Genomic DNA, 117,197 nt, shown 5'->3' with positions numbered 1-117,197 from the left:
GAAAAAAAAAACAAAAAACATTATATTGTGCCCAGAAGCCTTTTTCTGAGTTTATTTGAACTCTGTAGGGAAACCTCAGAGCATTTCTAGGCCTTCAGAGAAGGCTTAATTGTTCCTAGGAGTGAAAACCTCCTACATTTTAAGCTTTTTTATGTAATAAAAGGTTTATACATGTTGAATTTGAGGTTAAAAGCCTAAGGGAAATTATCCAATGAGGATTGTTTATATACAGCCATGTTAGAACGTCAGGAGGTCTTTAAATTCGATTAGTTTGAATTAAGAAGTGAGAGCGGAATCAAACAATCACGACTTGATTTACAATGTGTGGGAACAATAATGTGGGGGGAATACTTCACTCTTCTACTTCTATACTTTCTAGAGTGTGTCCTTATAATCAATTGGGCTTTGTGTTGGTCTCTGAACCCACACTGAAAAACCTTTCATGTTTAGAAGCTAAAAGGGTAGAGTTGTATTCCTATTTTGAAGGAAATTCAATCCTGTCGACTTTTTCCACCACGAAGACCAAAAGAAGTGGAAAGAGAAAGAAAGACAGAGAGAGAAGGACAATGAAACATTTGTTTTCATCAGGTTTCCCACTGCTGTTCATTTCCTATCTGGGTTATTGTTGTGTGAATGAAATTCATTTCACTGTGTATATTTAAATGCTTATACATTGCATTACATGAGATGTAGAAAGCTGTTACTGTATTATTCAAGTGGTATTTTAACAAGTGTTTGTAGTATTAACAATCTATTCTGTACTTATTAATATGACTCTTTGTACACAAAGGGTAACCAACCGTTAAAAGGGTTAAGGTTTGGGCCAGATCCCTGGATCGGTTTCCATCTGGGCTGTGCTGAGCAAAACTGAACTGGAGAGTTCTGTATTTTCTCATAGTTTATAAGATATATAAACTATATATATATATATATATATATATATAAGATATATGTACTAATGTATTATTCTTTATGGAACAACTAATGTGTAGTGACTAATCAATAAAGTAAGCAATGTCTACTCGTGACTGCTCATGTCATTAACATATATTTCAAATCACAAATGGATGTAGAGCTTTCAAAAAAAACAAAAACAAAGCACAAATGACAGGAAATACTAAAGTAGATTTGCTCTACAACACATAAAACACCAAGATGTAGACTAGACATAGACAGATGGATCTAAATATATATAAATTACTTGAACTGCATGAAGTAGAGATGTTTTTATGACTATTTTGGTTTAAAAATATATCCATATATTATTATTTTGAAAAATTAACAGCAATTTTCTGGGAAAAAAAGCAGCTTTACAGTGGTGGTTATATAAAGAAATTAATGTTTAAATCAAACAAAGAAGCAACAATGGGCAGTAAACCCAGCACCAGTGATGTGTCTGGGATTAATTGGATTGTGAGAAGCAGAAAGTGCATTGAAAGTTTGAGGTGTGGCTGCAGATTTCTTAAAATAACAGCATAAGAAGAATTAAAAAGCCCTATTAAAAGCATAAATACGGAAACCATTAGATTTAGCTGTTGATCCTCTTGCACATTTTTATTTAAATGTTTTTTTCCAGCAAAAAACTAAAGAAGATTCAGGCACAAAGATGTTTTTATTGTATTTCTTGGCTACATTTTGGCAAAACCTTTAATTACATATAAACGCTTGTACAAGTACATTAACTTAGATGTGTCTGTACCTGGTATATATCACAGTGGTGATCAAATCTGTTAACACACGATTTTGGGGACCTCAAAAAAAGAATGTAACTTTATGCAATGGCCATAAAATATATAAAAACAATTGCATGGGACTCTCCCAAAGTGAGCTGAAGAGTGTGCGTGTGTGTCTGCATCCGGGAGGCTGGTGGAATTGACATCATCATTTACGTAACACCTGTTTGAATAGAGTTAATGGTTACTTTTAGACACACCTCACACACATACTTTCTCTGGAGTGAAGCTACACACCCCGACCCAACAGCTGACCAGTGTGTGTGTGTGTGTGTGTGTGAGAGAGAGACAGAGAGAAAGTATTTGAAGTGTCTAAAGGTGGCTTTACTATACCATCAAATGTATTCAAAATGTTATACATTTGAATATAAATTTTTAACAATTTATCCCCTCTTCACACTTTTTTTGTCTTCCAAGGGAGTTCCAACATCAGTGACTAATGATGAATAATAAAAGTTCAAATTGACACAGCTTAGATGTCTATCTATAAATGGTACAAAAAGGTCAGATATATAGTCCTAGCATTTGCAGTATAAATGTCTACCCTATTGTTATGTAGATGTAGCTCTGTGCTGCTGTTAAAGAGATCACTGGGCAATAAATTAAATATATCCTTGCTATAAATATCCTTAATATCCAAATCACACACAATGCTACCAGAGGTTTAAGGCAACACATGCTTCAACTGAGACAGGTAAAGCCAGTCACTACTATTTTCAGACCATCGCTAACTCTATTTCGCAGCTCAATGCGCTAAAGAGAAAAAACACAGATCTTTGGCTCTGCTAGCAAGCTATAAAACTTTGCTACCCATACAGTAAGCCAGGCCAATTGTACTCTGTTGGACTCGTGGCCTTAGATAACTGGGGTGTCTCAGGGGCTGAACCAGCTGTCAGTAATAAGACCAAAACATAGACTGCTGCACCACTTAGGATCCCCCCAATAAATGCTTAATTAGCATAACTTATAATCTCAAATATACTTGTTTATTTCCCTCATAATACAGTATGTCTGGACTGGATATACAAAAACGTGGCCATTGGTGTGCTTGTGTGATTGGATACATGTATCTGAACTGGATTAGCAGTTACAGACAATAAACGAATGAATTAATAATGATCTGTCTGGTAGCTATTCACTCAGTTAAAGCCATTTCACTTTAGAACTGCTTACAGCTGTTGGGCTTTTGCTCCACCTCAGTGATTTAAAATAGCAAGGCAATAACTGGTGTTTACCATGGCTAGCAGTCTACACTATACTCATTGCTATTATAAATGCTATGCTAATTATTGACTCTAATTATTTGTTAGCTAAATTAGCCTTGCAGCTCCAGGGTACTTAAAAATTTAGAAACAAAACCCTTCTTAACCCACCAGCTACAGGTACATGGGAAACAGGTTAAATCACCATGGCTCCATGAAGTTTTACAAGATAAGTAAGATTGTGTTGCACTTTCCTAGTTTCCTAGATTTGTCTTTCTGTTGAATGCACACACACACACACACACATTCAAACAGTAACACAGCTGTGACCACTCAGTGCCTGTCTGTGTCCTAAAGGCCTTTTAATTAAAAGAGGATCAAGACTGTGTCCTGGTTCACAACATGTTTGGTGGCAAAACCACGCAAAACCACATATAGAAAGAACAGATCAGTTATTCCAGGTAGGCTTCCGACCCGACCCACCGCGACCTGGAACTATATATATATATATATATATGTGTGTGTGTGTGTGTGTGTGTGTGTGTGTGTGTGCGTGTGCATGGGAAAGTAGACTGTAAGTATGGGGAAATTACACTCTAAAACACATGCTGTATTACAAAGTGATACCAGTGAATTCTATCGAAATTTAGATAATTGTTTTAAAATGTTACTGCTACAAAATGTGTATGTTCACATTACAGCATTTTGTAAATGTGTCCCTAAACATGAACACTTAAGATGTTAAGGGGATTCAGATTAATTATAGAATTATTTTAATACTGGATTATTTTATGTATTCCAAACTTTTAGGTTTGTCTCAGGAGCAAATTTCTAATACATACAGAACTTAATCAAAAAAGGTAATTTCATAAAATGTTCATCATATCCTGTGGGCTCATCATTTGATATTAAAATTTAGTTACAGATTCTCTGTAATGTTTTTCATGTTTTTGTCTATAGTCACATTCTCTTGAGTCAGTAATTCATTGCTGACTCTTACACGACTGTGTTTATTCCACGGTACACACCTCTGGTTTGATGGTATAACAATGATAGTTTAGATGGACATGTATTTCACAGCAGAGCTTTAGCGCCCTCTTGTGGTTCTAACACAAGTTGTGGTGAATCAACTGCTGTTTTCTAGTTCTCGTGTTCGGACAAGTGATTTTTAAAACGTTAGAAATAGTCCTGTGTAGATTTAGATTCTGGTTAGATGTATCCAGTCTGGTCTGATTCAAGATTAAACTGATTAAAAAATAGATTGAATGTTTGATACCAACATAAATATCCAACGTAAATATAAATATTATATGTTTAGAAAATTATCTCAGAAAACATGAATATGAGGCCTATGTCTGAAGCTCAGAAGACTTCTACTGATTCGCAGGTGGTTGCAGAGAGAAAATAAAACGCGTTATTTGTGTTGTAGAAATTGTGACTTCTATCATCATATTTAAGTTGATTGTTCTACATAATAATTTGAACAACAATAGCAACTTTTCAGAAAAGAAAAAAAAAACAGGCCAAGCACCAGCGATATGAAAGTGTCAAACAAATAAATACAGTGGAGTTTGAGTTCCTAACTTGTGTTTATTGAGAGTCAGAAAACATGTTATTTCTTACTAATTGAAGGAATAAGGTTTAAAAGACCGTTGGTCCCCCCCCCCCAGCGGTGTTGGGAAACTCTAATAGGCGTCTTGCCTGTGACGTAGATGGTGGACAACACTCTAGAAGCTGCACTTAATTTAATGCAAAATGAGGAAAAGGTGTGTTGTTTTTGGCTGCAATCATTCAATGTACAGTGGGACATCTGTGAACAAATGGCCCAAAGATCCCAAAATATCCAGAAAATGGACTAAATTTGTCCACTTTAAACGGACACTTTGGAAAGGACCATCCGCTCACTCCGTTATCTGTAGCTCATTTCACTGGCGCTTTTCCAACAATATGGGCATGTAAGGACACCAACGAAAGGTGTTCAAGAGCCTCTGTAACATGGAGGTAAACAGGGTGAGGACACTCACTTCGCCTGTTTTAGTGGGTGTTAGTTAACGTTAGCTTGACTCGCTAAACTCGGTGCTCAGATTATACTCGGCTACGTAGCTGCATTACGGAGGTTTATAGTGTCGGATGAATTCGAGTTCGACTTCGATCACATTTACAAGAATAACGGTACCTCTACATTTGAGTTTAGCCTATTGCTAGGCTATTGTCATGAATAATGTTGGTTATTTAGCTAGATACTGTCATAACAGTCAGTCATAACGGTGTTTTACCGCGGCGTTGTTCAGCTGTTGTCCACCAGTGACGTCACGGTCGCGTTCGAGAATTTCGGGTTTTTCCGTCAATTTAATAAAATTGTCAGTTTTAAAGCAAATTAAGCTGCTATTTTCATTTTAATTCATGCTCATATATATATATATCAGTAACTACAATAATGTGAAATATTCATGGAGGTCCATTAAGTAGTGCTTAGCCTTTAACTTTAGATGGATGTTACGGTGGCGCAGCAGGTAGTGTCGCAGGGGCTTGGAGGTTCGATTCCCGCTCAGGGAGGAGTTGGTGTGTTGTCCGCGTGGGTTTCCTCCGGGTGCTCCGGTTTCCTCCCACAGTCCAAAAAACACACGTTGCAGGTGGACTGGCGGCTCAAAAGTGTGTCTGTATTGTCCTGTGAAGGACTGGTGCCCCCTCCAGGGTGTATTCCCGCCTTGCGCTCAATGATTCCAGGTAGGCTCTGGACCCACCGCGACCCTGAACTGGATAAGGGTTACAGATAATGAATAGATGTTATGGTTTTAAGACTGGATTCCAAGTAATTTTGTATTATTTCTATTTGGCCAGTCATCATGAAGTTCTTACACTATGCAAAGGGCAACATTTATTTTCAAATTATGTCAAATAAAAAACACCAATGAAGTTAAATAAAATGATACAGAGTATAGAATTATTTTAGAGACTGTATGATTGGCCTAACAATTTAGTTGTGAACCACATTTCTTTAATTTTCAGACCAGGTTTGGACCAGCTCACTGAGGTGGTGAATAAAGCTTTGAAGATACACAGCGTTACCATGGTGACCCGCAGATTCAACACTGCCACCAGCCGCCTGTGACTCAACACTTTTGCAGGTGACTCATGATTCTGAGCCTCCATCCTGTCTGAAAAGAGTCGAGCTCAATCCGGTTCCAACTCTTTAGTTTGAAGCTTGTTTTTCCCTTAGGTTTGATGGTAAGTGTAAAGTGTTTGAGAGGGTTTAACTTCTTGGGACCTGTTGTTCCATGTTCTCTGCTTTATTGCTGTACTTTTTATTCTTTTTGTGTGTGTGTGTGTACCTCTCAGGTTTGTTCTGGCTTTTTTTGTGCCCAGAGGCTCAGAGGTGTGCTGGGTGTGGAGTGTCTGATGACGCAAGCTCAAGGGTATTCTGTCATGGCTTTAAAAGACCTATAGAGCCAAGCACGCTCAGAACATTTCCAATCAGTCATGGATACAGAGGTGCGGGACAACTCCATTCGTAAAGAGGGGTTTTTGGTGAAGAGGGTAAGATCTATTTCATTCCATGTCTAGTTTTACACTCCTTTGAAATCTAGATTTATAACTCAGTGTTTTGTTTTTAAACATGTTCATCTGCATTTAATTTTACTTGTGTTATGATTGTACCACCGTCAAAAGGTGTTGTTAGGCATGCTGTGAAGCAAATATTATTATAAAGCAGTTATAAAGTGTGAAGGGTTAGGTAGCTGTTCATCCCTGTTGTTATTTATGAGAGCAACACTGTTGTTCACAACAATTATATCATTTTTCTAAACACTAGTTTCTGTGTAGTATATTGCAACTGCTACATTTTTGCTGCAACAACAGGTGGTAAATCAGAACATGGGCATTAGCTAACTTTCTCTCACAGGTATGTTTCAACTAGTGAAAGCCTTCTCAAAATATTAGTAGCTGTTGCTGAACAGAAACTACATTTTAATGCTCTTAATTTCAGTTGAGGTGTTGGAGGCATAGACACGCTTGACCCTGCAGTATATGTAGATTCAGTTGATTGATTGCTTGATCACTGGTGTTTACTGTGTTAATATCAAGGGATATTAACTTTTCTAACTTCCTCTTTTTGCTTCTCTCTCAGGGTCATGTTGTTCTGAACTGGAAGGTCAGGTGGTTTGTTCTGAAAGCAGATAAACTGCTGTATTACAGATATGAAGGGGGCAAGAGAGACTCCTGTCATCGAGGCACCATTCCTTTAACGGGCTGTGGGATTACCTGCCCTTTCCTCGAGTATGAAAACAGACCGGTAAGAAAAAGCTAAAAAACTGAGGGTTGGGTTAGAGCGGTTTCAAGCACTGGGCTTGGAGCAATGTAGCTGTGTTCTCTTGTAGGATGAACTCCATCTGACAAGCTTGACAGGATGCAGAGTGTTGTGATCCAGAACTGATCATCCAACATCAGTACCCAGTCTCATTAATGCTCATCTGGCTGACTGCAATCTAATACACAGAGAAATCTTCCGACATCTAGTGTAAATCCTTCCCAAGATGTTACTTGAGCGAGTAGGGTCAGACTACCTGTTAACACCCTTCATTTAATAAGAAATGTTGAATGAGCAAGAGCCCGTTCACTAAATATTATAATTATCTGTTCAGCTTGTGATATGTTTACTTCTGTTATCATATCTCAGCCTCATAATGATCCACTGTAGATTAGAGATTTAGTCTGAACTGATATAACCCCAGCAGTTGCTACTGGGTGTGTCATTCACTAGGTTCTGTTCTAGTTCAGAATTGCAGTGTTATTTAGATTCCACCCACAAAATACCTTCACATATTTTAGGCCTCTAATAGAGTTCTCATGCTGTGGCTTGTTAGATTTATTACAAAGATAGTAACCCCCGTCTTTGGGATGTGAGCTTGCTGTGGCATGTTTTCTGTAGCTTGCACAATCTGAGATTAGTATAAAAATAATGAAGATAAAACGATGTCTTGTGCTCAGTGAACTGCATTTCCTCCCTACAGATAGAGGGTGGTGTGTTCATGACACACCAGGAAAATTAGTTTGGAGTTTTCACTGGAAATGATAAGAACACATGTCTGAACACCAGCTAGGTAAATAGAAGGTAATGGAGGCTAACGGAAGCAATAGATAGATAGACGAGTGAGAGAGAGAGGTGAGGGGCAAGTGTGAAATCCATATTGTTAACATATTAACTAATGTGTTTCCATCCCTCAGTTGGTGCTGAAGCTCAGGACTGGCTCAGGGGAGGAGTTTTTTCTGGAGGCATGTTCGAGGGAGGAGAGGGATGAATGGGCAGCAGAGATCAGAGCTGTAGTTCAAAACCTCAGCCTAGGGGGCAATAATACTATCCCTACACAAACTCGCAAAGGCTCCAGAGCTCTCCAAAACATCAACATCAGGTGAGGGACAACAAGCATGGAAATATTCTTCACACTCCAACAGTTCTAATGAAATTAACATCTTATAATTCACTATCAGTGGTCAGTTGCTGACCACAGAAATGCTCTTGTATTTATGCGTTTGCTGGAAGTTTTCATATTGAAATGTGTGTGTTTGTGTGTGTGTGTTATAGTCAGGTGGTGGACTCCATGTATGATGTACACAGTGGTATTAGGATGACCAGTCACATGGAGCAGGGTAGCACCTACATCAACTGCTTCTCAGGTCAGTGTTTATTAACACGCCTAAGTGTTCCACATTTATAAATATATATTTAATTCCCCAGTCCATACACACAGCAGAACCAGCACATTGTGTGATGTCTCAACCACATTTACAAATTAATGTCCATTCCTCTCATGTTTAATTCAATCTTTGTAAGTAGGCCACACTGAAGTAACACAATAGTTGATATAGACTATAAAGTCCTATCATAACCCATAACATTTATTTATTTATTTATTATTTTTTTAATGAACAGGCTCAGCACTGGTGGATTGGCTGGTGTTTATGCAGCTGGCACTGACCCGTGTGGAGGCAGTGATCCTGGGATCCGCTCTTCTCGATGAGGGCAGTGTGAGAGCTGTGGGAGTCAGGAGTGTGGAGGCTGTTCGTAACGCTGCTCTTGGGGAACAGTTCCTCGATGATTCCACGGCTCTTTACAGCTTTGTATGTCTTGACTCTTCTCTTCTCTTCTCACCTTTTCTCTTCTCCTCTCACCTCTTCTCTTCTCTTCTCACCTTTTCTTTTCTCTTCTCCTCTTTTCTTCTCTACTCTTCACTTCTCTTCTCTCACCTTTTCTTTTCACTTCTCTTCTCTCACATTTTCTTTTCTCTTCTCTTCTTCTCTCACCTTTTCTTTTCTCTTCTCTTCTTCTCTCACCTTTTCTTTTCTCTTCTCTTCTCTCACCTTTTCTTTTCTCTTCTCTTTTCTTCTTCTCTCACCTTTTCTTTTCTCTTCTCTTTTCTTCTTCTCTCACCTTTTTTTCTCTTCTCTTCTTCTTCTCTCACCTTTTCTTTTTTCTTCTCTTCTCCTCTTCTTTTCTCTTCTCTTCTTCTCTTCTCTTCTCACCTTTTCTTTTCTCTTCTCCTCTTTTCTTCTCTACTCTTCACTTCTCTTCTCTCACCTTTTCTTTTCACTTCTCTTCTCTCACCTTTTCTTTTCACTTCTCTTCTCTCACATTTTCTTTTCTCTTCTTCTCTCACCTTTTCTTTTCTCTTCTCTTCTCTCACCTTTTCTTTTCTCTTCTCTTCTCTCACCTTTTCTTTTCACTTCTCTTCTCTCACCTTTTCTTTTCACTTCTCTTCTCTCACCTTTTCTTTTCACTTCTCTTCTCTCACCTTTTCTTTTCACTTCTCTTCTCTCACATTTTCTTTTCTCTTCTCTTCTTCTCTCACCTTTTCTTTTCTCTTCTCTTCTCTCACCTTTTCTTTTCTCTTCTCTTTTCTTCTTCTCTCACCTTTTCTTTTCTCTTCTCTTTTCTTCTTCTCTTACCTTTTCTTTTCTCTTCTCTTTTCTTCTTCTCTCACCTTTTCTTTTTTCTTCTCTTCTCCTCTTCTTTTCTCTTCTCTTCTTCTCTTCTCTTGTCTCACCTTTTCTTTTCTCTTCTCTTCTTCTCTCACATTTTCTCTTCTCTTCTCTCTCACCTTTTCTTTTCTCTTCTCTTAATATTTGTATATCTACTCCTCCTTCAGCATTCTTCTTGTCTTTTTCTTCTCTCAATTAGTCTTCACTTTCATCTTATTTATTTTCATTCATCTTTTATTCTCTCCCAGTCTCTCCTTTCTCTTCTAATCACTCTTTTTTTCCCTCATCACTTCTATTCCTCCTTTTATTGAGAAATGCAATTAAGAAATTGCAGAATGACACCACTGTTTATTTTCTTACCAACAGACTGTGTGTGTGTGTGTGTTTGTCTGTGTGTGTTAGGCTGAGAATTTAAAGAAGCGAGGGAGTGTGAAGTCAGAGAAATCTTTGTCTGCAGTGGAGCTCAGTGGAAGAGTGCAGAAGAGAGGATACTTGCTCAAACAGGTGAAATCATAACAGAGTTATTCAGAAAAATAAAGACATTTTAGTTCTGAATCATCATTCTTTACATATGGGAAATTAAAACGTAATAAGGTGTCTGAACATCTTCAGTAATCCATGTGTGAATACGTTCTTTAGGGACACAAGGTTAAGAACTGGAAAGTGCGGCTGTTTGTGCTGAGGGCAGAGCCTGGCTTCTTGCACTACTATGACCCCAGCAAGGTGAGAGATATTTTATCACTCAGATTGTCAGTGATTTATAGCAAACAAAAGTTTTTTTTTTTATTAAATATGTGTTTTATCAGTGATATATACTTCCATACATTAAAAAAGTTAGAAAACCTTAAGCATAAATGTTGTTGCAATTCCTTGTGGATATGTACTCACCTGATGACTTCACCCCTCAGGATGACATTAATCCAGCAGGTGGCTTTCCTTTACGCGGCTGTTTGGTTTCCTCCCTGGATGACAACGGCATTCCCTCAGGTGTGTGTGTGTTTATGTGTGGGTATTTTTGATCCTAATGTGAACTAAATCCCCAGGGAACACTGACAACATGAAAACATGTTTATGCTCTATATGAGGAACCTCCTCCACTAAACTATCAGCTGTGATACGTATGAAAATAAAACCCACCTGCCACAATACAGGGAGACTACTACCATCTCTGGTGATAGATTTCATGTTACAGATTCAGCATGTCCAGATTCATGTCCAAAATGTTGGCGCATTGCTTTAGGCCCGTAATAAGTTTTTTATGACGTGCGTGTGCTACGTGTGTTTACAAGTGAGTGATAATACTGTTATTTTTACCTTTGTTCAGGTGTGAAAGGTAAAGTCCAAGGAAATCTGTTTAAAATCATCACAAAGACAGACAAACATTACTTCATCCAGGCACCCACAAGGCAGGAGAAGATGGAGTGGATCGAGGCCATTAAACATCTAACATAAAGCCGCCATTGTCCAAACCACAGCAAACAGTAATTACCATAACACCTCACTGTGAAAGCACTAGACCACATCATTCTGTAGTCATGGCATGTCCATATTAGGAATTACAGGTCTTAACTGGATTTCTATGACAGAAATCGAGGGGATCTTTTACAATCAGTGCTATCACATCCTGACTCACATCTATCACAAAGACTCACAATGATTTGATAGGCTTTCCTCCACAGAATTTCTCTGAATCTTGAGCTACAGGTCTTGGGTACAAGAATAAAACAGATAAAAAGATAATCTCATTAATTTCTGCCATAGAGAAATCCATCTTAGAGCTAGTTTCTAATATGGACATTGCACTGACTCCAGAATTGTGACATGGTCAATAGTGACATGATCAGATGCTAATATGGCTAACAGCATGTGAGGATAGTAGACACGAGTTAGGGTTGTGCCATTCTTATAATAATAAGGGGTGGATTCTTATCATTTATTGTTAAATGAAACATTACATTTTTAACAAACTACTACAAGTGAAGGTGATGGCAGAATTAGAGGCTTCTTAGGCCAGTGTACATTAACATGAACTTATTCACAGTTGTGATTGAATCTGAATGATTTCTTTTTACTGATTCTCACTGAGAGCATTTTTTTATATCTAGTATGTCTCTTTTTTTTAATTCATATTTTATTTCAAACTACACAGTTAAATGTATTATCATTTTTCACGTAGCACTTTCATGAAGGCAGTCTAGAATCGCTTGCAAAATTGGTGACAAATTGTTACATCCTCCACAAATTAAACCAATTTAAATATGACATGTATCTACACATTTTCATGCACTACTTCTATTTATTTGTGTTTAACTTATTGGAACAGTGTGTGTCACTGTGTTCTACTTTAATGTTTTATATTTTTGCTTCATTGTTTTTTTCCAAAATGTTTCATTAATATTTTAACAGTAATTGTACATTAAAATGTGCAGAAATGTATTGTCTGTAGATGGTTTTATTATTTTCACATGTTTTACTCAGAACACCCTGGAAACAGTTCATTTTACCAGAACATTTCAGAATTCACTTTTAAATAAAGTGTGCTCTTTTTTTATGACATTTCCCCTGAAATTTTGCAGCACAATTAAATATTATACAGCATTCATTTACTGTTAAATCATCTCAGTCATATGTTATTTTCGTACTGTTTTTAAATAAACTGTTATTTTATTATGCAAAATAAATCAGTATTGAGTTTTATTCCTTTTTCAAGAACTTAAACATACTGTTATTAATAATTTGAAGTATTCAAAACTTAATCAATATACAATTAAGTTGTAAAACATCATTCTAAAGTTGAAACATCTCCACTGCTCTGGAGAAATTAGCTCTGTAGCAAACTCCTTTTAAAGATGTTGAATTATAGAGAAACTTTGAAATATAAGTGGAATTCTCCTTCATTTTTATTGAGGTCTTTTCAACAAAGAATAATTTTCTAGTTCATTGTAGATGGTGATGCTTAGTGAATTTCTTTAAGATGTTTGCAAAAAATATGACAATTGTTTTTGTAAAAACGCTTGTGTACTTTTATTGTTTTGATATCGCAAATATACAGCAAACAATGTTGAATTAAAAAAGACAGAGACTTCTAACTTTTCTATCAAGCATTTGGACCCATGGGCCATGCATTCATTGTCCTAAAACCAATGAATAAAAGGCAAACTGTAATGCAGCATATATCAATCTATAACTACAGCACCTGGAGATAGCAGAGGTGTGTCTATAACACTTAGACCACCCTGTTGAATTAAATACAACTATGTAACCTGTTGTTTCAGGAATCTCTGAAAGAGGGGAACGTCCTACCCTTTACAGTCACTCTGATGTTTTTCTGATCGCTCATCTCTTACATTTTACTTCCTCCGCTTACACACTGAAGGCACTTCTGCTGTTCTGCCACGGCTGCGGTGGGGAGTAGCACACATTAGAGGAGATTATCTTCAAGTTGCCATTTGTAGATATACAACGTAGAAAAAAATATTCAACAGAATTAAGAAAATCAAAGAAGATACTGTTGTCTTTATAAGAGAAAACCCCACATTCACTTTCATCATAATGAGTCAAACACCACCCTTTTACTCTTACTTTTTTCCACTCAAACAGCCACTACATATTGTTAACTAAAATATATTTTAGTGTATTCACCCATGCTTGTATCAGTTTCCATTCTTGCTTTCAGTTAATGCAAAAAGAAATCTGCCGGGCTATTTTACAGACCTCCAAAATTCCAAATAAGCTGTTTGGTTCACAACACATCCAGTGATCCGGGATTCCTAATCTATTATTCAGAAAGCATCTACATCGTATTCTTTTGTTTCCTTTTCTCAGCAACAGCTTCTGCACTTTACTACATCTTTTCAGACCTATACTAATGGGTGGTATTCTCCCAGTGGAAAGTTAGACAAAAACACTCCACAGTGAAAGCTGAGACTGATTTTCTCCTCTCTCTCAAAGATGAAAAAATTGTTTTTCGGAAAGGAAATGTTGGTGTGACTCCAGGATTCTGATCTCTATCCTGTTTTTTAATTCATTCATTCATTATCTGTAACCCTTATCCAGTTCAGGGTCGCGGTGGGTCCAGAGCCTACCTGGAATCATTGGGCACAAGGCAGGAATACACCCTGGAGGGGGCGCCAGTCCTTCACAGGGCAACACACACACACACACTCACACCTACGGACACTTTTGAGTCGCCAATCCACCTACCAACGTGTGTTTTTGGACTGTGGGAGGAAACCGGAGCACCTGGAGGAAACCCATGCGGACACAGGGAGAACACACCACACTCCACACAGACAGTCACCCGGAGGAAATCCACGCAGACACAGGGAGAACACACCACACGAACCCACAACCTCCAGGCCCCTGGAGCTGTGTGACTGCGACACTACCTGCTGCACCACCGTGCCACCCTCTGTTTTTTCAGTTTCTTTAAATTATTTTTTTAACTCCATGCTTTCTTAGTCTTTCCCATTCATTACGGAAGTGTATTGTCTTATTTCTTATGTTCACATAAATGCCTCCTGAAGAATCTGTAGGTTTTATATGAATTAGAAATACATGAAGCATGGTCTCTGATTTACCAGAGTTTTCTAATAAAGCAGTTTCTAATTAAGAATGGATATAATAAAGGAATTTATGGGTGGTAGTTTTGTGGTCAAAAACAAAATAATTAATTGGGAATTATTCATGATTTTCACTGGTGTCATGTTTAGTTGATTTTCGAACTGAAAACGAGAACACATTCTCTATAGAGAACACACTTCTGTATATTTTAATATACAATTACTGTTAATTATGTGAAAAAGTTTTATACTTGTTTATTTTTAAATTGCAAGTCTATTTTCACTGTAAAAAATGTTTTCCCTTTAAAGAATGTGTTCGCTTACTTTAATAAACCTGTAATTTGACTAGAGTTAGCTGTACTGATGCATTTGACCATATATAGTAAATCAGTAAATCAAGTAAACAAAAAAAAACTAAGAAGTAACAGCGTCTCTGTGTTGTCATGGCGATCCCTATCTATTAAGCAACCTTGGTGAGCTGCAGGTCCCCAACCACGCGGAGAGAAGTGAGGGATGCTAGCTGGGTCACTCTGTGACTGAACCCACACAACGGCTGACCGTCCACCATCACACGGAACTGCTGATGTTCACATACTATCTCCATCTAAAAGAGGGGGAAGTGAGAGAAAGACGGAGGGTGAGACAGAGAGGAGAGAAAGCAGAAGATCAGGGAGAATATAGAAGTGAGCAAGAAAGAAAGTGAAAGAAAGCAAAACAAAGAGCCTTTTTACTACAAAGCATTTCAATTCAAATCACATGGAATCACAACCATTCATCCATTCATTTTCTGCAGCTGCTTTACCCTGTTCAGGGTCCTATCCAGAATACAAGGCAGGAATAGACCCAGGGCATCAGTCCATTACAGGGTATCACACATATTTCAATTCATAAATTAACATCTGTTTCAGGCCTGTGAGAGCACAATGTGGGAAACTTGAACACCCTCACGGACACAGGGAGAAGAGACCAAACTTCTCACAGACAGTGACCCCACAATGTTTGGGTTGGATCCAATGACCCCAGCACCCTGGAATGACAATGACACGGCCATTTATGGTGTCTCTGCGGCAGTGGTGTAAATAAATTACAACCCTCTGTATCAGATCAAGCCATACTAGTGTACTAGATTTCATGGTGTTCTTTATGAAAGAAGTGGCCCGTGTACAGTAGTACCTTAAAAGCCTCTCCAGCAGCAAATGGGAAGAAAGACAGAGTGTTTTCAGAGGTTCCCCATTTCCCGTCCTTCCTAAAGTTCCGGCGTATGGCCTTCTCAGTGAAGCTGATTGTCATCTGCATCCCCACGTCTCCTTCCTCTTTCTCATCTCCTTCACCCTGAGAGGGGCAGGACAAAGTCACCACCATACTGGACACACACACAGGGGTCAGAGGTCAATACACAAGGACAAACACTACACAGGACATACCCAGATGTTTCTTCAAAGGGTAATTACACTAAAAATGTCTTCATTGTTTTGTTGCAGGACACAATCCTAAATAACGCACCCTTCTGGATGATCAAATATTAACATATTAACAAATATAACAAATATATCTGCTCTATTTTTCCCCTCTCAGTTCCATTTGAGTAGCTTTACATGACCCTTTCCTTTTCATTTTTTTTTTCATTCATTATCTGTAACCCTTATCCAGTTCAGGGTCACGGTGGGTCCAGAGCCTACCTGGAATCATTGGGCGCAAGGCAGGAACACACCCTGGAGGGGGCGCCAGTCCTTCACAAGGCAACACACACATTCACACCTACAGACACTTTTTTGAGTCACCAATCCACCTACCAACGTGTGTTTTTGAACTGTGGGAGGAAACCCACACAGACACAGAGAGAACACACCACACTCCTCACAGACAGTCACCCAGAGGAAACCCATGCAGACACAGGGAGAACACACCACACTCCTCCCAGTCACCCAGAGGAAACCCACGCAGACACAGGGAGAACACACCACACTCCTCACAGACAGTCACCCGGAGGAAACCCACACAGACACTGGGAGGACACACCACAATCCTCACAGACAGTCACCCGGAGGAAACCCACGCAGACACAGGGAGAACACACCACACTCCTCACAGACAGTCACCCGGAGGAAACCCACACAGACACTGGGAGGACACACCACAATCCTCACAGACAGTCACCCAGAGGAAACCCACGCAGACACAGGGAGAACACACCACACTCCTCACAGACAGTCACCCGGAGTGGGAATCGAACCCACAACCTCCAGGTCCCTGGAGCTGTGTGACTGCGACACCTACTTGCTGCACCACCGTGCACCCATTTTTTTATCTTTCAGAATTAGACTTGCTATCAGAACAGCTGCACCTGAGTTTAAGCTCACCACCATGCCGAATGCCAAGTGCCAGCAGTGGTCTGTGAATCAGTAGAACTTGGCCTTATAGCTCATAAATATGACCTTTAACAAATATATTTCTAAGTACTAGTCCATAAAGCAGCCACTGTAAATTTTGATATTAGTATTCAAGGACACTTACAGAGTTAACATGATCAAAATGTGTATACAATTAATACAAATATACTAAATGTATATGCAAACTGGTAATAACGCAAACTAAAGACATTATTCCCGGACTGGGAAAAACAAAGGTGCTTGCTGAAGGACGATCACATGCTAAAAGAATGTACACAAACAAAGAGAGTATGGGAAAAATAGAATGACCTTGTTGCATAGATGAGACTCTTTTATCAAAAAAATATACAAACTTCCATTTGAATTCGACAGACAGTTTTTCAAATCCCCAAATTAGAACTGGCCTATGGCTTTCATATATGTAATGGGGACCCACTCAGCATATGGAATGTTTAAAAAAGGAGGGTTAATAGCCTTATCACAGCCAAAACTGTATAAATGTGTGAGCTCCCTGTGTGTTTATCTTCCTAAGAGCTACCCAGGTTAAACCCTCTATGTTTTAACCTGCTTTAAAAAACATGGAACTCTTTTAACTTGAAACTTGAAGTTTGTTATTTTCAGTTAGGCACAGATAACAGAGCCAGGCTTTAGTGCATAAGTTCTTCTCGACTCGACAACAATCCTTGAGAAATAGAGGTAAAAGCATTAATGTGTTAGATTTATTTATTGAAGTATACATTTTGTTATTAGTAGTAATTAGTACAAAAAAGGTAAGCACATATACTTTCAAGGCCTTTGAGCTCTATCTGTGTTTGGGCAATTAAGAGATTAGGGAGTGGTACAGGGGCAGCATGGTGGCGCAGCAGGTAGTGTTGCGGTCACACAGCTCCAGGGACCTGGAGGTTGTGGGTTCGATTTCTGTTTCGGGTGACTGTCTGTGAGGAGTGTGGTGTGTTCTCCCTGTGTCCACGTGGGTTTCCATCCGGGTGACTGTCTGTGAGGAGTGTGATGTGTTCTCCCTGTGTCTGCGTGGGTTTCCTCCGGGTGACTGTCTGTGAGGAGTGTGGTGTGTTCTCCCTGTGTCTGCGTGGGTTTCCTCCGGGTGCTCCGGTTTCCTCCCAAAGTCCAAAAACACACGTTGGTAGGTGGATTGGTGACTCAGAAGTGATCGCAGGTGTGAGTGTGTGAGTGAAGGTGTGAGTGTGTGTTGCCCTGTGAAGGACTGGCGCCCCCTCCAGGGTGTATTCCCGCCTTTCGCTCAATGATTCCAGGTAGGATCTGGACCCACCGTGACCCTGAAATTGATAAGCAGTTACAGATAATGAATGTTGAAAAATATAGCTGTAAATTTTCTCTGTTCTCTTAACATCCCCTGACTAGCAAATGATAATAAGTGGCCTTGAAAGTTAGAGCTTAGTCCCTTTGTGCCAGAAACCAGGTATCTAGGCAGGTCAAGCATGTCATAGAAAACATATTCTGTCCATTTGTAAACCTGCAAACAATGCAGTTTATCCTTATTTATTTTTTTATAAATAAATAATAATAAAAAAAACACCCCCTTTTGAATTATTTAACCTATTGTATCCTCTTCGTTCAGCAAAAATAAGCTAGGTCAATGACCCAGAGTCACTTATTCTCAATGCGATTATTTTTATTTTGGAAGCAAATATTGTGACTTGTTTTCTTTTGAAGTGTGACTCAGTTGTTATTTGGCTTAGTGTTCAGTATTTTCAATGAAAATATACATAAACAGACTGCAGAAAATAAGTTGTCCCTGTTAGTCCATTAATCGCCTTAAAATAACAAGAGCTCCTTTAATTTTCCAAATAAGGATAAAGCTGTATGTCTGGCATCTCTTACAGCATCTGGCTCACCAAGTTTTCATGGGATTTGCTTGTTTCCCACGCCGGCAATGATCACTGCAAGTAGTGCAGTACAGAGATTATCACAACACTCCCCACACCCCTCTGACTGTTCTGGGTAGTTATTTTAAATCTTTGAAATTATTACAAATGCTTGATTAATTCCCAGAGACTATTGTGTTTCTATAATTGGAACTTTTTGCATGTTAAACGTTGTTCAAGTGTTATCAGGACACAGTTCCTGGCTCATACATCCTGTAGCAACCCACATAACAACCACAGCAACCACGGACCACATTATGCCCAAAGGGGAAACCTTTAGTTATCTTCTGCTCTCAGATGGATCGTATTTGAGAAATAGCGCACTATTTAGGCATATGCATACTATATTCAGTTATATGGATATCTACCCACAATGCAAGACTTGATGTGGCACCACAATTGTCCCCATCAGAAAAACACCACATCTGAAAGGACATAGAGTTGTCAACAAGCCTTCATTGAGAAAAGGAGACACAAAAGAAGACTTTTGTTTATTGTTCGATGAACAATAGCCTGGCTTTCCCAGAGCCCCAACCTCAACATCACTTAATGTTTTGAGACTACTTGAATGATCAGAAGCACAAATTGCTAAATTAGTTTGGAGATGGAGATGCAGTGAAACCCAAAAGGAATGGAAACAATAGTGAAGATAAAGGGTGGACCATGATAAGGAAAAAAAAATGAAAGAAACTGTATAGCGGTTGAAGGTTATTGGTAATTTTGAGTTAAATATAGGTCTTTTGCTGATGTTGATCATGGAATAACATGAAGATAATATCTATTTTGACTAGAAATTAGATGCATGAAAATGGTCTCTGACTTTTGCACAGAGCTGTCGTATAATGTATTCAATGAGTAACATGAGACTCAGCTAGCGACGGGGGTCAGGTGTTTGTTTTGTGTGTGCCGAGTGTTACCTCTTAGGCTGTTTGTGAACAATGCCCATCACTACCAGTCTCATGGAAGGACGCAGGCCCCCTTTGATCTCCCCAATATAATCCTCCTCCTGCAGACAAAGGCAAACGCAAAGCCCAGCTGAAACATCCTGCATTACAGCAATGCAGTATGGTCTGTGTGATTATGATAAAACGATGCCATAGCTTTTAAAGGTAAAATATCAGTGCCATTCATAGGACAGTGTAAGTAACAAAGGGCCTGGCACTAGTTCTGAAAAAATAATAATAATAATCTCCAATGGTTACTGCAATCCTCAATGTCAGGCAAAAGAGATTGCAGTGCAATGACACTCCAGCACAGGACGGGGATGGACAGTGCTGCAGGAGCTAGATTTAATAACACTAGTGCAAGCACCTTTCACTCTGATGGGGTGCTCCATGGTAGAAAATGACATGCATGCATTTCTCTGATTAAATATTACCAATTTTATTCTAAATAGCACAGAAATGGCGCTAGCCTCTCACTCACCTGCCGTGTTTTATCCGCCTCGGTCATGTTTTCCTCCGCTGAATTATTTATTACTATTGCAGAATCAACAGAAACCTGTATAAAAATGACAATAGCTGACAGCACTTTATGATCGCAGCGCGCGAGCCGAGAGCCCCGCCTTGGCCGCCTCTCCGTTTCTCTGGAAACCGTCTCACGCTTTTTTTCTTCTTCCTCACACCCGTTTTCAGACTCCGCCTACATTCCGTCAGCTGAAATATTCATACCATAAATGACAGGATTACAGCAACATTGTAACGACCTATTTACGACTGTATTTATCTATTTCTTTTATCATCATCTTTTGCTCTGCACACTTTCACTGCTCAGCACCAAAACAACACAAATCTGGTGGTAGGACATTCTCAAAGCTGCAGTGACTCTGACATGGTGTTGACGTGGGTTGTGCTGATATGTGTCCACTCATTGTCCCCAAACACACATAATTGTTAGTCCCCTGTTAGACATGGTATTGCCCAGTAAACAATTAGCCGTTGATTCAACGTTGAAATAACGTAACGACTGCCGTCTAATCAACGTTCTTTTAAGGTTGAAAATGAAAGTTGAAAAGACGTCCAAACACAGACATTGAAAAGTCGACTCTTATGCGTATTTTGGACGTCCATTGACGTTATCAATTTGGTCCCGCAATAAATTACTTGTATAAAACGCGTTTTGGACGTCCACTGATGTTTAAAATATGTCCTTGACGGACAGACTACTTTTAGACCTATTTTGAACGTCCAGGGATGTGGGTGGGCCCAAGGTTAACAGGTATTTATTTATTTATATATTTTTTATATTTTCAATTTTATTTTATTTTCAATATTAAATTATAATAATTAAATTATAATAATATTAAATTTGACTTTCACCATTAATAGCATTATTTGAAATGATAACATATTTTCTTTCATTGTCACTGTGTGGCATAGTAAACATTTAGAGACTCACATTGTCTGAATAATTAACAGAATCTAAAGCAAAAAGGAAGAAGAGAAAGCAAAGCGTGACCATATGTCACACTATTTTTTGAATATTTTTTTTTTAAGAAAGTTGGGTGTAGTTTGTGAGTATGGGAAATGTTACCCCTGCTTTAGTTGACATTTAATCAATGCAAGTTTTTATCAGTGATTCCTACTAATTGACTTGTCCTGTCCTACGTCAGCAGAGACACTCTTATTTGTTACAGCCTTTCTCTAAATTTAGAGCGAAACACAAAGCACCTGTCACAGTGGAATTTATAGTTTTAGAAAATGTTTGTATCAGTACATTTGGAGAATATCACTTTAGGTCACTTATTTGCAAACCTGTAGGGCTTTTTCCATTCCCACAAATACAACTGTTACACATTTACAACTGTTTTGTTGAAGGTGCCCATATCCAATTTTAAACACACAGTTAAAAAAAAAATCTCACACTCAGTTTCACTACAATTACAGCAGTGAATGTGGTACAAAACACTTTTACATATGGTAGGGTGACCAGACGTCCTCTTTTACCCGGACATGTCCTCTTTTTTTAGACTTAAAAAATGTCCGGGCGGAATTTCACAATCGTCCGGGATTTTGTTTTTCTAGCGCTTACATAGAACTTCGAGAAGTTTCGTTCAAAAACTAGTCCCGCCCTCCCCTACTCCGATTGGTTCGCTTGAGTGATAAGGGGGCGTGGTGAAGTAGCCTAAAATCTTCTGATTGGACGGTCTGACTGTAGAGCTACCGTTATTGGTCGATACCCTTCTCTGTAAACATTTTATTGGTCAGTCTGCACGTCAGTAGTCCTTGTTTACGTCAGGCAAAGCTCGTGTACCTACCCTCATCTGGTCACCCTACATTTGTATATAAAAAAAATTTAAAGCCATAGACAATTGGACATTTCCAAATCATTATGTGAATGTGTGAAATAAAGAGTTACACACACCTCTAAAATATTTTTCACAAATAAACAAATGTTTTCTGTTTTATTTTTCTTGGGTATGTCTTGCACAATCCCAAATCAATAACATCTCATAGAATCTGTACCTATGAGTCTCAAATACTGTTTTTTTTTCCTGTTCACCTGTCACTGTGGCACCAAATATGGCTACATGCCCAACAATGCTGTTGTTAATTTCTCTTTTATAGTCTCTGTAGGGTGAGTACAGATGGGTCAGTTAAACTTTGTGACATTTGCTGCATTTCCTAGTAAATGAACACATTTTTTTGTATTTGTCAGATTTGTCTGTGTGCTTGATGCTACTGAATTTTCTGAGTGAATGTTTTCAACCATCACTTTATACAAGGAATTTACGAGGTGGAAATATCGCATATTTTTGGTTAATAAATCAGTAGGAATTGACATGTAATTTTCTATCAACTGAGCTATTGAATATGCATTTCAAACATATCTTCGCTGTTCAGTGAAAAACAGCAACATTACAGGAGTAGGAAAAAACCTTATATTTCAGTGGAAATAGGTAAAAGTATTTTGGAAGCAATTTTGGACAGCGACGATATAGAAGCGCCTCCTTCCTATTTTACTACATCTGTATCCACAGCACAACAACGTATTAAACACTATTTCACTAAATAACTTCTAGAAAAAAAAATAAATAAAAAAATACAAACAAACAATAACAACAATATACGTTCATATAAAGGTAAAAAGATTTAGCCTGATAGTGTTTTTCAGCTCCCTAATGCTCCCTAAAAATTAAAAATGATTTTATTTCTGCTTTTATTTTGGCGGCAATATCACTTGACTGTGCTTCAGCTGATGGTGCCACATGACCTGACGTCATCTCTCTCATGGCTACTCCTCTGATATCGAGGACGTAAACATTAAACGGCATTACTCACAAGCGGTTGAAGAAAACGAAGAAAATGTAAGTGCGTATGTTTAAAGACGCTTTTCATATGCAGGGATAAGCCTTTTACAGCGTGTAAAGAAGACAAACGCTCTGTATATCTTGTAGTTTTTTCACAGAACATTGGTGACAGCAGGGTTAAAATTAATTGAAAAAATATTCAGCTGTGTAAAATGACATAATAATTGTGCTAACCATTCGTGATTTTTTTAGTATCTCTATCTAGTCTTATGCTGTCTTTAAATTCTCTGGCTTACTTTTCTGAATTCCTCGTTCCACCTTAAACTGTGCAGAAACTAAATTTTGGCGAGTCTAACTGTTCGACTGCAGCATGTTTTAAGGTGGAAGGGGAAATTCCGTTGTGTCTTTTCAAGTGAAGTGATTTCAGTCGAGTTCAGTTGAACGATAAATCGTCATTGTTTGGGGTGTATGTAATACTGTAAAGTAATGAAATTGGATGTATCATTTAACTGATTTAAATGAACCCTTTAACCCAGACATTGTCAGGAAATTTATGAGTTAAGCATTATGTATAAAATGGGTCAGATATGAGACAGTAATGTAAATATCTTTTTTTTTCTCGGTTACCTCATGTCAGTGACAAACTCTTGTAAGAAACTCAAGTAGATTCACTTATTACATCGGTACGACAGCCTAGTCTGTCCTTTGCTCTGCATATTTTGTAGGATGAAATGGAGCTAACAAATAACAAACACCTATTAAACAATAAACACCTAACACAATTAATTAAACAATAAACACCTAATAAACAAAATAGAGCAAACCAAGGACTGCAGTGTGTAATTGTAAAACTGCATGGTACTCATTTATGGTCAGTAGTGCTGATAAAATGGACCGTATTTGTAGAAAGCAGTACTATGGCTCATTAAATTATTATTAGTCTTGGTTTATTAAATGCAAAGGGTTTCCCCAAACATAGAAGTAAATACATCATTTCCAAGTAGATTAACAATGTTTACTAGAGTGAGGCCGAGAGGCCTGTAAAAGGTGGAATGCCCTTGGAATAAACACAGTCATGTCTTTGTTATATTTATTTGTACCCTGGGGGTTGCTGTTTTACCACTCATTGTTTCTCAAGTACTGTGTTTCCTTCAGGATCAATAAAAAGATATCAGTGCTTTTATCAGACACTCTTACCTTGATAGGCTTAGTGTAGTACAAAAACAGGTAGGCTCTGGACTCACTGCGAACTGGATACGAGCTTACAGATAATGAATGTGTTTTTTTGGGGTATATAAACATACACAAAAATCATTACAATGTTGTTTTTGGTGTGTGTCAAGGGGATTAAAATCTATGTATATTTATAGGTAACACTAAATGTTGTTAGGTTTACATTTACATTTCAGATCTGTACCATTTCAAGTTACCCCCACACATTCTTTCCGTTCCTTTATTTTATTTTAGATGAAGTACTCTTATTAGCATTACTGATCATCTGAGCAATCTGAGGCTTGACTGGGAAGTGTGCTGCCATGCATCCGTTTGGCCGTGAGGAGGAAAGCTCCAGGCAAGACCTTTTCACCTTCTTCACACAGTGTTTACAGCATGCAGAATGGGAGACTGCAGCTGCCTGTGTCCAGCAGCTTGGTCAAAAGACTGGAGACCTTCCTCAGGACCCCCGTGACATCATTACAGCCATCATAACACACCCTTACCCACTTGGGTGAGTAGAGTGTTGAATTGTTCAGAATTTAGATACTGAGTAGTGATTCATCATTTCATCATTCATCATTTCTAGTCTTTTAAGTTCTTATATAAAAGACTAAAAAATGATGATAATATATATATATGTGTGTGTGTGTGTGTGTGTGTGTGTGTGCGCGCAATTTTTTGTGTGTGATGGTTCAGTAGTTAATCACAAAGACAAAATATGTCTAGATTAGTCATCCTATATTTTTTTAAACATTTCAAATACATTTTGTAAGTATTTACATTATTTTTCAGAGACAGAACATAGATCACAGAAATAGCCATTCATTGATATCTGAACAAGAAAACTGAATAGTCTGCTTAATGTTAGCTAGTGTGGTGCTTGCTAAGATGGTCATTTACAGTGCTTAGTAAAGCAATTTTCTAAAACACTATGAGTTTTTGGTAATAGTGATAGTGAGGTGTGAGGACAGAAACATCCCTCACACTGGTGAAGAGTATAGTAAACAGAAGTGTTGCTGGGTTGTTTATCTTGTCTTCCTTATTTATGTGAGTTTAATTTTTGGGTCTGTCTGTAGGTGGGAAACCGTGGGAAGCCCTCACAGATTGGCCTGGTTCTGGCTGCATGTCCTTGATAAATATTTTAAAAATAAGGTAAAGTACAATCAGCTGTTTGCTAACTCCTTTTTATGTGTATGTGTACACTCTCTGAAAAAAGGTATGGTAGAAGTACATTATTGTCACTGAAGGTACAAACTTTAAATGTACCTTTTAAAAGTACAACAGTGGTTTTAAAGTCCTGCTTTGTTTCCTAAACATACATTACATTCTCTTCTCCAGAGTGAGATGTGAATATTTGTAAACATTTATTATAGAACTATGTAAAATAAAAGAACATAACATAAGTCCTGGAGGTGAAATGGGGTGTATGAAATCAACACAATTTTGAAATATACAATTATAATAGAATGAGGTGCAATTACGTTCGATAACTGAAGGTACAGAATATGTACCATTGAGGGTACCACCATAGTGACAGTTTTCTGACAGTGTATGGATTCTACCGTCCTGTTCTGCTGTTCTAATCTATCTATCTGTCTATCTACAGGTGTGTGTATCAGTCAGGAGGGAGTTGGGTTTTTTGCTACTATTAGAAGAGCTTGGGGAGGAAGTTCCTCTAACTGTGCTGAAGGTGGGTCAAATCACTGCTCTTGGTTTTATTACTGAAAGTACATCTGTGCTTAATCATTCATTCATTCATTCATTCATTATCTGTAACCGCCAGTCCTTCACAGGGCAACACAGACACATTCACTCACACACTCACACCTACGGACAGTTTGGAGTCGCCAATCCACCTACCAACGTGTGTTTTTGGACGGTGGGAGGAAACCGGAGCACCCGGAGGAAACCCACGCGGACACGGGGAGAACACCTGTGCTTAATCAATGAGGAAATTATGAACTTCAAATTAGCTTAAAATTATCATGCTCAAAATCAAGCACAGGCTATGGGGCAATAAGTACAGCAGAATTGAGGGTAGAGATGGAGCCTCATACAAACCCTTTGCGGTGTATTGAAGTGGTAGTAGTGATTCACAAGTGATCATAGCATAGCTACATAATGACTTTAGTTATGCTCACAGGGTTGAATGCTATCATATCCCTACATAAATTTTTCACCTTCCAGGTTTTCCAGATGATTAGAGACTGTAATTCAGATCAGAGGTGCACAAACAGCTTATTACTAAACTTAATTTCAGAAGAAATGTTGGATGAGCAGGTGTCCACAAATGCTTGGTCGTGTACTGCATTATAGCCACATTTTCTCTTTTCTTTTCCCTCAGGAGCTGCACCAGGCCTTCCTTGACTCTGAGTTTGCTGATCATAAAGACTCCCGTCCTGCTGTTCCTGCTGCACCCGTGTTAAGTGATGCTGCTCTGTCGTGTATCAGTGTCCTTTTGTCTAGCGGCCAGTCGAGACTTGCGCATGCTCTGCTGGGCTTCCTCAGGGGTCATGGGCTGCAGGATATTTTTCTGCAACAGCTTATGAAACTGGTGACGATGGGCGAGAGGAGTGAGGGATGGGCGGAGGAAGTGTGTGCAATACTGGCCCTGTTACCCAGTGAGGGCTTTGGGGCCCAACTTGAGCCCCTGTGGGATGGACTTTGGGGGTCCCGCAGTGGGCCACTGAGTGAAGAGAAGGTGATGGGGTGCCTTCTGCGGCCACAAAGCCAAACGCTGCTCATACAGTATTCCTCTGCAGCACTGCGGCTGCTTCAGAACATGCTGCTCAGAGAGACACCACACACACAAGGTATGGAGTGCCTGGGTTTCACACACACCACACACACTATGGCTGTGGATAATTTATTTCTTTAACCATATAATACAGTACCAGTCAAAAGTTTGGACACACACATTCAGTGAGTGTTTCCTTTGTTTTGGGCCATTTTCCACATATTGTGAATGTACAGTACCAATCAAAAGTTTGGACATCTTCTCAATGTTTTTTCTTTGTGTTTTATTATTTTCTACATTGTAAATGAATGTGGAAGACATTAAAACTGTGAAGGAACACATGGAATGACATACTAACCAAAAAATGGTTTTCTGTATAGTAGTGAGCTTTTGCTTTGATGACAGTGTTACACACTCTCTGCATTCTCTCAGTCAGCTTCATGAGGTCATCACCTGGAATGGTTTTCAGTGAACAGCTGTGGCCTGCTTGCCTTCTTAATGTGTTTGAGACCATAACTTGTGTTGTGCCGAGGTAGGGGCTGGTACACAGTTCTATACAGTGATACAGCCCGGCTCCACCAATGACTAATGAGATTATGTACGCAAACTTTTGACTGGTACTGTATATCACCATTTGGTGGGCAAGATTATTTCAGATTTCAATCACACAGAGGGGGATTCTGTTATCTTTTTCAAATTAAACCATTTAAAACTATCACAAGTTCCTCAGTTTTGAGTGCATCTGTTACAGAGCTTCCTCTAAGGTCAGAAACACCAGTGCCATATTTCAGCATGTGGTGTGTAAAGTCCCCCAGCACTGGGCTGTGTAGCATTTGAGCTGTGTTTTCTGGTTGTGATGTTGAGGCAGACATTCTCCAAGGGAAGTCTTAGTGTTGGCATTAAAACAGCTGAGCATCCACTGTTTTTAGGAAGTGAGAATAGTTGATGGTGATTATTTTGAATGCTGCCAGTTGTCTTCAAATCACACTTCTCCTCATGTGGTCACAGATGACTCACAGAGACATTAAGAATTTGACTCAGGATTTGTGTACAACAACAATTTTGCCTTCATTAAACAGCACAATATGGAAAACAACTGTGCCCTGAAGTGAATTCTGAAACGTGCGTTAGCCACTAATGAGAGAAGTTTTGACAAATTTGGACCCATCCTTTTATCACCCACCTCTATTTTCATTGGATCCTATTAAAGCCCTCTATCATGTAATCTTTTGGAAACGTGGAATTATTTGTCCCATATGCAATTACATATTTTTTAAGATGCTTACTGCACCTTAAAAGGTTATTTATATATTGATGTAATCTTTCATCCCACTATTTAAAAAGATTCTTCTGTCAATATATTTTGCATCCAATCTAAATACTAATGCTTAGGGTATTAATCCTTTAAGCTGACTTACCTGAAGCAGAGAGGGTCGTGCTTGGTTTCTGCTGCCATAGCAACCGGCTGGCTGTTTGGAAAGCCATTTACTTTGAGTGTCTGGGCAGTGGAAAGCATTTCCTGGAGCAGGTTCTGGTAAGTGCACGTGTTCATATTGATGATAATAACAGTGTATTGTAATTGTATTTTTTCTTAACATCAGTTTAAGTCATAATGAAATGTTTTTTAAGCTAAAGTGTGTGTGAGTGAAGTTCATAGTTGAAATACTATTACTAACAGGGGCATGATAAAATAAAAAAATAAATAATTAACATTCTGAAAGCCTTGTATTGGCAAACTGCTGAACAAATCTCAAGGCAGGAAAAAAAGCCTATGAAGGTGTGTGCTTTTGTGTATATTGTGGTAAGGTCTTATTTTGCATGTAGGTAACTGGGCTTGACCTCATCAAGAGGGAGGAATTTTCAAAGCTGGAGGCATTGCTGGAGTCAGAGTTTAAGCCTCTGTCTCGCCTCCTGCTGTTGCTCGGATGGAAGCACTGTAAGAGCATCGACTCCGCCCAGGAACTTCTCAGGATTCTGCACCAACAACAGGTAACACACATCGGAAATTATTTTATGACGTGTTATAGCTTCATCTTTTATTCCTTAATGATTTGCAAAAAACAGCATTTATAAATAATTACAGTATATTTGAATTACAACTGAATGTAGGTCAAATACACATGCTTTTTTTCTTGTCGGATTTCTGTCCAATAAATGTCTGTATGTAGATTTCTGCACCCTCTGACTTATGAGGAGCATTGATAATGCGCTTTATCTTAAGCTGATAAATGCTTAAATCGGTATCTCGGAATATTGGGAAACTGCTGTGCAAAGTAATCTCTAGGACGATTTGTATAAGAGCTGTGGTCTTACATAAGTGAACTTGGGTAATGTTAAAGTGGAGCTGTGTTTCTCTCTTTCTCTCTCCTACTCTCTCCTTCTCTCCTTCTCTCCCTCCATTCCTCTCCCCACTCTCTCTCTGAATATGCAGGCCCAGGCCAATGATACTGTGCTTGGCGAGTTTGCCAATATTCTCTTGTCTCAGCTAGGGGTCTTGAAATGGTGTGTCAAAAACAGTCCGTGAGTACAAAATACAGTCCTTATTTAATAATTATTATTATTAAAAAAATGCATTTAGTTTAGAAAGCTATGATTTGGTACTAAAGAATTTATTAAAATTCTAAATGTAGGTCAATTTTTATTGTTAATATTCAAAACCTTTCCATTGTTATTGCCAGCATATTTTTCCATTTAAAGTGGACATATACTCCTTTTCAAAAAGGTATAACAATTCCCTGTACTTTTCAAAACACTTCTAATATGCTTTTGTCAAAATACCAAATGGATCAAAGGAACCAGCACCTTTCTTACCCTATCTGTAAAGCCTTGTTCAGAAGGACTGGTTTCAGCGACTATTGAGCTTCTGTTTACTTTCAGGCACCAGAGCCAAGGAGTGGAGTGCGAGGAGCAGAAAATCTGGCTTTTAGTTACTCTTGCTTTGTTTTTGTTTTTCAACAATTTCTTTCAACAATTTTTATTTTCTTTATATTAAATCACTGCACTAATTTATTTGCGCTCATTGTGTTTGCTCTGCTCAGTTTATCCTCACCACATGACACCATGTGTGGGATGGTGGGAGGTCCAGATCTCCAAATTTATGTGCTAAGGCTCTCCAAAAGTGATTTCATTTTCATAATATGTCCCCTTACCTGTTATGTTTATATTATTACTATTAGAACTATTCCTTTTTCTCATCCTGAGTCCCAGTCAAGTGCACACTATGCTGGTATTTAACAATGAAAATGCTTTCACTGTTAGCAAGCACTCTATATCCATTAAAAATATCAGTGGTTAGTGCTTTTCTCTAAACATATTGAAGCTGGTTGTAGAACTACATTATCACTTCTGAACAAGTCAAAATAAGCTGTATGTTTGGACACTGTGCTAAAGATATTTTCTATAATTTAAGTCCATTTTTATTTGAATATATAATAATTATTTAATAATTTAACCTCTATATTTGAAAGATTTTCAAATGTGTGTCTGTGTAAATAGAGGGATTTCCAATGAGGCCTTGCTGTCTCAGTTGCACACTCTGGATCAACACTCTGCTCTCTATGTTCTGAACACTCTCTCTTCTCTGGCCAACTATGAAGAGCGGAGAGTGTTGGACCTACTGCAAGCAGCAGGTACTACACATGCTGTATATATATATATATATATATAATCTGTTTTTATTTTTTTAAATCATGAGAGCACAGATAATTTTGTTAATGTATACCTTGTCATCTTATTGTCTCTGACAGTTTTACTGAATGTTGATTTGGATTTGTTGTCTATTCGTTGTCTAGCCTCGTAAAAAAAAAAACATTCTTGTACTGGTGTTGTGGCTTTTGTACACATTCATAAAGCCGCTTACTAAAAAAGTAGTTTAATAACACCACACACCTGACAGTTATTCCTGTGGTGTTTTGCAGGTAACCCTTCACTTGGAGACACTCAGAACAGCTCTGTACAGCGGAACATCACACTCTTTAGAGGTTTCTGTGCCATGAAGTATGCCATCTATGCTGTGTGTGTGAATGCACATGCATACACTGGCTGCTCAGACTGTGGTTCCCTGCAGAATTCACAAACCCAAGAGACCCAGGCAGCTGAAGGTTTGTGCATTTTATTTATTATTAATGTGTGTTATACATGTTAAAAACTGTAATTGCAAGAATATTATAATGCATTAAAATGCTTAATTATCAATGACATCAGTTATTTTTTTACATTAACATATACTTTGTTTTATTTGTAAAACCGAAGCTTAACCCACAGCTTTCCTTTTTATTCAGCAGTGTTGCTCTGCTACAACCTGTATCTGTCTCATAACACAAACTGAAATGCAGCAGTTATTAGGCCATATAAGAGACACGTTAACAGTCACCAAAGGCACAGTGGTTGTAGTTGCTCTTTCCAGCTTAACAAAAGTTCTTTAAAATTGATTTTATCTTCTTATTTTAACTTTTCATTTCAGGAAACTCCTCACTGTTCCAGCACTATCTTTCCGAGTGTCAGCTCTATTTGGAAGCAGTTCCTGCAATGTTCCGCCTAGAGCTCCTGGAGAACATCTTTTCTCTTCTGTTTTTGTCTGACGCTGATTTTAGCCATCAGCTGGAGTTGTCTGGTACTGCCACAGTGACACAAAACCGTGCGGAGAGTGAACCACAGAGCACCAGAAATGACACGTTTCTGCAAGACAGCAGCATAAAATCTGGAGATGGGCTGAAGGACGAGCAGAAAAATGCTGGCGATGCAGAAACTAAGGGAAACCCCAGCCATGCTTTTCCTGATTTGGGGCACCTGATTTCAGGCTGCCGGGGCTTTCTCGTGGATGCAAGTGTGATGGAGGGAGTCCTCCGACTGCTAAAGGAGGGGCTTGAGGGTGTGTGTGCGCTCGGACATGAGAACAGCAGAACACTGTGCACTGAGGCAGAGCTGGCTGAGAGCCTTGGTTGCTCTGTTACAGTGGACACATTCAGTTCTCGCTTACAAAGGCTGTCCAAACGAACAGCTGAAGCGACTTGGAGGCTACAAATCATTACCAGTAACAAAGCTAATGGGGTTGGTGAGTTACAAAATTATAGTGTGTACCTTGGTGGTTAGGATCTAATTATCTTCTAAAGTATTTGTTTTGAATTTGTCATTGTTGTGATTTCACACGTTTGAATATATTCATCAATTAACTTTCTAGTCTGCTGTACTAGATGAGCCCAGCCTTTTCAGGCTGAACTGATGTTGTGTGTGTGTGTGTGTGTGTGTGTGTGTGTGTGTGTGTATAGGTAGGATGTCTCTACCTTCCCCAGGACTGAGTTCAACTTTGTCTGTGAGACACAGTAGCAGCAGTGGGGTTTCTGGCTCGAGAAGGAAGAAAAGAAGCCATCGTCATCGATCTGAGCGACATGTTTTCTCTGACCACCAAAATGGAGAGGTCAGCGCCAGCACTTCAGGTGAATGAAAACACACACATTTTATGTGCTGCATAGCTGCATAACCCTATCATGAAACTAAATAAAAACATAAAATGTAGCCAGCAGTGTTGCCTACAGAATATTTATATATATTTTGTTCAGCATATGTTTTTTTTATTATTTATATGTATCTTCCATTCTTTGAATCATCGCCTTAAACAGGAATTTTATTGCTAATATAAGGATTCAAATTGGGCAAAAATAATAGACATGGCTATAAATATAGGTTTATCTTTACTGTTAATCACTTCAGTGGTTTGTATACGTTCTATTTCATTTCCATAGTTTTATCTCAGAATCAAGAACAATAATGATTCCTTTCTGGAGAATTCCTCTTTTCAAAATTCAACCCAATATGAATGCCACTGCTTAACCCTTCCTTCTATGGCTTCAATACACACCAGCCATAAACACAATGTAACAACTAGAACGTCTGTTGTTTCACCTGGACGTGTCATTCCTTTTCTTCCAATACAGCTTCTTATGAGTAATGCATGGCTCAGTACAGCTTTATCCTCCTGCTCTGTACATTTATCTCAGTTGAGCTTACCTTAACATGTGTGTATACTTTTTCTGTCATTAGAAAAACGTTCACAATAGGTGCCTACTATTCTATAGTAAAAGTTTCAGTTTTATACTTTTTAATTCTTTATTATCAGTAGTGTTCTTGTTAAATATTTATCATTATCCTTAGCATGGTTATGGCTTTACATTGGGAGCCATACTGAGAATGGTCATAACGAGTACTGTTTTTACAGATGGCAGCAGTGTTGTCGCGGTGTCTTTGAAGCAGGAGGGGTGTGTTCATTCTGGCACTCATAGCTGGCTAGTCCCTGCCATGCTCTCCCCACCAGAGTCTCTCCTTATCTCCTGTATCCGCAAGGGCAACTATATGGAGGCCCACCAGGTGAAAATCATCATTCAAAACCAAACGACTTGAACAAATCATTTGTCACAGTTTTGTCATTTATAGTTTACGTAATTTGAAGGTGTTATCTGCCATTCACTCTGATCAAAAGTTTAAATTTTCCAAAAAATCTTTGTACATCAGCTTACATTGAAGGTAAAAAGGATTTTCCTTTTCATATTTTGAAGACTCTTTGTCTTTATCACATTTTAATTGGTGCCGTGAGGAGAATTTTTTTTTAAACATAGAAAGTCATCAAAGCTTATAAGTGAACTCAGAGACACGTATAATCTGTGTTACGTAGGTGATGCTGATGTTTGGACTAGAGAATGCACAATGTTCTGGGGAGCTTTTCTTCATGGAGCGTTATCGTGAGGTTTTGGCTGAGCTTGCTCAGGTGGAGCAGAAGATTGAGAGTCAGTCTCTCTCTTCATCTTCATCATCCTCAGAGGGGTTGGTGTCAGCGGGCATCACGGGACCTGGCCGGACCAGACTGGGCAGCAGCAGCAGATCCACACTACAGAGCATTGGGAACGCAGCTGCAGCAGGTTGCTCGACAATACACACATCCTGTCTTCTTCAAATGCAAAGAAAAAAAAATATACCAGGTCCCGTGATATATATATATATATATATATATATATATATATATATATATATATATATATATATACAACTTGGAGGTTGTGGGTTCGATTCCTGCTCCAGGTGACTGTGAGGAGTTTGGTGTGTTCTCCCTGTGTCTGCGTGGGTTTCCTCCGGGTGCTCCGGTTTCCTCCCACAGTACAAAAAAAAAACACATGTTGGTAGGTGGATTGGCGACTCAAAAGTGTCCGTAGGTTTGAGTGAATGTGTGAGTGTGTGTTGCCCTGTGAAGGACTGGCGCCCCCTCCAGGGTGCGTTCCTGCCTTATGCAGGAATTTTATAAACAGAGTCCCCATGTATGTCCTGTCATGGGCTTGAACACCAACACAAAAGCAGAAATGTACAATTCCAGGTTTCATTCTTAGCTGTAGACCAAACAATTCTCTTTTCCGCAGGAATGGCATTTTATTCCATCTCGGATGTGGCTGACCGGCTGCTGAGCACCACTGCTCACCCACTGCCATGCCTTGAGGAGAACTACTGGCTCTCTCGTCCTCTCTCAGACTGTTGCAGCCATTTATTTCCCCTGCTGGAAGAGTTGAGTCCTGCTGGAATGGCTGCCTTTGACCTCGCCTGCTGCCAGTGTCTACTGTGGAAGAGCTCGCGGCAACTGCTGGATACTGCAGAGAGGAGACTACATGTTTCACTGGAGAGCAGAGGTGCACTACATGGCCAGATTTTAATATCAGTTAATGAGTTTAGCTACTTTTGGGCTTAGAATAGCTGGTACATATGGAAGTGCAGACAACTACAATGGTACTCTGAAGTTCTTCACATGAATGTTCTATCATCTAGTGTATCTAATCTTCCCAGAAAAGTAGAAACTGTTACTGCAGGAAACGCAGGACAATTTTCACTGGGTTACACTTCAGGCACCACTATGTAATATATTTACCTTAAAATTACAACTTCAAAATCATTGTGATGCTTCACTGGCCTGTTATATGGAGAATAGAACCTCTGTTTTTGCAACTCTGGGCCCAGCACTGCAGGAACTCCACTATGTAACTTTTGGACAAGGGTAGGAAATCACCCCCCACCAGCCCTTCATCTTTACTGATTTCAGTACAGTACTGTTGAAATGATTTATGCTTGGGGAAGCCCCAGGAGCAAAAGCCCTAAATCTTACCTAGTGTTGCTTTAACAGATCACTAATAAGTAGGTAGTATTTCCGAAAAAACAATTCTGAAATGTTTTTCTAAAAAAGATTTTAAATAGCATCAAAAGCTTTTGGACACATTCACAAACTGGAAAATTCTTCCTGTCCCCTCAGTTTTATCCACACTGCTGTCAGAGATACACTACATGTCTAAGTATCCAGGCAGTTCTTCTAATACATGCACATAGGTTTGGTGTGTTCTCCCTGTGTCTGCGTTGGTTTCCTCCGGGTGACTGTCTGTGAGGAGTGTGGTGTGTTCTCCCCGTGTCTGTGTGGGTTTCCTCCGGGTGACTGTCTGTGAGGAGTGTGGTGTGTTCTCCCTGTGTCTGCGTGGGTTTCCTCCGGGTGACTGTCTGTGAGGAGATGGTGTTGTGTTCTCCCTGTGTCTGTGTGGGTTTCCTCCGGGTGACTGTCTGTGAGGAGTGTGGTGTGTTCTCCCTGTGTCTGCGTGGGTTTCCTCTGGGTGCTCCGGTTTCCTCCCACGGTCTAAAATCACACGTAGGTAGGTGGGATGGCGACTCAAGTGTCCATATGTGTGAGTGTGTGTCGTCCTGTGAAGCCCCCTCCAGACACACCGTGACCCTGAACTGGATTAGGGGTTACAGACAATGAATGAATGAACTGAAAGGCATTGACCTCTGGGGGAGTGGCAGCTAAGCGCCAATATACCCAAAGCCGACTGTTAGCTGAAGGAGTCCAAAGTCCCCCAGAATTGAAAATGCATAATAGGAGCAAAAATACACAATGGCAATAAGAATGCTTCACTAGCTGTGTTTCACCACCAGGTGTGAAAGTGGACCCAAAGCTACTTCACTGTGAAGGAATTCGTGGGTTTCCTTCTGTTCTGCAGCAGATCAACAAAATCCTTAACAGAACAGGTGTTGGAAAAGGCCCACCCAAATCAGGTACACAAGCAAGTCTTTTAATTAAGCAAATCATACAAACTGACTGACGTTCTAGTTTCTTTCAATAAACTCTTATCTTAGGAGTATGTTACTAAAAGGTATAAAATGCATGTTGCAGTGATTTATTTATAATATTACATTTCTAACCATTTTAAATATTAAATAAAGTTTGCATTGAATTTAATGACCAAAATCAATATTACTGAAAAATAATTACTGTGGAAGCACTAGGGAAATACCTTTATCTATTTAAAGAATTTTTAAAAAATATAACATTCTGTCTCTTTTTTTTTGATTCTCTCGCTCTTGTTAGATGGTAATGGTGAGGAGGGAGCTGTTTTGACTCCATTTGGTTGCAGTGCTCAGGAGGTGCTGCTGTGTTGTTTTCCCTCTCTGATGGAAGAGACTATTGCTGCTCGCCTCTCGCTAATCCAGCGCTTGGAGGTCACCCTTCAGACTCTCAGGTCTGCAACGGAAATGTCTGGTAAGATCTTGTAATCATTTATATTACTGAAATTGTCTAATTGTCTATTGTTTATTATATTGTGTTTTTCTGTGTGCTGTAGGTGAGAGTCAGTCGTGTAGCTGTGTGTTGGCATCTCTTCTGGAGCAGGCGGGGTTAAGGCAGTCAGAGCTGGAATCTCACCCTGTTCGCTCTGCAATGAAGCAGCTGCTGCGCTCACTGGACCAGCTCTGCCCATTTGAACCAGACAGTGCAACCTGCAGACCAGACTACATGCGCAGCTTCCTGGACTACATCAACATGCTTGCGTCTGTGCTAGTCCGCAGCCTGGCAAATGAAGGTGAGAGTAACTTGTTATATTTTTGGAATTCTTAATTCTTGTGTTAAAAAAAGTTAAACAAGTAGCTTATTTATTTTATATTCTTAGTTATTTTGTCAATTTACCAAAATATAGATCATGGCACCTGGATTAAGAGTGAGAGACTTCTTTTTAAAGACATTAACCTTCTGTTTATGTACTATGTGTTTTCAGATCAGAGTTCAGAGGTGAAGCTGGGAAATCCTCTCCTTGTTCTCCAACAGTCCCCCACCCAGCTGCTCTCACATCTGCTCTTTGACAGACAGGTTGGCCCAGACAGGTACTTCAAATTGACTTGTTTTATTTCAGCTTTTTAATTATAGTTTATTGTACAATGGTCTTATCCTATGTTTATTTATTATCTATTATGTTTGTGTTTTTGTAGGGTGTTGTCTCTGCTACATCAAGAGGGTCTGTGTGTAAGTGTCCAGCAAGTCATAGTGCAGCGCTGCTGTGATCCCCTGCTACTGTGGGACCCTTGCATCTCTAAGGTCATGGGAGTCTCTGGAGGGGCTTTCTGCCCAGCTAGCATTGCCTCTCTGATCCGACAGCATGCACAGGAGCATGCACCTGCCCTGCTTGAACTCTGTGACCTCTCTGACTGTTTGGACCCTTCACTGGCCTCCGAACCCAGCTCAGAATCTGATGCATCTGTGGAAACCAGTTCTTCCATTTCCCCTCCCTCTCCATCTTCATCTACAATTTATTTTTCTTCTTCGTCCTCAGGCTTTCTGCTTACACCTTCGGCGCTATCTTTCCTGAAATCTCGTTCTCCACTTGTAGCTGCTTTGTCATGCCTCAGCGCCGGCCGAAGCGGAGAAGTGACTCGAGCCGGTCACTCTTCATGGCCCGGACTGCCCTCATATTTCCGGAGTGCTGGACGTAAAGAGGTGTCTCTGGATGCTGAACAGATCTCCAGAGAGGCTGAGGTGCTGCTGAAGGACTTCCCCATACTCAAGGCTTTCCTTTGGGATGCAGCACAGCCTGTGCTAGGCTCAACTGAGGCCTCTGATGAACTTTGGGCAGCTCTTTGTGGAAAGGCTATAGTGGGAATGCTGTTTTTTGGGCCACAGAGTGGGGCAGGACAGTCGTTATTGGCCGAAGCGTTTCAGCATGCTCTGAACTCAGGAGAACTGGACCGAGCTCTGGCCCTTTTGGAGCTGTATGCTCACAGCGGCCATCAGGAGATGCTGAAGGACAGACTGCTAGCATGCACAGCATTGGAGGGTAGGAATTACATCATATGGATTCATTTAGCAAAACTGCCTCTAGAATACACTACTGGTTACAGGGTCATATGGTTTTTACTAAAAATGGTGTGTTTCATTCAATATTTCTATGAACCATTAGCTTTGGTTAGTCTCTGAGTAGAAGTAGACGGTTACCTCACTGCTGTCTCACTGCTTGAATGTTTGTCATCTGTTAATATCTGTGAATGTTTCTGTTTGTAGGAGATCATGGCACAGAGCAGTTATTTCAAGTAAAGGACTGGCAGCTTCGTGGACGTGTGGCTCTTCAGGGTTTGGATCGCTGGCCTTTGAACAGCTGCCTTGAGCTGCTGAACTTCTGCCTCAGTGACTCCAGCGTCAATGACCCACTAACACTGCAGCTTCAGCAGAAAAAACATGAGCTCAGCATGTACCACAAGGTCTGTCTTGTCGATAATTACATAAATGTGTAACAACTGCTATACTGAGATTTGAAAAAGCACAGTGAAGAATTCACTCCAGCACTTACTCTTATCTCTAGCCTCTAGTTTTATCCAAAATGTTGTGAGAATATTGAATCTTGGACACAATGATATGAATCAAATCTAATCGTGATCAGTGCGTCATAATAAGCTGACTTTTGCTCTTTGTTGTTGTTGTTGTTGTGTGTCTGTGTGTGTGTAGATGCTGAGTTTACAGCCCCTGTCACAATGGCAGACATGGCAGGAACTAAAGGATGAGTCCAGAAGGAATCCTGAGTCAATGCTGTCACTCATGCTACAGACACATGTCAGTCTCTATGATAAAAACCTGAAAGTATCAATACCATTTTCACAACAAATTTTTTAAAACATTCAAACAAGTATTTATTTGAAGGTAGAGATGGGAAAGGTTTACAGAGATGTTACTAGGACGCTTTTTTGGTCACTCTCTCCCAACCTCACTCGGAGCATACACAAATTATAGGGATTGTAAAAATGGGATATTTTTAATATGAATAATTTTAAATGAATGCATTTTTTTTAAGTGAGAAGCACTAGCATTGAACACACATCATTCTTTTGTATACTGTGTTTACTAAATTGTTTTTTTGAGGGCGTAAACAACATTAGAGGGATGTTGAGCATGCTGATGTGCTCAAAATTGAAGATGCAAATTTAAAACTATTTTTAATGTGTGAATGTGGTTGTGTATGTGTGTGTTGTTAGGAGTTTGAGCTGTGTGCTCAGTGGGTTCAGCTGTATCCTGTATCAGAGCAGTTGAAAATCCAGCTTCAGACAGAACATCTGCTTTATTTGCTGGAGAACAGCCGCACAGAAGAGGCATTCCAGGTGTGTGTGAAATTGATCATATCTTTATGATTTTAAGCAAGATGCAACGACACATTTCTCCATGGTATGACTGTATTATTTTGGTAGATAGATTTTTATAAATTCCCATACGTTTGTGATTAGGAATATGTGCATAGTAGTGGAATGCACATAATATATGACCAAAGACGTATGGACACTTGCTGCTATTTGGGCATTTGTCTCTCTTTGCTGTAGTAATAGCTTCTGCACTTCAGGTTTTATTCTAGACATTGGAAATTCTCTGTTAAGATTTCTTGGCGTTAACGGACGAGCAGCAGTGAGGTCAGGTACTGATGTTGGACAAATGGTTTTGCTTCACATACACTCATCTAAAAGGTATTCCACAGCTCCACAGCCTAATGCTGGGGTGGTTAATATCACTTGAATCAATGGTTATCATTGGCATAATAAACTTTGGCTCATGTGGCGCTGTTTCGGAGCATCCTATTTCATTGTTCTTGTTTGGAGAATATACACACTTGTGTGAAAACAAACAATTGGCACACCTTAATATACTTGAATTTTCTTTTGAGTTTTTTTTAAGTGTGTTTATTATGAATATTGATAGTAATGAGGTTTTTACAGAAGCTAGACGTTACTTGCAGAATCAGCTGATATATATATATAATTTTTTTTAATGGTATTAATCTTTCTTAAATCTGTTTCCTATTGCAGCTTCTCGAGAGCCTCCCTGATTCGTTGGCACTGGATGTGAGTGAGCGTGCTCTGGATCGAAGGCCGGGATTGTCTGCCTGCCACTTCCTGTCTGATTACCTCACACTGCACTTTCAGAGTCAAATGACTCCGGCACGAAGATGCCACATAAACGCACTGCACCTGGGCTCTAAGGTGTGTGTGTGTGTGTGTGTGTGTGTGTGTGTGTGGCAGCAGTTGGGCCTTTTACTAAACATTGAAGTATTGAAAATCAGGTTTATTTTCTTATTTGTCTATGTGCCAGAAATATTAATCTCAAATGAGAAAAGATGCTTTGCACCACCATTAGCTTATGTTGCTTTTTCCATCTACAGTCCCTGAGTTTAGTTGGTAATGAAGCATCCTTCTTTAATATAATCTGTGGCTTCATCAGGTACTGCTTACTCTTCCGGAAGCTTCTCGTCAGGATTATTTCCAGCTGCTGGCGGATCCTCTGCTGATGCTGGAGCAGCTGTTGATGAATCTGAAGGTGGATTGGGCTTCAACTGCTATCTCTACTCTCCGGAACCTTCTCCCAGCACAGGAGGCTGGCATCACCAACCAACACATCGACACCCTGCTGGCAGAGTACAGCCAAAAAGCGTTGGACTTCCCCTACGCCCCACGAGAGAGATCCCGCAGCGGTAAGAGCAATACCTCGTCGTACCGCACTGGTAAATAGGCCACAGGTACAGTTTTGTTAAAAAGTGTTTGATGATTTTTTAATTTTTTTGCATGTTTTTCACTCTTCAATGTTTCAGATCATCAAACAAATTTAAATCCAAACCTATATTTAAGTGAAAATAACAAAAATGACAGTTTCTTGTGACATTGCGAGAGTACAGTTGGAACAAGTAATTATTCAGTGATAAGTAATGCATGTTAATAATTAGTCTTTGGTCATTTTTTGTTATATAAGACCTCATGTCCAAGGAGATTAGTTCATTTCTTTATCCTCAGATATTTTAGCACCATGTACCTCTCCATACATCTTATTTTCATCCTAAAAATGATCTAAAACAAACAAATTGCACAAGGTTAAGAAGGTAATTGGTCAATAGTTTGTACACTCAGTTTGCAAAATATATAAATGGAGCACACAAACCCACTTTGAGAATGTTTAACAGCTGATGTGGTTACAAATGTATTGAATTTTGTTTTGTTCCATTTTTGCAGACTCTGTTATCAGTTTACAGGATTTTTCTCTCCAGTGTCCTTCTCAGGACAGTTCTCTGTCCTCCCCCAGTCACACACCCCCTCCCTCTGCAGGTCAGCGTCAGCTACAACTAATAAAAGATTTGGCTTCAGTGTTTTTATCTCTGTTCATTTTGACCATTTAGTTTCAGTTTATTAGATCAACTCAATCTTAACAGTTAAAGTTGATACAACATGTGTAAGCTCATTGTTGGTTCTCTGTGTAGGTGGTACTCCCATCCACACACCGTCTGGCTCGGTTCAAGATCGCGATAGGGGATCCACAGGGAAAAAGGTCCGCCCCACAGCCAGTGTTTTTACCCCACCGGAGAAAACACCAGAGCGCAAAGACTGGGTACCAGACCACCAGAAACACATCTGCATGGTCTGCCAGAGAGAGCGTTTTACCATGGTGAGACTTTGACTTACACAATATGTAAGAATAAGTCATGTATAGGTTGAAAATTAAAATGCTGATGACTTTACCCTAAATGTTGATGATTAGCCAAAATGTTTGTGCTTTGAAGCTAATTTAATAGAAGGTTATATCTTGCCAATTACTATTATACAAACTGCTTGTCTAAATCGTTCAGGCTTTGACATGTTTGTAAATTAATGTAAAGCAACATTTATTCTCGTAGCCTCAGTAATAAACTAGATTTTAAGTTTCTGACTAAGGATTGTCTTACTCTATTATAGAAACAAGAAAATGATAATGTCAGTAATTTAATGGAATAGTAGCCACCTGAACCATAAATTAATTTCCGGAGGATTACTTTATAATCCAAGATAATTGGTAGCAACAACATATTAAATGCAAGATATCTACTATATCAGTCTTCTGAATTTTATTATTATTAATCTTCTGCCTGCTCCTTCTGGTCAGAAGCCAACTTTTAGTATCTGTGCTTTCATTATAAAACCATACTGTTCAATTTTTGTCTTTTTTGTCTCAGTTTAACCGGCGGCACCATTGCAGGCGTTGTGGAAGGCTGGTGTGCCACGCCTGCTCCAGCAGAAAAATGGTAGTGGAAGGCTGTGAGGAGACGGTCAGAGTGTGTGACGAGTGTTACAATTTCTTTCATGAGGAGTAAGCATATTTCTAGATTTCAGACAGGACCATATGGACTACCTGTTTAACACATTATTTAAAGTCTGCCTGAAATGCTCGATGGTTGAACCCTTCCAGATGAAATTATCAATAAAATTAGAGCGAGATTTCTTTAGGGTTCTCTGTTAGGAGCCAGATGTCTTGATATCCTACAAGAAAATCTATAATTGATTAAGTGAGTTCTATAATTTTGCCTTACAACACCTCCATGACCTCCCCTCGATCATCCTTTCATTCATTCATTATTTGTAACCCTTATCCAGTTCAGGGTCGCGGTGGGTCCAGAGCCTACCTGGAATCATTGGGCGCAAGGCGGGAATACACCCTGGACGGGGTGCCAGTTCACAGGGCAACACAGACACACACACATTCACTCACACACTCACACCTACGGACACTTTTGAGTCACCAATCCACCTACCAATGTGTGTTTTTGGACTGTGGGAGGAAACCGGAGCACCCGGAGGAAACCCACGCAGACACAGGGAGAACACACCACACTCCTCACAGACAGTCACCCGGAGGAAAACCACGCAGACACAGGGAGAACACACCACACTCCTCACAGACAGTCACCCGGAGGAAACCCATGCAGACACAGGGAGAACACACCACACTCCTCACAGACAGTCACCCGGAGGAAAACCACGCAGACACAGGGAGAACACACCACACTCCTCACAGACAGTCACCCGGAGGAAAACCACGCAGACACAGGGAGAACACACCACACTCATCACAGACAGTCACCCGGAGGAAACCCATGCAGACACAGGGAGAACACACCACACTCCTCACAGACAGTCACCGGGAGCGGGAATCGAACCCACAACCTCCAGGTCCCTGGAGCTGTGTGACTGCGACATTACCTACTGCGCCACCGTGCCACCCTCCCCTCGATCAGTGTATTAAAAAAAATGTGAACAAAAACCTACTTAAAGCTATTCTAGATCTATGCGTGTGTGTACATGCCTGTAAAAAAATCCTGTCTCACTCTGATGTCTGTAGTTATATTCAAGTGGTCATCTAAACCGCATACTGTTTAATCAATTTTTTAGATTAGAATCATATCAAAACACTGGATTTTAGCTCAGTAATATGACAGTGGCATGTATACTCATACACTGATTTCTTTTCAAATTTCTTGGTCTTAATATGCACACAAATGGACAAGGTCTAGTGCTGTCTCTGACACATTGTGAAATTCTCTTGCTATTCTATATCTGAAAATTCATTATGTACCACTGACTCCCACACACATCCAGCAAGCATGGTACTCTGTATGGAATGGAGAGACACACATATGGTGTCCAGGAATAGCTGCTTGTTCAGAAAAGTTCTGTTGATTTGTTGTAATTAATTTCCTTACACTGCTTTTGTGTGTGTTTCTGTTGCAGTTCAGATGAAGAGTTCGAGGAAGCAGACGGTATTTTCTAATCGCTAACCTTAATTCAACCCATTCATTTCCATTTATTGCATAGTGTCCTGTGATACTAATGATCTGAATCTCTTCGGTAGCTGATAGCCCAGACTCTGTTGATGGGGTTCTGGACAGTGTTCTCAGTCTCCCTGAGATTCCTCAGAAGCAGTACAGGCTCAGCCCAAACTCAGCAGAGAACCAGCAGATACACAGCGAGTTTTACTATGAACAGGTGACTTTATTTTTCACAAAGCTAACTCTGTTTATCCTGCAGTTACTGCTTATGTGGCTATAAAAATAGTATCAAATATTTTACTTTAATTTTAAGTTTTTCCTAGTGTGTTAAACTTTCTGATCTGTCATATTTCTTCCCTGAATGTGGACTTTATAATGCATTATTTAATTTAGATTTTATTTGCAGCATATGCTTTCTTCCGTCGTCACTCTTTCTTGTGTGTTTTTTTCCCCCCTCAGGCTCCCAGTGCTTCGCTGTGTGTGTCTATCCTCTCGCTACACAGTGACCACGCTGCCTGTGGGCACCAGCTGATCGGACACTGCCGCTCCATCTCCCGTAAACTCACCAATCCTGAAGTTGATGCTCGGCTCCTCACAGATGTGATGCAACAGCTGATGTTCAGCGCTAAGCTGATGTTTGTTAGAGCAGGACAGAGTCAGGACCTGGCCCTCTGCGACAGGTAGCATGCACACTCAACATTCTCACCAACTACATACCAGAAACAAAACATACTGAATTAAACAAGAAGAGAGCAATGATCAGAAATGATTCTTAAGCCATGGACATTACTTCTTTATTTACCATGAGCTATGTCATTTAAAAAGTTCTAATGCATGCTGTCCCTTCTCTCTCTGCAGCTACATCAGTAAGGTAGATGTGCTGAAGATCCTGGTCATTGCTAATTATAAATACATCCCATCTCTGGACGACATCCTGGAGCCGGCAGCAGTGAGTCGTCTGAGGAATCAGCTGCTTGAGGCTGAGTATTATCAGCTGGCTGTGGAGGTGAGGAACTCTAGCATCTCATTCTTCACTCCTAACAACATTTTAGATTAAACACCTAACAATGCACCTAATCATTGTTAAAAATAAACACTTGAATGTAATGTCAGGAGTAGAATTTGATTATGTAAAGTTCTAATTCAGATGCTTATATCTTTACATTTTAATGATGCATTTATTGCAAGTGTAATATACTAACGATAACTAATTCTAGTGTTCCTGAAGCAGTGCCAGAACATTTCAAAAGTTGTTTATACTGTAGCTAGCAGTATAAATTGAGCTGCTATTATTGTAGGCTGTAAAATCTTAATTATTGTAATTTACTATAAAGACTACTCTTGGGGTGTGTGAGAGAGAAAGAGAGAAATGCTAACTGACTGTTTTTTCTAACCTTGTCTCTACAAGGTTTCCACTAAAAGTGGCCTGGATCCCAGTGGAGTGTGGCATGCATGGGGTATGGCATGTCTGAAGGCCGGGTGCCTCGGTGCTGCTCGGGAGAAGTTATCTCGGTGTCTGAAAGCTCCTGTGGACAGAAACCAGCTAAACATGGGTCCCAGACTTCTGCAGGAGATCATCCAGCACCTGGAATCCGTAATCCAGCCAACACTCAGGACGGTACGTTCAGAACAGAGCCTTAAGTCGAGCTTAATTAATATAGTTATATAAAGATAGTATCACTTTATCTTGATTTGTAATAAATTTATCTTTTTCAGATTTGTTCTTTTTTTTAGCACACACTACCAATTTTTAGCAAAGGCATTTCTGCCAACAAGTAATATCTACTCCAGGTGTTCTGGGTGCAGGGTAGTGGTGCTGTCCAATTTCTTTACATAATGCTTTATTATAGATGCATTATTATTATGCTATGAATGCTTATCACCGTCATGCCTTTCACTCTCATGTGACTGCCCTGGAGTCACCATATGGCCATATTTGAACAACATTGACAGTTGCCATGAATCTTTTCCTTCCTGATTGATGATCCTCATATTTCAGCAACAGTCAGGAGAAAATTTGGAGCTGCCTGCTATAGGAAAATTCATTGCCCTGAACTGAACAGGATATTTTATGTGTTTGTCCCTTTCCCAGCAATCTGGGAAAACTTTAGTGGCCCTTTTTTCTGGAATTACTGACTGATTCATGCCAAGCAGACAAACCTGCTTTATAAATTTGGAACAGATGATGATGCTACACAATTTGGAAAAAAAAAAGATAATTTAAGAGCTGAAAAATTTACTGATGTTTCAGTCTGCTATTTTAGTAATGACTTGGAAAATAAAATTGTCAATCATTATTTAGACAAGACTTGCGCTTCACACCAAGAGAGGCACTTTGATGAAAGTAGATATACATACAGTATTAACATGGAGTATTATAGCTGTGTGTACATACATAGAGTATTAACACATAGCTGCTAACATATGCTAAATGCTAAAAACTAAACCTAGTTGTGTTTGTGTGGTTACAGACAGTAGATGAGGATATCCTGACATCTCTAGCAGAGCTGGAGGAGGCTCTGCGGGAGCTGCCTACTGTGGATCGGATGGAGGTCCGGACACAGCGCTGCAGTAACTTTCAGGAATGTCTGTACTACCTGCTAAACTATGGCACTCACCTGAGCTTCATCAGCTTCTACCTGCGCCATGACTCCCTGAAGGATGCTCTCACACACCTACTCAGCAAGGTAATTGAACACACAGAGATCCATCATTACAGTTTGACCACCCATTTGTTTCTACACTCACTGTCCATGGTTTCAGCTCCACTGACCACACAGGAGCATATTGTAGTTCCTCAATTACAATTACATTTTTTTTCTCTGCACACATTTTTCATTCATAGCTAGAAACCACAGTTTGTTCGTACTTTTGTTTATTTTGCAGCAGATGTTTTAAGATTTCAGCATGCACTCTGTTAACTAATGGGGTAGTTAAGCCAGCAAAACCACAAAATCCAATCTGCAGTACCAAACATGTCTTGTTGGTCAACGGTATTTGGGAATACATTTGAAAAATTTTTAACTCTGTCCAAGCCCTTTAACAATGTCTCTCTCTGTTATAGGAGTGTCCTGAAGAGGTGTTCCTGGAGGGAGTGCTACAGCCCTGTTTAGAGAGGGGACGTTTGGGTGTTCTCCAAGGGCATTTGGAGTCAGTAGACCCTTCATTAGAGAGCTGGGGGCGATACCTCTTATCATCCTGTCAGCTGCTCCAACGCAAAGGCCATTACCACACACTCTACCAACTTCAGCAGTTCATGATGGTACCAAAAACACAGACGTACACACGTGAACACACTAAATCACACAGAATTACCCACATAGACTATTCCTACAGATTTTTTGGTCTGTCCTGATATTTTGGTTGTAACGGTAATTTATTAATGGATTTATTTAGTTTTTATGCAAATTAAATATATTGTAAATTGAGTAAATATTTGTTTGAAAACAAATTTTCTATTGTTTTTGGATCTTTTCTCAGTATTATTCTGGGATATTTTTGTATTGACCTTACTTGCAGAAATGTATTTATGAATTCGGTAGTGAATGGATGAATGCATTTCAGGCTGCTTTTATAGAAGGAGAGAAAGGAAAGTACAGAAGTAGAAAAACAGTAAAAACATTAAAAGAACTGTAAAATAATAACTGGACATTCTACTTTATTAGACTGTATATTTTAGAATTTGGGGCCGGTTGCACAAAAGTTTTCCTTTTAAGTATGACACTTAAAGCTTAATTCCTCCTAAGCTGAGGGTGTCACTTAAGGGTGTTGCTCATTCATTCATTCATTGTCTGTAACCCTTATCCAGTTCAGGGTTGCGGTGGGTCCAGAGCCTACCTGGCGCAAGGCGGGAACACACCCTGGAGGGGGCGCCAGTCCTTTGCAGGGCAACACACACACTCACACACTCACAACACCTACGGACACTTTTGACTCGCCAGTCCACCAACCAACGTGTGTTTTTGGGCTGTGGGAGGAAACCGGAGCACCCGGAGAAAACCCACGTGGACACGGGGAGAACACACCAAACTCCTCACAGACAGTCACCTGGAGGAAACCCACGCAGACACGGGGAGAACACACCAACTCCTCACAGACAGTGACCCGGAGGAAACCCACGCAGACACAGGGAGAACACACCACACACCGTAGCATAAAATTGGGGAGCAATCATTAACTGCATTGCAGCAGGAAGAGCACAGCTACGGAAAGTAGCATGATCCAACTTGGGACGATTAAACAAATTATTGATTGACTTGCCAATCAAGTCTATCATTTAAAATGATCTGCTCATCATTAAGCGTATCCAGTGGGTTCTACCAGGTCGCAGAACACTCTCCTCGGGATACATTCATTTATCGCCATGAACTGGACTTGAAGGAAAATGAAGGTGTTTTGTGCAACTGGCCCTTGCACTTTCCACACAGTTTCTCCACTTCAAGGCTTCAGTTGTCACCAATGTATATTTTTCCATATTTGTTCACAATAATAGTAGTGGAATTTCTGCCAGAAGATAGAGTTGAATCCAGGTGTTCTAAGTGTAGGGTATTGGTGCTATCAAATTTCTTTGCATAATGCATTATTACAGATTTTGCTATAAAGGCTTCACACTCATGCATTCAAAGACAAGGAGGGGTCATGTGACTGCCTTGGAGAGGATGTATTTTCTCAACGGTAGAAAACCTTCCTATTTGTTTACATGGTGTTATTGCTTTCCAGGACCATGTTCGAGCTGCTATGACATGTATCCGGTTCTTCACTCATGGTGCACAGTCGTACCTGCAGTTAGGGGAACAGCAGCGATGGCTGGTTCGGGCCAAAGAGCATCTGAAAAATTACCTTCAGGAGCAGCAGAACCGCAGGAAACCCCACTTCACTTCTTCTTCTTTCAGGAAGAAGATGAGCTCTAGTGATGTCTCCAGGTAAGACTGCAACACACTCACACCTCATGGTCCTGTTTATTTATTTTCAAAACATGCTTCTGAAGTGAATATATATTTAAATTTTCAAAAAGACTTTGGAAAATTAAAGTACTCACTACTAAGAAATTAGTGCTCAACAACTTACTTAGAAAAGAAACTGGACCAAACATAAAAGAAGTTGCTATTGTTCTAAGAACAATCGACTGATCAAAGTCAAGACCACAACATCACTGATAGTGTTTGGGAAATATTTTTGGGTTATGGTACAGTAACTAGCTTAACATAGGTCCCAGACCCCTGCAGGAGTTAATCCACACCGAGCACGGAAGCATGGGTGGGTGAGTAGATGAGGCTAATATACCACTGTGTCATCACAGAATGTTAAATTTATTAAAGGACTATTGCCAATGATGCCACTATCATGGCAGTGTTGCTTCTGTGCTGTGAATGGCTCTAATGAAGTGGATGGTGAGTGGTTGCTAAGGCTGATCTTCTTTTTGCATCTTTCCTACCCTTTCCTAGTTGCCATGGTAACAAGGCCTGTTATGTAATGTCTTTGTTTTTTCTTTTTTTTTCCTCAGACATATGAATACCATTGAGCTGCAGCTAGAAGTGACACGTTTCTTGCATCGCTATGAAAGCTCCTCCCCCTCCAAATCAGCAATAAACCCCACCCCTGCAGGGAGCAGTTCCCCACCCACTCTCTTTGGACCAAGCCCCATGAAGGTGGATGTGGCTTGCAAGGTAAACTGTAAAGAAACACAAATGGGATACTGAAAAGTGGAACATTTATATTAACTGTCCATGATCGTTTCATCAGAAACAAAATTATTTCTGAAAACTTTAGCAATTGAACGGCAATTGAATAAAGAAATCAGCTGATGTCTGTAGTTATATGTGTGATTATCAACTGTGATCAGATTTAAGAATCAGAACTTATAAATAACAGTTAAATCTGTTTCATTTCCTCAAAAAAATAAAACGGCTCAAAAATAAAAAATAAAACAGCTCAGTGGAAGTCCATTTTTAACTTTTTTAAATTTGTGCTAAAATGTTTGTTTTTCTACAGGTGATGTTGGGGGGCAAGAACATTGAGGAGGGATTTGGTATTGCTTTTAGAGTTATACAGGTAAGAGAAAATGGAGCTGAAGAGACAGTTTCTCCAGCTGAATTTGATTTCAGACTAATTTTTTTATTAAATTTTATATATAGTTTTTTTTAATTAATAAATTTAGTTTTATTAATAAATTAATAATAATGTGCCTGCGACTCTGAACTGGATAAGAGGTTACAGATAATGAATGGCTAATAATTTGAGTGTGTGTCGCCCTGTGAAGCACTGGCGCCCCCTTCAGTGTGTGTTCCTGCCTTGCGCCCAGTGATTCCGGGTAGGCTCTGGGAGCACTGCGGCCCAGAACTGGATAAGCGCGTAAAGATAATGAATGAATGAATGAAATGGTCTGTTTTAAACTGAAAATTAAATAAATGCAAATCTGACTTACTCAGTACAGTGTATTTTCTGACTCCTAATGTTTTATAAAAATCCTAAACCCTCAGGATTTCCACTTTTTTTTTCATTTATATTTTTCTTTTTTTCCTCCCTCTCCAGGATTTCCAACTGGAGGCTCTTGCAGTGTATGTGCGTGTGGGTCAGCGTTTGGTCAGGCAGAGGCAGTATCAGGCCATCCGGCAGCTGCTGAAATGTGTGGGAGAGTCAGGAACAGCCACCAAGAGTGACTGTGACACTATCATCCTCAGCTGTGTGTCAGCCGCAGAGAAATGCCCTGCTGATGTGAGTTTCCTTTCTGTAAAGAGTAAAAACACACTGACCTCAGGCTTTTTATCTTATTTATTTTTGGCATTGAGAAAGTCTTTTATCAACAGCAATGTCAGAAATGGTGTAAGTACAAAAGATATCTTACAGTTCTCTGTCTATTTTACCTGTAGAAATTAGTATTACGGCAATGGTCCAGCTACAGATGATGCTTTTCCACTGCATGGTATCTACACTACTCAACCGTTCTCGATTCTACTCGCTTTTTTGGTACCTGGTACCTGGATTGTTATTCCACTACCCTCCACAGTGGGGATGTCGTAAACAGGAACAGATCATTTTGGAAACCATGACAATGGAAACTGTATTGTTAATCGTTGTTTACTCATTGTGTATTTGCAACATACAAGACTCCGGCTTGCAGTGCATGAGTTAAGATCATCAATATAGTTTTACGTTAGTAGTCGCACCATCCGGCTCTCTCTAGATTCTTTGGGCACCAATCCAAGAACATTTGATCCTCTTCAAAAGAGCACAGCTTAATTTTAAAAGCTGCTATTGTGAGTCTGATAAAACCAAATGTCATCTCTACTGTAGAGTTGAGTAAAGCAGTGTAGGTACCATGCAGTGGAAAAGCACCTAAAGTCATATTTACACCCTCATCTCAAATGTATTTATTCAGTCAAAACAGGCCTGTGTCTAAAGTTTGATTCTTTTTGATTTAAAATTAAACAACCAAAATAATACATTAATAGTCACACTAAAGTGCACACCTGAGTCATCTGTTACTGCCCGTAAAATCATATAGATTTACTCATGTGGTTTGTGTATTTATGACAATTTGTTATCGTTTAAAAAATGAAAAAGGCTACAGAATGTGCTGGAACCAGCAAAAATGTCTGAATAAAATTGTCTGTTAAATTCTTTAAATTTAAGGTTATTTTTGGATGAACTGTTATGTTAAAGGCAAATGTTGACTTTGAAAGAGTAATGCTTCATATTTAAATATGCAACAAAGTAAAATGAAGCAGCTGACTAATAAGTAAAGCACTTTTGTTTTCAATAAATATCCATAAAGAATATAATTCACATGTAGAATGAGTTTTAATAACAAAAGCCTTTCCATTGTGTGTATCTATGTGAATAAGATTGCAGATTGTAGGTGATCACTCTTTTTCTGAAACATAAAGTGTAGCCATTTAGTAGGAGTGTTTAGATAGAGGTATGTTCTCGACGCTTTGTGTAATTTGGCAGATCTCTGTTCTCTGTCCAGGCCAAAGAGTTGGAGTCTTTGATTTTAGAATCTAAGACAACAGAGACTAAGGTAAGCTTCCTATGTGCCTTTATTCATCATGAATTCCAGTCTTGCTTTTCTGATTATCATATTAGTGTCACATTAGGCCAAATAATTTAAACAAAATTATCAGATTTGTGTTTGATGCTTTTGGAAATCATTCCTTTTCAAGTTTTATCAACAGGAGATACTTAGCGTGAGGAGAGTTTATTAGCATAATTAGCAGTCATTGTTCCCCTTCTAACAAGTTACAGGAGTTCAGAAAGTCTTGGAGGATGTATTGATCTAGTAAACTAGCCTCCAAACTTGTCACAAACTAGTGTCCATCTTTGCACACCTTTTTTTAATTTATTTTTTTATTTACTTTTTTATACTATGCACAATAGATCTGAATATTGGAATACATTGTATTAGGCACTTTCCCACTTTAGTCTAACTTAAATTGGATACATATTTTGTTTAAATAAATAAAAGAAATAGAAGAGGAAGAGAAAGGGTACATGAAATAAATAGATGCAGAATAAAAGGGTAATACCAAAGAGATGGTTGGTGTAGGGTGGATCCAAAAAACAGGTGGGTGTGACAAGAAATGGACTTAAGCTAGTCTTTTGATGGAGCTCAGATTGTTCTCAAGTTGGGTTGCAAACAGTTCCAGATCCTCTGATCCCAGGTCCACTGTGTGAAATGGCAAAATGGCTTAATTAACACCTGACTGGAGATTATGATTTGGCAGAACAACAGAGTTTGTTTTAATTCTGTGCATTAAAAATATACTTCCTACATCTCTAGATTGCTAGCTAGCTTTTTTTTATTACTTACCATTGCATATCTGTATTTACTTTGGGTGTAGCCTTGTTATAATGACAGTAATATCTACATACTAATTGAATAATCTCATTGATTTAATTACACCCTATCTAATACAGTTGAATCACCAGATTCATATAAACGGATCAGAAAAAGTGTCTCTAAACTCACATCTCTGTTTTTGTGTGTAGATAAAAGCATATCTCCAGTGCAGCAAGCTGAGGGCTGCGTATCTTTTGTCTGTGAAGCTGGAAGTGGTTAAAGCAGCACCGTTTGTGCAGAATGTTCTTCAAGCTGCTGAGAGCTCAGGAGATTCAGTGATGCAGGACATCTGCCGCCAGTGGCTCTCTGAGCATCAGATGTCACAGCAGAGCCCTGGTAACAACAGGTAGCCTACAGCAATGACTGCCAATGAACTCCAACTCCCATCAGCCCACTGGCACACAGAGTTGTGTCTTGATTGGATGATGTTGGATTGTGTTGGATGCTGCTTTTTTTTTTTTTTATCTTCCTTCAAGTAAATCACCAATGTGCCATCTATGTCACATGATTTGGTCAGGGGTCAAACCCCTGAAAAATGATCAAAACTTAGTCTTTTATCTACACTTCTGAAAGTATTGCAACTTCATTGATTTCTGCTACGTTTCATGAACCAGTGTTGCACAATTACAGTTGTATGCCAAAATCTGGACACCCCTGGGTTATGTGTTTTGCGCACCATCTACATATGTTAACATGTCTTTAAAGGGAACAAACTTATATAATATTTTTTTCTGCGAACTAATAGTTTATTGGCAGATTGTTTGAAATTATCATCTAAAAGGTCAAATATTTTTTACCCTTGGAATTTGATGGATTTTATTTCAACTAATTTTGGAGCGAAGCGGCACGGTGGCACAGCCACACAGCTCCAGGGGCTTGGAGGTTGTGGGTTCGATTCCCGCTCCGGGTGACTGTCTGTAAGGAGTGTGGTGTGTTCTCCCTGTGTCTGCGTGGGTTTCCTCCGGTTGACTGTCTGTGAGGAGTGTGGTGTGTTCTCCCTGTGTCTGCGTGGGTTTCCTCCGGGTGACTGTCTGTGAGGAGTGTGGTGTGTTCTCCCTGTGTCTGTGTGGGTTTCCTCCGGGTGACTGTGTGTGAGGAGTGTGGTGTGTTCTCCCTGTGTCTGCGTGGGTTTCCTCCGGGTGACTGTGTGTGAGGAGTGTGGTGTGTTCTCCCTGTGTCTGTGTGGGTTTCCTACGGGTGACTGTCTATGAGGAGTGTGGTGTGTTCTCCCTGTGTCTGTGTGGGTCTCCTCCGGGTGCTCCAGTTTCCTCCCACAGTCCAAAAACAAACGTTGGTAGGTGCAAATAAATGTGCTGGAAGGCATGAAGGATGTGTTCACACATTTTCACTTAGAAAGTCGACAACATGTGATTTGATGGGGTGCCCAAAAATTTGCACACAACTGTATATGAGAGCACAGTTTTTGTCAGTAAAGAAAAGTTTACAGAAAAGTTCAAACATGAGCAAATTCACATGGCTCATGCTAAGTGGAGGTCAGTGTCCAGTTTACAGAGTTCAGAGCAAGGGCTGCTAGCATTCACTCTGTAAATAAGAATATGAATTTGAAAGTATATTCTTTGAAGACTATTCACGATGTCAGAGATAAGTAGCTCTGTTTCAGGTTGATTAAACGATTGCACTAAAGATATCCACTGTCCACATGTCACAGGAAAACAATTCTGTTCTACATCTGTTCAAATATTTCAGCATTTCAGATTTATCGCTGTTTCTGCATCGACGTCCGCAAAACAGGGCTGATTATTCAGTTATATTCACACTGTATGGCTAGAAGTTTGAAATGAAGCATTTTGATGGCTTCTCGTTAAACAGCTTCTAATCTGGTAATGCTTTACACTAGATGTTGGAACACTGCTGTAAGTGACAGTAACATTAATACATCTGTAAATACAGAGTAATCAGCAGATTAACAGGTGTGGCAGATAGAGATCTGGCTGAGAAATGCAGGGATTACCCTTTTAAACCTTCTTAAGTCTTTCAGAATCAGCCTTTCCAGTGTTAATTTCTCTTGTAATATCCTACCTCAGGTGAAGTGGTTTCTTTTTTTGCATTCCCAATCAATCATAAAGACTGTGCTTCTACAGAATTTAATATTGGACGTACCACTATATATAACTTATTTTGGCCCTTGTGTATCAAAAGGCTCAGAACCTCTGTGTGTAGTGCAGTTTATTATTTACAATTTATACAATTTATACATTTACAGTTGGACAGACCCATGTTTGTCCTAATCATGAAAGTAATATGTTGTACAGTTTAGGGAGTTCTTCAGTATTTGTTAATCTGTATCTGTCACATCTGTAGCACACTGCCATTTACCACAGACAGTTCCTTGGTCATATTTCCCAGATCATATGGACGAGCTGAAAACTTGCAGATTCAAAACACACGCCTAAAATAAGCCAGTGGACAGATTCTGAAGCGGATGCTCATTGGCTACTGTTTTAAGTGTCCTTGAGTACATGTAGCAGATAGGTTAGGCTGAGTATTCTTTAAAAGGGTATTTCCACTTAATTTTTGCTTAATTCTATATTTTAAAGAAAATCATTCAGAATTCTTTAATATAAAATGTTTGATTTATAGCAAATCAGATGAAATCAGATTTATTTACAGTGCTGGTAATGGGAGCCAGTTGTCTCCATGTCTGTAGCCCAAGTAGCCATTTTATTTACTATCCTCTTTCATTAATGAATGTAACATAATATAAGTTTTATATTAAATGTTGAAGATGGTTTTGCTCACCTTTGAAAACATTCCATGTACTTCTCTGGCAGCAATGCCTTCATAAACGCTTTGGCTTAAACAGCATCTGTAGATGTCTGGTATCTATTTACCACAGTGTCCATATAATTGAGCATTTCAGATCAAACCACTGATTTTTGTTTACATTTTTGCCATTTAATTTGTCACTAAAAGCCTCCTTAATTTATGACAAAAGACCTTTAGTGTTATGAAATGATGGTGTGTGCTCTGAACAGTCTGCAATTGAAACAGTGCTTTCCCCACAATATGAAAGGGAACTGGATGCTACTTGATGCTGTGGGGATTAAAGGCATGATAAGGGATCCTCTGGCCATCGCAGAGACTTGAATAGCACACATAAAATGCTCTAATACTAATAGCCAAGCCTACTTTAATATATTTCCATGATGTAATGTAAATAGTTTTTAAGAAATAACGACTGTGTCAGAAATTATGTGCACTGCCTTTAGATGTCACAAGCCAGCCATGTACAGTGTATCTGTGTGTGTTTGCACATGTATGTCAGTGTGAATGTAAAGAAGCCACTTTATTTCATGTATTTCTTCTTGTCGGTGTGTTTCTTTATTTGTATGACCGTAGTGATTGTGTGTGATGTGAAGTTTTTACGGTCTCTGACACTTTCTGTAATTCTTTCAGGCCAGTCATTCTTTGAGCTCAAAATGATTTTCAAATGAGAATCCACATTTAAGGAATACTTCAGCAGTGTTCAGCCTAATCTCTGGTGTTTACTATGGTGAATCAGTTCAACACATTGCCTGTACTTGAATTTCCCTGTGGAAAGAATAAGAAATCTGCCAAATACAGGTTAATTGTCTGTGACATGTTCAATATTTTGTATTCAAATTTTTAAGGAAAGTCCAATGATATGCCTTTCCTACAGCCACCAGACACAGTGATGCCACATAGCACGTTATGTTTATTGTCGTTTATCAGTTAAATCCACAGATTATTTATTACAAATTATGTATCGCATAAAGTTTAGACTGAGGATGAGTCTAAAATCTGTAAGACAGACATACAAATGATAATCATCTGATTTCACCCCTCCTAATGTTACTAGCCTGTGTAACTTGTAAATTAGTGAATACCAAAGGCGAAATGAGTAAGGATGTATAGTTTTGTTTAATTAACCATTAGGAGTACAAAGGAGTTTAAATTCATTATTTCCTATGCGCTCTGTTTGATCCTCTTTGCCCTGATCAGAACAGTGCTTCTAGTCTTGGGAAAGCTTTCTGTTCTTCATTTTTAGATAAAACCAATTAGCACTTTTGCTAAAACATAAGATGCATGCTCTACACTGCCCCCTGCTGGAGTGTAGAATTTAGAAAGCTCACAGTACTTGACTATGAGAATGTGTAAGAAACAAATCAGTTTTATTCTTCAGTATTACTTTTATGACTTTGAATTATGACTGAGATTAGGTTTGAAAACACTGGATTGTTCCTTTTCAGTGAGGTTGCTTTCACGTGTAGCTCGATCTGTAACCTGGAGACTGGTACTTAAGTGTTTTTTGGGATTTTGTTTTTTTCTATTCACACACTTGCCTTAAATCAATTTGTGAATGGGGGGAAAAAATAAGCTTTACAAGGGACTTCATTTGCTTTGGCTCTGTACACACAGGCTGATAATGATAGAGAATTATGTGACATCTGAATTACACTTGTTTACACTGTGTATGCACTAGGATTAATTTAGAATAAATAAGACTGTTACACTGCTTCATTGAATGCAGTTGACTATTTTTTTTTTTTCTGTCTTCATTTTGAAACAGTTTGCTATAAACGCGACATGGCCAAATATTTGTGGGTAACACAAATATTCAGTTTTTCTTCTCAAATGAAGCGTATTTATTGGGAATATTGAAATTTGAGTGTGGTGAATACACATGGTTTACCATTTCTAACTAGGTGTGTCTTTTGGTATTTGAACCGTAAGAAAATACTGCAGTCATGACATTTTTTTTTCACACAATATATATTCAAATATCGGTCTCTGGTCATGAATGTAACAGTAGTAAAAAGGCATGTTCATGTCTGTATAAAAACCGTAGCACAGTTCTAGGCAGCTGCAGTGTGGAGCTGAGGAAATGGAAACAACTCAAATCCAAATTTAAACTTCTTATAAATAAGAGTGAGAAATGTAATTCACAATACAGTGGTCCATAAACTGGATCATTTCTGAACTCTGTTCAACCTTAAAGTGGTGGGCAGTGCTCAGCAGCAGGTTCTTACACACACACACACACACACACACGCGCACGCGCACGAAAACACATTTGGCAAGTGGTAGAATGAGGTGAATAAATGCGCTTGGTCTAAAGCACTATTTAAGCTGGATTAATTTTTGTTAGGTAGATACATTTATATTATTATATATTATATATATTATTATTGATTCCTTTTAGGTCCACGGGTCGATGTCGTTAGTGTGCCTTTAACACAAATGTGTAAAAAGGTTCAGGATCAAATATTAAGTTTGGGCCGAAAAAACAAAAACGAATTGAAAAAAGTGTTGGAAATGTTTTAATATAGTGCATCAAAGATATTTCCCTGTTCATGTTTTCCATGACGTGAGCCCTTTAAGTGATTACTATCTAAACATGGGGCATTAATACGGTACACATCTGCAGTGTGTGTGTGTGACCATTCAAATTAAGGGTGGCTGTCTGTGATACACCAGATGTAAACATCCAGGCTCTTACCCTATAATCTGTCGGAGTGGCAAACTTAATCTCCCAAAACACAACAAAAAAACTAATCCAGCTCCAGCAGTGCTTTAGATAAGATTATAAAAGCAGGGAAATTGAACAAATGTGTGATTAAAATGAGGTACATATGTTTTAATGTGGCTCAGACAGTGCAGGAGTGGGGAAAACTGAGAAAAAAGTGAAATTATTTCAGTCCCATTCAATGCCCAGAAGCTCACAGCTAACGTCCCACAGCTGGCGAGCAGTTTCTTCACAGCGTCCCTGAGGAGCGACTGATGCAGGAGCACAGTCACTGAGTGAGAGAGGGAGAAAAAGATTGTAGTCACCATTTCTCAAAATCACTATGTTAAGGAAATGGTTTATAAACCACATTTATGTTTTCCCTAATTTAATAAAACCCCATAAACAGCTTTTCATACCTGAAGTGTTTTCCTGAGATGGAGCTCAGCTCCTCTGCGACAGCACAGTAGATGGACGTCTGTGCTCCTTCTCGCTGTGTTTTCAGGAACATGGAGAAGAGTGTGAACAGCAGTGACATCACTGTGGAGTGACGAACGAGCTCGGACTTCACCGTCCCCGGGTGAACAGAGTTCACCGTCACGTTTGAACCTAACGTGTTCAAAAGGTTATGTGGTTGGTGACAGAAAAGTGAAGAGAACATCGTTATTAGGACGTATCAGATTAGATTAGAACTTGTATATTGTTGTATTCTCAATATACTTTATTAGAAATGCCTCTCCTCTCTTCTCTCAACAGACGAAACTGTAATTTACTTGTTGACGCAAGTGTGTTAGTCATCCTCTGTTGCTTTGTGACACCATCAGGTTGTAAAAAGCACTATACAAATAAATTTGTAATAAATCTTTCACAGAATCTCAGAGGAACCAAGAGAAACTATAAAAGAGAGGAACCAGATCACAAAGGTCCTGTGTTGTCTGGATGTTTGTGTAGTGGATTACTCTCCATCTACCAATAATAATGATGTTTTCAAAAACACCCAGAACAGCAACACACTAACACGACAACGTCAGCGTCACTGGTGGGCTTTGAATATTTAACCAGCAAAAGTAGAACAGCTCTCCTAATGTCACCTGTGAGCCTGCGGGACAGTTCCCTGGTGAAGTGGATGTTGGCCAGTTTGCTCTGGCAATAGGCGAGGCCGCTGTTGTAGCTGCCCTGGCTGTGAAGGTCGTGGAACCGGATCCAGCCAAAATAATGTGCAAAAGAGGAGACCACCACTATCCGGGCTGGGGCACTGCGCTTCAGCAGACCAATCAGCAGGTAGGTCAACAGGAAGTGACCTTAGAGGGAGAACGGTAGTTAGTCATTGACTGGTTAGGACTTGATTAGGTACCATAAGTGAAAGATTTAAAGGGAACGGACACAATGGGTATTTAAATGGCCGTTGTCATGATTTTCTTGCTATTTATTTGTAGGTTTATGTACCATAAACATAAGGAGTGCAGTTATGCTCTCTTAGATTCTTTCCCAACACCTAGAACATTGCTAGCTAAAGTTAGCATCTGAAAGCAGTTAGTGTTAACCTTCACCCTTTAAACTTGGTAGCATTATGTAATGTTATGGAAAAAATGCATTGCATTATTAAGATAACAATAATTAAAGATAATTCCCTCCACATCTTGAAATAAGAAAGAACTCTGAACTTACCAAGGTGATTGACGCCCAGCTGCATCTCAAAGCCATCTGCCGTTTTCATATAAGGACACATCATCACTCCTGCGTTATTAATCAGGATGTGTAGGTGATTGACCTCTGAGAAAACGAGAAATAAGAGGAGGGTGAACTAGAAATTACCAGTAAAACATCACTTAATATCAACTCTGCCCAAAGATTAGTGCAATCAATATCAGAGATCAACTGAAATTAAATAAATAAATTGTCTGCTGTGGGCTTCCCAAAAACTGTCTCAGGAAAATTCGAAACATTTCTAATAAAGCTAATGTGTCCCAGTACTAATGATTATACAAATATAATATTTCATAATTTACTGCAGCACAAATTTTTTTGTGTGTACCTCTGAGGAATCTCTGAGCAAAGGCTCGGATGGAGCAAGTGTCGGCGAGGTCCAGCTCCCGAACCTCCACCTTAGCTCCACCCACCCGCCTTCGGATCTCTGCTGCTGTTTCCTCACCTTTCTCCACATCCCGACAAGCTAGGATCACCCTTGCACCTGCACACACACACACACACACACACACACAGGCTCCTGTCTGGTTATTTGCATCAGGGTTTTTTTTAGATGATTTTAACATACTGTACCAATTAGGAGACATTCATTCATTCATTCATTATCTGTAACCCTTATCCAGTTCAGGGTCGAAGTGGGTCCAGAGCCTACCTGGAATCATTGGGCTCAAGGCGGGAATACACCCTGGAGGGGGCGCCAGTCCTTCACAGGGCAACACAGACACACTCACACATTCACTCGGAGGAAACCCACACAGACACAGGGAGAACACACCACACTCCTCACAGACAGTCACCCGGAGGAAACCTACGCAGACACAGGGAGAACACACCACACTCCTCACAGACAGTCACCCGGAGGAAACCTACGCAGACACAGGGAGAACACACCACACTCCTCACAGACAGTCACCCGGAGGAAACCCACGCAGACACAGGGAGAACACACCACACTCCTCATAGACAGTCACCCGGAGGAAACCCACGCAGACACAGGGAGAACACACCACACTCCTCACAGACAGTCACCCGGAGGAAACCCACACAGACACAGGGAGAACACACAACACTCCTCATAGACAGTCACCCGGAGGAAACCCCCGCAGACACAGGGAGAACACACCACACTCCTCACAGACAGTCACCCGGAGGAAACCCACACAGACACAGGGAGAACACACAACACTCCTCATAGACAGTCACCCGGAGGAGACCCACACAGACACAGGGAGAACACACCACACTCCTCATAGACAGTCACCCGGAGGAAACCCACACAGACACAGGGAGAACACACCACACTCCTCACAGACAGTCACCCGGAGGAAACCCACACAGACACGGGGAGAACACACCACACTCCTCACAGACAACCACCCGGAGCAAGAATCAAACCCACAACCTCCAGGCCCCTGGAGCTGTGTGGCTGCAACACTACCTGCTGTGCCACTGTGCTGCCAAGTGTATAACCAGTGTTAAATTTTCAAATGTATTATGGTTCTTTATTTTGTATAAAGTAAAGCATTTGTTGTAGTGTATAGGGTTATGTTTACTCTCTTACCCCGTAAAGCCAGGTCCAATGCGGTTTCTTTCCCGATCCCGCTGTTTGCTCCTGTAATCAGTGCTGTTTTCCCATCCAAGCGTGCTGTGCAGAGACATACTCCACCTGCTGCATATTTCCTACACAAACACACACACACAGGTATACAACAGATCATTGGTATTTTTAAGCAAATGCTTGAATCATGATCAGCTTATAACAATGGTATAAAAGACAAACATATACAATATAAAAAGTGCTTTGACTTTCATACTTCTTACCTGTGGTTTTAGGAAAGCTGCTGAGATTATACTTAGTCATTGACTGAATTGTAATCTGCCATTAAACACATTATTTAATTTAAGATATGGATTTTTCTTGGTTCAGAGGATAAACGCTCAGACCAGCATCCAAGTACCTCTGAATACTTTGTATGGAACATTGTGGATTATATTAGATTGGGCGGAACGGTGGGACAACAGTAGTGTCGCTTTCACACAGCTCCATGGTCCTGAGGTTGTGGGTTCCAGTCATGAAGTGACGTGAGGAGTTGATGTGTTCTCCCTGTGTCTGCGTGGGTTTCCTCCAGGTGACTGTCTGTGAGGAGTGTGGTGTGTTCTCCCTGTGTCTGCGTGGGTTTCCTCCGGGTGACTGTCTATGAGGAGTGTGGTGTATTCTCTCTGTGTCTGTGTGGGTTTCCTCCGGTGACCGTCTGTGAGTAGTGTGGTGTGTTCTCCCTGTGTCTGCGTGGGTTTCCTCCGGGTGACTGTCTGTGAGGAGTGTGGTGTGTTCTCTCTGTGTCTGTGTGGGTTTCCTCCGGGTGACTGTCTGTGAGGAGTGTGGTGTGTTCTCTCTGTGTCTGTGTGGGTTTCCTCCGGGTGACTGTCTGTGAGGAGTGTGGTGTGTTCTCCCTGTGTCTGCGTGGGTTTCCTCCGGGTGACTGTGTGGAGTGTGGTGTGTTCTCCATGTGTCTGCGTGGGTTTCCTCCGGGTGACTGTCTGTGAAGAGTGTGGTGTGTTCTCTCTGTGTCTGTGTGGGTTTCCTCCGGGTGACTGTCTGTGAGGAGTGTGGTGTGTTCTCCATGTGTCTGCGTGGGTTTCCTCCGGGTGACTGTCTGTGAGGAGTGTGGTGTGTTCTCTTTGTGTCTGCGTGGGTTTCCTCCGGGTGACTGTCTGTGTGGAGTGTGGTGTGTTCTCCATGTGTCTGCGTGGGTTTCCTCCGGGTGACTGTCTGTGAGGAGTGTGGTGTGTTCTTCCTGTGTCTGCGTGGGTTTCCTCCAGGTGCTCCAGTTTCGTCCCACGGTCCAAAAACACATTGGTAAGTGGATTGGCTACTCAAAAGTGTCCGTAGGTGTGAATGAATGTGTGAGTGTGTGTCGCCCTGCAAAGGACTAGTGCCAACTCCTGGATGTGTTCCTGCTTTGTGCCTAGTGATTCCGGGCAGACTTCAGACACCTTGTGACCCTGAACTGGATAATCGGTTACAGACAATTTATGTATAATCATATATAATAAGTTTTCATTGGCTCACCATTCAGATGCTTGAAAACAAGAGCTGAACAGGATAGAGGACATTGACTATTTCCTCTGTCTCATGAACTGAAGTAACTAGAATGGATTTGTAATTTTGTGAGTATTCATAAAATAATGCAGAGCAATACAAAAGTCAGGATCCACACAAACATTGTAAGGCAATGGTTTAAAATACATTTTTTTAAAGACCACCTTCAGTTAATACTTTATGTGCAAGAAAACGAATCATGTGTGAAATAATCATTTATTCTTTGAAACTCTGTTTCAAAGAGTGTCTCAAACTAAATTATTCAGACAGCCGGGGTTTCTTATGTGGAAACTTGGAGTGTGGGGCAGCATCCGAGTCGCAGCCAAGAGGCGGAGGGGTGGGTGGAGTCAGGGGCGGGGATAACATGCATATTCATATATTCTATATTATTTCATAGATTGTTTTCTTCGATTAGTCAGATGGAATGAGGCATTTATGGAGGCAAATTAGGTAAAAGGAGGGAACAAGTTATTAAAAGGAGGGAATATTTTGGGCGATTAAATAGGCTGTTTTCTGCTATGTTGACCTTTCCGGGGTTCCTTATTTATCACAGAGTTATATTTTCCGGGTTTTTTTTTTGCACACCTTTGAAAAAAATCCTCTGCCTCCAGATGGTATGACCTGGGTTTAATTTCCATATGCAGCGTTCTTTAACCAATAAGTATGCGCCTATTACATGACGGCATTAATAAGCGCCGCCCCCGGCGAGCTCCTATTGGTCACTTTGATAAACGGATCATCTTCAGCGGAGGCGGTTTCTAATAGTGGACAGCACCGTTCAGCTGTAGGAACGACACAACCTCACTCAGTAAAGCATTACATATATACAAACACTATGAGATGTTGTATTCTGATGGATTTTTATCAAATATAGTGTTACTGAAAAGCTAATTTAATCAAGGGTTATCTAAGTAAGTCCACGCATCATTAACTGTTGATTTACAAACTATTATTTCAAAATGTTTCGCTTAAACGCATATTTAAAGCATATTAGCTGTCCGTCGTGTTTATCTAATATTTTTAAAAAGCCCCAATCCAACCAGAAACCTCAGCTTACCTGATGTGGGTGGACAGCAGTCTCAGTATCAGAGCCACGACTCCAAATCCCGCCACCACCACTACGAGCATCATCATCAGGAAAATGCAACAGCAATAATAACAACAAAAAAAAAAAACGAAGAGATCTCAAGCGTCTTCTTGAAACACAGTCTCTGTAAAACCGTGTTTCTGCTGCTGATGGGATGATGTGAAGCTGTTTGGGAGCATTGGTAACGCCTACTCCTCTCGCGCTCAATGTGAATCATGGGATTGTAGTTTTTTTTCACAAATTTTGTAGTTTTAAAAATGTAGGTACCACATTTTTATTAGTGGCTACTTTCCCGTACCCTTGTACATGAGCTTATGGACACTTGAGGCCTCTAGCTTTGAGCAGTACTGTGTTGACAGTGTGTTATGTGATGAGTTCCATCAATTATCTTATGGGATAAACTAGAGTGGTGTTTATAATCCATAGCTAATTATACAACATCAGCACCTGGCCTCATGTTCTATCGGGGACTAATGTTCTAATGGGTGAATGCCATTAAATCCAAAATAGCAGTAATATGTAGACAACTGTGCTTTTTACCCATATTATGTGAAAATTACTATGTTAACAACAACAACAACAAATATTGGGCAACAATCAGAATGCATTTGTAATATATACCATGTGTTAATTTTGAATTTTGACATAATACTTAATGCATTTGTTCATGTATGCATTTTGTTAGCATAGAGGATTCATTTTAATATATGTAAATACATATCTGTGAGGAGTGTGGTGTGTTCTCCCTGTGTCCGTGTGGGTTTCCTCCGGGTGACTGTCTGTGAGGAGCGTGGTGTGTTCTCCCTGTGTCCGCGTGGGTTTCCTCCGGGTGACTGTCTGTGAGGTGTCTGTGTCTGCGTGGGTTTCCTCCGGGTGCTCCGGTTTCCTCTCACAGTCCAAAAACACACGTTGGTAGGTGGATTGGTGACTCAAAAGTGTCCGTAGGTGTGAGTGTATGTGTGAATGTGTGTGTTGCCCTGTGAAGGACTGGCGCCCCCTCCAGGGTGTATTCCTGCCTTGCGCCCAATGATTCCAGGTAGGCTCTGGACCCACCGCGACCCTGAACTGGATAAGCGCTTACAGACAATGAATGAACGAATGAATGGAAATACACGAGTCTGTGTGGTCAGCTTGGCTTAAACGGATAAAGAACTGGGACCTTGAACCAGAATTTTGTCAGTTCAATTCCCTCATTTTGTCAGTTCAAAAAGGGGTAGAGCATATGAAGGTCAGCTCTCGTCTCCCTCAGCATTCCCAGTTGAATTACCATTGAGCAGATCACCTAACCCACAACTGCTTCCTGGCTATAGTTATGGGAATGCGTAGGATACCCACCGCTCTGGGGGTGGACTCACTGCCCCTGGTGCACTGTTATAATTTGCATTCACTGCCACGGACGGGTTTAATACAGCGTGTCATTTTCCCAATTAGAAATAAGTTCTTCTTCCTCATACTGTACTTCCATTTGAATCAATGTCTAAATTTAGTGCCTAAAACTACAAAGACCATAATGCATTGCTCCGCGCAGGCCTCCGAGAGTTGCCTTAAGAGATAATTTCTCTGTTTATTTGTTTAAACTGTGAGGCTTTGGTACATATACAAATTTTCAAATAATTTTTAATGACTTATGCTCTTTTAAAAAACCGGAATGACACAAAATACGCCGCACGGCTGGTAGTAAATGTGTATTTGTTCCTGGCTTGAGCTTCGGTCACCTCACATCACGAGGCCCGAGGAAGGAGCAGGGTTTGTTATGATATATGTAGCGATAGCTACTGTTTCAGAGGAACAGAAATCTCGTTTTTTACTGGATTTCATTTAAAATAAAATCTTTCACTGCGTCAAATCTTCAGTTTTATACAGTGCCCCTCGGATAAAGGGACTACAGTTTGGGAAAAGCGCCAGAATGTCGTCGGAAGAGTTTGAGAAACTTCATGAAATGTTCAAGTCTTTATACGACGAACTGAAACTGATTCCCGATCGAGTGACTCGGAGCCACGGAGGTAAATACAAAGTGTAGTCACTTAAACATTTGTTTTATCTCACTGCTGTCAGTAATATGTTTATGTATGTATACACAGAGAGAGAGAGAGAGAGAGAATGAGAGGCTAACATGGACGCCCATGTTGACTAATATATAATTTATACTTTTATCAGAATAAAACCAAATTATTCACCAGAATCTGTACAAAAATGCAGAGGCATGTTCGTAACCTGGGGGTTATGTATAGGAACTATGTACAGGGCTGACATATTATATGTTTATTCAAGATGGTCACAGCAGAGGGCACAAATTATTTTATTTTGTACCGTTGGTAGTTGGACCTTAAGTCTCCCGCCCAAAGGCAGAAGCTGAAACGTTGAATGAAGGGGTGGACAGGGTCCTTTAAAACTTGAATTCCTTTTTTAGTTGTGGATGTGTCTAAACACACCCCTTTTACCCACCTCTGGTCAATATTAAAGAGTACTAAACTGTGGGAGCTGTTCTAAACCATTAGCCTGTTAAGCAGACTTAAAAAAAAAAAAATTCAATTTCAATATGAGCTTTTTATTTTGCCAGATAAATTACAGTTAATTACTCTTCTGTTCAGATGTTAGCATTTTTGAGTAAGTTTACTCTCCTCTCTGTGACATGCAGAATTTTGTTGTATGTTTAAAGAAATTGTTGGTCATTTTTCCACTAAAATGTAGAAAATATTTGTCAGATGAGATAAAGAATCAAATTGCATTGTAGTCCCTGATTGTGTCAGTTTTTGCCTCGTAGCGTGAAGGACGTTGAAGATAAAAATGTTCTTTGGACCGTTCTCAAAATATTTAAAATTTACCAACTCATGAGAAAATAACAAAAGGTCCAAAATACACCCTCCCTCTTCGGGGGAGGCGTGTCCGTTACGAGAGAGTCGCAGACACCAGTCGAGTGAAGTTCAAAGCAAATCAAAGTATTTATTTAACAAAACTGGATCCAGGAGAATTTACACATTGAGAACAGTGTGATACCCCTCCCAAGTGAAGCTCTGACCTCCCATGATCTGACTCCAACAGTTATACCCCAGATGACGTATAGCCTAGTGGTGAGGCGTTTCTGGCTGATTAGCGTATATTAATATGCATAATTTCACGTGTTAGTACTCAGCTCTTCACGTGCAATATTCAGGTGCCTGTTGTGACCCTGAAGACATTCATTATCTGGCCAGGCTGACAATGGGCCTCTCTTCCCAGCCCTCTTTTCCCAAGAGACTAAAATTTAGGGAGTCAGAAATATACACTTCAAAGCCACAAACAGAAGCTACAGATCAGCGCCTCCGTGCCCAACACTATGATGTCAGTGTGTTACCAGCCTGGAGTGCACATCTGTTCAAGGTTAGACGTTAAGAATTAAAAAGGTGTGAATATCAAGTTATCATGCCATATAGTGAAGTTAGCTTATAATATGTCTTTAGGAGTAATTATCATATGAGTTATTAGTGCAGAATCAAGCAAAAATGTTTAACTACATGTGTAAGTAATTCATAATGTAAATGCTGGTTAGTCATTCATATAAATGCATATAGGGTACAGGATTTCACACAATGAGTATGTAGTTATAAATGCTAATTTAACTAATCATCATTTAAGGATATTTGTCCACAAACACAAAGTAATAAAATTGTCTTCTACAACAACGTTCAGTACAGGATCTCTGACATAATCAAGCCGCTGGATGTCAGTACAATGTCTGTTTTATAAGATGAAGATGAATCACTGGAGAACATGGTATAATGCTTATTTAATTTTTCTTAGAGGAGAAGAAGAAATTGGTGAGAGTGTTTGATGAACGTTTTGGGGAAGCAGAGGAAGTAGTAAGTTGACTACACTTATGTTTGTCTATAAATAGACTTTTGTAAGTAGAATGTTTCATTTGGATTTTAAGGGGGACATTGGCATTCAATAAACTATTATTTACCTTGAAGATGCAGATGCTACAGTTTAGAAATTATGGGTCTGTGTAATGTTTATCAGTTCAATTTCCTGATCTTAGTAAACATAAGAAACATAACTTGAGGCTAAACATAAATAGGAAACTGGGTTTAAATCTTTGGTAAATAAAAAAAAAGTGTTTTCTTTGTTATTCCAATTTAATTTTTCATTTCACACTGATCAAAAATCATCAGAAATCAGAAAAATGAAAAAACAACCCTTTATTCCATTGTCTTATTTTCCCCTGTGTGGTGTAATAAGTGATAGAACTGTACCATCATAGCCACAGAGACCAACCTGCTGTACTTCTCGGCACGTTAGTCACAGACTGCCCACCAAACAGCGAATAAACGTCTTCGCACTCAGACATACAGCTGCAGTGTCAGCATTTATGACACTTATATTTTGACAAGTAAGGTTTGATTTTGTGATTAAAACAGTAAATAATGTGTAATTAAAGCTGAGGGTCCAGTTTTTGTGTGCCTTTCCACAAGATACACAGCTATAGAGGCGCACAGAGAAGCCTACATGGCAGAGTAAGGCAAGGCAAGGCAAAGCAAGTTTATTTATAGAGCACCTTTCATACAAAAGCAATTCAAAGTGCTTTACAGAAGAAACAGTTAAATTAAAAGCAAGAATAAAGATCATCTGAAAGTCCCCAAATCATCCCCAAAGTCCAATAAAACAAATAAAATATTTGTTCCATTTAAGAGCGGCATAGGAGCTAAGCACTGCTTCTCCGTGTTTAGTTTTGACCTGAGGCAGGACTAACTGACTAGTTCCTAAAGATCTGAGAGCTCTGCTCAACTCATATCCCTGTAGCAGATCTGATAAATACACTGGTCCTACACCATTAAGACTGTAAACCAGTAATGACACCTTAAAGTCTATTCTGTAACAGGCTGGTATCCAGTGTAAGGATTTGAGGATGTAAGCTGTTTAATGGTCTTTTGTGGAAGTCCAGCTAAGAGACCATTACAGTAATCAATCCTGCTAGAAATAAAGGCATGGATAAGTTTCTCCAGGTCTGTTTTAGTCAGAAAATCTCTAATCTTACTGATGTTCTTAAGATTGTAAAATGCTGATCTAGTAACTGCTTTAATATGAGACTAAAACTGAGCTCTGAGTCCATTAATACACCAAGGTTGCGAGCCAGTTCTTTCGAGTCCAGATACGCAGCCAATCTTTGTCTCTCAGTGCTGTTCCCAAATATTATAATCCCAGTTTTATCTTTATTCAGCTGCAGAAAGTTGTGTCCCATCCAGTTAGTGATATGTTCAAGGCACTTGCTTAATGAGTCAACTGGACCAGAGTCTTTTGGGGACAGGGCCATGTAAATCTGAGTATCATCTGCATAGCTGTGATAGGACAGCCCATAGTCCTGTAGAATCTGGCCAAGAGGAAGCATATATAAATTAAATAAAAGTGGACCAAGAATAGAACCCTGGGGGACAGGCATTTTCTCTGAAATATAACTTTCTATTTCTACAAAGTAGAAAGAAACAAACCACTTCAGGACTGTTCCTGAGAGTCCAACCCAGTTTGCGAGTCTATCTATAAGAATCTTATGGTCAATGGTATCAAAGGCACTAAGGTCAAGAAAATAAAAACAAGAGATACCTTTCCAGCTTCTGTATTTAAGCAAAATTTATTAATGACCTTGATTAGAGCAGTCTCCGTGCTGTGATTAGACCGGAACCTGGACTGGAATTTGTCTAGGCTACTGTTTATGGACAAGAAACTAGTGATTTGCCTGAATTTTCTCAATGATTTTGTCAATTAACGGTAAATTAGAAATTGGTCTGTAGTTACTTATCTGAGATGATTCTAAATTTTTCTTTTTTAGAAGAGGCTTTACAACTGCAGTCTTTAGTGAGATCCGAAAGGCCTCCGACATGAGTGGGGTGTTTACAATGTGGAGTATGTCTGGTGCTATAGTGTGAAACACACTCTTTAAAAATTTGGTTGGTAGCATGTCAAGGCTACAAGTGGATGGTTTGAGATGAATAACTGTGTCAATTAAAATTTCACTGTATACAGTACAGACATTTTAACTAAGGAGTCTTTATGAGGTGATGTAGAGGGTACAGACTCATTTTTGGATATAGATGTACTAATCACTTGTCTGATGTTCTGTATTGCACACTCATTACATCTCTCAGTTGATACTAAATCAGGGGCCTTTGGTGTGGGTGAGTTAGTAAGCCTGTCGACCTCGGCGAAGAGGATTTTGCGGTTGTTAATGTTGTTGTTGTTGATGATGCTAGAAAAACAGGATTGTCGTGTTTTGCGTATTACCGTGCTGTATTCACGTAGCATATCTTTGTAGATTTCTTTGTAAATATGAAGACTCGTTTTACGCCATCTGCGTTCGGCCTTGCGCCTTTCCCTCATTTGGATTTGAGAAACACAAGCATTTCTCCATGGTGTTTTCTTTTTGCAAGACATAGCCTTCATTTTAACTGCCGCAATCTCATCCATAACACTGACAATGTTTAAATTAAAACTATTCTACAGAGTTGGATCGTTCACATGGTGTGGTGCACATTTTACTCATGAAAAGTGTAGCTGTGGCGCCCTTTATAAACCTTTTCTTGGCACAAACCCTTCTGCCCATGATGACTGGTGAGGCCCACATATCAAAGAAGACACAGTACTGATCTAACAACACAATGTCCTTCACAGTGGCCGATATGTTGAGACTCTTTGAGATAACAATAACCTGTATCTCAGAGGCCTGTAGACAGTTACTAGTAATATCTGTGGTGTCCCTTTCAGAACTACACAGAGGTACTCAAATGTTGTGAAATCACCAAATGATAACTGCTTGCACTGAAAAGAACCATGGAACAGAGCAGCTAGACCTCCACCTTTTCTACTGGCACGAGATACATTTAAAAAATGAAAATCCGGAGGAGCCGACTGCATTAAAACAGTTGCAGCACTACATTCATTCATCCAAGTCTCAGTTAATAGTATAAAATCAAGCCCATGTGCTGTAATAAAATATTTAATGAAGTGTGATTTATTTGTGAGAGATCTGATATTTAAAAGAGCTTAGTAACTTATGCACTTTGCCACAGAATCTCTGTCTCACGTTTTATATGCTGTAGATTGGCGACATTCACAAAATCTTATCTGAACTCCCTGTTCTTTCTCTCTCTGATAAGTACTGGAATGGGAGAGATTACAGGCACCAAGGGACCAAATTTGTTTTGGAAACATGTTACTGCTGACATCATCACTGCAGCAGCCAGTGGTAAAGGACATGGAGGATTCCTCTTGGGGTTTTGGTGTCTCTGGCAGCTCATAGAGTTGGTCATTGCCACTCATGTCCAGTGTCTGCTGCGCCCTCATGTCATCCTCAGTGGGGGGAAGATGTTCTGGCTCTGACATGGTGTCATCAGCTTGTACAGTAGAGTTCCTGGATGTTGGTGCTGATGTGCTACCACCAAGAGAAGTGGATAAAATGCACACTGAGGAAATGTGGTTCTGTCAGAAGTTTAACCTCCCTCTTGTTCGTGTGCAACAAGTTAAAGTTGTCAATGAAGTTCAGTCCATTTGACCTGCAGCTGTTCTGTACCCAGGTGTTTAATCCCAGTAAACTTTGAGAACCATATTGGTGCCTCCTGCAGGTAGAGGTCCACCAATGAAAAATTGTATATTGAACTTGCTGAGTGTTCATGGACTGTGATGTTTGGCTCACATCGCGCTGAGTTTTGGGTTTGTTCCCCATTAACAGTGTCATCTCCAAAGATCAGGGTGTCTGCTGTAGGTTTGTTAGGGTTTAGTGACCGGCTGACACTTCTGGCACTTTCTGCGTTGTGTTCACTGCGTTTGTGATTCTCACGAAGGGCATGCAGTGGTTCAAACCTGTTTTTCAGCTGAAGTGAGTAAGACTGATATTCTGGTCTGGTTCTGGGCTGTGATCTCTCAGCAGCAGTGTGAGGTTTAGCAGCTGAATTTCCTGGACCAGCTGTGGTACCAGGAGTAGAAGACAAGACTACAGAGCTATACAAAGCACAGCGTTTGGGTCTAGCTTCAATCTTTGCCCATCTCTAGCTGTACTCACGGCAGTGCTGCCATCCACACAATCCTCTGGTCTGGATCTGTTTCCTTCCACTGTCTGCTGCTCTGTTAAGTCCTCAGCCCGCTGTCTGCTGCCCGTACTCCCACTCACTGTTACTCCTTGCGCAGCTCCAAATGCCAGCCCTTAAACTCTGATAGCAGGTTCAGAAAATTCCTTTCCAAAGCTGACATTCTTTGTAGAAGTCCGTAACGATTCTGACAGCGCGCGTTGAACAAAATGATGAGGCATTTCACAAGTTTCTTCTACTGTCCTGGTTCCTAGAGCAATCACACTACTTTAAGCTTCGTCGTGCTGCTGACTTGTGTATATTTAAAAGCTCAGATACTCTATCACAGAAAAACAAGTAGGTTTCGAAAAAATAAAAAGGAAAGAAATAAAATATAGCAGAGCTAAGCAGCAAAGCGTCTGAACGGCAAGGAAGCAGGAAGTGAAGCTGTTAGGTGGAAAATAGGTGGTTTATGTATATCTATGGTTTACGTTCAGAGAGCATGTCTCCCCCGCTGTGATGGTATAGTCCTATCACCTTCATTACAAGGTGGGAAATTAATGGGGAAAATGGAATAAAGACTTTTTATTTATTTTTTATTTTTCAGAAATTCTGATTTTGAGAAGCAGAAATGAAGAATTAGAAAATTTGAAAAGACAAAGGAAATCCCATTTTTTTTATATTTGTATTTAGTCTCAAAAGATCAGGAACTTGAACTGATAAGCGTTACACGGACCATTATGTGCACACACACAATTTACAGTTTTTTTTTATTTTTTTATAATATAATAAATATAATAAAAATAAAACATTTTTTGGCCATAACTGCAAACATTTTTCTCTCATCTCTGGTGGTCCTGTACTTATCATCCTGTACTTGCCTGTGTAAATAAAGAGGACAAATGTATTTGTTAAATGGTTATTAAATTATATTATTAGTAAATATATAATTAACCTTTAAGATAATCCCGTGTAAGTAACTTTAACCACCAGGGGGCAATAAAGGTTTATGAAACCCTATAAGCTGTGCTCTGTAGTATGAGCTCTTTATTTATAAAGATCCAAGGCAGTGTTTTCCTCTCTCTAATCACATTATATAAGTTAGAGTTGTATCAGAACAGTTAGGTTATTTAGAGACAAAGAAATGACTTACACCGGAGAATATATTGTATCTTCCTTAAACCAACACTTACGATATAAAGCATGCCCTCCCTGTGAAATTTTCTGAGACCTTTTCCGGTTTCATTGATTAAAATAATTCAACATATCAAGCTGAAGGCTTTTCAGATCTTTTTCCTATGAACGTACTGATAACTGAATAAACAACAGATTAAAAGCTTAGCATTGGCCTGGATAATTCTCTTTAAAGCACATCGAGGCAAAATGAACTTCACCAATGGACAAATAAATGTAGAAAACCTAATCTTTGTTTAGGGGAAAGCTTCTTCTAATAATATGAATAGTGCAATGGCCCAGTCCTTGCTTTATCCAGAAGTAACAGTAAAATTGAATTTTATATAATTGAATTTTAAGTATGAATATATTAATAGTATGCTGACCTCATTCAGCTCATGTTTGGATGTTTTGATAATGGTGAAACTGTAGAGAAACTGTATATATTGAGTTCTATTTCTACATTGCTCATAGCTACAGGGAATGGAGCAGGAGTTGTTCGGAGCTCCAGCTTCTTTCAGGAACCCCATGTCCACAAAGATTCGACTGTACCGCAGAGACCTGACCAAACTGCAGCGAGACCTACGCTCAGACACTGGCCAGGGCTTCTCTACTCGCCCAGGAGACGGCAGACTGGGAGTCTATGGGGAACAGAATGACAGAAGTGTGAGTCTACACAAGCTCTGTTTAAGAACTTGACCCACTAATATTTATGTTACACTTCTCTGCACATAGATGTCTGAATTATATCAGTCACATTGTGACAGCCTCGTTTAGTGGTCAGTTTTATCCATTCGAAAGGAAGAAGCTTCATTTTGTCAAGCTTAATTTAGCATTATATAGCCCAACTATCTGAGATTCCTTTTTAAATGAGTGGCTCGTGAACATAGACATTTAGCTGTATAGGCAAAAACTTTAATAGCCATAGAAAAGCATGAAATGAAATTAAATGAATGGCGTGCCTCGGAGCAGCTGCACATTAACGTAAAATCACCATAGTCAGTGCAGAGTGAAGGCCAAATGACTATAAATCTTCCAGCATTGGACTGTGGATTGTACAGTTGAGATGTGTTAGATTTACATTTGTGATTCAGCCAAACTCCTCACGGACAGTTACCCGGGGCGGTAACTGGAGAGCTTTGGTGGTTGTGAACCCACAACCTCCAAGGCTCTGGAGCTGAGAGACCTTCTCACGTTTACAGTACACTACATGCCTCAGCCATTTCAGAAAAGAAAGAGGATCTCAGTGCTGATTTCTCAGAAACTGTCTGGATGAATCAAAACTGAAATGCCCCTGTATTAATACAGTATTACTCACTACCAAAGTTACTTCAAATGCGTTTTGTGTTTAAAAGTTTGAGGTCAGACACTATATATAATCACTAGTTAAAAAAATCAGCTGAAAAAAATTCTATGTAAATTACAAACAGGAATATGTCAGTAAAATAAGTAAAACAGTGAGTAGAAATACAAATAAAAATACATTACAGTAAGTACATTTTCCTTATCATTAAAGAAATAATGTTTATGTTCGTATTATTAAGTCATATATAAAATTAAAATAGAATATAGATAAATACATAGAAAAAAAATGAATAAATCCGTAAATGCCACATAGAAAAAAGCTAGATAAAATGTTTTCATCTCTTTATAAAAATAGAAACATTTGATGTTTGATGAATGTTAACTGATAAAAGTTCCAGATAATTTGGGGGAAAAAATGCCATTTCACCACTCTATTGTGCCTCCTTTTGAAAATTTTCAATTACACAACACTTGATGATCTTAAAGCATGGTTTGGAACATATTCAGTCAGATGTTCTGAGATGTAGCTAAGTCATTAAAAGAAAAATGTGTAAAAGAAATGTGGTTTTTGGTAACGTAGTAAATAATGCATTACAGTAGTCTAGTAATGAAAGGGAAAAAAAAAAAAGATCAGCATCTTTCAGCATGAGAAAAAGGTCTAACTTGTGTAATATTTCTTAAGTAAAAGAAATCTTTTGTCACACTCAAATGTGTGAGATTTAAAACATAGTGTTGAGTCTAAGATAACCCCAAGGTTTCTAATGTATTCCTTTGATTGTGCAGCCAGACTTACCTCATTAAAAACATTTATTCTCTTTGTTAAAGTTATGAGAATTTTAGTTTTGCTTTAAAATTTTAAATTAAATATGTTTACAATTTTGCATAATATTTAAAAATGACTCTTCATTCAGTTCATGATACCAAGTTTGTAGTTTATGTACAGCACCACAGATATTGATATCTTCAGCTTAGCTATGATAACTGATTCTTAAAAATGGGACTGAAGCATGTATAAAGGGGAAAAAAAGCAGGCCTAATACAGATACCTGTGGAACACCATGGAGAAAAACAACGTCTTTGGCTCATTGATTTCCTGGAATAACAAAGTATTATTCACATGTACAATATGTATTAAATCACTTTAATACAGTTCCAGAAAGTCCTTCCAAGTCCATAAAAACATCAAGGTCTACTCTATCAAATTTATTAAATCAAAAAGAGCAATGACAGCCAAATTATTTTTGTCCGCATTAACTAAAAATTTTAAACAATGTCTTTTTATTAGGAATTAATTTATTCATGTTGTGACTATTATTATCTAATAATTTACTTAAAATGGCAGGTTTGAAAATGACATAAAAAAGCCATGATTCATGAATCATGGGCCATGATTGTGTTTCTTAAGCAAAGCCTCTCTTAACAGTGCCTGTTTTCAAGTAAGAGTTTATATAATCTATTAAATTTGTTTAAAAATTAGGTACTGGATCCAAGATACAGATTTTTTGTCTTCTTGGAGAGAATGTTTTTGCTTCAGCAGATATTGTGATGTTATTCATTGTTTATTACTAAAATCCATAGGAGTTGCTATGACGCTAAGCACATGGCACTTCACAAATATCGCAAGTGTTTCTTAGTGTAATTGTGAAACCTTAGTTTGAAGAAAGACTGCAATTATGCAGTAGTGTGCTTATTTATGTAAGCTACAGGAAACACGTATTTAGAAACTGAGGATTGTAAAAAGAGGATTGTAATTGTAAAAAGTAAGATATTGGACTTTTGAATGTAGCTATTGGAGTAAAAGTAAAAAGTCACCCAAAATGTAAATACTTAGGTAAAGAACTGTATGTAAATACATACAGCAAATAAATACAGTAATGAATTACATTTACTTTGTTACTCTACACCACTGAAAACTATAAAATAGACCAAAATATGAAATCCATACTCTGCCTTTCTGAAAGTTTGGACCTGTAGAAATAGTCAATTTTGTACTAGAACAAAGTATTATTGACTTACATTGACCTACATTAAACACAACTTTTATTAATTGGTGTAGTAGGGGTTATTTGCTGCAACAATAAGATTCATGTTACAGATGTAGGTGAATGTAACATAAAGAATCTTCCTATGGCTTACTAAAGGTTGGGTTAGATCAAGTCAGGAATTAAATAATTGAATTGAAAAATTTAATAATTGAATCAAAATTCTATTTAAAATGAAAAACATCATTCTACACTTATTTTAATTTTGAAAACATTGTTGTATTTTTCAAAGTTCATCTCAAAATTTGATCTTTCAGTTTCTGGAGGGTGTGTGGGCTTCAGATTTTTCTCTTCTCCTACGGAATGAGGTTTAAAAACTGAGCTTCTGAAACACTTCATTATGTGCCACATGGATTTCTCACTGCTCTGTGTTTGTGTTTTTAGACTCAACAGCAGGCACATCGGGCTTTATTACTGCAGGGGACTGAGTCTCTGAATAATGCCTCTCAGAGCATTGAACGGAGCCAGCGAATTGCTGCTGAAACAGATCAGATCGGCACAGACATCATTGAGGAGCTTGGAGAGCAGAGAGAACAGCTGGACAGAACCAGAGACCGGGTCAGAACAGAGCTGATAGACTAAATGTTTTAATTTTGAAATCACAAGTTAACCGTTCCTAAGAGCTGCAGTGTTTTGTCTGTCACAACCCAAACAATCAACCAAAAATGACTTTATTTAAATCACAGTTGTAGTATTGGTTAAAATATGCTATTCAGTATTTAATATTATAATAATAGCAATAATTTAAAATTGTATTTATTGATAATATTCAGTATTTAGGTAGATACAGTGGTATGTAAAAGTCTGAAAATAAATGATCACATACCCAGAAAATATACTTCCGTATCTATTTATAGATATAAATATTGAAAATATGAATATAGCGCATGAGAGGAGGGAGTTGTCAGCAGAGAACATGAGATAAGTTAATCTGAAGTTTGTGTTGAACTTGTCCTGGGACAGGAAGAACATGTCATTAATCTCAAAATGTCTCTCTCTCTCTCTGTCTCTCTCTCTCTTTCTCTCTCTCTCTCACTCTTTCTCTCTCTCTCTCACTCTTTCTTTCTTTCTCTCTCTGTCTTTCTTTCTTTCTTTCTTTCTTTCTTTCTTTCTTTCTTTCTGTCTCTTCCTCTCTCTCTCTCTATCTCTCACTCTTTCTTTCTTTCTTTCTCTCTCTCTCTGTCTCCTTTCTTTCTTTCTTTCTGTCTCTTCCTCTCTCTCTCTCTCTCTCTCTCTCTCTCTGTGTGTGTGTCTCTTTCTCTTTCTGTCTCTCTCTCTCTGTGTCTCTTTCTTTCTCTCTCTCTCTCTCTCTCTCTCCTTTCTTTCTTTCTTTCTTTCTTTCTTTCTAATTCATTGACTCACACACTCAGCTGGTGAACACAGGAGAGAACCTCAGTCGAAGCAGGAAGATCCTTAGAGCCATGTCCCGACGGTGAGAAAAAAACAAAACTTTAAAAAAAAAAAAAACATTCATAAACCAAAACTCATAGCAGTCATATTGTCCTCCAGTAAGTCCACCTGAACGTTAAGGAGTCATTTAGCAGTATCTATGAATCCTTGTTTCAGAGGAGCATAAATATGAGGTGACATCTAAGCCAAATAGTGTACAGTTACATAGTATTTCACTATTTATCAAACATACTTATTAAGACTGCAAGTGTGGGGATTTGTATCATATTATTTCTGGTATTATTTGTTAGCTACTCTCATTCATGTGATACTTATGTTCTTCTTGTTTCTAAAACAGTGTGGAAGAACATGAGCAATGCTTTGAACTATGGCGCTCTGGTGCATGGCTCGGTCGGATGAATCTAGTTATTTTCAGTTGAATAGATTTGAGTTGAATAACTCAAGCGTTACTACACGAATACTCATTACGTCACATTGTGCAATACATTTTATGAGCAAATGTTAGTAGGAACCCTTTACAATAATTCATTCAGCTGTGCTGTGAGTCATGGGCTGGGGAACTGAGCAGCTTTAAACTGCATTTATTTGAAAGATTAGTTCATTTCTGACGTCCCATAATTTTGAAACTTTATTACAGTTTACGTATGTTAATGGTTTTACTCAGAAGTTGTTGTGCTTCTCACTGAATTTGGGAAACCTTAGTATGATGAAAGCCTGTAGTGACGCAGTAGTGACTGATGTTGTTTACTGAGACTTAGACCTGAGGATATTTTGTGCTGTGAAATAAGAGTTTTGAACACTTTTATATATATATTTTGTCCACACATAAAATGTTGATAAAATGTAAGTGCAGCTGGAGTTTTAAAATGATGTAAAGGGACATGTAAACAACAAAAAACTGAAATGCCATCTCTCTGGGAGGTGGAATGCAGAGATCCTAATTCATTTACAGCCTCTCTCAAAATTCAGATTTGTGGTTTGTGATTTCCGTCCATCCATTATCCACCGCTTATCCAGGTCCGGGTCGCAGGGGGAAGCAGTTGGAGCAAAGAAACCCAGAACTCCCTCTCCCCAGCCACCGCCTGGAGCTCCTCCGGGGGTATACCGAGGCGTTCCCAGGCCAGTCGAGACATGTAGTCTCTCCAGTGTGTTCTTGGTCTGCCCCAGGGCCTCCTCCCCGTTGGACATACCCGGAACAACTCACCAGGAAGGCATCCAGGAGGCATCCGAACTAGATGCCTGAACCACCTCAACTGGCTCCTCTCAACGTGGAGGAGCAGGGGCTCCACTCCGAGTCTCTCCCGGACGTCCGAGCTCCTAACCCTGTCTCTAAGGGAGAGTCCAGATGCCCTGCGGAGAAAACTCATTTCAGCCGCTTGTACCCGTGATCTACCCAAAGCTCGTGACCATAGATGAGGGTTGGGACGTAGATCGAACGGTAAATTGAGAGCTTTGCTTTTCTGCTCAGCTCTCTCTTCACCACAACGGACCGGTACAGAGCCCGCATTACTGCTGACGCTGCACCGATCCGCCTGTCAATCTCCCACTCCATATTTCCCTCACTCGTGAACAAGACCCGAGGTACTTAAACTCCTCCACTTGAGGCAAGATCTCACTTCCAACCTGGAGAGAGCACTCCACCCTTTTCCGACTTAGTACCATGGACTCAGACTTGGAGGTGCTGATCCTCATCCCTACTGCTTCACACTCGGCTGCAAACTGGTCCAGCAAGAGCCGGAGGTGCCGGCTCAGTGAAGCCAACAAGACCACATCATCCGCAAAAAACAGACATGGAATCCTGCGACCACCAAACCGGACACCCTCCGCCACTATTCATCCTTGTCTTTATGGGCCACTCTTTGTCTGGCCCATCACTTATTAAAACTACTACTAATTAATTTAGCAGATTTGTATTTCATTTTTGTGAGTTGCTATTTGTTATTCCCAATATTTGAGTGAATGTGACTGGCGCGTGTGGGTGTGTCCATGCCTTGCGCCCGGTGATTCCGAGTAGGCTCTGGACCCACTGTGACCCTGAACTGGATAAACGGTTACAGACAATGAATGTATGAAAGTCCTGTGTGAACTCCAATTATAACCCACTGAAACAAGAAGTAATGGAGGACTATATAAGGGTTCCTGAACATTGAGGTTGACTCCTAATACAAATACATTGAACAGTCACTGGATGAGCAACAGCTACATCTACACTCATTGTCCATTTTATCAACTCCACTGACCCTACAAGAGCACGTGGTAGTTCTAATTACAGACTGTAGTTCATCTGTTTCTCTGCATAATTTTGTATTCCTGACTTTCACCCTCAAATCCTCTTTTCTCTTTCCACAGATTAATGACCAATAAGCTGCTGCTGGCCGTCATCATAATCATGGAGTTAGGCATTCTGGGAGCTGTGGTCTACCTGAAATTCTTCAGACATTAGACTGCATCAGGGAGACAAATGCCATGAGATCATCTCTCTCTCTCTCTCTCTCTCTTTCTCGTCCTCTCGGTTTTTTATGTCTTTCTCTCTGTGAAGATACAGAATGATGAGCATTGAGATGGATCATCCAGCAACTGACCATTAGAGTATACCATTTTTTGGGCAGTGAAGACCTTTGCGATGCTGGATCGTGTGGAGGAGTAAAATACTGTGCAGCTGTTTTAAGCATTTTTACTTTCTCCTAGGTGTGAGGATGGAATTCTTTGGGCGACATTCCTTGGTCCTTCGTGCACTGAGCTTCACAGACTCTGAATGTATTTAATCAAGCCAGGCCTGCTCTGGTCTGTCCATTAGCATTCATTTGGAAGAATATGCATTTGCTGTGCCAATGCATGAACATTTGGGAGCTGGTTCATCTAATGAAGGGTTATACACAGACAAAGAAAGGGGAGGAATGAATGTGGATTTACATGGACTTAAATTAAATGTCTAAATGTGACTAATTTAATCGCTTAACTAATAAGACAATGGAACTGACGCTTGTTTAAAAAAGGTTGTTTTTAAACATTGAATATTTCACTAAAGCTCTTTGTATTTGTCTTTCAAGGCAATGTGAATATAGTATTAAATCGGCCATTTGCTAAATTCCCTTTTTGCCTGAGGACAGTTTTGTTTTTAAATGAAGAATGTCATTTTCACTTGGCCATTTCTCCTTATCCCTTAAAACCAAACAATATTGTGCACCTTTGAGACCATTCAGATGTATGTAAATAAGCTCTGTTCTGATTGGCTGCCGTACATGATGCTTCACTTAAAAAGCAGTGTTGGATGAGACAGTGCTTATAATTTCAACTTGACATTATTTGGATATCTGAAAGGAACTGAAGGAGCAGTTATGGTTATACCGTAAGTGTAACTGCATAGATTACTACTATATAAAAAGCCAAGGAGTGTGAACACTTCCACAAGACACTCATGGTGCTAGTTTAGAATAGTACGTGTGTGTTAAGAGATGGTTGAGTCATTCACAGTCAGCATAGCGTAGCAAAACAAGGCAGTGGTTGGTAGGTGGGGTTTGTATGTGGGGGTGTGTGAGGGTGTGTCTGTACGTACATGTTTTCAGTGTTTGGACAGGTCAGACGGAACATGAACAGCTGTTGTTGTGGAATTAGTCTCTGTCTGTATATCAGTTCACCCTGACCTACAGTAACCCACTGACCCACCAAATTCCACATGCTGTTATTCACAGTGAAACAACTCTCAGCTGGGAACTTAGTGCCCTGTTACAAAGCAAACAAATGGGCACGGCTTGTCACATGCCCGGATGAGCTGTGGCGATACAAGGTAATAATACAGGCTTATAAGACAAAAGGCAGCGGTAAATAATGTCTAGAGTTCATCTGTTTCTCTGCATCCTTTCACCCCACCCTTCAATGTTCAGAAAAGGTATATGGGTGGTGCAGTGACGCTGAAGTTGTGCTTGTGTGTTAGAAATGTGTTATCAGCTACTGATTCATTCAATGCCAACATGAGTTTACCACAGTTCAACCACTTGTTTATTAAATCATAAATAGATTCAAATGGAGCAACAACAGTAAAAACATAAAGACATAAAAAGGAGAATGAAACTGTTGGACGTTGTGGTACAATAACACTGCACAAAAAGGAAGGAAATAATTTGTACTTTTAAAGTACAATTACAAACTTACATATGTCATTTTGAACTTGGTTCTTAAACGAAAAATAGACATCTAAAAATAAGTTTTACAGCTACTTTCAAGTAAAAATCTATGAGAATCTAAGGACAAAAGGAAAAGGAAAAGAAGCTAAACAAAATACATTCAAACCATATATGGTCCAAAAGTGCAAACATGTCTTTGCTGAAGATTAAACTTGACTGTGGTTCATCTGCTGCACTTTGTTTTTGTTCAAAATAAAGTACTTCAACAGACAACACATTAATGCAGCACAAAAACACTCTCAAACCATTACCCTTTGTTTTTGGAAGCAGTAGAACTTTTCCTTCTTTGCCAGGAAAACCCAACTCGACAGCTCAGCAGGTGTTGACAGGTTTGCACCAATACGCATCAATTAGATACCTCACAGGATCTGCCATCATTTCTGCACTGACTGATTAATTATTTGCTAATAACTACTTGTTTACAACATCCATGGATCTATTCTGCCTTCTCTCAGCACTGGCCATATCTGCAGTCAATCTGAACAATTAACTTTCTCATCTAAAGCTGCACTTTGTCTAAACAAAATCTTACATAGAACAGCTTTCACAAAGTTGTAATACGTTAAATGACGACAAGTAATGTTGATAAACAAATCCAGTTCCACTATAAAGGGCCAGTAATGCATCTGCTACATCAGGTTTTTGCATAATTTGTAAACTCCAGTTCCTTTGTATTAATTTTATGGTACACAGACCAACAGAAATGGTCCAGAATTCTCTGTTAAAAACACCATTACATTTGGTTAAATGTAAATTTGGTTAAAATTAAAGAACTACAGTAAAGTCTGTAGATTTGAGATTTAGTTTCAGACAGTAATGATAGGCTGGTTATGAGTCGGTGCCAGTCGTTTTAGTTTCATGCTACATTTCTAACTCTAGAAACGTTTTTAAATTAAGAGGGTAGCAACTTCCCTTTTTCCAGGGACTTCTTCCTGACACAAATGGACTGTGATGTTGTGTGATTGAGAATTCTCATTCCTGTGCACCACAGCTTTGTGCAAATTATTATTTTTTGTGTTAATTGAAATGGGAGTGCCAAGTGGTTCTTATTTTTGTTAGTCTTTGAGTGACTGTTCGTTGTCCTATAGCCTGAGCAGTTCTGTGTCCTCTTTTGGAGAAGGAATCTCTTGCAGAGTCACGGGTGCACCCTCACGCGTCTGCCCGAGAGATGAGGCGATCACGTCCACTGCCAGGCTCGCTGTAGCTTCCACTGCCTCTGGACCACCTCCCAACAAAGGGTTCACCTCCACAAGATCCATTGCTGACAGCAGCCCTATGGGTACAAATACACACCGTGTCACTGAGGTAATGCACAGAGTAGAGCCCCTTGTAGAGCATTTAGTTAAACGTATTAATGAGAGTAGAAACCTACAGGACAGGCAACTTGTATATTAGGGATCCAACAATAAAACTGTGGACTGTTATACATGCTTGGTATAATCTACACAGAAAAACATGAAATGAAAAAGGATGTTCTGTAGCACCTGCAATATGTACACTAACCTGTGTTATGGATTTCCTCCGTGAGGTAGATTCCTTCCCTAAAGGTTAAGCCTCCATTAACTGGTGTTCCAGTGGCAGGGGCAAGAGTTGGATCAAATGCATCAATGTCAAAGCTGAGATGGATGGGACGCTGTTTCCTGTGAGAGATCATTAAATAGAATTATGCCATTTAGAATGGAACATGTATGATTGTGTAAATGTAGTTCTCTCTGTTTACATTCAGAACCTCCATGTTTTTTAAGGTAAACCTGTTTACGGCAGGGGAAATTGTTTATAGCTGAAATTTAACTTGTCAATTTTTTTATTCACTGTTTGAATTACAACAGAAAGTCATTTATAACTCGATTTTTGTAGGTCTACCAAGTTTGGAGACATATGTTTGCTGTTTCAGTTCACTTGAGGTGTATAAGTAATACCCAACTGTGGAGCAGGAATAGGGCAATGTCCTAAATTCAGTGCGTGCTTTTCAACATTTGGTGTCATCTCCATTGTCTAAAAAAAAACTCCAGTATTTAAAAATGTGGACAGTATCTCAAAATTACAAAATGTGTGGTGTGTGTGTGTTTAAATATTAAGCCAATATTAGAGTTCATTCATGGGCATTGAACTGGTTCAATTCCTGATTCTTGGAACCTTGGTTCTTCCCAGTGAATCATCCCGTGTGTTCCTGTTACATTTCCTATCATTTATTATACGAAACATTGTGGGTTGTGGGTTCCAGTCCCTCCCCTGTGTCCGTGTGGGTTTCCTCCAGGTGCTCCCGTTTCCGTAGCTATCAAACCATTGTCCAAAATCACACACTGGTAGGTGGATTGGTGACTCAAAGTGTCCATAGGCATGACTGAATGTGTGAGTATGTGTCACTCTGAAGGACTGGCGTCTCCTACAGGGTGTGTTCCTGCCTTGTGCTCAGTGATTCCTGGTAGGCTCTGGACCCACCGTGACCCTGAACTGCTTAAGTGGTTACAAACAATGAATGAAAGAATGACGGTATGAAAAATGTGGATACTGCCCTGCATTAATAAGCTGAAAAATCCAACAAAGTTTCTTTAACTTTTCTTAATATTTGTTCCCCCCAATAAGTTCGTTTTTCCTCAGAGAACTCTCTTACAGTGTTTATATACAGTGAGGCGAGACATGAAGGCAGTAGTATCATATAAGCTTTTGTACCGTGCCAGAAGATGATCCAGTGTAACTTCCATTACTCTCTGAATACCCATTCTGTCAATGTCCCTCATAGAGAAGTACTGTATTCCCAGGTTCTTCAGAATGATACTGAAAGAGAGACATGTCATGACAAATTTAACATCTCTAAGCCTGTTCTTCAGCATTAGATATTTGGATAACAACACCTAGTGGAGTGATTTTTTTTTTACAGCTGTAATTATTCTAACGACTATCATCAGAAGGATGATTAACAGTATTCACAGACCTGTTTGTCTCAGGATTTGGAGAAGATGCTTATGTTTTAATTATTGCCTTAATTTAACAGTAAAAATAGATTGCAAAATATAACTATTGTATTGGTTTACCTTTCTTAATTTTAATATTATTTTACCAATTTAACATTCTTGAATGACTGTTATTGTGTCTATTGTTGGGATAATATCAAATACATTCTATTTTTGCATTCTGGGTAATCATAATTAAGTTCTATACAATTAGCTTCTCAATTCCCGGGGGGTAATTGAGAATATCTGGAAGTGCTGATAGTAATTGTGTTTCTTGTGCATAGCCTACTTACTGCTCGCCAGGGTCCACATCTCTCAGGCCAATATAGACCAGATCTTTAGCTTTGAGAAAAGGTTTCATCCAAGAAAATCCAGGAACATCTGGCATCTGCAGCAAAACATCAAAGATGAGATTAATGGGAAAACACTTTTAAACCAACAGCTTGGTTAAAAAAAACATCCACCTATTCCCATTACCCCAGATAAAGTGATTTCTTTTCATAAAGCGATCAGTTATGAAATAAAATGGTCTAAAGCCAAAATCCCTCTTGAACAATGAAATGTTAATGTTTTGGTAGACTGATGGAGACACTGCAGACAGTAAAAACACAATACACTTTAGAAGACTTAGAGTCGTCAGTGTGTAGAAACCCTTGTTATGAAGAATTGAGCCAGTTTCACTGCTGTACAATAAAAGCATGTTGGGACCTGCGCTACGAGAGCTCTGGGGCAATGGAGTGTTGTGCATGACAGCTGCTATATAACAGAGATTAATCACAGATTAGCAGTTTGGATATATTTTAAATATTTATATAACCAAACATCACCTTGTCCTGCAGCTCCTTGAGCATGAAAGCCACTGATTGGCCATGGAGGTTTCCGGAAGGTGAGGTCAATGGAGTGTTGATATCCGCATGGGCGTCCACCCAGATCAGACAAAGGTCCGGACACTGCTGGGCATGGCCTTCTACTGAGCCAATGGCTAAACTGCAAGGGTGAAACCAGAACATCAGCTTTGTTCCTGATTTACTTGTGTTATGTAATTCTTCCTCTAGGGCTGAGCATAAAAGGTTCATTACATGCACGGATTAACTCAACACTACAAACAAGACAGGCACCCTTTGTAGACCCTAGTAAACAGACACTATTTGGTGTAAACACAAAAAAGGAGAATGAATCTGTATGTGTTAACTTTTGTACAGTTTCAGAGTTATGATTATTTTAAAACAGTATGTGCACAGCCTTAGGCAATTCAGTCACAATCCTGTGGGGTGATGACTATAATAAATGAGGAGGAAATGATTTATAACTGTCAGACTATGAAATTTTAAACACCTGTGGTCTCCTCCAAGCATAACAGAGGTGTGTCCTGCCCCGACAGCTCTGCTGACAGCTCCAGACACCAGCTGAGTAGCCCGTCCAACTGTCCGTGGGAAGGGAACATGCATGAAGTGGTCATCGTTCTCCAGGTGCTGGAAGCTCAGGTCTCCGAAATCGTGTACTGGATATTCTGAAGAAGCAAAATATAAAAATTTAGATTGAAAGTCTACTTTGGCCATTTACTGTTTGAGGCTTTGGACAGTGGGAGGAAATGCAAGCAGCCAATGGAAACCCACACAGACACAGGGAGAACACACCAAACAACTCAAAGACTCAAGGTGAGGATAAATTCCAGAAATTCAAAGCAGTTTGGCAGCAAATCACTACCTGTTCCACCACCATTCCACTTTATAAAAATCACAATGCTTTTTAATACCTTCACACCTTCATTCAGTGAAGAGCATAATGTCTAGATTTTGATTCTGTAGTAAAAGGCTATTTTAAGCAGCAGCTCATCACTGAAATCCTTGAGCTATTTAAAAATAGATGCCTGTCCCCAACCACTCCCACCTAACTCTGACCAAGCACACACAGCTCTTGCAGTCTCTCAGACTCGCCAGAATATAAGGCATCCGTCACTTGAGCTTGTTTTTGGGGGACGCCTGGCAGAGCATTTTCCACCTGCCCCATTTCCCACAGTCCTCTGCTCGAGTTTCTCAGTGCCCCCAAGAGCCTAGGCTGATTTTCACCACGGAAGCTAGGCTCCTGGGGAGAACACGAATGTGGGCCAAATCCTTAGGATGCGGTTAGGATGAGGTTAACAAAGTAGTGGATATGGGATGTTGTGATGGTGATAGTGGATCACGTGTTTGTAAGTGACTGGATGGACCCAACTGAGTAGGGAGGCGGGGTAGGTGGGCTCGCTGGTTTTGTGTTACTTGTCTGAACCCAATCCAATGATTCATCCCCTTCAACTTACAGTTGCATCCAGACAGGAATAGACAGGAACTTTACAGCTCTGTTTAAGCCATCAAACGCAGGCCATGCTTTTCAATGGAAAACAAGTTGGACTAAGAACATGCATCAGGTGCTGAAATGTTCCTGAAGTGCTTACTGAGCCATAAACACCAGATTCTTGTTTCAGATTCAACATCTTGGGTCTCAGATGGGAGCAGACACACCAGCGCCACACTACTAGATGAAAGGCTTGGCCATATGGCAAATAATACACTTGCAGTTCCATTATGTATCATTACATTTTTTTCAAACATTGCCAAGTTGCAATGGAAACAACACTTTTCTTTTAAATAAACACTACTGTTTATGTAGAGTTTAACGCCTAAAAATATAGACTTTTACTGTCAAGCACTGATGCAATGAGACTCCTCTTTGCATCAGTTTCTTTATGATGCAACAACCAAGAAATGTAACAGTTACGTTACACATTTTGGTTGCTTTTACACAGGTACTATACAGTGATTGTTATTTTAAAATTCACAGTAAGGATACCATTGTCACTATCTTAGAGCTCTAATAACAGTGATATGGGTAGGACAAGGCTGAGATAATTCTGTGTGATAACAGTTTAGAGAAATGCCTCATTCTGTAAACTCCCGTTTCCAAAACCAACAGATTGTCGCAGCTCTTCTAAACACTAAACTGTAACTTCAGTGACGTAATTCTGACCGTCAGCGTGTATGAAATTACATATGATTGAGATAATTGTAGCTGTCTGCTCTGACTCGCTCTCAAGTGTCAGTCTTTTATGGTCAGTATGTCCTGAACTCTCCTTATAGCCTCACTACTATACAGCACTCAGAAGAACGCCAAGAAATCACCTGATACTTCATTCAGACTCACATTTAACCCAAGGTTTTAGGTTGAGTTGTTATTTATTTATTGCACATTTTTTAAAATTTTAATTTTGACCTCCATTTTCAAAATATGATGAGTTCTGACTGTTCAGCTTTTTAGTTTTTTCTTAATTTAATACATTTTCTCTAGCTTTTGTGGCCTGGCTTTAAAGTTTTCTATACATTTGCTTGCATTGTTAGTGGTTCCTATTTAAATAAACTTTTTATACTGCCCAAAACATTCAAATGCTACTGAAAACACACACACTTTATGAACATTATGAGCGATTCACATGAAGGAGCTCATTGGTCATTCATAGGTAAACATTCAATGGAAAAAAAAACCATTGGCTTAAGATAGCTGTGCTATCCTCTTACATGCTGAACACAGGGTTGCATAACACCCTGTACACTATGTAATGTTTATCCCTTTGCCAGCTGACTTAGGCCCAGTCCACAGTGACTTTGCACATTCCTGGCAAGAAGCTGGAAACTACCACAGTTACACCTCCACTACAGTTGCCAGACGGGGTTTAAAGACAACCCCTCAATTTGACTTCTTTTCTAAACACTTTTAGATATGTTTAGCCATTGCGGGTATAGATGTTCAAATGAGTGCACGCAGTCTGCATAATCAAAAAGAAAAGGCATGTAATGAAACGGGATGCTCTGGAGCAGCTGCACTTCACCAAATGCCCAGTGTGAGTGAGTCAACCAGTGGACAGAGGAGCAACTGAGTTGTGCTCTTTCAAGTTTCACTTTCAGGGATTTATGCCGAAATTCTGGGCTGCATTCAGAAAATTGCTGGTCTAGATGTATTCATAGCTTGTGACTAAATAGCTATGCATAACCTGAGTTGTCCTGGCAGTGCACCATTAATTTTCTTCTCTCAAGCAAACCTCAGAGGCAGGTACCAATCAATCAACCCATCATTAAAACTACAAAATTAAACATTTAGCTTCTGCACTTATTTTAACCAGCTCCACATTTGATGCTCTGTGTTCTTTGTTAGCTGAGGTCAGCAACACGTGTACCAACACAGCTCACACAAACACCACCTCCACTGAGGGGTTACGAATTACACAAGCCTCAAATAAAATTACGCAAGAGGAATAGAAAAACTGTGATTAGAACCACAGCTTTGCGGTCCGTGGAGCTGATAAAAACGGACCGTGAATGCAGAAACAACGGGATGTTTTTAATGTTTTGGCCCATCGCCATTAGTACATCGTAAACCTTTTGTGAAAAGGGTTCATCAGGGGTATCCTACGGTTACTTTTGATATTAAACATTTAAAATCAGCGGGCGGTTAGATCCAGATCCAGCCCGGAGGTAGGTTATAACATGATGGCAGTTTCTGTAAAGTTACGTAAGACGAGCGCGCCGAGAAACGTAGGGAGGGGACCGTACCCTGTGATGTTGCCAGACACGCGTGCACTTTTCCTCGCGCGCGGACACATACACAACTTCGGGTTCACGCGCTTCCTAAACGAACCGTTTGAATTTGGCGACCGTTAAACAGTTCGTGGTTAACGTTCTCTTGATCCGGGACGAAAGTTGGCTAAGGAAGACCGGTGAGGAGGCGACCCCTGCCTCCACGCGACCTCGAAACTCGGGTAAAAATGGGTTTTTTGACCCCTACCCCAATATTAAAACTCACTTACCTAAATTCGTTAGTCTTTCAACAAGGCCAGCGTCACGGATGGCTTTGGGTCCGTGTTCCACTCCTCTCCTTTTCTGAGGGGGGCAAAATGAAAACGTAAGAATACCGAAGTTGGACTTACTCGAATGTTCCGTTCCACCTTAAGCGGTGAGGGGAGTTCCATTCTGGCGCCTGCTCGGTTTAAGGTGGAATGGGATAACTATAAACAGCTCGTTAAAGCTTGACCTACTGTTACAAACTGAAACGTATTTAGCTTCATTTACCTGCCCTTTGGAAAACGGTGCTCCCAAAATTGCCACAGAATGAGCCCGGCATTGCTGACAGGAGTTCAGCGCTGACCGAAGGAAGCTTGAGAGAGGCCCTCTCAACGCCATGTCCAGTTTAAAACTGTTCAAACTAGCCTTAAAAAAAATGTTTAAATGTCCTCGTTTCTCTCCTTTCCTCTCTCTCACCTCCCAGACGGATGCTGAAACTGGGTGCAGAGGCCGGCCTACGGGCTATAGATAATTCATCTTATGAATATTCATGACTTGCCGGGATTAACTCCCCAAAAAAGGACAATAGGAAACGCTCGACGGTATGACACACCTTCACTCCAGCCAGTCAGAATCGTCAAACGGTGGGTTTGTTTTTGAGGGGGCGTGGTCAACGGGGCGTGTCTGAGAGGTTGGGAAATTTCCGTTACCGCAGTGGAGAGCACTGAAGCCACATTGCTATCTGACTCAACACAGTCATCAGGGTAAACAGAAACATGAGTCTTTCTGACATCTATAGATCCATAGGCGGCAAATTCAGGCGCTGAAAGTAAATCCTTTTCAGAATTTAGTTTCAACTGCCCTGACAACTCTGAAGCTGGTCTGAGAGAATTAGAAAACCAGACAATCGTAATAAAATCCTGGAGAGGAATTTTACTTTTCTATTTAGTTTTGCTACCTCTGCATAATATTAGTACTTTGCAAAAGTTAAACCACCCGTCATTTGTTTACTTTCCAAGCAAAACAGACTATACTGGGACAAGACAATCTATCAGGGGATGTTTGTAATGATGTTAGACTACAAAAAAAAAAAAAGATGGACTTCCATGAACAACCAGGCAACACCTAGTGTCAAACCAAAACAGTCTGCATCAGAGTAACAGCAACGAAACCCACATAAAGTAGATATAAAAGCAGAGAATCAAATAAAGCTGCTATGTACTAGCTGCCCTAGAGCCCCGGCTTTTACATGACTGCAAAGGGAACCAATGTCTGAGACTTATTAGGTGGGAGGAGGAAAGGAATCTGTGACAATTGCAAAGTTTGGATACTATAAAAACTGAATAAAAAATATTTTTTTAAATATTTTATAAACACATGAATGGTGGTCTCCATTTTCTTTTAAACAACACTATATACCCATGCATGGTCTTGTATGCAATATGAATATCCTAGAGCCTTAGATTTGAGGTAAAAACAGTGACAACTGAAATAATGAGAAATGAAAAAATGAAAAAAAAAATGAGAGTTTATTAGATTCATTTTAAGTTTTGAAAGAAAGAGGATACTATCGGTGTGAAGAATAATAGACTTGTCTTTTTTCTGATTTACTAAAGCAATCAATAATAAATCAGTTTAACAATAAATTCAATCTATATCGATTTTTATTGCATTGTAGGATTTTAACTTTCTTTTACAGGAACAGTATTCTTTGAGCTAACTACGTTTAGCATATTCATAAACATATTTAATCACAACCCTCTATTTAACCATGAAGTTTAAATAGAGGGTTGTTAGACAAACAAGGTCATTTCCCTGTTACCTTAAGTAACATCTGAGTTTTTGCATGCTGGCTTGTGTAGAAGGCTTTTTGCTTTTCTTGTGGCTCCACCATGTGGTGATAAATTAGTAAGCACCTAAATTTATTTATTCATTCAATCATTATTTGTAACCGCTTATCCACACCTAAATTTAACCATGCTACAAGTTGTAGTTTACAAAAGTAGCACTTTTCATGGCGTAAAGAAGCAAATTTCAGATACCGACAATCTTGCTGAATGACAACATTTAAGAAAGGGGAATTTCAACGCTTTTATTAAGTAAATCTTCAGTGTTAGCATAGCATAGTCCTTCCTACGATTCACGTCACACTTTGTTTCACTGTGCCATTCATATCTTAAAACTGTGGTTCTAGTTTCTTTTCACTTTTCATTCCTCTGTAGTGTCTGTTAACAGCATTAGGGCTATTGAGATGCAGATAAATGAGCCTGGCTTGAAAGTGTGTTTAGTTAGGGTGAACAGATCTGAGATGCCCCTCGCTGCCGTTGTATGCTTAGCTGAACCTATATTTGCTTTTAGATCCTTTACACCTTTATTTGCTACACAAAACATGGGAATTTCTTTTTTAATTCATCTGAGAACTTACATTTACGTTTCGGCATAGCTGCTCGAGATGAGGGTGGGTACATGAGCTTTGCCTGACGTAAACAAGGACTACTGACGTGCAGACTGACCAATGAAATGTTTACAGAGAAGGTTACTGACCAATAACGGTAGCTCTATAGTCAGACCGTCCAATCAGAAGATTTTAGGCTAAATCACCACGCCCCCTTCTCACTCAAGCGAACCAAACGGAGTAGGGGAGGGCGGGACTAGTTTGTGAACGAAACGCTTCTCGAAAGTTCTATGTGTGTGTGTGTGTGTGTGTGTGTGTCATTCCAGGGTTGCAGGTACATTTCATGTCTCGCAGATAACGATCTTGTTATCTATCATAAATTTTTTTATTGAATCAGTTTTAAGTATTAATATTTATTATATTTAACTTTCAATAAAAATGATGTTTGATGAAATTTTTTAATTTTTTATGCATCATTTATAAATAACATATTAAATAAATGACTTCCAACCCACACATTTTCACTGTCTTCCATCCTTAATTTATACAATGAACTTGAATGAACATGAAATAATTAAGTCTAATTTTCCGATTTTTTCGGATTAAATCCATTAATAATGTTAAAATAAGTTGAATAGAAATTACATTTTGTGTTTAGTGTGTAATATCATCATCATCATCATCATCATATCTGTTTGTCCATTTCAGGGTCGCGGTGGCACCAGGGCAAGCAAAGAAGCCCAGAGATCTCTGTTTCTTGCAACATCCACCAACTCCTCCTGGGGGATCCCCAGGTGTTCCCAGGCCAGCCAGGAGATACCCTACAGTGTGTCCTGGGTATACCCTGGGGCCTCCTTCCAGTTGGATGTGCCTGGTATACCTCCAGTGGGAGGCGTCCAGGAGGCATCCTCATCAGATGCCCGAATCACCTCAACTGACCCCTCTCAATTCGAAGGCCACTCTACTCCAAGCTCCTCCCTAGTCACTGAGCTTCTCACCCGATCACAGAGAATACGCCAAGCAACCTGCCAGAGAAAGCTAATTTTGGCCATTTGTATCAGTGATCTCGTTCTTTTGGTCATTACACAGAGCTCATGACCATAGGTGAGAGTGGAGATGTAGACTGACCGGTCAATTGAGAGCTTCGCTTTATGGCTCAGCTCTCTCTTCACCACAACGGTGCATTACAGTGACCGCATTACTGCAGATACTGCACCCAATCTACAGTCAATTTCACTATCCCTCTTCCCATCACTCGTGAACAAGAACCAGAGATATTTGAACTCCTTCACTTCTCACCCCCTACCTGAAGGGAGCATGCCATCTGTTTCTGGGAGATAACCATGGCCTCAGACTTGGAGGTACTGATCCACATATCGACTGCTTCACACTCGGCTGCAAACTTCTCAAGTGAACGCTGGAGGCCTCCATGCGAAGAAGCCAGAAGAACAACATTGTCTGCAAAAAGCAGAGATGCCGCCTCCCAAGCCCCTTGACGGAAGCCTTCCTGTCTGAACAGGAGTGGAGATAAGGCACAGCCCTGACAGAGTCCAATGCCCACACCGAACAAGCTTGACTTACTGCCAAGGATGCGAACACCACTGAAACACAAACAAGGATTGTATGGCTTGCTGGAGCGACCGTGGCACCCCATACTCCCAGAGCACCTCCCACAGAATCTCTTGGGGAACATGGTCATATGCCTTCTCCAAATCCACAAAGCAAGTGTAGAGTGGAGTAGCAAATTCCCACGCCCCCTCAATCATTTGTGAAAAAGTAAAGAGTTCCACGGCCAGGACTAAATCCACATTGTTCCTCCAAAATCCTAGGTTCGACTGTCGGACAGATTTTCCTTTCCAGCATCTTGGCATAGAGTTTCCCTGGGAGGCTGAGAAGTGTGATGCCATAATAATTGGCACACTTTTTCCAGTCCCCTTTTTTAAAAATAGGAACCACCACCCTTGTTTGCCAATCCAAAGGCACAGTTCCCGAGGTCCAGGCAATATTCTATAGGCATGTAATCCAAGACAGCCCCTTAGTATCGAGTGCCTTCAATAACTCTGGGTGAATCTCATCCACTCCCGGAGCTTTGACACTCCAAAGGTTTTTTACAACCTCAGTGACTTCAGCCAAGAAAATAGAATCCAACACCCTAGACACTTCTGGCCCTACCTCCTGCAAAGGAGGCATGTCTCTCGGGTTAAGGAGTTCCTCAAAGTGCCCCTTCCAATGCCCAACAGTACGCTCACTCGAGTTCAGAGTTTCACCATCCTTGCTGAGCACAGCTTGGACAGTGTCCCCCCTCCCCCCCTGAGCTGTCAGAGTGTTTTCCAGAACCTCTTTGACGCCGCCTGGAAGTCATTCTCCATGGCCTCTCCAAGCTCCTCCCATGCTCTGGATTTTGCTTCAGCGACTGCCACAGCTGCAGCCTTTTTCTCCTGCCGGTACCCATCCGCAGAATTGGAAGTTCCCCAAGCCAGCCAAGCCCGAAAAGCCTCCTTCTTCCGCTTGACAGCTTTCCTCACACCCGGTGTCCACCAACAGGTTCTTGGGTTGCCGCTACAACAGGCACCAACAAGCTTTTGACCACAGCTATATGCAGGCGCTTCCACGATTCCTGTTTCCCGCTTCTTGTTCCAGTCCGGAACAGGGTCCATTCAGACTCCATTGCCACTACCTCCTCCGTAACATGTTAGAATTTCTCTCTGAAGTGAGAGTTGAAATCCATCCGGACAGAGTCATCTGCCAGCTTTTCCCAGCACACCCTCACTATACGTTTGGGCTTACCAGGTCTGTCTGGCAGCTTTCCCCGCCAATCGGATCCAACTCACCACCAGATGGTGATCATTTGACAGCTCAGCCCCTCTCTTTACCCGAGTGTCCAAAACATATGGCCTCAGGTCAGAAGACACAACCACAAAGTCGATCATTGACTTTTGGCCCAGGCTGCTCTGGTACCAAGTACACTTATGAGCCACCTTATTTTAGAACATGGAGTTCATTATGGACAAACCATGACTAGATCAGAAGTTCAGCAACATCACAGCACTCGGCTTCAGATCAGGCATGCCGTTCCTCCCAATCACTCCTCTCCAGGTTTCCCAACATTGCCAATGTGAGCATTGAAGTCCACCAACAAAACAATAGAGTCTGCGCATGAAATCCTCTCTAGCACTCCACTCACAACCTTCAAGAAGGCTGAATATTCTGAGCAGCTGTTTGGTGATGTTACACCAAACAGTTTTCCTCTCTGCAAGCATTAAGACGACCCTCTCGATTACTGGGACAAACTCCAGCTGTACAGCCGCCAGCTGGGGACTTGTGAGTATCTGCACTCCAGACGTGTTCACCATGGGAGACCCTACTGGGAGCTAACAGCTCCCGACGACATAACCCTGGAGGTAATGAGACCACACAAGCCCTTCCGCCATGACAAGGCCCTGATCCAGGAAGGGTGTGTAATATCAGTAATAAAAATTGTGCTTTATGTCTGTCCCAATATTTTTGTCAACTCTGTTACTTCTGTTTTAAAACCACACAAAAACTTGCAAAATTCTAATAAAAGTCATGTGACCTGCACCCAGTGATGTCACTTTGGTTGGAATCTTCTGAATGTCATTTTCATTATTTTGTACAAAATGTTGAGGATGTGCCAATAGTAGATTAATTATTTGTCAACTCTGTTATTGTGATATTGCAGTAAATCTCTGTTTCAGTTTTAAGAAAATTATAATCTGATGACAATCCATGAAATTTTGTTTTCAGGCACGCAGTGTAACGGCTGGTTTGAGCTTAGCACGTGGAGTTAAAGCACAAAAAGATGAAAAATGTCAACTCTGTTAAAATGTCTAACAATTACAGAGTTGACAATGACTATTAGAGTTAATGTTCCCAATTACATTTTAATTTAGTATTATTTTACATTTATTATGAATTCTGAACTTTGATGTATAGTGTAGGTGTTTAGTTTACTATTCCAGGTTAAGGAAACTGATACATGACACACATGTGGTTATTATTGTGGTTATATATACACAAAAAAAGTTTGGGCACCCCTGATAATTGTCTTTGATTGCATCTTCTCTGAAGACTCTGAACATTGTGGGCAACTCTAAAAAAGACCTATAAACAAAGCTTGTTCAACATCATGGTTTAGGGGAAGGATACAAAAAGCTATCTCAGAAATTTCAGCTGTCAGTTTCCACTGTGAGGAACATTGTGAGGAAATGGAAGACCACAGGCACGGCTCTAGTTAAGGCCCGAAGTGACAAGCCAAGAAAAATCTCAGATAAGCAGAAGCGAAGGATGGTGAGAACAGTCATAGTCAACCCACAGACCAGCTCCAAAAATCTACAACATCATCTTGCTGCAGATGGTGTCACTGTGCATCGTTCAACTATTCAGCACACTTTCCACAAGGAGAGGCTGTATAGGAGAGTAATGCAGAAGAAACCTTTTCTGCGCACACACCACAAACGGTGTCGCTTGAGGTATGCTAAAGCACATTTGGACAAGCCAGCTTCATTTTGGAATAAGGTGCTGTGGACTGATGAAAGTAATATTGAGTTATTTGGACATAACAAGTGGCGCTATGCATGGCAGAAAAAGAACGTAGCATTCCAAGACAAGCACTTGCTTGTAAAATTTGGTGGCGGTTCCATCCTGCTGTGTGGCTAATGCAGGGACTGGGAATCTTGTTAAAGTTGAGGGTCGCACGGATTCCAGTCAATATCAGCAGATTCTTGAGAACAATGGTCTAGAATCAGTGACAAACTGAAGTTGCGCCGGGGCTGGATACTTCAGCAAGACAATGACCCTAAACACTGCTCAAAATCTACTAAAGCATTCATGCCAAGGAGCAGGTACAACATTCGGTAATGTCCATCTCAGTCCCCAGACCTGAATATTATTGAAAATCTGTGGTGTGATTTAAAGGGGGCTGTCCATGCTCGGAAACCATCAATCCTGACTGAACTGGAGATGTTTTGTAGAAGAATGGTCCAAAATACCATCAACCAGAATCCAGACTCTCATTGAAAGTTATAGGATGCAAAAGGAGGATCTACTAAATATTGATGTAATTTTTCTGTTGGGGTGCCCAAATTTATGCACCTGCCTAATTTTGTTTAAATAATGATTGCACACTTTCTGTAAATCCTATAAACTCAATTCACTTCTGAAATATCACTACTGTTGTCTGCTCTATGATATATTTAACTGAAATAGCTGATCCAAACAACCAATGATTTATAAAGGAAAATCCTGATAACTATCAGGGGTGCCCAAACTTTTTCATACCACTGTGTATAACTCATGCAGCTCTGTGCTGTTTTTAGGAAGGATGGTGAGAAATAAAAAAAACTCTTAGTTCTGAAGCAATGGAACCACATGCCTGTTCCACCAATGTTTCTATCACAGTCTTTTGCAAGTAGTCAGGAACATTTCCAGGTGTGTGTGCCTGTTACTGTAGAAGTAATTGTTTGGTGTTATAAGTAATTGCAGTAGTCTTTCTCAGCACTGTTTCACCATGTTTCCAGCTGCAAGAAAATAAAGAATGCACATGCAGCCTTTTCACATTCAGATTCTATTCAGTGGTACAAATGGCTGTAATTATGATGCCCATGTGCTGTGCTGAAAGGAGAATATCTGTTTGACAAGCTGTAGAAGACAAAGCTGTGAAAGTCTGTTTTCTGGTTGCTGAATGTTTCAAGTATCTTTTATTTGTGTAGAATGTTCCATGGAGAGAAAGTTAGTTTTTCTTTTTTTCTGGTAAAAATGTGCATAAATATCTTGGTGCTGAAGTTCTACTCCAGTTCTGAAGTCCGATTTGTATGGAGAGGAGGCGAAGGAGGATAGACTCTAAAAAAAAGTCTCCATATCAATTATAAATGAAGTGGCAGTGTCAAAAGAAGAGCTCAGTGAAAAAGTGTGCGTTTGTTATTGCACCTGCACTTCATACAGTAGCTTTTGGAGCATAGCCTTTAAAAGAGTTTAAAAGGCAGATGAACTTTGAGAGAACTGTACAGGAAGTGTTTTATAGCTATATTTATTTATCTGCTAGGAACCTCTAAGTGCCTCTTGACCTGTCGTGTGTTACTGAACTGTTTTTGTCTTGAAGAGTACTATATAAAGTAATTCTGACTGAATGGTGCACTGAACTGAAGGGTAGAAAAGTTTAAAAGTTTACAGTGTGTTCTCTCTAGACTTCTCTAACCTTTAGGCTTAGTTAAATATTTAATAAGTGTTATCTGTTCTCCTCTGTTTTGAACTTTGTCTAAAGTTGCACTGTTTTCCATAGACTTCTCTCACTTATTTAGAGTTTGCAACTTTCTTACTTTGAGACTTAGATCCTATTGATTGTGAGCTCTCTCTCTCTCTCTCTCTCTCTCTCTCTCTCTCTCTCTCTCTCTCTCTCTCTCTCTCTCTCTCCTCCTCCTCCTCCTATTAGCTTAGAACATCCTCATCCCCTTTATCCTCTCTTCATCCTGTCTGTATCATTCACTATGTTCTCTCTCTTTGATCAGATAACTTTCCTTATTTTTATCCACTCTTCCCCTCTCACTTAAAAGAACACTCCTGGGGCTCCGCCTATTGTAATTCATTTTTTTACAGCACTGTAATGAAATCAATGGGAAAGGGGAGGAAAAGGAGTGGTTTCCTTCCCTAGTCCAAAAGTTACATGGTGCACTTTCTCAGTGTTGAGTTCCGAATAGCAATGACAGAGGCTCGGTGTAGCATTACAATGATGTTGAAGCTGCAATTTTAAAGTAAAGATATTACATAGTGTTCCTTTTACACTTTGTGGTTTCTCCTTCTTTCTCTTTATCACACTTTATCCTCTCTTTTCTTTGAGGGGGCGCCAGTCCTTCACAGGCCAACACACACTCACACATTCACCCACACACTCACACCTACGGACACATCTGAGTCACCAATCCACTTACCAATGTGTATTTTTTGGACTGTGGGAGGAAACCAGGGCACCCGGAGGAAATCCACGCAGACACAGTGAGAACACACCACACTCCTCACAGACAGTCACCCGGAAGAAACCCATGCAGACACAGGGAGAACACACCACACTCCTCACAGACAGTCACCTGGAGGAAACCCACGCAGACACAGGGAGAAAACACCACACTCCTCACAGACAGTCACCTGGAGGAAACCCACGCAGACACAGGGAGAACACACCACACTCCTCACAGACAGTCACCCGGAGCGGGACTTGAACCCACAACCTCTAGGTCCCTGGAGCTGTGTGACTGCAACACCACCTGCTGCGACACCGTGCCACAAAGGCAGACCAGTCATTTTGCATGAGTATTTTTGACTCTTTATGCCTAAGAATAAAACTGTATTTCCTCAGGTTATATTATTTAGAGTTGTAATTAATTATCTGAATAGATTTTTATTCCAACGTTGTGTGCTTTGGACACCTTTAAATTACTGTGACTGGGCCATTGCTTTTGGAATGGTCTTACCTTGGATTTAAAGCTCTGGTTTTTACTACTAGTTAGAAGTATTTACATTGAACAAACTGGTGACCAGTGGCGTGTTCACTCTGAGCAGCATCAGCATTCCTAACTAAATGATTTATTTTGTGCATGTAGGTTATAAATAGTTTTCATAGCCGCAGGTAGCAGCAGGTAGTGTCGCAGTCACATAGCGCCAGGGACCTGGAGGTTGTGGGTACGATTCCCGCTCCGGGTGACTGTCTGTGAGGAGTGTGGTGTGTTCTCCCTGTGTCTGCGTGGGTTTCCTCCGGGTGTTCCAGTTTCCTCCCACAGTCCAAAAACACACGTTGGTAGGTGGATTGATGACTCAAAAAGTGTCCGTAGGTGTGAGTGTGTGAGTGAATGTGTGTGTGTGTCTGTGTTGCCCTGTGAAGGACTGGCGCCCCCTCCAGGGTGTATTCCCGCCATGCGCCCAATGATTCCAGGTAGGCTCTGGACCCACCGCGACCCTGAACTGGATAAGTGCTTACAGATAATGAATGAATGAATGAATGAATTTAACAGTGCTGACTGAATGTTAGTAATTTTCAGTTTGTTTCTTTCACCCTCCAGGACATTTTCTTCCAATTTGTACTTCTTGTGAATGTAGCTTAGGTATACATTAAAAATCTTTAAATAAATTACACCCGCTATGACAGATTAACAGTCCTTGCTTTGGTAACAGCAGAATCACACCTCTAGAGGGAGACAAAACTTGTCCTGACAGCTATACCTCTGCGAAAAAGTATTCATCAGTGAGGCGCAGACACACGGATGTGTAGCAGGGTTAAAAAACAGCACAGAATAAAGCTTTATAGCTCAGAGGAACATTTAGAAGCAAGGCAGTTTTAAAAAGACCTCTAATTAAGAGGTAGAGGTACCTTTATGTTTGATTCAGGCAAATTATGCTACAGTTAGAGGAAGACAAGAGAGAAAGGTATGAGTGATAATGTGAACGGGAAAAAGGGATGAGGTAAAAGAGAGATAGCACATGGAGTGACTGTTAATGTGAAGAGGAAGAGAGGATAATGTGCAGAGACAGAAGGAGAGACCACAGAATAAGTGATGAAGTGAGGGGGAAGTGAGTATGGAATAAAGAGAGTGTTCAAGTCAAAGAGAAGGAGTGAGGGATACTGAGAGGATGAAGATGGGATAAAGTAAATGTGGAGTGTGTTCTATGCAAAGAGAGGAGAGAGGAGAGTTCTATATGAAGTGAGGGAGGAGAGAGAGAGAGAAAGAGAGAGAGAGAGAGAGAGTGTGAGAGAGAGAGAGGGGGCGGTATAGCTGCTGCTGCTGTCACTTTGCCGTCTCTTTTCAGTGAGAGCGAAGAGCGCTGTGCGCTCACATTCTTCTCCATTCTTTCTCCATTCTAGTCTATTTACTCCATTCAGTTTTTCTCAGCACTTCTACTTCCCCAGCTCCCAGATTCCAGTTTTTTCTTTTTTCTCCATTACCCTGCTTGAAAACTCCTATTTAATCTCTCTCGGTATGTTGCGACTGAGGTAAAGTGGCAGGAGATGTGGAGGTTGCCGAAGAGCCGCAGCGGCAGCTTCAGCAGCCAAAGTAGTGCTGGCGAGCAACAGGAACAACGGCAGCAACAGCTTCAGGAGATCTCTGTGAACGTCGGCGGTGTGAGGCTGTCCCTGAGGCCGGATGTGCTCAACAGATTCCCTGAGAGTCGCTTGGCTGAGCTGGCCAACTGCCCCTCACGCAGCTTCGACCTCATCTCCTCACTGTGTGATGACTATGATCCCTGCAGGCGCGAGTTCTACTTTGACCGTGACCCTGACTCCTTCAAGTGCATCGTGGAGGTCTACTACTTTGGTGAAGTTCACATGAAGCGAGGCATCTGCCCCATCTGCTTCATCAAGGAAATGGAGTTCTGGAAGATCGACCTTGGACTCCTGGATGAGTGCTGCAAGAGCAACCTCAGCGAGAAGGAGGAAGAGCTAGCTGAGATTGCTGACAAGGTCCGACTCCTGCTGGACGACCTGGATGGCTTGGATGGAGAGCCGGACGGACCCAAGCGCTGGCAGAAGCTGCTATGGCGCCTCATGGAGAAGCCCGAGTCGTCTCTGGCTGCCCGAGTAGTGGCTGTGGTATCCTTCCTCTTCATCCTGCTCTCGTCTGTGGTCATGTGCCTTGGCACCATACCAGACCTTCAGGTGGAAGACAGCGAAGGCAACCGGGCAGAACACCCAACGCTGGATGCCATCGAGACGGCATGCATCGGCTGGTTCACGGTGTGTAGAGTGTACAAAGTATCAATTGGATCCTTGGCTGTTAATGACTTCCATCGACTACTATTAAATTAATCGACTAATTTAATAGTCTGTTCCTCTTGTTTTCATCACAGCACATTTGTTTTAAATCAGAGCTCTGAAACAGCAGTCCTGGGATGGGAAGAAAGTGAGAGGAACTCATATATTATTTGAATAATCAATAAAAATTATAGCTGACACCTGTTAAAACTAAGTTCCTCTCAGTCTACTTCCCCAGGAGAGCAAGTGATTTTCTAGCTGCATCTGAACCCAGCAGAATTATGATTGGAACAATTGAGAGGAACTCACTGTCAGTCCAATTAGTAACAAATTAATTAACTTTCATGAGACTATTCCTCTTATCTGACTCTCTGCGAGTTCCTTTGTTTGCTCCAGTCACATTAAAGCTGCACTTTGACCCAAAGTTGTTCTGAAGTGATATGAACTTGCTGATGGTCCGACTATTTGTCAGTTATTAGTTTCCATTGACGATTATGAAACTAATTACTAGATTAGACACTCAATGCATCTACGAGCACCTCCCAGTTTGCTCTAAATGCACCACTGCTGATTCTGGTTTAGCGTTTAAACAAGTGCTGTGATGGGACAGACCTGGTCAATTAATAATTTTTGTTATCAATTGAGTAACGGGTGTATGTAGTATTATGGTATTTGTTAGGTCCTCTAACTTAGCTCCACATTGGACAAACAATGATATGGGGGGAATCACATGGTAGTGTTCTAAATCTGTCATAGTTGTTCACCAAATATTATAATTTATATAGAGAATAAGTGAGAATCAACAAGTGAAACATTTTTAAAATGGCACCAGTTTAATACGAATGAAAAACTCAGGTACTTACCGCTGCGGCATAAACAGTAGAAGTAATATCACTGCATTCTTATAAGGAATTGCAATAAGACAAGGCATGTCTACTACAGTGGGGTGGAGGGGTGTTACCTTAGTTGTGTAGGGAGTGAGTTTTCACTCCGTATTCGAACACAGCCTACATAGCCAATCAAATAAAAGCATCCGTCCACTGCAGCAACTCACCAGCACACCACACCTATGAAAGTGGGGGGTGAATGGAAGTGCTTTTTCATGAAAAACCGGGACAATAGGCGTCCCGAAAAGGAAGATTAATTTCCCGGGACAGACAGTAAAAAAAGAGAACAATCCCAGGAAAATCTGTACGTGTGGCAACACCAGGCATTGCATCAATTTAGAAGTTACGTAATTTAACGTTATTCCAACTCAAATTTTTAAAAGCAAAAATTCACTGATTGTAACCGGTAGCACTCAGTCACTAGAACCAAATGGTTGCTGGCAGCTGGTCATTTCTTTCCATGAACATGAAGCATATCACCTGAAATGGACCCATTTAACAAAACTGACTTTTCAAATAATGAATTCAGGCCTACTTCCTTTCATGTACAGCGAGAAACTGTGATTCTATTAAGCTGTCGTAACTGCCAAATAAACAGCTTACTTATCCCAGTTGTTTGAATTTGAATAGTCATCAACAACTGGTCATTTAATCATATGCAGGGGATGTACTGACAGATTTGTGTACATTGTTAGGCGTAGTTTTATGTCATATTCAGTTCATGCATATAAACATAATATACTCAAGTCATTTACAGTGTTATACAGTGTAGGTTCTAAAAAAAGTGTAGAGTGGCTTTGAAATGCCACTAATTCACCAGTCCACGAGACTGAATTTGCTAGATGGTGTAATTTTTGTTGACTATGTGATGCATTCATGACAGAACATGCTTTAAAGCACAGTGCAAGAGTTTTAGCTCAGTTTTATGTGTATAGCATTTTTACAAATTTTGTCACCAAGCATCTATAGAGAATTCTTACAGTATGAGGAAGAGCCCACGAGAGGAACCAAGACTCAAATGTAAAACTTTTCCACCAACAAAGAACTGTTCGTGAAGCTTAATTTGGATCTGTTCAGTGCATTTCCACTGACATGAATTGGTTTGCGAACCTGAAATGTTAATTGATAGCTAGAACCAAAGAAGAGCTAGAGAACTCCAGAAAGAGCCTCAAATAAGTGCCATTGCACAGTGGAGCTGGACGCAAAGTGTAATATAAATAAGCAGCAGACAATAAAACAGGGACATGCTTCGTGATGGCACATTAGCTATATTTCTGTCTGCTTATCTGAGGCTCTGGCGCTTGCATTGTATTCAGCCACAGTGAACCTAGCAAATCCCGCAGTGCCCCTGCTGATGATGTATCTGCAGTTCCCATATAAACTGGTGGAAGAGTGGCGGGTTCGCTGGAGAGAACTAAGGCTCCAACAGAAGTTCTTTTGGTGGAAAAGCTTCAATGGGGGACCCATCCTCCTCTTGTCAGCAGTAGAGATAAACAATAACACAATGAGAGCAGCTTGAATAAATGATCATGGTTTTGCAATGAGAGTATGCTGTTTTGGCTTTTACAGGTGGAGTTTGGTCTGCGGCTGGCATCAGCTCCTAGTAAGGTGCGCTTTGCACTTTCTTTTATGAATGCTGTGGACTTCTTGGCTATCATGCCTTTCTACATAGTGCTGACTCTCACATACTTGGGCACGGCTGTTATGGAGCTGGCCAATGTGCAACAGGCAGTGCAAGCATTGCGTATAATGCGGGTAGCTAGGATTTTCAAGCTAGCACGCCACTCATCTGGCCTTCAGACACTAACTTATGCCCTCAAGCGTAGCTTCAAGGAGCTTGGCTTGTTGCTCATGTACATGGGGGTAGGAATCTTTGTATTTTCAGCTCTTGGCTACACCATGGAGCAGAGCCACCCAGAGACACTTTTCCGGAGCATCCCACAGTCCTTCTGGTGGGCCATCATCACCATGACAACAGTAGGCTATGGGGACATCTACCCCAAGACCACACTAGGCCGCTGCAATGCAGCCATCAGCTTTCTTTGCGGCGTCATAGCCATCGCGCTACCCATCCATCCCATCATCAACAACTTTGTCATTTACTACAACAAGCAGAAGGTGCTGGAGACAGCAGCTAGGCACGAGCTGGAGCTCATGGAGTTGCAGTCCCTCGAGCTGGCACCAGGGGGTGGCCCACGAAGGCTAGACGCTCCTTGGGAAGGGACTATGCGCATCTCGAGAAGTGACACACACATCCCACTTCTCACAGGTGCCCATGCGACAGTAGCTAAGAAGAGGAGTGTGTCATGAAACCACAGCAGTGCTTCATATTTAAGGGACAGTTATGGCTTTTTACATATGTCCTATGTCTTAAGGCCATTTTATACTTCTGCAGAGATACACAAACAGATTTTTATATGATTCATAGCAGGTTGATTATCATAGCCTGCAGAACCTCTGAGAAAATCCATTTACACAAATGAAGCTAAATTTGAATTGATTATATATTGCCTTTTATAGCATTTACCATTATGTCAGAAACGTCTGTCCAGAACAACTTATTTGATCATGTCACAAACGTAGGTGAAAAATAATATCAGGAGTCTTGCCCAAAGACATTTATTGGTAAAGCACTGTGTGTCTCCCCCCAAGGGTGATTCCAACCCCATTTTCCAATCTGTGATATAAACTGTTATGCTACAACAATTTAATTTAATTTTAAATTAAATGTAAAATTTGCAGTTATCCAGGAAATATAGGAGCAGTCCACTAAACATGACACAAAAGGAACATTTTCATAATAACAAAAAAATAAGTAATAGAATAAAATAAAAATACAGAAGAGCCATAATTAATTGAGCATGTATTTATATTATTGTTAGACATTTTAAAACCATCAATTTTTAGCTGCATAATGCAAGACGAACTGGCACTGGTCCTTGAGTTCTTCTATGTTATCAGAGCATTCTTGACCTGGTAATATTACACTGCCACCTAGTGCATGTTAATGCTGCAAGCAAGTACAGGGGTTGGACAATGAAACTGAAACACCTGGTTTTAGACCACAATAATTTATTAGTACGGTGTAGGGCCTCCTTTTGCGGCCAATACAGCATCAATTCGTCTTGGGAATGACATACACAAGTCCTGCACAGTGCTCAGAGGGATTTGAAGCCATTCTTCTTGCAGGATAGTGGCCAGGTCTCTATGTGATGCTGGTGGAGGAAAACGTTTCCTGACTCGCTCCTCCAAAACACCCCAAAGTGGCTCAATAATATTTAGATCTGGTGACTGTGCAGGCCATGGGAGATGTTCAGCTTCACTTTCATGTTCATCAAACCAGTCTTTCACCAGTCCTGCTGTGTGTATTGGTGCATTGTCGTCCTGATACACGGCACCGCCTTCAGGACACAATGTTTGAACCATTGGATGCACATGGTCTTACTGGTGCAATGTGCAATTAATGAAGATTGGCCACCTGGCTGCTCCAATTTAGCCATGAAACCTCCCACACTGAAATGACAGGTGTTTCAGGTTCATTGTCCAACCCCTCTATTTCTGTTGGGTAACTTAAACTTACAAACGCAGAAGTATAATTCGGCCTTCATCTGCGCTTACCATTCTGTTGCTGTGTCCAACTATTGAGCGGACAATCAGGCTGCTTGTGGACATTGGGTTTGATGCCTGTATTCTGTTCAGGTGTTCGTAAATTCAATAAAGTGCATGCCAAACTTCAGTTTCAGGTTTTGCCTTAACAACGTGACAACTGTGATACACACAAAACTGTTCTAGATCCATGTTCAGTTATGGGTGAGCTGTCATTTAATAAGCACTAATTTCCCACCTTATCCCAAATGTATTTAATCTGCCAGAACATATTTAGTGTTTAAGCCCTATTTTTTCGTATTGCAGAAAGGAAATAGTCATTCTGTTACATTTCTAAGAGTTCATGTTTGAGCACCATATGCTAGTGACGAACTTATCATCTCAAACTCAGCGATATCAGAGAAACTAATTCCCCAAAGCTGCTGGGTTCTGATTGGCTTTCGTCCTCCTGGCCGCTCTCTTTGGCCCTGCCCTATGTATCAGTCGCTCTTGGGCCTTCATTACCATGGGAACCGAAACGAATGCCCAGAATTGGTAGGAACCAGTGGGTCTAGTTGGAAGTAGTTTCCTGACATTTAACACACAGACATGCTGTAATTGCAGAGTGAGGATACTCCTGAAAAATCACTTAAGTATTCCTTAGAATTAATTAATTCAGCCACTGTAAACTGCACTCACTTTGGACACAGACCTAATTTTACTATGTTCCATGCCAAACCTGGTTTAGAGGAGTGTAGAGCTCTCATGCACTAAGCGCCAGAGCAGGGGGATGGTGTTCTCTGGACTGATGAAGCTCAATCTAATACCTTTGGGAATTCAACACCTACTTTAAATTGAAGTCATCTTTGTGATCATCTAACATTCACATCTGACCTCACTAATGATCTTGTGGCCAACAGAAGCGTACAGTAATGCTCAATCCTTCCTGGATGAATAGAGGCTTGTTGCTGCAGGAAAGGAAGAACAAACTCGCAATATATTATCTTCATTTTAAGAAACAAAAGACGAGCAAGTGTCTACACATTGGCCCTATATTTTATCAAGTAACAGTGAATCAAATGGAAACAGAAGCATCCAATACAAGGCCTAAGAAGAAAGAGAAAAGTGCTTGTAATTGTGAAAACCTGATGCTCAGTGTGATATATCACAGTGACTGTGTGTGGTTGTATCTGTGTGTGTGATTTTATAATGTGAGAGTGAGTGAGAAAGTATGAATGTGTGTTTGTGTGTGTGTGTGTGTGTGAGTGAGTGAGAGTTCATACTGTGTGTTTCCTCTCGGTGTATGAGTGTGCATACTGTGTGTTTGCTCTGTATGAGAATATCCATGCTGTTTGTGTGTACAAGTATGAGAATGCATGCAGTGTGTGTGTATGCTGGCACATGTCCTATGTGTATGTGCTAGCAGTCACTTGCGGGACAATAGTTATTTATAGAGTTGTTTGTAACATGTTTTGTTGATTTTTAAAGTGCACAAAAGCAAAAACTTATTTCTTTTTGCCGAATTTAACAAACTGGGGGAAAGCATGAAAAGAGGGTGGACAGTAAATGAAACAGTAAATGAAACCACACAGATCTGAGCTGGGGGCTTTGAACCTGTGTTCTTCAGAGATATGGAGCTCCACCCAGTAACTTAGATGTGTTTAAGTGGTGTTTGTAATCCAGAAATATACTTCCAGCATCAGAAGCTGACCTCACAAACCTAATGGGCTTGTTGAGTGCCAGTAAATCCTCACAGCAATGTGCTAGCTTCTAGTTTAAAGGAAATTCATTTCAGAGGAAATGGTAAACGAGCAAGTGTCCATAAAGTGGTTAGCCATGCTGTGTACTGGTGTGCATGTGAGAGCACATGCACGCGCACACACACACACACACACACACACACGCACACACACACACACACACACACACACACACACACACACACACACGCACACACACACACAAAGCGAGTGAGAGAGAATGCGTGGGTTTGGACATGACAGTATATCATTAGTGTTTGATTTCACTTTTGTCTGGATGCCAGAGTAATGACTGCAGCTGTTCCCCTGTCAGACAGCAGCATGTTTTCACCAAGCATTCACACATTGCAGAGCTGTTGTACAGAGCAGCGAAAAATACACACCTGATCTGTCCCAACATTGGGACCTCTCAGGTACATGCAAAATAAATATAATTTCAGATTAGGCCTTATTTTTCACTGTGCATTAAAAACCAAGAACTCACCCAACAGAAAATATAAGTTAAGTTGATTTACCTGGAGGGGGCGCCAGTCCTTCACAGGGCAACACACACACACCTATGGGCACTTTTGAGTCGACAATCCACCTACCAACGTGTGTTTTTGGACTGTGGGAGGAAACCGGAGCAACCGGAGGAAACCCACATAGACACAGGGAGAACACACCACACTCCTCACAGACAGTCACTCGGAGTCTAACCCACAACCTCCAGGTCCCTGGAGCTGTTTACAGAATCAAAAGACAGTAAAAACTAACTAAAAAAATAACTGGCTCCATTTAAAAGCACCATAGTAAGTGCAGCTTCCTTGTGATTAGTCTTCACCTGAGACAGGACTGACTAGTTCCTAAAAATCTGAGAGTTCTGCTCTGCCCATATCTCAGTAGCTGATCTGATAAATACACGGGTCCTACACCTATTCGACTGGTAACAGCATCTTAAAGTCTATTCTGTAACAGACTGACCTCCAGTGAAAAGATTTAAGAACATGTGTGATGTGATCTCTTCATTTACTTTTAGTGAGAAATCTGGCAGCTGCATTTTGAACCCCCCGAAGCTGTTTAATTGTTTTTTTTTTTTTTGTGTGTGTGGAAGTCCAGTTAGGACACCATTACAGTAATCAATCCTGCTAGATTGGTCTGTTTAGACAGTAAATCTCTAAACTTATTGACGTTCTAACAGTGATGTAATTACTGCTTTAACACGGCTATTGAAACAGATCTAAGTCCATTAGTACGCCAAGGTTTCGAGTTCCAGATCTGCAGCTAATTTGTGCCTCTCATTGTTGTTTCCAAATAAAACAATCACTGTTTTATCTTTATTCAGCTGCAGAAAGTTGTGTCCCATCCAGTGCATCAAGTGTAATGATGTGCTCAAGGTAAGAAAACGCTGTGGTTGACAGATAAATTGTTAACCTTGTGGACCTGCCTAAATGTATATGCCACTCGTTTCTCTAGCTCATGTACTACTCTCAGTCTTAACACCTGCCCCGGGACCTGCAGGGTGTTTATATATATTCTGAAGCTTCTTCAGAGGCAGCAATCATGTGCTATTCTGCTTTGTCTGTACACCTCCTTCACAGGCAGCAAAGCATGTGTAATTCCACTGTCTTTGCCTCCGCCTCAGGGGCAGCAGAGCATTATGCCATTCTGCATCTCCCTCAGAAGCAGCAACTATCCTCTATTCAAGCAAAACAAAATGCTGAATTTTTTTGCAACACTCCTAACAAACAACGAAACAAGCCTACAGTACGAAAAACGAAAGTTATATTGCACACATTTCTTTCAAAGGCCTTTCTAACAGTCTGAGCAGCCAACCCATGATTTTGTAGGTGGAACCTTACCTGTTTATAGCTCTATATTTAAAAGATCTCCACCTAAAGTGTGATAACCAGTCACGTTCATCCCTGCCTCTTGGCTGGTAACCGATTACAGTTGTTCTTCCACAAAGGCAGGGCTGCCTTCGGAACCATTTTAAGAAGTGATTTTGCACACAAACTCTTTTAATCACGGCTGCTAAATGACAACATGTTTTTCTCCAGGTTGGTTAGCTTTAATGAATACATGAATAGGTCCCATAGAACAGCTCTACAATGTACTCCATTTTAAAGCTGAGATTTTTTTGGACATACATAGTACATCCGAAGGTTTGCAGACATCTACTGTCATTATTGATTTCTGCTACTTTAAGGTGGATGCATAATCTATAGCCACCAGAGGTGAAAGAGAACACGCTGGAGCAGCTGCACATGAGCCTAAGTGCACCATGCAAACCCTGGTTTGGATGGGATTTGGTTGCTCTCTGAAGTGATGAAGCATCCAACAGTGAAATTGAGAATGAGTAGAAGTGGTGTTTATGATCATGTGGCTGAATGCAAACAAATCCTTGCAGAAATGTACCATGACCATTTTTAAAGCCTATCCATGAAAGTAGAATCTGTTACAGCAGCGTGGGGGAAATGAACTCTCTGTTGATGCTATTTATTTCAGAAGGAATGTTGGCTGGGCAGGTGTCCTCTCACTATGTAATGAACAAGGGTCCATTATGAACGATGATATATTCCCTGCATTACAGTCACTGAAGACACACATTCACTTCACAAACAGCATTTGATGTTACATTTGAATTAATTTACAGCTGAATTAATGATTCAGTTATCTGCACTGATTCAATCTGAAAGGGTTAAGTCTTTTTTCCCCTCAGATGTAGAAAACATGCTTTTCACAAACACATTTCAAATGCGCAGTTATAAATAGTCAAGCCATTATGGAGACACTGAACAAATAACCAGCAATAATCAAATGTCAGAAAACCCTTGATGTGAATAATGACACATAATGCAGCCAGTGAAGAACAGAACAAAGTACTCAGCCAAATAAATACACTGTTCTGGCTTCACAGTGCAAAATAAAGTAAGAAATGTGCATAATTATCGGCTCTACATACTCAGTATCTGTACACAGTGTTAACAGACACCAGCATGTCTTCTGAATTGACAGGTTTGTGATCCAGAACTAATCATTCAGCATCAGAACCGGACCTTAAAAATGCTCTGGGTGGCTGAATGTAAGGAGCAGGGGGTTAAATGCCCGTAACCCAGGCTTGGCTTTAGAATGGTGACTTCAGGCTCATGTGCCAGCTGCTCGAGAGTGTCCCATTTCATTCCCTGCTCCCGGAGATATTCAGAACTTTTATGGCTTTTTGTGTATCTCCAAAATTGCAACTTTTAAGAGGACACAAGAAATCAAAACTCATGGGAGAAATGGGAGTTTATTTTGGAGCATTTGTCTTCAACCTATTTATTAAACACAAACATGGAAATAAAGGGTTTGCTTCAGTTGGGAAAAGGTTTCCGACTCTGCACTGCAGCTCATTAAATGCACTTTGCTAAAGTGAGTGCAAAGATTATTGTTTTCTTTGTTCTGCTTTCAGTTCAGTGGCAATCAAAGATTGGATGAAGAGATGCTGCAGACACAGCAGAGGACGTGTTTCAGTTCTGATTTCATATGAGAGAGAGAGAGAGAGAGAGAGAGAGAGAGAGAGAGAGAGAGAGAGAGAGAGAGAGAGGTATGGATTCTGAGCAGAAGGCGAGACGCCCACAGTCGTGCTGCTCGTTAGTGTTCTCGCTGCAAAATAATTAGAACAGCGCTGCCAATTCCAGCCTCGGATAATCACTCTAACACAACTCAGGCCAAGCACAACACACAAAGGCAGGACACACTGACCTTCTCAGTACACAGAAACACACAGACGTGAAAGAAAACAAGAAGGAATCAACTGAGAACAATTACAAATGGCACAGGAAGTAAGAGGATGACTAGAATCAGCTTTTGACTGAAGTGGAAACTAGACTTCAAACTAAACCTAAAATTTGAATGACACCTTTCTCCCACCATTTCATCCCTCCATCCATCCATCCACACAATTCATCATGCTACATTTGTTCATCTTTTGTTTCAATCATCCATCCAATTCATTCATCCTTTAATTTACTCAGCATCAGCCATCAATCCATCCATCCAGCAGGTAATTAACCAGTTAGCTCATTTGTTCATCCATACATCCATCCACACATACATTATTCAGTAATATATTCATCCACCCACCAATCCCTGAGCTTCTTCAAACACTTCCACTTTAAAAATACAGTGTGTTTGAATTCAGTTTGTGGATTTCTTCCTTCTTCCCTCTGTGAATCTGCGAGTGAGGTTTCTGTTTAAAACGCAGAGGCGTTTTACTGTGTTTGATGCACACACACAGACACACACAAAACTGTAAATATGGTGACATGTCTGGCAGCTAGAATACAGTTATCAATTAAGCGCCTGTACATATTAATACACTACATGCACACACACTACACTTAGTGATACAATGTGTATAGCATTGTAACAGTTAATAAAATGAAAATGGGAATAAATATGAAACTTCACTAATGTTCCTGTTAAAACAGAATTTTAGACTTTATTTTTTATTTTACAGTGTTTTAATATAAAAATATAACACTGTATTAAAACTGACCTAATTTAAACAACTAAACATAAAAACAAAAAAACAAACAAACACAGCAGTAGAGGTGTGTATGTATGTGTGTGTCTGTGTGTGTGTGTATTGGTTTAGGAAACCGCTGGTATCTGGTAAAGATTAAGAGTAATAAAAGAGAGAGCAAAAAGGTGTGTGTACATCATGAACATGTGCTGTGATTTACCTGTTTATAGAAGCATGGAGTGATCAGATTCTGGAATTAGCTGCTACAAAGAAGGTGCAATTTTTAAACGGAACATGGTTAGGATAAATGAACCAGGGCGGCACATTGGTGCAGCAGGTAGTGTCGCAGTCACACAGCTCCAGGGGCCGGGTGACTGTCTGTGAGGAGTGTGGTGTGTTCTCCCTGTGTCTGCGTGGGTTTCCTCCGGGTGACTGTCTGTGAGGAGTGTGGTGTGTTCTCCCTGTGTCTGTGTGGGTTTCCTCCAGGTGCTCCAGTTTCCTCCCACAGTCCAAAAACACACGTTGGTAGGTGGATTGGCGACTCAAAAGTGTCCGTAGGTGTGAGTGTGTGAATGAGTGTGTGTGTGTGTGTGTGTGTGTGTGTGTTGCCCTGTGAAGGACTGGTGCCCCCTCCAGGGTGTATTCCCACCTTGCGTCCAATGATTCCAGGTAGTCTCTGGACCCACCGCGACCCCGAACTGGATAAGGGTTACAGATAATGAATGAATGAATGAATGTTTAAAAACCAAGCACCACACTGGTTATAAATCACAGACTAAACCTTTACCTCCACTCTTTGGTTGCAGCATTGTCTCTCTCTCTTTTCCACTGAGTGAGTGCAGTAAACTGTGAACTAAAGATCTAATTTAACTCACACATACCACACATTTCCACAGGTTTTTGGACACCTTTTTGTCTGCTATTTCTTCTGAAAGAAAGGTATGTCCTGGGAGATGGTTCCTCTTTATTGCAGGTTTGTAACTGCTTCTCATTTTCTGAGAAGGTTTTAAAACATTTCTGTGCAGATTTGATGCCATTCAGTGACAAGAGTACTAATGTTATAGGATTAGTTCTGGATCACATACTCATCCCAAAGATATGGGTTAGAGCTCCAATACAGAGAATGCAGGTCCACTACTCCACAGGCCAATGCTGGGGGCTTTATACCCTTCTAGCCAACTAGAAGCATTGAGCATATAACCTTAGCATGAAGCTGCTCGTTCCTGTAATGCTTTTCTGTACAATTATAAAAATGTAATGGACAATTTAATGACTGCGCAGTGGGTCCACCTTAAAGATTCAGTAATTATAATGGGCATATAGTGTATAGACTCTTTCAAGGCCTAGCTCTCTTAACAGATCCCTTAAAGGCAAATGGAAGTTGGAAACGTCCCAAAAGCCTTTGCTCTGTCCAATTTCCCACCTTTCGCCTTTGTGCAGGATTCTCTGCGGCGGCGGCGTACAGTGTGTGTTTATGGTTTTTGTAATTGGTGTGAAATGAATTATAGATTGATGTGCTGCTTCCTGGACAAGCTCCTGGGTTTTTCTCTTCCCATTGTGCAGCTCCCCAAGTGGCTGCCACTTCATGCCACCCCCTGGAGATCTCCCACCACTGCACAGCAGACACAGAGGAGAGCGAAAGAACGCCTCCTCCTTTCCTCTGAGTTCGCTTTAGGATCCTCTCTGCTGGAGTTCTCCATTCTCTGTGATTTTCAATCCGTCTTTATTCCATTCTATAAAGCCAGAATTTTAATGTAGAGTCTAAAGGATTTTTCCAGGGTTTTTCACTTACAGCAGACTGTTATTTCCCTTTGCTCTGAAATGTATGGAACTGAATGCACATCTGCATTAAAGAAAGTGAAGCACCTGCCCATCGACTTGTTTCATAAGCACATTTTCTGTACTTTTATTAAGCACAGGGAATTTTTCATCTGTGGAAAATAACCATAAACTACACATTCAGCAGGTCTGTCTGAAAAGGAATTCTGAATGAGTACTGTACTATTATTTATTATGATTATGACTATTATTAATAATAAGGACAACAACGACTATACACTGTTTACAAAAAACTGTATTATACTGTATTATTACATGAATATTACTGTATTATTTGAATTATATTTATTCAGGTCACTATATAGAGTAACTTTCATTATAATGTGCAATGTACACAATAATACAACATTAATTGTGTTATGATGTTTATTTATGATATTAGCAAATGCTATTGTGTATTTATTTTGAACAGTTACATATTTATAATATTACAACTACAGCTACTACTTCTTACAATGACTACTACAAATAATAACTTTACTGTAACAGAGCAGAGAAGTCTGAGTGTGTTTTGTCTCCGTTGTTCTTATTTGGGTCCTTCCCACTGAAAAAGAGGGTACAAGCAGGCTATCAAAATATGTGTGTGTATGTGTGTGTGTGTGAAGTGCTAGCCTTGAGCTCAGCCCATGTCTGTGATTTGTTGTTTATTGATAATTTCACTCAATAATGAATCAGGAAAACATGGAACACCAGCACTATGTATTTGTCACTCATACATCACACTGATTTATGCATACTCACAATAGGGCCAGCCTATCATTTCTTATTGATCTCTAATCAATCAGCTTGACACGCACACACAACATATTCTTTTTACCCGTGTTATGTAATAGCACCCTACTATGCGCTCACAGCATGTGCGGTCCTCATAGGAAAACATTCACAAATAGACCAAGACAAACAAGTCCACCATGGCCAATGCTAAGCTTTTCGCTGGAAGGGCATAAAGCACCCACAGGCTTTGGCCGGTTGAGGGGCTGAACTGTGTTCTCTGAAGTCACAGAGCTCTATCCAATACCTCTGGGATGATCTGGGATCCATAACTAATCATCCAACATCAGCACCTGACCTCAGTTATGCTCTAGAGACTGCCTTCAGATCGACACAGCAATGTTCCGATATCTAGCATAAAGAGACATTGTCTGACCCCAAAAGAATGCACTGCGATTAGTAAGTGTTTTTGTGTTTCTTAACCTTTGTGTGTGGGGGTGTGTGTTTGAGATGTGTAGCTGTGTGTGTGTGTGTGTGTGTGTGTGTGTGTTTGTCACAGAACAAAAGCACTTGTTGGTATGAGTGTGTGTGAAGAGGAACAGCTTATCGCATAGGAGCAGGTGTGAAGGAGACGGTGTGTAGGCGGACACACACACACACACACACACACACACACACACACACACTGCACGCTGTGATCATGAGCTTTAAAGCCTCCTACAGACCCACCATTCACAGATACACAGCACTGTTTCCCTGCAGCACCAACTGACCTGACTACTGTGTCTCTGTATGTGTACGTGCTGGGGTTAATCTCAAAGATGCTGATTTTCTGCTCTTCACTTACAACCCTGCATTTACCATTTTACACGATGCCATCTGAATACTGGTTTTTACGACACTATATCCACATTCCTAAAAACAAGTTAAAAACAATGAAAAAAGTTGGCACTGGCTGAAGCATAATGGCAGCCCATAGAGTCAAAACACATTTGCAGAAACATCACAATTTTAGAAAGCAAACTGTTACATACAACAACACTTTGAACACGTGGTTTGTGTCTTTCTGGTTTTCTCTCCCCTTTCCCAATGCCCACCCTAACCTGTATTTGTATGCTGTTAGTTGAATATATATTTAAATCAATTTAAAATGCAGGGGAAAAAACAAACAAAGAAAAAAAACTGTTCTTCAAATTCAGATTTTACTTTTCCAACACTACATCTCAGGACTAAGGAAAAGCAATCGAGCACAGATTCAGTCTGTGTCCTGTCACTATGAGAATGCTAACGTTACAGAGCTTTACTCTCATGCTGATTCAGAGGATAGGACTGAAATAGGTCATTCATTCATTATCTGTAAGCACTGATCCAGTTCAGGGTCGCGGTGGGTCCAGAGCCTACATGGAATCATTGGGCGCAAGGCGGGAATATACCCTGGAGGGGGCGCCAGTCCTCCACAGGGCAACACAGACACACACACACACACCTACGGACACTTTTTGAGTCGCCAATCCACCTACCAACGTATGTTTTTTGGACTGTGGGATGAAACCGGAGCACCCGGAGGAAACCCATGCGGACACGGGGAGAACACACCACACTCCTCACAGACAGTCACCCAGAGAAAACCACGCAGACACAGGGAGAACACACCACACTCCTCACAGACAGTCACCCAGAGGAAAACCACGCAGACACAGGGAGAACACACCACACTCCTCACAGTCACCCGGAGCACCCTGGAGCTGCATGACTGCGACACTACCTGCTGCGCCACCGCCCTTGAAATAA

At 40.3% G+C, this 117,197-nt stretch overlaps 7 protein-coding genes across 8 annotated transcripts; 4 read left to right on the top strand and 3 right to left on the bottom strand.

Annotated features, from left to right (window-relative positions):
• The first annotated feature begins 6,397 nt into the window (after window positions 1-6,397).
• On the top strand, window positions 6,398-11,571 carry plek2 (pleckstrin 2). The gene is made up of 9 exons (XM_066680055.1): window positions 6,398-6,472; window positions 7,062-7,226; window positions 8,159-8,343; window positions 8,517-8,608; window positions 8,865-9,052; window positions 10,313-10,414; window positions 10,550-10,633; window positions 10,819-10,897; window positions 11,235-11,571. Exons 1-9 carry the CDS (start codon window positions 6,416-6,418, stop codon window positions 11,360-11,362), a joined length of 1,080 nt encoding a protein of 359 aa, XP_066536152.1. The 5' UTR covers window positions 6,398-6,415; the 3' UTR covers window positions 11,363-11,571.
• A 2,946-nt stretch (window positions 11,572-14,517) lies between these two features.
• Window positions 14,518-20,314, bottom strand: si:ch211-10a23.2 (Galectin-related protein A-like). Of its 2 annotated transcripts, none has more exons than XM_066680028.1 (4): window positions 20,192-20,314; window positions 19,684-19,772; window positions 15,646-15,835; window positions 14,518-15,076 (listed from the first exon to the last, which is right to left on the bottom strand). In XM_066680028.1, exons 1-4 carry the CDS (start codon window positions 20,216-20,218, stop codon window positions 14,933-14,935), a joined length of 450 nt encoding a protein of 149 aa, XP_066536125.1. In that variant the 5' UTR covers window positions 20,219-20,314; the 3' UTR covers window positions 14,518-14,932. The 2 variants fall into 2 exon arrangements, with proteins under 2 accessions (XP_066536125.1, XP_066536126.1); XM_066680029.1 differs by lacking the exon at window positions 14,518-15,076 and adding an exon at window positions 15,351-15,499.
• A 2,673-nt stretch (window positions 20,315-22,987) lies between these two features.
• On the top strand, window positions 22,988-57,011 carry zfyve26 (zinc finger, FYVE domain containing 26). Its single transcript, XM_066680014.1, has 41 exons — window positions 22,988-23,072; window positions 24,483-24,741; window positions 25,307-25,382; window positions 25,837-25,920; window positions 26,575-27,043; window positions 28,377-28,501; window positions 28,792-28,956; window positions 29,399-29,487; window positions 30,463-30,596; window positions 30,885-31,067; window positions 31,430-32,020; window positions 32,235-32,402; window positions 33,182-33,330; window positions 33,635-33,878; window positions 34,371-34,634; window positions 35,920-36,039; window positions 36,353-36,523; window positions 36,606-36,842; window positions 37,035-37,140; window positions 37,246-38,087; window positions 38,312-38,508; window positions 38,753-38,857; window positions 39,277-39,399; window positions 40,096-40,269; window positions 40,508-40,757; window positions 41,290-41,382; window positions 41,535-41,719; window positions 42,264-42,397; window positions 43,816-43,844; window positions 43,937-44,070; window positions 44,313-44,533; window positions 44,712-44,859; window positions 45,262-45,471; window positions 46,325-46,540; window positions 46,918-47,115; window positions 48,573-48,775; window positions 49,357-49,519; window positions 49,845-49,904; window positions 50,385-50,567; window positions 51,823-51,873; window positions 52,842-57,011. The coding sequence occupies exons 2-41, from the start codon at window positions 24,551-24,553 to the stop codon at window positions 53,040-53,042; spliced, it is 7,686 nt and encodes a 2,561-aa protein (XP_066536111.1). The 5' UTR covers window positions 22,988-23,072; window positions 24,483-24,550; the 3' UTR covers window positions 53,043-57,011.
• Window positions 57,012-57,339: 328 nt separating this feature from the next.
• On the bottom strand, window positions 57,340-64,240 carry rdh12 (retinol dehydrogenase 12). The gene is made up of 7 exons (XM_066680016.1): window positions 64,045-64,240; window positions 61,449-61,567; window positions 60,216-60,371; window positions 59,849-59,953; window positions 59,272-59,481; window positions 58,600-58,789; window positions 57,340-58,472 (listed from the first exon to the last, which is right to left on the bottom strand). Exons 1-7 carry the CDS (start codon window positions 64,119-64,121, stop codon window positions 58,370-58,372), a joined length of 960 nt encoding a protein of 319 aa, XP_066536113.1. The 5' UTR covers window positions 64,122-64,240; the 3' UTR covers window positions 57,340-58,369.
• Window positions 64,241-65,693: 1,453 nt separating this feature from the next.
• On the top strand, window positions 65,694-82,262 carry vti1b (vesicle transport through interaction with t-SNAREs 1B). The gene is made up of 6 exons (XM_066678490.1): window positions 65,694-66,077; window positions 67,855-67,913; window positions 73,755-73,946; window positions 77,012-77,185; window positions 77,998-78,059; window positions 80,387-82,262. The coding sequence occupies exons 1-6, from the start codon at window positions 65,981-65,983 to the stop codon at window positions 80,478-80,480; spliced, it is 678 nt and encodes a 225-aa protein (XP_066534587.1). The 5' UTR covers window positions 65,694-65,980; the 3' UTR covers window positions 80,481-82,262.
• A 678-nt stretch (window positions 82,263-82,940) lies between these two features.
• On the bottom strand, window positions 82,941-90,522 carry arg2 (arginase 2). The gene is made up of 8 exons (XM_066678488.1): window positions 90,275-90,522; window positions 90,013-90,085; window positions 86,511-86,685; window positions 86,003-86,162; window positions 85,469-85,563; window positions 84,895-84,999; window positions 83,725-83,861; window positions 82,941-83,494 (listed from the first exon to the last, which is right to left on the bottom strand). Exons 1-8 carry the CDS (start codon window positions 90,383-90,385, stop codon window positions 83,304-83,306), a joined length of 1,047 nt encoding a protein of 348 aa, XP_066534585.1. The 5' UTR covers window positions 90,386-90,522; the 3' UTR covers window positions 82,941-83,303.
• A 10,658-nt stretch (window positions 90,523-101,180) lies between these two features.
• On the top strand, window positions 101,181-106,177 carry kcnf1b (potassium voltage-gated channel, subfamily F, member 1b). The gene is made up of 2 exons (XM_066679781.1): window positions 101,181-102,120; window positions 104,595-106,177. The coding sequence occupies exons 1-2, from the start codon at window positions 101,395-101,397 to the stop codon at window positions 105,333-105,335; spliced, it is 1,467 nt and encodes a 488-aa protein (XP_066535878.1). The 5' UTR covers window positions 101,181-101,394; the 3' UTR covers window positions 105,336-106,177.
• Window positions 106,178-117,197: the final 11,020 nt, after the last annotated feature.

This window comes from Hoplias malabaricus, chromosome 8 (genome assembly GCF_029633855.1).
Source record: "Hoplias malabaricus isolate fHopMal1 chromosome 8, fHopMal1.hap1, whole genome shotgun sequence".
Classification (NCBI taxonomy): domain Eukaryota; kingdom Metazoa; phylum Chordata; class Actinopteri; order Characiformes; family Erythrinidae; genus Hoplias; species Hoplias malabaricus.
The sequence above is the reverse complement of the archived record's forward strand: the minus strand, read 5'-3'. Positions and strand labels throughout refer to the sequence as shown.

Bases quoted from the DNA above. Each gene is read 5' to 3' on its own strand.
- plek2 (XM_066680055.1), top strand. From the start codon at position 6,416: ATGGATACAGAGGTGCGGGACAACTCCATTCGTAAAGAGGGGTTTTTG. The intron at 7,227-8,158 runs GTAAGAAAAAGC...TCCATCCCTCAG, and splicing joins TCGAGTATGAAAACAGACCG to TTGGTGCTGAAGCTCAGGAC. The intron at 10,415-10,549 runs GTGAAATCATAA...TACGTTCTTTAG, and splicing joins GAGGATACTTGCTCAAACAG to GGACACAAGGTTAAGAACTG.
- si:ch211-10a23.2 (XM_066680028.1), bottom strand. From the start codon at position 20,218: ATGACCGAGGCGGATAAAACACGGCAG. The intron at 19,773-20,191 runs GTGAGTGAGAGG...CTTTGTCTGCAG, and splicing joins AGGCGGATAAAACACGGCAG to GAGGAGGATTATATTGGGGA. The intron at 15,836-19,683 runs GTAACACTCGGC...GTGTGTGTCCAG, and splicing joins GTTCACAAACAGCCTAAGAG to TATGGTGGTGACTTTGTCCT.
- zfyve26 (XM_066680014.1), top strand. From the start codon at position 24,551: ATGCATCCGTTTGGCCGTGAGGAGGAAAGCTCCAGGCAAGACCTTTTC. The intron at 39,400-40,095 runs GTGTGTGTGAAA...TTCCTATTGCAG, and splicing joins GCACAGAAGAGGCATTCCAG to CTTCTCGAGAGCCTCCCTGA. The intron at 46,541-46,917 runs GTAATTGAACAC...TCTCTGTTATAG, and splicing joins TCACACACCTACTCAGCAAG to GAGTGTCCTGAAGAGGTGTT.
- rdh12 (XM_066680016.1), bottom strand. From the start codon at position 64,121: ATGATGATGCTCGTAGTGGTGGTGGCGGGATTTGGAGTCGTGGCTCTG. The intron at 59,954-60,215 runs GTACACACAAAA...TCGTTTTCTCAG, and splicing joins TGCTCAGAGATTCCTCAGAG to AGGTCAATCACCTACACATC. The intron at 59,482-59,848 runs GTAAGTTCAGAG...TCTCCCTCTAAG, and splicing joins GCTGGGCGTCAATCACCTTG to GTCACTTCCTGTTGACCTAC.
- vti1b (XM_066678490.1), top strand. From the start codon at position 65,981: ATGTCGTCGGAAGAGTTTGAGAAACTTCATGAAATGTTCAAGTCTTTA. The intron at 67,914-73,754 runs GTAAGTTGACTA...CATTGCTCATAG, and splicing joins TTGGGGAAGCAGAGGAAGTA to CTACAGGGAATGGAGCAGGA. The intron at 73,947-77,011 runs GTGAGTCTACAC...TTGTGTTTTTAG, and splicing joins GGGAACAGAATGACAGAAGT to ACTCAACAGCAGGCACATCG.
- arg2 (XM_066678488.1), bottom strand. From the start codon at position 90,385: ATGGCGTTGAGAGGGCCTCTCTCAAGCTTCCTTCGGTCAGCGCTGAAC. The intron at 90,086-90,274 runs GTAAATGAAGCT...TGCCCCCCTCAG, and splicing joins CACCGTTTTCCAAAGGGCAG to AAAAGGAGAGGAGTGGAACA. The intron at 85,564-86,002 runs GTGATGTTTGGT...GTTTTGCTGCAG, and splicing joins TCAAGGAGCTGCAGGACAAG to ATGCCAGATGTTCCTGGATT.
- kcnf1b (XM_066679781.1), top strand. From the start codon at position 101,395: ATGTGGAGGTTGCCGAAGAGCCGCAGCGGCAGCTTCAGCAGCCAAAGT. The intron at 102,121-104,594 runs GTGTGTAGAGTG...TGGCTTTTACAG, and splicing joins CATGCATCGGCTGGTTCACG to GTGGAGTTTGGTCTGCGGCT.